Here is a 140,070-nt window from a genome sequence, read left to right as displayed (position 1 = left end):
TTTAAAAGTTTCCATTTCCCCATGTGTCATAAAGTGTCCCTCAGCAAACCCCTGGGTGTTAGTAAATGTCAAAGCCTTTGTTGTGAAACATTTGTGCCAAACTGATCACCTTTCTTGCTGGGACAAGAGTGTGAACAGAAAGCTCTTCAGGGTGACTCACGGCGGGTGTGTTTGACACTGCAGGGTAGAGACAGCTGTAAGAAGAGCTGGGACCCTCGGTGGGCCCTGGCCTTTCCTCCTCCCTCGTGCTGCTGGGTTCATGAGCTCACCAACAGTGCTTTGTGAGCCACAGAGGCAGGGAGGGGGCAGGAGATGGCAGGAGGTGGCAGGAGTGGCAGGAGGTGGCAGGGAGGGGACAGGAGGTGGCAGGAGGTGGCAGGAGGTGGCAGGGATATGGCAGGAGGTGGCAGGGAGGGGACAGGAGGTGGCAGGAGGTGGCAGGGATATGGCAGGAGGTGGCAGGGAGGGGACAGGAGGTAGCAGGAGGTGGCAGGAGTGGCAGGAGGTGGCAGGAGGTGGCAGGGAGGGGACAGGAGGTGGCAGGAGGTGGCAGGAGGTGGCAGGGATATGGCAGGAGGTGGCAGGGAGGGGACAGGAGGTGGCAGGAGGTGGCAGGGATATGGCAGGAGGTGGCAGGGAGGGGACAGGAGGGGACAGGAGGGGGCAGGAGGTGGCAGGGAGGGGACAGGAGGTGGCAGGAGGTGGCAGGGATATGGCAGGAGGTGGCAGGGAGGGGACAGGAGATGGCAGGGAGATGGCAGAAGGTGGCAGGAGTGGCAGGAGGTGGCAGGAGGGGACAGGAGGTGGCAGCCAGCACAGGTGAGTTGCAGTGGGGAAGCAGTCAGAGGGCTGGCAGTGCCAGGACACACATGCCGAATGTGGGTCGGTTTCCAGGAGGGAGCAGGCAGTGCAAACACACCAGTGGTGCTTACACACACACCCCAGAGGGAGGGGAATATCTCCATTATCAACAGCCATTTCTGCAGACAAAGGAGTCTGTTCACAGAGCCCTAATCCGCCTGTGCCGCCCCGTCCATAAATGACACTTCCCAAAGATCCACCTCCAGCAGCCCAAGGTTATTTCTCGCCAAGCAGGTTTTCGAGCCAGTGTGCCAGCTCTCCACATTTTCCATGGCTCCACCCTTAGGTGTTCCTGCTCCCTGGCAGGGAATTACCCACACGCTAATGGCACCGGGCCTGTCCAAGCGGCTCCCTCCCGGCCCAGCCCATCAGCCGGAATTCCTCTGCGCCAGCCCCCGTGTGCAGCACGGGCTTTTCCCTTTCCCCTGGCACCTCCTGCCCGGTGACCAGGGCTCCGTGTGCCCGGGCTCTGCGCTGCCCGAGCCCCAGATGTGGGGCAGAGGCCAGCAGCAGGCAGAGGTGCAGGGCAGCACCCAGCGAGGCCCAGCCTGGCTCTGCTGAGCTGCAGCTGCGCGCTGCCAGGGCGGCTTTGCAGCACCAGTGCTGGGCTGTGCTGGGTGCTGCTCTGCAGGGCACAGCAGGCTTGTTCAGCGCTGCACAGCTGCCAGCCAGCTGCACGGGCCTGGGGGGCCAGCGGTGTCCTGGAGCTGCTCCCAGGGCAGGGACTGTGCTGTCCCCTCTGCCATCACGGCACTGTTACCGTCACCGCGCTGCCCTGCGCAGCCCAGGGGTTATTTTTAGGCGCATTTCTACATCTCTCTGTTTAATCTCTCTGTATTTAATCTGGTTTTGCACTCCCTTCTGACACCAGCAATAGGCAAAAACCCCATCAGGTTTAAAACCCCATCCCCAAACCCCAGCTCCGCCTGTCAGTGACCACAGCGAGAGCAAATGCAGACACGGGAAAACTATTTATAGCTCAGATAAACAAGGCAGAGGCTTTGCTTAATGAGAGGGAATGGAAGAACAGTGCTCACACACAGACCTTGAATGTGCTGCCCTGGCCTGGCTCAGGAGGGCTGGAGGGCTCCTGCTGTCCCTGCCAGCCCTCGGCGAGGGGGACAGGAACCAGGTCCTAGCAGGGTGGCTGCAAATGGGGATGTGCTGCAGCCAGCCCTGGGCACTCGATGGGTCCTTGGCTGCCAAGGACAATCCTGGTTTTGCACAAATCTGAGTGGGAATTCTGTTTCTGCCCCAGAAACACAGCCAGGCGTGGAGAGCAGTGCCCTGTTCCAGCCCACAGAGGGGGTGTACTGTGCCCTGGGGCAGGGGGCTCGGGCTGGGCAGGGTCTGCAGGGGATGGTGCAGGGGGATGTGCAGGGGGATGTGCAGGGGATTGTGCAGGGGGATGTGCAGGGCGATGTGCAGGGGGATGTGCAGGGCGATGTGCAGGGCGATGTGCAGGGCGATGTGCAGGGGGATGTGCAGGGGGATGTGCAGGGGGATGTGCAGGGCGATGTGCAGGGGGATGTGCAGGGCGATGTGCAGGGCGATGTGCAGGGCGATGTGCAGGGGGATGTGCAGGGCGATGTGCAGGGCGATGTGCAGGGGGATGTGCAGGGCGATGTGCAGGGGGATGTGCAGGGGGATGTGCAGGGGGATGTGCAGGGCGATGTGCAGGGCGATGTGCAGGGGGATGTGCAGGGGGATGTGCAGGGCGATGTGCAGGGCGATGTGCAGGGGGATGTGCAGGGGGATGTGCAGGGGGATGTGCAGGGCGATGTGCAGGGCGATGTGCAGGGGGATGTGCAGGGCGATGTGCAGGGTGATGTGCAGGGCGATGTGCAGGGGATTGTGCAGGGGGATGTGCAGGGGGATGTGCAGGGGGATGTGCAGGGCGATGCTCACACTGCTCTCAGCAGGGTGTGCAGGGGATTGTGCAGGGGATTGTGCAGGGGGATGTGCAGGGGGATGTGCAGGGCGATGTGCAGGGCGATGTGCAGGGGATTGTGCAGGGGGATGTGCAGGGGGATGTGCAGGGGGATGTGCAGGGCGATGCTCACACTGCTCTCAGCAGGGTCTGCAGGGGGATTGTGCAGGGGGATGTGCAGGGCGATGTGCAGGGGGATGTGCAGGGGATTGTGCAGGGGGATGTGCAGGGGGATGTGCAGGGGGATGTGCAGGGGGATGTGCAGGGCGATGCTCACACTGCTCTCAGCAGGGTGTGCAGGGGATTGTGCAGGGCGATGTGCAGGGGGATGTGCAGGGGGATGTGCAGGGCGATGTGCAGGGCGATGTGCAGGGCGATGTGCAGGGCGATGTGCAGGGGGATGTGCAGGGCGATGTGCAGGGCGATGTGCAGGGGGATGTGCAGGGGGATGTGCAGGGGGATGTGCAGGGCGATGTGCAGGGCGATGTGCAGGGGGATGTGCAGGGCGATGTGCAGGGCGATGTGCAGGGGGATGTGCAGGGGGATGTGCAGGGGGATGTGCAGGGCGATGTGCAGGGCGATGTGCAGGGGATTGTGCAGGGGGATGTGCAGGGGGATGTGCAGGGGGATGTGCAGGGCGATGCTCACACTGCTCTCAGCAGGGTCTGCAGGGGGATTGTGCAGGGGGATGTGCAGGGCGATGTGCAGGGGGATGTGCAGGGGATTGTGCAGGGGGATGTGCAGGGGGATGTGCAGGGGGATGTGCAGGGGGATGTGCAGGGCGATGCTCACACTGCTCTCAGCAGGGTGTGCAGGGGATTGTGCAGGGCGATGTGCAGGGGGATGTGCAGGGGGATGTGCAGGGCGATGTGCAGGGCGATGTGCAGGGCGATGTGCAGGGGGATGTGCAGGGGGATGTGCAGGGGGATGTGCAGGGCGATGTGCAGGGCGATGTGCAGGGGGATGTGCAGGGGGATGTGCAGGGGGATGTGCAGGGCGATGTGCAGGGCGATGTGCAGGGGGATGTGCAGGGCGATGTGCAGGGCGATGTGCAGGGGGATGTGCAGGGGGATGTGCAGGGGGATGTGCAGGGCGATGTGCAGGGCGATGTGCAGGGGGATGTGCAGGGCGATGTGCAGGGCGATGTGCAGGGGGATGTGCAGGGGGATGTGCAGGGCGATGTGCAGGGCGATGTGCAGGGGATTGTGCAGGGGGATGTGCAGGGGGATGTGCAGGGGGATGTGCAGGGCGATGCTCACACTGCTCTCAGCAGGGTCTGCAGGGGGATTGTGCAGGGGGATGTGCAGGGCGATGTGCAGGGGGATGTGCAGGGGATTGTGCAGGGGGATGTGCAGGGGGATGTGCAGGGGGATGTGCAGGGGGATGTGCAGGGCGATGCTCACACTGCTCTCAGCAGGGTGTGCAGGGGATTGTGCAGGGCGATGTGCAGGGGGATGTGCAGGGGGATGTGCAGGGCGATGTGCAGGGCGATGTGCAGGGCGATGTGCAGGGGGATGTGCAGGGGGATGTGCAGGGGGATGTGCAGGGCGATGTGCAGGGCGATGTGCAGGGGGATGTGCAGGGCGATGTGCAGGGCGATGTGCAGGGGGATGTGCAGGGGGATGTGCAGGGGGATGTGCAGGGCGATGTGCAGGGCGATGTGCAGGGGGATGTGCAGGGGGATGTGCAGGGGGATGTGCAGGGCGATGTGCAGGGCGATGTGCAGGGGGATGTGCAGGGCGATGTGCAGGGCGATGTGCAGGGGGATGTGCAGGGGGATGTGCAGGGCGATGTGCAGGGCGATGTGCAGGGGATTGTGCAGGGGGATGTGCAGGGGGATGTGCAGGGGGATGTGCAGGGCGATGCTCACACTGCTCTCAGCAGGGTCTGCAGGGGGATTGTGCAGGGGGATGTGCAGGGCGATGTGCAGGGGGATGTGCAGGGGATTGTGCAGGGGGATGTGCAGGGGGATGTGCAGGGGGATGTGCAGGGGGATGTGCAGGGCGATGCTCACACTGCTCTCAGCAGGGTGTGCAGGGGATTGTGCAGGGCGATGTGCAGGGGGATGTGCAGGGGGATGTGCAGGGCGATGTGCAGGGCGATGTGCAGGGCGATGTGCAGGGGGATGTGCAGGGGGATGTGCAGGGGGATGTGCAGGGCGATGTGCAGGGCGATGTGCAGGGGGATGTGCAGGGCGATGTGCAGGGCGATGTGCAGGGGGATGTGCAGGGGGATGTGCAGGGGGATGTGCAGGGCGATGTGCAGGGCGATGTGCAGGGGGATGTGCAGGGGGATGTGCAGGGGGATGTGCAGGGCGATGTGCAGGGCGATGTGCAGGGGGATGTGCAGGGCGATGTGCAGGGCGATGTGCAGGGGGATGTGCAGGGCGATGTGCAGGGTGATGTGCAGGGCGATGTGCAGGGGATTGTGCAGGGGGATGTGCAGGGGGATGTGCAGGGGGATGTGCAGGGCGATGCTCACACTGCTCTCAGCAGGGTGTGCAGGGGATTGTGCAGGGGATTGTGCAGGGCGATGTGCAGGGCGATGTGCAGGGCGATGTGCAGGGGGATGTGCAGGGCGATGTGCAGGGCGATGTGCAGGGGGATGTGCAGGGGGATGTGCAGGGCGATGTGCAGGGCGATGTGCAGGGGGATGTGCAGGGGATGTGCAGGGCGATGTGCAGGGGATTGTGCAGGGGGATGTGCAGGGGGATGTGCAGGGCGATGCTCACACTGCTCTCAGCAGGGTCTGCAGGGGGATGCTCGAGGCATGGCTTGGAGCAGTGCTGCACTCCTGATCGCCCCGTGTTCTGGCCTTGGGGAGCTCTAAGCCAACTGCACTCCCGTTTCCTTGGCCTGCTTGAAGCCAGCAGGAATCAGGCAGAGGGTTAATCCCTCATTCCAGGCCCAGGCAATGGGGCCGTGCTAATTCTTTCCTGTAGATTTGCTAATTTGATTTTTCTTTTCCTGAGACATCAAAGCCAACCTCCAGAGGAGAGCTTCCTAATCAGCAAGGAGAAAAGGAAATCACTTATTTAGTGGGAAGGATGTAGATGTACCAAAGGGAAACAGTTCCATTTTCTTTTTATAGCTATGAAAAACAACTTTACACAGCAAGCCCCCTGAATTCTATTTTTATTGCGAGGAACTGGAGTTTTGGGACCCTTCCATGCAGCCATCTTGTCTCTATACTTGTAAACAACAACTTCACTGAGATGAGGTGAACTGGACCATCTTTTCCTTCTTCAAAACATTTTATGTTGTGGATCGGAAGAGGAGGCAGGAGGCCAGGAGGAAATAAAGTGCTCCTGAAGAGTGCAAAGCCAATCCCTCAGTCTAACCTGGGCTCTGAGTCCGTCCTGCCCTTTCCACATGGGCTGTGAGCAGTTTTTGACTCCCTGATTCCACAGAAACCCAGGTTTTGGCCTCCAGCTGGGTGCTTACTGCAAACCCAAGCGCAGGTGTATAAATGACACACGCTCAGTGCTCACAGGACAAGCTGGACGTGGCTGAGGCAGTGAGTGCAGCAGCCTGCAGCAGTGCTGGGTGCTCTGGGTGGGAGCCCAACACCAACCTCAGCTCTCCCCGGCTCCTGCAGGGGTGGGTGGCACTGGCTGTGGCTCTGTGGGGCAAAGGCAGCACCGGGGACACTGCTCTGTCCCCTGTGCCACCACCACCCAGGGCCGGGAGCACTGCCTGCTGCAGGCACAGGGAGCCCTTCACTGTTTGAAGCCCAAAGAGTGTTTAGTTTCAGAAATGTTAGGCCAGTCTCCCCAGTCTGCAACAGTGACAGCGCCAGGCTGTGTGTTGGGTGTCACTAGGGGTAGGGACAGCACTGTGCCCTGTCCTGGTGAGTTCAGCTGGCCACCTGGGCAGGGCTGAGCTGGTCACCAGCCACCCTGGGAAGCCTGTGGAATTCCCAAGCTTTTTATTTATTAAAATTTCTTGATCCTTGACATGAGCTGGAGCTTCCTGTGTGCCTCGTGGGTGTCTGTCCCCCCTCACAACAGGGCTAAAGAAGCCTGAGAGGCCGAGGAGCTGGCAGGGCTGTGGGGAGCCCTCGGAACGCCCGTCCTTTCCCAAAGGGGGTTTGAGGTGTCACACAGCTCTGAACATGTTAAGCCACATTTTCCTATATATCAGTAGGATATTTTTATGGTATGGACTGTGGACAAAAGCAGAACAGCAGATTTATTCTTTTTTTTTGTAACAAAACCAATGACTTCACTGAAAGCACAACCCTCCTTGGGGAAGGACCAGTCAGGCTCCCTCCTGCTCCACAGCACTGGGTGTGCCTGGTGGAGGAGCAGGAGGAAGGGTGATGAGGATGGTGATGATGATGATGGTGCTCCCTTGGGCGGGGGCAGAGGCTGCCCTTGCCTGTGTGGCCATTCTCAGGTTGTAGGTGCCACAGAGGTGAGCAACCAGAAATAAAGCAGCTGGGTTTTTCCATTTTCTCTTTCACCCTTACCAAAAAGCCGTGACACAACGATTTCCCTGGTCTTTAACCTACACCTTCCCTGAGGATGGGCTGTGTTTCCAAGTGAGCCTGAGCTGCTGAGTCAGATTTGGCTCCCTGCCCACCCTGCTCCCATCCCCTGCCCATCCTGCTCGTCCCACTGTGGACTCTTTGGTTATGCAGATAGAACTGGCCAGAGCCTGCACGGCCCCAGATGCTATAAATGGACACACAGGGATCCTGCCAAAGTTTTAATTTTCATTCTAGCCAAGCTATGTGCTTAAATCTTCTCTGTACGTGAATTCCAAAGGGATACAATGCTCTCTGAGAAGAACATTTCTTCTGTGAGTTCTAAACATACTGACCCTTCCATTTGTATGTGGTCCTTCAACAAAAACTGCTGGGTACTATTATTATTATTATTATTATTATTATTATTATTATTATTATTATTATTATTACATGGACACGCAGTGTGGGGAGCTGTGCTGGCACAGGCTGCTTCTGCCCCAGCGCTGGGTCTCCAGAACCCAGTCTCTGCCCAGGCAGGAGAGGCTGGCACACTGCAGCACAGCCAGTGCCACACGTGGGTGAGCAGCCTCAGGGCTCACAAACACCAGCTTGCCATGCCTTCTGGGTTATTCTATAACCTTATGCACGCTGGTGGCTTGGCATGAAGCAGATCCCAAGCTGAGTGTGCAGAGCACACGTGTGCTCAGCAGTGGGACAGTCACACTTGTGCAGCGCTTGGCCCAGGTGCCTGCTATGTCTGTTTGCACATCTTACCACTGTGGAAAGCAAACACTCCAGTCTCACACTCCTGGTACTGTGGAGAGGGATGGTTACAATGGTTTTTATTGCTAGAAAAGTCTTTCTTTTGATGTCCTTTGAAAGTCGTTTGAACCCCAGCAGCCCAGGCTGCTCAGGAATTGCTATGGCAGATCACTGAGCTTCCAGCAAGACATGTGGGAACTCACTAGTGAAAGGCAGGGCTGCAGCTTTCCCCAAACCACAGTATTTCCAATACTCTCATACATCTCCAGGCTCTGTGATATTTAGAAACAGTACTTGCCACTGCTGGAAGTAGAAGCCACAGTGTATTTGCCATCACATACGAGTGGCTAAATATAACACCTGATGGCAAATGGCAACAAACAGGGTGGTTATGGCCTGGGATAAACCCAGGAGACAAATAAACCTCCTGCATGAATAAACAAACAGCTACATAAAAGAAGTCCCTTTCCCTTCCCGAGTGCCCACAGCCTATTTTGAAATAGACATTTCTGTGTGTAACTGATGAATTTGCAGGGCTAATGACTCAGCCTTCAGGACCCCTGTTCTGCACTGGAGGGGTGAGCCACGGCCGAGACCCTGGCCATGCTTCTTGTCCTGCTGGGCTCACTGCAGGGACAGAGACGGGCAAAGAGCAGAGCGTGGGGCAGGGGCTTGGCACAAACCCCAAGACCTTGCCCAGGCACCAGGAGGATCCCGTGCATCCCTCCAGCCCATCCCTCCGTGGGAAACAAAGCACAGTCTGTGCAGCGGGCTGTGCATACCTGGGATGAGCACAAAACTTATCCCCAGCAGGCCCAACCAGAGATGTCAAAGCCTACTCTTGGCCTCTGGATGCTGGAATACGAGTAGTGGGAGTGCTGGCCTGTGCCCCACTTTTCACAGTGGAGAAGGAGCGAGCTCGAGTGTCAGTGTCAGTGGTTCCTCCCTGGACTGCACCTCTGCAGCTGCACAGAATGCAGCTCCTCCTGGATGGCCTTACAGCTCTGCAACACAGGCAGTGCTCACAGGCAGCCAAGGGTTTAACCAGCCCGGCCATAAATCTCCTCTGCTTTCACTTGCTCAGCTTTCAGACCCTGTCACAGCTATTTATAGTTTCCATACTGAGTTCCTGGACAGATGAAACCTCAAATCTCATGGAAAAAAACCAAGCAGGGGCAAAATAAAAGGACAGAGAATATTTTAAAAAAATCCTTGAATTCTCAAGCTGCCTCATCCATATGCAGAACAAGCACAGGCTCATTCCTATCACCCTGGCACTCACCCTGCCTGGTCAGCAAACTCTCCTTTCCTCTCCCCATTCACACATGGGTTACCACCTCCTGTTTGTCCTTTTAATTCCCTTTGTCTGTTGCAGTGCAGCCGTGAGTCACCCAAAGCACACAGGGTGCTGTGAGACCGCCCCAGATAAGAACACCACCGAATAAATAATGGGCTCCCTGTTCCAGCAGCCCACGGGAGCATGCTCCATGTGTGAGGGCCAGTCCTGGGGACCCCAGCTGGAAGCAGCAGTGTGGCCAGGGAGGGCAGGGCTGCTGTGATGGCCCCGAGAGCCCCAGCCAGCCCAGACACAGCGCCCTGCCCTCAGGTGGTAGTGGGAGCCGTGGGATCCACTGCTTGCTTGAGGAAGGAAAACTTCCCTTTCAAAGCAGATGACAGGCCACTGCTTGGATTCTTTCAAAGGAAAACTTTGCATTGTTGATGCATAGAAATGTCTTTTTTTTTCCTTCTCTAATTCCTTTTCTTAAGCCTAAAACCTGTGCTTCCCACAGATGGCAGGGAACATAACACAGCCAGCAATGCACTAGTGGCCAGGAACATATTGCCCATCAGATTCAGATCCAGCAGAGATCAGCTCTCAAATGTGGCCCTCAACTTCATGAAACTTCTCCTCTACCGACTCAAAGAACTACAGAGAGTAACACTTTCCCCCTTGGAAACTTGCTGGCCAAGATTCCCAGGGCCAAGTCCCAGGCAGGAGCACAGACCTTGGTAGATGCCGTGTTCTTGGCTAGAGCTTTAGGGAGCATTTAACTCAGGTGGCTCATCCCTGACCTTCCTGTCGCACACAGCTGATGCTTTTCTGCTCACCATGAATCCCCTGTTTGTAAACACAGCTTCCCTTTCCAGATGAGCAGTGTCTCTGCTGAGCTGCGTTTGCTCTGTGGTGCCATTGATTTTGGACACAAAACCCCAGGGCTCCTCTGTGCACCCCCACAGCCCCATGGCATCCCAGGCCAGCTGTCTCCAGCCCCACGGCCGGGGGTCTCTGCTGCAGAGCTCGAGTGCAGCTTCCCAGCCAGCCTGAGGCAAGTGCCCCATCCCTGCTCCCACGGCCCCGCTCAGCTGCCTCCCGCCACCCAACCCCTCCTCTGCCCTGCTTGTTGCCAGCCAGGGCAGCAGCACTTGTCTGTGCAACACCTGAAGAGGTTCAGGCTGGTGGGAGAAGAACTCTGCTCCCTCTGGGAGAGGTCTGATTGCCCTGGGAGGGGTGAGGGCCCCGTTCCAGAGCTGCACCTGGTGTGACTCAGCGGAGGCTCCTGGCTGTGCAGTGCAGGCACCAGCGCAGCCACTGCATCCTCCTGCCTAGCCCCACGTGTCACTAGCAGGGTTTAAAGCATGCAGGTGCCCTGGGGAGCTACCAAGCAGTGCTCCCGAGGGGCTCAGGCTGACACAAGCCAAGCAGAGTGCCCTGGGAGCCAGCTACCGAGGTGCCATGTGGGCACGTGCTGGATGGACAGCCACAGCTGCTCAAACCCCACTCCTGCCACTTCTCCAGGCTGAAAACCAAGGCCACCCATCCCTGCCAGCAAAGCCACATTGCACTGGAGCAAGTGGGCTTCCAGTCATGGCACATCACGAAGGATGTCCTGCTAGCAGCCTGTGTACCTCTCATCAGCCTCTCAGCACATCCCCCCTCATTGCTGCTGGAGCAGTGCTCAGGTGGGCAGGACTGAGAGAGGAGAGTCCCTTTTCCCTTTCAAAAGACTGCTGTGCCTGCAGCACCTGCCTCCACTGACTCCTTTACAGACTGTGCTCATGTGGGGACTGTGGGGCATTCCTGCTGGGGCTGCCTGTGTGGGTCCAGGACAGCTGCACTGCACCCCTGCACTGCTCAGTGCAGCACAACCCTCCTGGCCAGAAAACTACCTAGAAAACATGCCCTGGTCACAAAACAGACGCTGTGTGTGCTTCAGCTCAAGTAGTGCTTGATTCACAGCCCCCAGACCCGGCCAGCTGCAATCAGCCTGCCCAGAATGTGCCAAATGGGACAAAAGAAACAGAAGCACAAGAAAGGCAGGGAATAATTTGCTCAAGGTAAGAAGGTTTGCTGGCTAGGACCTCAGAAAGTTTTGGGACCCAGGTGGAGTTCCCAGCCGGCCTGGAGCACAGCCAGCGGGCAGCCTCGTTTGTTAATGCCCGAAACCACGCAGGATACACTGTCCGTGTTCCGGGTGGGGAGAATCACCCCAGCCCAGGCTGCTGCTGGCCGGCCAGGCTGGTGCTGCCTGTGGAGCCCGCGGGTCACCGACTGCGAGCCTGGCACTGGCACTGGCACGGCACCGGCAGGGCCCGGCTGCTCCCTGCGGGGCCAGCAGCTGCCCCAGCTCCTTCCTGCCCACCCTTTATTGCAGGGGACTGTTCTCCTCAGGCTCCGTGGCTGCCGTGCCCGTGATTTACGGCAGCTCCACCTGCGCTGCTGCTCGTGTCACCCACGGACGGCTCCAGCGGGGTTTCCTGCTGGCAGCTGCCCCGAGGAGCCCGGCACGTGGAGCAGCTCTCTCTGCTGTCATGCACCGCGCTCCCCAAGCAACAGCAGCTAAATTTAGTTCTCCACCTAATTCCCTCTCTGCAGGAAGCGTCAGGTTTCCACCGGCTGGGCACAGGTTGCCAGTGGCTGGCAGCTCGCTCAGAGCCTGACCGTGGTGCCCTGACACCCTGCAGCAGCACCCTGTGCTGGGCATGGCCCTGTGCTGGGCATGGCCCTGTGCTGGGCATGTCCTTGTGCTGGGCATGGCCCTGTGCTGGGCATCTCCCTGTGCTGGGCATGGCCCTGTGCTGGGCATGGCCCTGTGCTGGGCATGTCCCTGTGCTGGGGCATCTCCCTGTGCTGGGCATGGCCCTGTGCTGGGCATCTCCCTGTGCTGGGCATGGCCCTGTGCTGGGCATCTCAATGTGCTGGGGCATCTCCCTGTGCTGGGCATGTCCTTGTGCTGGGCATGTCCTTGTGCTGGGGCATCTCCCTGTGCTGGGCATGTCCCTGTGCTGGGCATCTCCCTGTGCTGGGCATGTCCCTGTGCTCAGCCATCTCCCTGTGCTGGGCATTTCCCTGTGCTGGGCATGGCCCTGTGCTGGGCATCTCCCTGTGCTGGGCATCTCCCTGTGCTCAGCCATCTCCCTGTGCTGGGGCATCTCCCTGTGCTCAGCCATCTCCCTGTGCTGGGCATGTCCCTGTGCTCAGCCATCTCCCTGTGCTGGGCATGGCCCTGTGCTGGGGCATCTCCCTGTGCTGGGCATCTCCCTGTGCTGGGCATCTCCCTGTGCTCAGCCATCTCCCTGTGCTGGGCATGTCCCTGTGTTCAGCCATCTCCCTGTGCTCAGCCATCTCCCTGTGCTGGGCATGGCCCTGTGCTGGGCATGTCCCTGTGTTCAGCCATCTCCCTGTGCTGGGCATGTCCCTGTGTTCAGCCATCTCCCGGTGCTGGGCATGGCCCTGTGCTAGGCATGGCCCTGTGCTGGGCATCTCCCTGTGTTCAGCCATCTCCCTGTGCTGGGGCATCCCCCACCAACACCCTCCCAGGAAGGGGCTCCTGGCCACATCCTTGAGATCTCACAGAAGGATCCGAGGATGGAGGGCAGCCCACTCAGCACCCCGAGGGACCCCTTGCCCTCCCTGCAGTCAGAGGAGCTCCAGCAATCAACGCAGGCAAGGATTTGTGCAGCACAGCTCCTTCCTGCGCTGCCTGAGTCCCGTCACAACGTGCCATGAGGAAAGCAGCACTGCTGGTGCTCACAATTCCAATAGCTCACTGAATTCTTGCCCTCAGTGCTGCCACCCACAACAAAACCACCCAGCTAAAATGTGAGTCTCAAACAGACATTCACTTGCCTTCTTCATGTCTGAGAAGGGGCAGAGACGAGTCCATCAAAGGGAAACTCAAAGGGCATGTAAAACCCATCATTTGGTCTCCTGCCTGGAGAAGCACAGAGTCTTTCCCCTGCTGACCTCCAGCCTCTCCAGATCCCTTTTTCTCTCCCTCCACCTGTCAGGATCTTCTCTGGGGTGAGATCCATCCCAGTGGTGCTGGGCTTCCCCAGGACAGGGGGCTGTGCTGCCTCTGCAGCTGGACCTGGCTGGAACACTCTGACAGAGACAACTGCAAATATTGCAACAAACTATTGCCAGTACATGGATTTGGTTAACAAGGCCTAATAACTGCAATTGAAAGGCCAAAACAAAATGTCTGAAATGCCCAATTTCTACAGAATAAACTAGATTTCTAGTTCATTTATTGCCTTTCAGTCAGGGATCCAAGCCGCCGGAACAACAGGCCCCCTGTGTTTGTCTGGCTTTTCAGCTCTGCTGCAAACAAATGTTTATTGACCTAAGTGGCACTTCCTCTCCAAGACACCAGGAATGTGATGGCTTGCTGTTGTATTCTAAAGCAATTCAGTGTGAGGGGGGCATGTTTCCACTGTCGACATTAATATCTGAATTACTGTAGAGTTCTTTTCAGTGTCTCAGGGACAAGGAAGTTTCTGAGAGATCCCATCCCATCCCATCCCTTCTCGCAGTGCGTTTTTTCTGAGGATGTGATGTGACACGGCCCCTGTGTGATGTGACACGGCCCCAAATCTGCTGTGGGCTCTCTGGAAAGGGCTGGGGCCCTGAGCAGAGCCCTCCACGCTTCCTGGATTCTGTGCCAGCACGGGCACAGAGGGCATGGCTGGGACCTGTGCTGGCAGCAGGGACAACGCTCCTGCCAGCCCCAGCAGCGGATGGGAGCAGTAAGAACATATTTTCTAGACAGGAAAACAGCACAATTGGTCAGGGATGTGCCTCGCATGACCTCATTTCTCTTTATGGTCGGTTTCTGCAGACCAGGCTGCACCTTCGGTTCCGTCAGTCCCAGCCCTTCCCCCTCTGGCACCGGGGCTGCTGCAGCTCCCGGCCCGTCCCTGTCCCTGTCCCTGTCCCTGTCCCTGTCCCTGTCCCTGTCCCTGTCCCTGTCCCTGTCCCTCTCCTGTCCCTGTCCCTGTCCCTGTACCTGTCCCTGTCCCTGTCCCTGTCCCTCCTGCCTGGGCTGGCTGCAGCTGGCTGCAGCTCCTGCGGCTCCCTGTGGCACCAAGAGCGACAGGGACAGGGACAGCCACAGGGACAGGGACACGGACACGGACAGGGACAGGGAGTTCTGGCTGAGCTGGGCACAGGGCTGGGGCGGTGTGTCCCCTGCCCCGAGCACTGCACATTCTGCATTCAGCTCCACCAAACCTAGCAGGAACAGCAGTCTGGGTAACCCATTTTGGCGTGAAATGTGTCTGGGTTTTTCTTCTGCAGCAGATGCAAAGTACTTCCAGAAGGAATGATTACTGCACCCGTAGATTGCCAAAGGATGGAGGCCCTGACATCTGGCCACAGCCCCTTGAACCCCCACGCAGAGGGCTGCAGGTCCTGTTTTGCAAGGGCAGCACTGGTAAACAGCAGTTTTGTTTGCTGACTTGTAGCAAATGGAAAAGCCCAAAGCCCTGCACAAAAAATGCTTTTCAAACAGAATGCTGCTCCACACTTCCCAGAGAGACGTTGGTGGTTCCTAATAAAGGAAACACTGGTGGCACCACCCAAGAAAGAGCATCCATCACCACTGTGCAGGAGCTGCTCTGAACTCTGGTCATAATTCAGCCCCAGTACCTGTAGTGGAGGGGGGTTGGGAACCCATTAATTGCAGCTGATAATTAACATCTGTCACAGGAAGAATAGTTTAACCTTGGAACAAGGATGCATTAAATGGGGGTGCAAAGCTGCCCTGGTGAGAGCAGCAGGCACAGGCACAGGCACTGCGGCTGGGCCAGGCACAGCAGGGAACAATGCTATGGAACAGGTTTAATTCAGCCAAGCCCCAGCTTCCTCCAGGCCCTTCTCAGCCTGCTCGAAAGAGGGGACACCCGTTTGTGTCCAGGAGCTGCTGGTTTTCTGCCCACACAGGGCTGCTGGGCAGGAGCAGCCCCTCACACGCAGGGGGCACGGGGGTCCCTGTGTCCCACTGCCCCTCCCCACTGCACCACACAGCCAAATTTGGCTCCTCTGGCTCCTCTCTGCTGCCTCTGCCTCGCACGGGAGCCTGGCCAGAGCCGAGCAGAGATGGACTTGGCCTTCCCTGGGGAATGTCATGGATTTCAGGTCTCTGAACACAACAAGCCTGGGGCAGCTGCAGCTCCATGAAACTCAGAAATTGGCGTTACCAGGCTGCGAGCAGAGGGTGGCAGACACAGGCTGGGGAGTTCCCTTAGAATCCCAGAATCCTGAGGCTGGAAAAGAGCTCCAACACCAAGAGTCCAACCTGTGACCGATCCCCTCGTTGGCACTCGGCCCAGAGCCCTCAGTGCCATGTCCAGTTATTCCTGGGGCACCTCCAGGGATGGGGACTCCAAACCTCCCTGGGCAGCGCCTGCCAAAGCCTGACTCTCTTCCCACCATTTGTACAGGAGAAGTTGCACTTGTGCAGCTCTCACAGCCATTTGCGAGTCACTCCAAGACTGGGTTATACTGAACAAGCTTTTTTTTTGTAATTGAAAAGATGCTTTCAGCAAGAGGTCATAGACAGAAAGGTGAAACAGATGTTCCCAAAGGCAATTCCTGCCCAGACCCCTACTCCTGTTTCTTGAAATTGCTGCAATTATCATACCAAGAGCTGTTTCATGTGTCAGGGACCATCCCCTGAGGCCGAGCTGGCAGCACAAATCAGCAGCTGACAGCGTCTGGCACCAGGGAGAGAAATTACCTGTAATAAACTTTGTTAGTTCAAGCCATGGCGGGAACAACCACTTGGGAAAATGTTGATGAAATTTTTGGTGCGCACACACATAAGCCATAATGAAAAGAAAGATAAAAATCATTATAGTAGCAGGAATAATTCCCTGCTGCTCCCGCAGGAAATGCCTCCCACCACCCCAAGGGCCCTGAAAAGTCCTGCAGTTTCACAGCTGCCCATGGGCATTGCCCTGTGGCTGCCAGAGCCCGGCAGGTGCTGCCCACAGGGACGTGTGCCTGGCCAGGGAGCACCCAGGGATATCCGGTTCATGATCCCATCATGTTTTTCAGGGGGAACATGGGCATTTCACAGGGAACACGTGTGGTCTTACTTTCTCAGACACTTTTTTTGGAGACTTTGAAAGAAAACATCAACTCCAGAGAAAAGCTAAAAACTACAGAATTCATAGACTCACAGAATCTCCTGCAGTGGATGGGAGCCACAAGGATCACCCAGGCCCTGCATGGGACACCCCCAAGAATCCCACCCCAAACTCACTTTTGTGCTCCCCCATTACCAACTTCAACATTTAATGTTCCAGAATAAACCCTGTCCTCCCCAAACCCCTCTCACTCGAGCTATTACCCCAGCTACCTGACCCATCTAATTCAGCACGGACTCACAGTGAGTTATTTCCAAATTTAAAACATCCTCACACACTGAAATTCACCCATGGATCTGACTGGAGGAAGCAGCACAGGCTCTGAGTTTTTTATGTGTTAGGATCCCCTTGGGAGACCAGCACACACCCACATAATGGCTTTGAACCCCCACACACTCACACCCTCTCCTGCCAGGGAAGAGACCCAAATTCCAAAATTATCCACTCCAAACGAGCATTTTCTCAGCCTACTCCGTATCAGCAGCCAGTGAGTAATTCACAGTGGCTCTAAGATTAGCTAACGAGGCGCCGTGACTCATCAGCCAAGCCTCCGCGCCGCTGGGAAAATTCAATTTTTCTTTAGCAACAGAGGTTCAACTGTGAAAATTATAAATAATTAAGGTTTGGAGAGGCTGCAGTAACGTGAGGATTCCTATTTAGACCTCGCCGATACAGATACTGGTGCCTGTGGTGCCTTTGTGCCAGCAGCACCACGGGTCACCTGCCACAGGCAGGGCTCCGTGGCACAGCCGGGCGCTGGCTGGCGGTGCCACGCTGGGACCAGCAGAGCCTGATCCCCAACAGCTCATTAGCTCACACCCAGCAGCGAGCCAAACCACGCAGAGCCATTACACTCCTGCGAAATGATGGGGTGGGGGAAGAGGCATCAGCAGAATCCAAGCAGGCAGGATCCCACCCCGGCCAGCCGGGAGCCGCAGAACCAGGCCGAGCTCCCCTCGGCAGGGAACCAGACCCTGTGCCCTGTGCCCGTGTGGGGCTCAGGGCTGGCACCCTCACTGTGCCCTGTGGGGCTCAGGGCTGGCACCCTCACTGTGCCCGTGTGGGGCTCAGGGCTGGCACCTTCACTGTGCCCTGTGCCCTGTGGGGCTCAGGGCTGGCACCCTCACTGTGCCCTGTGGGGCTCAGGGCTGGCACCCTCACTGTGCCCGTGTGGGGCTCAGGGCTGGCACCCTCACTGTGCCCTGTGGGGCTCAGGGCTGGCACCCTCACTGTGCCCGTGTGGGGCTCAGGGCTGGCACCCTCACTGTGCCCTGTGGGGCTCAGGGCTGGCACCCTCACTGTGCCCTGTGCCCTGTGGGGCTCAGGGCTGGCACCCTCACTGTGCCCTGTGGGGCTCAGGGCTGGCACCCTCACTGTGCCCGTGTGGGGCTCAGGGCTGGCACCCTCACTGTGCCCTGTGCCCTGTGGGGCTCAGGGCTGGCACCCTCACTGTGCCCTGTGCCCTGTGGGGCTCAGGGCTGGCACCCTCACTGTGCCCTGTGCCCTGTGGGGCTCAGGGCTGGCACCCTCACTGTGCCCTGTGCTCTGTGGGGCTCAGGGCTGGCACCCTCACTGTGCCCTGTGCCCGTGTGGGGCTCAGGGCTGGCACCCTCACTGTGCCCTGTGGGGCTCAGGGCTGGCACCTTCACTGTGCCCTGTGGGGCTCAGGGCTGGCACCTTCACTGTGCCCTGTGGGGCTCAGGGCTGGCACCCTCACTGTGCCCTGTGGGGCTCAGGGCTGGCACCTTCACTGTGCCCGTGTGGGGCTCAGGGCTGGCACCCTCACTGTGCCCTGTGCCCTGTGGGGCTCAGGGCTGGGACCCTCACTGTGCCCTGTGGGGCTCAGGGCTGGCACCCTCACTGTGCCCTGTGCCCTGTGGGGCTCAGGGCTGGGACCCTCACTGTGCCCTGTGGGGCTCAGGGCTGGCACCTTCACTGTGCCCTGTGGGGCTCAGGGCTGGCACCCTCACTGTGCCCTGTGCCCGTGTGGGGCTCAGGGCTGGCACCCTCACTGTGCCCGTGTGGGGCTCAGGGCTGGCACCCTCACTGTGCCCTGTGGGGCTCAGGGCTGGCACCTTCACTGTGCCCTGTGGGGCTCAGGGCTGGCACCCTCACTGTGCCCGTGTGGGGCTCAGGGCTGGCACCCTCACTGTGCCCTGTGGGGCTCAGGGCTGGCACCTTCACTGTGCCCTGTGGGGCTCAGGGCTGGCACCCTCACTGTGCCCTGTGGGGCTCAGGGCTGCACCCTCACTGTGCCCGTGTGGGGCTCAGGGCTGGCACCTTCACTGTGCCCTGTGGGGCTCAGGGCTGGCACCTTCACTGTGCCCGTGTGGGGCTCAGGGCTGGCACCCTCACTGTGCCCTGTGGGGCTCAGGGCTGGCACCTTCACTGTGCCCTGTGGGGCTCAGGGCTGGCACCTTCACTGTGCCCGTGTGGGGCTCAGGGCTGGCACCCTCACTGTGCCCTGTGGGGCTCAGGGCTGGCACCCTCACTGTGCCCTGTGGGGCTCAGGGCTGGCACCTTCACTGTGCCCTGTGCCCTGTGGGGCTCAGGGCTGGCACCTTCACTGTGCCCTGTGCCCTGTGGGGCTCAGGGCTGGCACCCTCACTGTGCCCTGTGGGGCTCAGGGCTGGCACCTTCACTGTGCCCTGTGGGGCTCAGGGCTGGCACCCTCACTGTGCCCTGTGGGGCTCAGGGCTGGCACCCTCACTGTGCCCTGTGGGGCTCAGGGCTGGCACCCTCACTGTGCCCGTGTGGGGCTCAGGGCTGGCACCCTCACTGTGCCCGTGTGGGGCTCAGGGCTGGCACCCCTCACTGTGCCCATGTGGGGCTCAGGGCTGGCACCTTCACTGTGCCCTGTGGGGCTCAGGGCTGCACCCTCACTGTGCCCGTGTGGGGCTCAGGGCTGGCACCCTCACTGTGCCCGTGTGGGGCTCAGGGCTGGCACCTTCACTGTGCCCTGTGCCCTGTGGGGCTCAGGGCTGGCACCTTCACTGTGCCCTGTGCCCTGTGGGGCTCAGGGCTGGCACCCTCACTGTGCCCTGTGGGGCTCAGGGCTGCACCCTCACTCCAGGTCCCACTGGCCAGGGCTGCCCTGCCCGTCCCCACCAGCCCTGCTGCCCAGCCCAAACCTCTCCAGCAGGAGAGCCACCTTGGCCTTCAGCAGCCACCACACGTGCCGAGTGACCTGGTGTCACCATCCCCATGCCAGCAGCAGCAGCACAGCCCCATTCCAGCCAAGGGTGTGCCAGTGTCTCCCCTGCCTTGCCTGGCAAGCCCCTGGGACACTCCTTCACCCAACGGGGGGCAAAAGCACACAGGGGATTCGGGCATTTCAGGGGATTCGGCCCCAGCAGGTTTCCCTGCTCCAGGCTGGACACACAGAGGGACTGGCTGAGCCCTGGGCAGCAGCCCCAGCCCTGGCACGCCGGGCCCCTCGGCACCAGTGCTTTGTGCCCTGTGCCCCTCCATGCACTGCAGGCGGCCTGCAGCGTTGCTGCAGCAGCACCAGGGACTTGCACGAGGAGAAGCAGCCCCTTCCCTGCTGCACAGGCAGCTCGGCTGCCCTCAGCATTCCCTGTTCCAGCTTCCAGCCGCGCTGGGCCTCGCTTATCAAAGCCAAATGCTCCAGGTTTTGCTGGCTAATGCAAACCAGCTTGCACGTTATGTGCTCTCCCTCAGAAATCTGCTTTAAAACAACTTGCCCAACTTTGTGTTTTATGAGATGCACTTAAGAAAAAAAGAGTTTAGGAGAAAGGAAATATTTTCCATACACAGACTTTCGACTGGATTAAAGCAAGCTGCCCTTTAATGGTGCTCGCCTGAGCCACCCTGGATGGGTGGGCACCCTGCCTCATTCCCTGCAGTGCCCAGGGACATCCCCTGTGCCCAGGCTGGCCCTGCTGTGCCGCCAGAGCTCAGGGTCAGGCACAGACACACGGATCAGCTGCAGGCAGAGCGGGGCTCCCAGCAGCCTGTGGCTGGAGCCCGGCGGGACGCAGGCAGGGATGGACAGGGCAGGATGAGGGCAGCCAGGGCAGTCACAGCCATGGCCCAGGCACCCTGGCTCGGGCTCCTGCCGAGGGATGAGAAAGGGGTTGGGCAGGGCACCCCAGGTCCCACCTGGCTGCTGGTGCTGGAGGTCGCTCCCTGGCCCAACAGCAGAGCCATAAACCCTGAGACACAGAGAAAAACACACTGAGGCTGCTTGGAACTCCTCTGCTACAGGCAGGAATAAAGAAATGGACAGTATATCATCTGAAGATCTAGTAAAATAAGAAAATTCCCACATTCCAGAAGAGCAGGTTTCCTCTTTTGCCAGCATAAAGCTATTTTCACATTTAAAGCTCCATTTCCTCATGAAGGAACACTTCGGCCTCAGGGAGGATTACTGCAGTGAGGCTACAGCCAGGTGAGCAGGACAGATCCATGCAAAATGCTTCCCAGTATCCCTGGGCAGTGCACAAAGAGGGAACAGAGAACAGAAATCTTGAAGCTGGAAGAGAGGCAAGAGGAGAAGCTTTATGGAAACATCACAGGTTAAAACAAGCAGATGCTATGACGGTTTGCCCAGCACGATTCCAAAATTTGATCTATAGATTTATAACATTAGCAAAAAGCCTTATTACAAAAAATCCTGATAGGTTTGAATAATGGCGAGGGGCTTTGGACAAGGGCCTGGAGGGGCAGGACAGGGGGGAATGGCTTCATACTGACAGAGCCAGGGTCAGGTGGGACACGGGAAATTCTGCCCTGTGAGGGAGGTGAGGCCCTGGCAAAGGTTCCAGGCCAAGCTGGGTGGGACTTGCAGCAGCCTGGTCTGGAGGAAGGTGTTCCTGCCCGTGGCAGGGTGTGGGACTGGATGGGAACACAGAGAATGCTGTAGGCCACTCACTATTCCTGAACATTACATTCAGGTTTTTAGCCCAATGCAGCTTTTACTCTGACAGAGTAAAAGACTGAATTAAGCCATTCCAACCTCACATTATTAAAAGTGATATTTAGAATCTTCCACATTAGGTTTTTTAAACCAGTTAAGAAATGAACCATCACTGTACTCTTGGCTTATGCATTTGCACTTGCTGAGAAATTATTTTCATTTATCTGCATAATGGCCAAGGCAAAGAAGCAATTTGCTATGAGATTCATCCTTTCAGCCTTGCCAGAACCTGAGTCATCTTTTCACCGAGGAGCAGTGGGGCAGCTCTGGCAGCCCCCACAGCTGGGCTGTGGTTTGGTGCTGTGTAAGGCTGGGGTTTGACCCACCTCTGGCACTGAGCTGCTGAGTCCTAGCAGGGTCTGTGTCCCCTGCACTCCCCTGCCTCCCAAGCACCATTTTCTGTTACCATGTTTGTACTGGATCTGTCTGTGTCAGAGCTTAGTAAAGAGTCAAAAATCCAGTGACTCACCTGCAGCACTGGAATGTCACTCCTCTTTTTTATTCATTAAGCTGTCAGACCAATGGGCATCACAAGGGACACAGCAAAAACAAGGAGACCTGTCACACCAATTTTCAGTGCTCTCTGGAGAAGGGTTCCTGGCACAAAGGGCAGCAAACCAGCTTTGGAACCTCCCGCCTGCTGGCACTGGCATTTCCCCTCCGCTCTCAGCAGCAGAGCCCGGGGCAGGAACAGCCCATTGTTTGCTCTCCACAGGGCACAGCAATGTCAGGAATGTCACACACCCAGGTGCAAGGACAGCAGGACCCCTGCCTGGCCACAGCAGCCTGCAGGGGAGGACAGGGAAGGTTTCTGGCACGGACACAGGCACTCAGTCCCCACCAGCCCGCAGGAGCAGAGTGCTGCCCGAGGGCACGAGCTGCCAGTGCCAATCTGTGCCCATCCACGGGCGGGGGGCAAGGCCAGCAGCTCCCACCGTGCTGTGACACAGCTGGCAGGGCTTTACTGCAGAGACAGTGGGAAAAGCTGGACATCCCCCGAAACAACTCCAGCCCGGGGACCACTCCAGCATTACAGCATGGCCACCAGTCCTGAGCAAACCCTCCCAAGCCATCTCATGACCCAAGCCCAGAGAAAATCAGTGGCCCCACGTGTGAGGTATCACACAGTTCCCTCACACCCAGCAGAGACTGAACAGCTGCTCTGAAGAATGCTCCTGCCTGCTCATGGGACCCAAGTGCCATGGGCTGCCTGCTCAGGAGCGTGGCCAGCACTCACCTACTGTCCTTGGCATCTCCTTCAACCTTGGAGCAGCCTTTCCACACGAGTGATGGAGCAGCCCTTCACTGCAGATGGGAGCAGACAAGTGCTTTTCCTGGGAGTAGTGAGGAGCAGGGTCCTGGTTATTCTTGTTTGCCTTTTAAAATTATTTTTTAAGTGAACAGAAGGCTGCTTGTACCTCCCTGCAGCTCCCTGCTGTAATGCTACGGCCAAACGCTTGGCAGCACTTTTGGGCAGGAATTTTGTACAATGCACAACTGTGTGAGCAGAAAACACAAAATCCACCTCACAGCCATCAGGTCAGCCCAGGCCCAGCTCGAGAAGATGCTAGAAAAACCTCACAAAGAGCCCCTGAGGCCAGACAGGCAGGAGCTAAGAAAGGCAGGGCTGTTCCTCCTGGAGCAGGAGCACTCCCAGCGCAGGAGCACCTCTGCCAGCCTGGGTAAACACCCACTGCACAAGGGCTTCACACAAGGTGCAGGAACACATCTCCCACTAGATACTGCTGTCCTTCTCACACTTAGTTTTGGAAAACAGGAAGCTCATTGATTTGTTTGCAGAGGTGACCAAAATGGGCTTTGGGAAACAGCTGTCCTGGTTCAACGTCTCCTGTTCCACACCACAGCCTTTCCGCTGCTCCGAGGGATGCAGATTTCCCCTGTGAGTGCTGGGCTGAGGCTCAGCAGAAGGGCTTTGGGCTGAGCTCTCTTTGTGACACTTTGCTGCTGAAACGGGAAGCTCTGACCTCTCCTGCTGACATTCAGAGACCGCAGTGTGAACCAGCACAACCAGGAAAACACGAGCCTGTGATTTCCGACCCGCTCGCTCTAACTCAGCCAGAGTTCATCCCCGTGTTTGCTGCAGCAGATCCAGCTGACAGGAGCAGGAGCAGTGCAGAGATCCTGCAGCTCCAAGGCAACCTCCCACAGCCAGACAACACTGTACTGAGCAGCGACACTCTGAACTGTTTTCTCCAGCACCAGAAGCAACAGATCACCTCAAATTAATGTCTCTGGACTGAGGGAATCCAAGGAAAGGGTAGACTAACACAAACCCAAAAAATGAACTGATACAGTTCCAAAATCCTGCCCATATGTCACTTCAGTTTGTGAACCATTTGAATTTGGCAAAAAAAGCTGTTTGGTTGCTGGTTTAGAATTGTGCATCACCTCTTGGTCGTGGGTAAGGAGGGGATCCTTCTGTCCAACATGTTCAAAGGGCCTTAAATCACACTCATGGAGTGTGAACATACTGTCTCTGCAGTAAACATATGCATGTTCATGTTCAGTTCAGAACATGGATTCCCCCCATGGCTGGAGCCAGCAGCTCAGCACCAACTCTGCATGCAGCAAGGGCAGGCCCAGGCTGGGCTGTGCTGCTCCTCCAGGTGACTTGGGAAAGCACAGGGGTAGGACCCAAGGACATCCAAGTCCCCAGCACTGCTTGTTCATGTACCTGGAACCACTGATTCTCCTGCTCTGCAGTAAACCACAGGACAAAGCTTTAACATGCAATGAGAGCCACACTGTTGTGCGTTGCACATCTTCCAAGGTTTAATAGACACAAAGTGAGTCCATTGTACTTAAGACACTACAATGATTTCATTCTATTGCATGTCCTGACCCAGTTACATTTCTCAGGGTACAGTATTGAATAAAAGTTCGGTAGGTTTAAAATTAACAAGTGTGTGAAATCTGTAAGTAAAATAAGCAGCAGCAATAATCTGGGGAATTTTATCAAGAATAGCTAACTTTTAAGTAATAAATACATTCCGAGTTGTGGTTTTTGCTGTTCTCCTAGTCCACTGCTGTCCAACAGGTCAAACTCTCGTTCTAGGGTAAGATATCCTTCAGCCCTCCCTGCCTCACACCAGAAGAGCCTCCCAGCTCCGCGTCCCGGTGCGCGTCGCCCGTCCCGGCGGCACGCGGAGCACTCTGCCCAGGAGCCTCGTCCTGTGCCGTGCCCGCTTCTCCTGGGAGCACGTCCCGGCGTTACAGACTCGGTGACCCGCTAGGAGAACAGCTGTGCTCGTCTTCTGTTACCTTGAAGAAAGCCAGAGAGGGAGAGGTTACTGTGGCAGAGCGGCAAGGCACACGCTGCGGCTTCCTCTAAATATAGCCAGGAATTCTCCTGCTCCCAGCTGCCCAGCAGGCACTACCAGCAGCGGCTGCAGCTTGGGAAGAAAGCTATCAGGCTAACAAACCCAAAGTAAGAGTGGGATTTTCCCCAAGACCAGCATGATATGAATTAATTTCAGTGATGATGATAATAAATCTCCAGTCTGGCTTAAAGACTCTGGAGTCCCTGTTCGGGTGGGTTACTGTAGGTTAATCCGCCACAAGTCCCCACGGAGCACGCCACGTGAAGAACATCTGCCTCCACTTTCCGAACACAATCTACAAAATAGGATTATTCTCCCCTTGAGAGCAGCCCTGCAGAAGCTTTTCTAAGTACCTGCAAGTGCTCAAGCTGCTGACTGTGGCTGCAGTGCCTGACTGCAGTAACCCAGCTGCAGTAATCTGGCTGCAGTAACCCAGCTGCAGTGCCCAGCTGCAGTGCCCCAGCTGCAGTGCCCTGGCTGCAGTGCCTGGCTGCAGTGCCTGGCTACAGTAACCCAGCTGCAGTGCCCAGCTGTAGTAACCCAGCTGCAGTGCCCAGCTGCAGTAACCCGGCTGCAGTGCCCAGATGCAGTAATCTGGCTGCAGTAACCCAGCTGCAGTGCCTGGCTGCAGTGCCCCAGCTGGAGTGCCCAGTTGCAGTAAACCAGCTGCAGTGTCCAGCTGCAGTGCCCAGCTGCAGTAACCCAGCTGCAGTGTCCAGCTGCAGTAACCCAGCTGCAGTGCCCAACTGCAGTAACCCAGCTGCAGTGCCCCAGCTGCAGTAACCCAGCTGCAGTAACCCAGCCAGACCAACCACATCACCTCCAGCTGAGTTGGAAGTGCAGGCAACACCAGCTTGGATCTGTGCTCCTGACACACAGCATTAGCACCACAGAAGAGCAGACCAGAAACCCTCAAACCACCCCCAGCTGAGGTTTGTGATTAGAGAGCACAATGAACCAAGAACACCAAACACAGGAAGAGGATCACAGCTCAAAGCTGCTGACATGGCAGCAGCACTGCTTCTGCAGGCAGGGGACCCAAAGTGACACTGATTCACTCAGACTCAGCACCCAGAATGATCCTCAGCACTGCCCACACAATGCAGAACGCAAAGAGCTGATTCAATACCCAGGAACATCTGTCCCAAAAGCTGTATTCCAGAGAAGGGCTGCAATCAGGTTTCACACACTCTTTCAGTATTTGGCAGAAACTGGGAGGTCTCACTCCAGAGCTCTATTACCTGCAGCCAACAGAGTATAAATTCATACCTAATCTTGCAGGAGAATCTATTTGTCCTCTGATGAACAGAGGGACTTTCAAGAACACTCAACAATCTCACTTGCAGGCTTATCATGTTACACCTAGGAAAGCCTTCCTGAGCCCCAGGGACCCGGAACAATATCCCTCAAGTGGCTTTGAAAGCACTGACCCTTTAGAGACATTACAGAGTGAGAAGATCTTGTCTAAACAGGAAAAAATGCATTTCCTGGCTGAGGAGGTAACAGCAAGCCCTGGGGTGCCTGGATTCTTTGGGATTCCTCACTGGGAGGAAGAAAGAATCACACCAGAAGTACGATGCCAAACAGGTCCCAGAGAAGGCTCCTGCCACTGCCAGGGCAGACGGGGCTCCTCCATGGGGACAGGGACTGGGGCCAAACCTCAGCTGCCCCAGGAACTACCTGGGGGCAAATATCAGGGATTCTGTGGGAGCAGAAAGCTGGGGCACCAGCAACACAGCAAGCAGCTTTAAAACAGCTGGATGCTCCTCAGCTTGGAACGCTGGAACCTCGGCATGCAGCTCAGCCCTGGGCCTGGGTGGGCACCGGTACCTGCAGAGCTCTGCAGCCAGGCTTGAGGGGCACGGCCACCACAGCCAGGGAGAGCCCTGGTGCCTGTGCACACACAGGAGCTCTCACGTGTCCAAGAGGGGCATGGACACCCCATGACAGAGCCCTGGTGCCTGTGCACACACAGGAGCTCTCACGTGTCCAAGAGGGGCATGGACACCCCATGACAGAGCCCTGGTGCCTGTGCACACACAGGAGCTCTCATGTGTCCAAGAGGGCACAGCCACCCCATGACAGAGCCCTGGTGCCTGTGCACACACAGGAGCTCTCACGTGTCCAAGAGGGGCATGGACACCCCATGACAGAGCCCTGGTGCCTGTGCACACAGGAGCTCTCATGTGTCCAAGAGGGCACAGCCACCCCATGACAGAGCCCTGGTGCCTGTGCACACACAGGAGCTCTCACGTGTCCAGGAGGGGCATGGAGACCCCATGGCAGAGCCCTGGTGCCTGTGCACACAGGAGCTCTCACGTGTCCAAGAGGGGCATGGACACCCCATGACAGAGCCCTGGTGCCTGTGCACACAGGAGCTCTCATGTGTCCAAGAGGGCACAGCCACCCCATGACAGAGCCCTGGTGCCTGTGCACACACAGGAGCTCTCACGTGTCCAGGAGGGGCATGGAGACCCCATGGCAGAGCCCTGGTGCCTGTGCACACAGGAGCTCTCACGTGTCCAAGAGGGGCATGGACACCCCATGGCAGAGCCCTGGTGCCTGTGCACACACAGGAGCTCTCACGTGTCCAAGAGGGGCATGGACACCCCATGGCAGAGCCCTGGTGCCTGTGCACACAGGAGCTCTCACGTGTCCAAGAGGGGCATGGACACCCCATGACAGAGCCCTGGTGCCTGTGCACACACAGGAGCTCTCATGTGTCCAAGAGAGGCATGGACACCCCATGACAGAGCCCTGGTGCCTGTGCACACACAGGAGCTCTCACGTGTCCAAGAGGGGCATGGACACCCCATGACAGAGCCCTGGTGCCTGTGCACACAGGAACTCTCACGTGTCCAAGAGGGGCATGGACACCCCATGACAGAGCCCTGGTGCCTGTGCACACAGGAGCTCTCACGTGTCCAAGAGGGGCATGGACACCCCATGGCAGAGCCCTGGTGCCTGTGCACACAGGAGCTCTCACGTGTCCAAGAGGGGCATGGACACCCCATGGCAGAGCCCTGGTGCCTGTGCACACAGGAGCTCTCACGTGTCCAAGAGGGGCATGGACACCCCATGACAGAGCCCTGGTGCCTGTGCACACACAGGAGCTCTCACGTGTCCAAGAGGGGCATGGACACCCCATGGCAGAGCCCTGGTGCCTGTGCACACACAGGAGCTCTCACGTGTCCAAGAGGGGCATGGACACCCCATGACAGAGCCCTGGTGCCTGTGCACACAGGAGCTCTCATGTGTCCAAGAGGGGCATGGACACCCCATGGCAGAGCCCTGGTGCCTGTGCACACACAGGAGCTCTCACGTGTCCAAGAGGGGCATGGACACCCCATGGCAGAGCCCTGGTGCCTGTGCACACACAGGAGCTCTCACGTGTCCAAGAGGAGCTGCACAGTGACAGCCCCTCGTACGTTCTCACTTCATCCCTGGAAAGCTTCAGAAATTTAAGTTTAAAAATCCACTTCCAGCATGGAGCAGCAGCTGATGCTGCTGCCTTGGCCCATGTGTAACTAACACAACACCTGTGGGCTGACTCAGGACAGCCTGGGTGTCCAAAAGAGAGCCAAGGCAGCTCCCCTGAACCCATTACTTGTTCATAATTTTAAAAAATGAAGTTTTGCATCAAATAAAGCCATTAATAAATCCAGATTGAGCAGCAGCAGCAGAGTGCAGAAGACAATTTATCTTTGGAGGTTGCAGCACCCCAAGTGTGCCCAAGCAGCTTATTCTGAGGATTATTTTCTAATCATAAGGCAATTAACAGCAGGCTGTAATTGAGCATCACCAAATCAATGTTTCTCCTGCCATTTCTCCCCGAGGCTGCTGCTGGCAGCCAGCTGGTAAAGTTCCTTCCTTCCTTCCCATGCCTTCCTCTCACAGGAGGAAGGAAAGGGTGGCAGCTGGGATCCCCACCTCTGGCCCACTGGATAGGTTTTGGAACTGCCTCCAGCCCTCAAGGCACCAGAATCCAGCTGACTTGAGCAGGCTGGCAGCTACGTTCTCCAACACTGGGGCTCTCAAACTCCATCATCCAAGCATTCCTATGACAAATCCTGCACTGAGGGTTTCTGCCTTTGGAAAGGACTCCTTTCCACATGAGTAAACGGCTCAGGTTATTGGCGTGCATCAAAACAGAGCAAGTCATCACGCACAAGGCAAGTCAAACTGGTAATTTGCTACAATTCCTTTCTTCAGCTGCAGAGAGCACACAGGAAATGTACTTCATAAAGAAACCCAGGCTGGCTGATCCTGCACTAGCACGGACTATTGCAGATGAAACAGCAACTGGTAGTCATTCAGTGAAGGCATTCACTCCTTTAGAACTTCATCAGCTTAATGGGAAGAGCTTCATTGCCATCTGCCCAGCTCCTCCCTGCCAGAGCCAGAGGGCAGTGACAGGCCAGGAGGACACAGCTAATGCGGGGCAGCAACAGGCTCATGTGGCACAGCTCTGGCACAGGGAGCCTCCCATCAGGGGAGGGCACCTTCACCTGCACGGGCATCGGCAGGGAGAGGAACCCTTCTGCTGCCCACAGCACCTCGGGCTGGGCAGGAGCCACAGCCCTCGGGCACCACAGGGACCCTGTCACCCGTGCACTCCTGCTCGGTCACAGGAAGCCCCGGAGAGGCAGGAGAGCACCCCAGCTGACTGAAGAGCTGCAGCCGTGGGGCACAGGGCTGTGGATAGCATGGGCACGAGCCCTCCAGGAGCTGAGGCATTAAGTCCCATCTGTGCCCTTGCTCCCGACACCAGAAGCCTATTTCAGCTGCACGTAATCTCAGGATGTGCAGAGTTCATTATCTGCCTAATGCACAGCCCATGTGCTCTGTACAGGTAGAGACAGCACACAGAACAGCTGCAGCAAGCAGATTTAAATAAAATAAACCAGGCCCCATGTGGTGGTATAACCCCATGCAGCAGCCAAGAACCTCTCAGCTGCAGGCTCCCTCCCCCAGCAGCAAAATCAGAGAGAGAACTGGAAGCACAAAAGCTGAGTTTTATCACAACTCATGAGCTGAGATAGACCACCTAATTGGGAAGACAAAAGCTGCACACACAAACAAAGCAAAACAAGAAATTAAATCCCTGCTTCCATGGGCAGTCAGGTGTTCAGCCACCCCCAAGAGAACAAGGCCCTGTGACATCCAACTGACTTGGGAAAACAAATATCACCCCAAATGTCCCCCCTTCCTCCTTCTTCCCCCCACTTTATATACTAAGTATGATATCATATGGACTGGAATAGCCCCATGGCCAGTTGGGGTCACCTGTCCTGGCTGTGTCCCCTCCCAGCCTCCCACACAGCCTCAGCCCCCTCCCCAGCATGGCTGTATGAGGGGCAGGAACAGCCTTGGCTCTGTGCAAGTCCTGTGCAGCAATAACAAAAACATCTCTATTTTATCAACCCTGTGTTCAGCACAAACCCAAAACACATCCCCAAATCAATCACTGTGAAGAAAGCTAATTGTAGCCCGGCCAAAACAGCACACCCCAGCCCGTGCTCATCTAGCCTTACAGCTGAGCAGCTCTGTAAGCCTTACAGGCAGGAGCAGAGCTCACTCAGCCACACACTCCTGCTCACCTTGATGCCAGACCACTGATGGCAACCTATGGATAAAACAGAACACATCAAGGCTGGAAAACAGCAGCTTGTATGTTTTTCAACATTAAGAGCCATCACATCAATTTCTAGGATCAAAGTCCCACCTTTCACACCTGAACATGAAAATGAGAAATTTTCAATTGTTCAGCACCAGGCTGGATGCAGCTTGCAGCAGCCTGGGATAGTGGAAGGTGTCCCTGGCCATGGCAGGGGTGGAACAAAATGATCTTTAAGGCATCTTCTAATGCAAACCAGTCTGTGGTTGTACAGTTTGTGTCACCCATTGTGTCAGGCAGCCCCACAAGCCAAGCAGCTGCATGTGCCATTAGCAGTGCAGGGCTGCTGTGTGAAGATCCTGTTTGTTCCTCACCTGCAGAGCAGACACCCTTCCCTACACAGAGCTACCACCACGTTTCCCAAAATCCCCCATTCCTCTTTGGCCCAAAGTAGCCTTTCTGTAAGTGCACCTTGGAGGTGCTCAGTGCTGTACAAATACCTGCTTAAGCACCACAGGGGCAGGACGAGCTCCGAGCCCTGCCTGGGAGACCAGAGACGTCCCTTGGGTGCCCCTTGGCTCCCATCCTGCTGCTCTCCATGCTTGCTGGGAAAAGGTGAATTGTAGCTGCAATTCGGACACCTCCACTTGAGTTCAAAAACCAAACAAGTAAATAAACACAATTCAGGAAAACATACAGAAATTCTGTTTTTACTTTATTTGTAAGTTCTCAGAGTAAACAATTTCCAGGTTCTTTGTCCACACATCTCTCCCATTCCCTGCCCTGAGACCCTGGCACAGCCCTCGATGCTGTGTGGATGGACCCTCAGGCAGTGGGGGCACTGTGGGCTGGTGACACTGCTGGGGACACCCACCTGCCCTGCCACTGTGGGCACGCTTGGCAGCACTGGAGCTTGCAGACCCTCAGCCCCGGAGCAGCTCGCTGCTCCCAAGGGAGCTGCTAAGCCCTTGGGGGGATCCAGTCTCCTCCAGCAGCTGAAGTTACAGCTCTGAAAGCCGATCGCATTCCCGGCACCGGCGCGGCGCAGGTGCAGTTAGAAATAGCACAATGTATGGCCCGGTGGCATTTCCACAGAATTTCCTGGGAGCAGGGTGGATGGAGAGGGGCCACGGCTGGCAGCACAGGGCAGCCCCTGGGCACAAAGGGCAAGCGCTTTTGGAACGGGCAGTTCAGCAGGATGGCACCCGAGGTGCAGCTCCAACCATCAGCGCTGGGCACACAAAAATGCAGCACAGTCTGTTCTGGACTTGCTCTCCCACCTTGTATTAGCATGCAGAGACACTGACTTCCAAGCAGGAAGACTGTGAAACAGTAATTAAGTTGGATGCCTGGTTTTAGTGGACTGAAGAATCTGGAAAGCAGGGTAAGAAAAATCTCAAGCATTCATCTTCTGCACTGAAATACTCCATGTGCTCAGGCAGGTGTTAGAAAATACAGCTATGGAGGGATTTATGCTGTTTCACAAACTGTTGGCAGCAGCACTGGCTGGATGGACACACAGAGCCCTGAACACCTTTGAAGGTGAAGTCACAACGTGATACTGCAGGTTTTACATTAGTGGTTTCTATAGACAGTGAGCATGCAGCCAGCCCAGAGTTTGCTGCACACAGCAGCAGTGTGATGGATGGCTTGATGTACTGACACTGAGGTCTATTAAGCTCATAGCAGTTAAAATGAAAGCCTTCAACATCTGCAAGTTTAATGGTTGCACAGTCACAGCCTGGGGACAGGGGAGAGAGGGGAAGAATAAAGGATTTGCCAAACTGAAAAAGCAAAGGACTATCTATCTTGTAAACTTGTTTCATGCAGAGATGTGGATGAAAACCTACCAGCAGTTTTTACGAGAGGTTTACTGCATGTCTCTGTGTAGGGAGAGGGCATCTGCCACGAGGAGCTGCTCAGGAGGATCACAGAGCAGCAGATCCAGCCCTGCCAAGGGCCTGTCCCTGCAGGCACACCCTCCCCACACAGCAGGGCTGGAGCAACACGTGCTCCTTGTAAGGCCCCTGATCCCACCACACGAAGCAGTCCTGGTGCAGGGAAGGGGGGCCTTTGGAAGCACAGGTCTCACTCCCTCCTGTGCCCCCGCCCAAGGCACAGCTGGAGCAGCAGCCACAGCTCATTCCCAATAAAACCTGAGTGACAGCAGCCCAAGGTCCTGGCTCCCCCTTCCTGGCCCTCAGGTGGGCTTTCCTTAAGGGAGAGGGAAACATCTTCACTCCAAGCCAGGGGCAACTGCTATCCTTGTGCCTTGAGCTGGCTCCTTGGTGTCACACACCAGGGAAGCTACAGAGCAGCCCCGGAAGATGCTGAGTGGACATGTCTCTCCTGGCACTACTCTAAACCAAGTCTTACAAGTTTGAGTTCTATAGGCTGCTATTCTGCCTCTTGTTTTTCCAGAAACTTGTTTTACTTAATTAAAACCCTGTCATTACCTGACTAGTACTTTCCTTGCAAAGAAACCCTAAGGACAAAGCAGTAACAACAAGGAGTGATCCTACCAGCTCTTCCAAATCAAACCAAGCTAAAAGAAAAAAAAAATCCAATTTTTCCAGTTTTGTGCATCCACAAATGATCTGCAGCGTTTGTACATTTTTCCAGTAACTACCCTCTGCAGAACACATCACATGCCAGAAGACAAAGTTTCACAATAGAAAGTATCACCAGTGATAAACATCTGCTGTGGCCAGGATTAGCATGAGCAGTGTCAGTGTTGAAGCCACTTCATGAACTCCTTCTGATGACAAAAACCTTTGTGCCACTGCTGGTGAAGCCCCAGCATGATGGATTTTATAGTGTTCCCATGCAGTATCACCAGGTTACCCAGAGCAGCTGGGGCTGCCCCTGGATCCCTGGCAGTGCCCAAGGCCAGGCTGGACAGGGCTTGGAGCAGCCTGGGACAGTGGAAGGTGTCCCTGCCGTGGCAGGGGATGGAATGAGATGCACTTCAGGGTCCCTTCCAGCCAAAACCCTTTCATGCCATCCTTCAGGAAAGGACATTGAATGAGCAGCTGAAGGAAACACTTCAGTTCTACCTTGTGGAAAATCAAGGAAAGCAACAAAATTCAATGCTCCTGCAAGGAGAATTAGGTACAAACAATTCTCTGAATAATGAGCAGTTTTATAAGTGATGTACCAAAACTCCAGACATGCTGGTCTAATTGGGAAATTAGGTAAATGTGACATGTGGAACACAGGCAGTTGTGTAGTTCTACTTTTCTAGTTTTGCAGTGCTTTATCCAACAGTCATGTTGTCTTCAGCCTGGCAGACTGTGCTGGCAGCTCAGCTCAGACATGTAAGGCAGGAAATCCCCTGGAAAGCCAGCTGAAGCAGGCCAACAAGACAGTGATATCTGCTAAATGTATATACCCACATACACATGCAGAGGTTTGGCTGAAGAGCACAGAGGGAAGGAAAGTTTTGGTCTAATCCAGGCTATCCCATCCCATCCATCATTTTCTTATGCACATGTTGTCCAGATGTTCTTCTTTCCCCCCGTTCACAGACCTGCTGTGTACCTGTAGCTCAGATCCCATCGTGTCTCAGGAGCAAGGGCTCTTCTCCTCCTCGAGGCCCTGCCCTGCAGCCTGTGCCCCATCGTGGCCAGCTCCTGCTGGGGCCAGCAGCCAGTGTTCTCTGGGGGCCAGCATGCAGGGGCAAGCCTCCTCCCCTTCTGACTTCCAGCTCTGGGCTCGGGACTCCTCCTGGCCACAGCTTTCCCTCTCCCCAGGGACTGACAGGCACAGCCAGTCTGTCTGATCTGAGCACTAGGTGCTTCCTCCAGTTGTCCCTTCTCCTGCAGCTGGGCCATGCCGGCCATCCAGGACCCACAAGGGCAAGGACAGATGTCAGCAACGACTGTGACATTCCTCACCTTTGTCCCAAACTGCTCACACTCACAGTGAAGACAGCTCAGAAGATGAAGTCTGCTGCTCCTTTAACCAGAGCACTGTCCAGACAGGAGCCATGGATTGGCCAGGACTCTTCCACTGGCAAGGACAGTACATTCTGGGCAGCAGGTTTATTTATACTCCTGATCTAGCTAATAGGAATTTGGGTCCAATCCAAACACTCTTGATATAATAAAGTCCTTAGCCAGAGTTAAGCAGCAGTCGTATGGGCAAGATGATGAGGGAAGCTGAAATGTTGCTGCTGTGGTTGTCCAGACACCCTGAGTACACAGCATGAATATGTCATGCCCTGGTTAGTTACTCCAGCCAGGCTTGCTGAGATGGAGTCATAACCCAAGCAAAGCAAGTCCTTCATCACACTCAAGCAAGGGGTTAAGTCCCATGACAAGGGTATGAAAAAAATCCCATTTTCCCATCAGGACTACATGAGCACTGACAGTCCCAGTCCCACTGCATTATGACAGCTCAGATAATGAAGAAAGTCCAGAGGAGCAGCACTGGCTTGCTCACACAGAGTCCTTCAAGAATGAAACAGAGCACAGCATTCAGGGGACAACATAACAATCCCCTCTGCATAAAGCATGGTCTTTGACACAAGGCCCATGATACCTCTGGTTTTTGACAAAAAAAAAGTTAATCCCACCCTTATCTAATACCATCACAGCTGAGGTCTTGTCTGGACAGTGATGACTGAAAGGTTGTGAAATGATTGCAGGTTTCATCCAAGTCACTGGATTTTCCCATGAACTTGTATTCCCAGTCATGCCACATCCTGTATTTTTTGGTACCAGATTTTCATCCCAGGCAGACTTTGATGAGAAAGGGAAATCCATACATTACGAAGAATCAGCTCTCACGTTTCCATTCTCACCTAATGTCCTCATACAGATGTAAAGCACAAAGGAATTTCATTTGATCCAGGTCATTCCCCAAAGAAACAGTGAACATTTAGGTACAAACCAAACCCCAAGTACTGTGAGAGATATTGAAATACTGTTCCACAAAGAGTTTTTGGTACAATCATTTTTGAGGAGCTGTAAAGGGCCATCGTAAGAAATCCAAACCAGAGGGATCAGAAGGAGGGGAGCAAAGGGATCCTAAACTGTTACAGATAACTGCTGGGCACCAACACATACATATGATAAATGTCATCTTAATTCCAGTGAAAGTTTTAGTTCTTTGACCCAAGGAAACTGAAAGCCTAGGAGCTGCTAGTCTTCCAGGCACACAGCTACAGGTTTATCAGTTCTTTGAAAGGCTGCTTCCTCACAGTGTCCTACTTGGCTTGCATTTCCCTCTGGAATAGGGGCTCCAATTCGAATGCTCCCCAAAAGTTTGGAATTAAGCTCCTCACCACCTCTGAAATTACCCCCACCAACTAACAGCCAAGCATGTAAATGTCACAATTGCCAATCTCAGATTCAATGGAAAAACAAATGCAAACAAACAGTGGAATACAGATTAAAAAAGCACCAGGCGGCTTTTCATGTTAAGCCTGTTGAGATAGTGTAGCAATCACTCACCTGATACTGGAGGCAAAGTTATGTCTCAAACTGTGTTAAGAGATCTCGTATTTCTGGAGTCAGGTGCTTGACTGCCTTCGCAGCTTCCGTGATCGCTTTCCGGTACATGCCCTTCTTCTTGCGATTAAACCTCAGTTTGAAAAACTCCGAGAAAGGAGAGAGTTTTGAAACAGATAAGAACGAGGTTGTTGGAGAACCGAACCACGACACTTTAGCTTCTCGCCACGATGGTTCCCCGTTTTCCTTCTGGCTGAGGTTGATGTCAAGAACACGTGCGGGCCACCACGGAAACCCGTGAATTTTACCCCAGACAATATCCCCCACTGAAACAGTCCTTCCATCTTCTGTAACGCATTTAGACACACTCTGGGTGTGCAGCCTGACTGTCAGTGGTGGCACGATTTTACGCTCATCTTTTGAAGATGAAGAGACGGAGGCATCATCACCAGGTAAAAAGTCACACAGTTCTGGTGATGTCACCTCTGAACTAGAAGACTTGGATTCATCTAGACTGTCATTGCTACACACCGATAAACTAGAAGAATCTGCTTTTCTTTTACGGTAATTCATGAGGAAAGCCAAGTTATCATGTCCATCTTTACCCTGGGGAAACCTTTTGAAGTCATCATCTTCACCTGAACTGCCTGAAGATATCTCAGCTAAACTTCTGTCGGTGGACTCATCATTGTAAAACTCTTCGGGATTGGACTCCCGGCTGTTCTGGAGGTCATTGATTTCATCAATCAGTTCTGCCTTATAAATTGAAACACTCTGACCATCGTTGATGCGATGGGGCTTCAGCCGTATCTTTGGGGGTGGGACATCCACACTGGAATGCACTGGCCGTGTGAGCTTCAGTTTTGGAATGGAAGCAAGCTGGCTGCCTGCTGACTTGTCCATTAAACATTTGGTTTGTCGACACCGTTCAGAGTCCCTGCTCTCCTCTTGGTCCCCGGCTCCGTTCTGCAATGCTTGCTCCGGACAGAACGGTTTGACCGAGCCATGAACCCGGGAAGGGATTTTTACCACTTCACCCTTCCCTTGTGGAGTACTGTAGGATATTTTTATAACTGGCGTTCGATGCACCAATTCCCCAGAAAACTTGTCATCCTCCCTCTTCTCTCTTTTGTTCCTTTTCTCCACGTAGTCAGAGTCGCTGTGCTTTTTCTGCTCCTTGTCCTGAATGCTCAGCTTCCTCCTGGTCTTGGCGTTCTGCCGCGGCACGTTGGCATCCTCGGGGTTCAGCGTGTTCTTGCACTTCTCGCAGAGCACCTGCCTGGGCCGCAGCCTGATGGTGCTCATGATGAGCCTGCCCGGGTCCCTGTTGCGCGACAAACGCCTCCTCGTCCTCTTTATAGTCCGTGGCGGCGGCTGCGGGACCCACTGGTTGTAGGTGTGCCGCAGCCACAGGGGCCGGGGGAACGGGGCTCCCTCGAAGTAGGGCGGGAAGGGCGGCAGGCTGCCCGGCGCCGGCAGCAGCGGCGGCACCGGCTCCTCCGCGCTGCCCTCGGCAGGCTGGGCGCCCGCGGGCCGCGGCTCCGGCTCGCCCCGCGCCGCAGCGGCCCCGTTAGCGCAGGCGCCGGCCGGGGGCTCCTCGTGCTTGGGGAAGGAGGATGGCAGGCAGAACAATCCAGACCTGCATTGGGGCGAGAAGGACAGGCAGGGAAAGAAACAAGAGTCAGGCGCTTTGAAAGGTGCTTCGCCGGGAACCCAAAAGATCCCGCCATCCCACAGCCTCAGTACTGGGCACTCAGCTCTTTCTCTGGACTCTTAAGATCAAGCAGCCAATTCTGCCACTGAAAAAAATAACAGCAGTGCAGAAATCTGGCAAGGTGTCCTACTCTTCTCCCAGAAAAGGCAGAGGGATAAAACCCCCTATTTCTATGAACTCTTTGCACCAAGTTTTGCTCTAAGAGGTTGTAAGTTTTATCCCACAAAGCAGTTTATTGCATCGCAGGCCAGCAAGGCTGGAGGGATGTGATCCACGTTAGCCCTGGGAAGTATTAAACTGCCCTTCCTCTCACTGCAGATGCATGGCTGATTTTCCAGTTTTTCATTCTAAACCTGAACACCTTGACTTGGGTGGGTAACTTGCATAGGTTCACCAAGACACAGCTCTGCTCCTCTTCCTCGGTCTCTCCATATTCAGCAGTTTTTGGTAACATAAGGCACCCACAGCTCCTCCAGAACAGCAGGGTTAACAGTGATGATACTCTGTCCTTCAATGCCAAGTCTCATTACAGGTCACCAAGGCTCGGACACAGTATCTTGCCTGGATATTGGCAAAAGCAAATCCTCTGAAATGCTGAAACTCACAACTGCAATTCATGTCTCCAAAATGTATGAATTTATGCCCTTAGCCTGGCATTACAAATATAATGCTAACACAGCACTAGGACAGATTCTGCCCTGAAACACTGACTCTGACTGGGCAATGCTCCCTGCCTTGGCTTTCCAGAGACACTTCTGTAGAGAACACACCAGCAGTGAAGCATGTGGGCCTTCTTAATAATAACGAAACACTGTACAGGGCAGCCACAAAGAAGAGACAAAGGAATGGAGAACAGGTACAGACCAAATACCAGTGGGTTTTGGATGCTGGTTCCCATTCCCCTCCTTGCCAGCTACTGCTTTCTTTCCAAGCACCAGAAGGAAGGACCCTTCCTGAGGCAAGGGAGGAGTGTCTCGGTGGTGTCACAGAGGGGACACTTTGCTAAGCATTAGCAGAGAGCACTGAAGAGGAGCTGAAGGCATCCACTCTGTGCCACACCTCTCACCAAGAGCAGCACAAAGCCACTGCCGTGGGTTTCCTGACAGAGAGAAGCCTCCCAAGTCCTTCCCTATTACTGAAAAAGTGCGACAACCTGCTGTTAAATGAGTTTAACTGGGAAAGGATTGATTAAGCTGTTGAATTCACGTAATTTGGAACAAAATATTTTTGTTTCAAGACGCTTTTTTTAAACAGAGACAACCAAGAATGTAGGTGTCTTTAAATGACAGCCCAGCAAGCCAGTACAGTCTGTACAGCCAGACAGAGATGTCAGCACCATTCGCACTCCAAAGTGAGACCATTTCTGAATGAAATGATGGCTATAAATTATGGTTATTTTATGCAGTGGGACAGCATGACTTGGTCGCAACAGAAAACTGCTCCTCATGTAGACACAAGCCCACTCCCCCTGTTCAGGTCACTGAACCCTCCAGAGTGGCACGGAGCTCCCTGCCTGGCAGAAGAGGAGCACCCAAAGGTTCACTCACAGGATGGTTTGTGCCTGCAGCATTAATGTACCAGCACCCTGTAACCCCACGGGGCTGGACACAGCCTCTGTGCCACAGAACGTGCCCACAGAGCCCAGGCCACTGCCCTCCCTGGCTGTCAGCCTGTGCCAGGCACCAGCTCAGCAGGGAGCCCTGTTAGAAAGATGGGGACAAACTTGGATAGGACAAGGGGTGATGGCTTCCCAGAGCCAGAGGGCAGGGTTAGATGGGATATTGGGAGTTAGGAATTGTTCCCTGGCAGGGTGGGCAGGCTGTGGCTGCCCCTGGATCCCTGGCAGTGCCCAAGGCCAGGCTGGACACTGGGGCTGGAGCACCTGGGACAGGGGAAGGTGTCCCTGTTGTGGCAGGGGGTGAAACAGGATGAGCTTTAAGGTCCCTTACAATCCAAGCCATTCTGGGATTCTGTGATTAAAGCAGCAGGAAATACTGCTGATGGGATTTCACCCTGCTAGTAATCCCCCTTTCTGGGGCAGCTGCAGCTAACTGGACTTGGTTACCTCAATCCAGTCTCTGCTTGGTACAGGAGATGCCATCCTCCTTTATTTATACCCCTGCATAATTAAAACCCAACTTTTAAAGTAAGTTCAATTGCAGCAAAACTACCAAATCTTGTTTTTAGAAACACTGTAGCAGGATTTAAATCTCTACTTGAGCATGTACACTACGGAGCTCACTTTGAGCAGAGCCAGATGATTGGAAGCAAATAACTGCCAGTCACTGGGCAGGCCCTGGTGCTGCTGCATCATCCAGGCTGGGGCAGGAAGGGACACGCATAGAAGGGACACGAGCACTTTTTCTGCAGACAATTCCGCAGCAGCTGGAAGGTCAGGCATGACTGAACCCCCCATTCCTAAAGGTGCAGGGGGCAGGCAGGGCACAGGCAGGGCATGGGCAGAGCACGGGCAGGGAATGGGCACGGGCACAGGCAGCGGATGGGCACAGGCAGTCCTGCTGCCCATGGGCTGAGCCCCTGCACACCCAGGCAGGCAGTTTGGGCTCAAAGCTGCACCTGCCTTTGTGGCCAAACACCAGAGGTGTCCAGCTGGGACCTGCATGGCCAGGGGTGCCCTGGGTGCCCAGGGTGGCAGGCCTTCCTCCTGCTCTGCTCCCCACAGCACTCACTACAGCTCAGGAGAAGTAATCATGGCATTACAGGTTGTCTGTGTTAGAAGGGACCTTAACAATCGAGTTCCAATTCTCCTGCCCTGTCCAAGTTACTCCAAGTCCTGTCCAAGCTGACCTTGAACACCTTCAGAGACGGAGCAGCCACAACTAAGCAAAACAGATTCACCTACTGTGTGATGCTGAAACCACTTGAAACCACAAAAGCAAGCTGAAGAATCACCATACAAACCCTCCTTCCTTTCTGGGGTAATCTCATTCTACGCAGGTCTAACAACTGCTCTGGTGGCTCCTCTCCTGCCACTCCCATCTCACTGCCCACGGGTACAGGCAGAGCAGGGGTGATCCCTGCACAGGGACAAGCTGCTGGGACACAGCTCCAGCAGCCAGGCAGCAGCAGGAGAAACAGCTCTGCCACACATCCACTGCAGGCACTCCAAGCTCAGCAGCAAGTGGATAAATTCCTGCTGCCTTTGGGACACATCCTGACCTTCACCTCCCAGCCACTGCCAGCCCGACTCCTGTGTTCTGCTGCAGGATGAACAAGATCTCTCCTCCCTCCACAGCCCAGCCCTGGGATGACTGCAGTGCTCTCTCCAAGTCCGCAGGGTCCTGCCTCACACAGAGTCCCCTCCTGAGAGCCAGGAGCAGAGGCCATGGCGCTCACCTTGTGCTGGCCAGCACCCCGCCATGGTCAGCACCGGCCAGCCAGCGCTCGGCACCACACGGGCAGGATGTGGCACCGGGGGATGCATGGCCACAGAAGGAGCACTGACCCTGGGGACAGCCCCAGTGCTCAGGGGGCACCCAGTGCCTCCCACCCAGCACACATCAGTGTCACTGCTGACACAGCTGCGGCAGCACCGGGCCGCAGAGCTGCCTCACAGCAGGGAGAAGCACCCCTCTGGTTGTTTCTGGGACCCACTAGGAGCAGAGGGAGGAAACAAGATGAAAAAAAAAAATGGAGAAAGGTTAGGCTGAAAAAAAAAAAACAGGTGAAAGAAGAGTCACTGCAGAGGAAGACAACTGAAATGCGAGAAGGCAGAAAGAGTTGGTCTGGGGGGCTCGAGGGACACCAACTGCTCGGGCTGGGACCAGGGTGGGTTTACGGACTCTGCACAGCATTGGTGCCTGAATGCGTTTGAAAATGTGCCTCACATTTTCCAGGATAGCCACGTAAAACTAAATAAATGACAAAAACGAAGCTCAGAACTCCTGCTCTGCACATCTCGTAGGATGGAACAGAGAGGCGAGGCTGCTGTGCTCCCACGCAGCCCTGATCTGTCCCTCACCCAGCAGCAAACCTGCTCCTCACAGGAACACGGCCCAGCAGGGCGCACGGCCCCGCACAGCCACCCCTGCCCGGGACCGCCACCCCTGCCCCGCACAGCCACCCCCGCCCGGGACGGCCGCTCGAGAGCCGGGCAAGGAGTGAGCACGAGGTGCCCGGGGGCAGAGCCGCAGCCCGCGCTCGGAGATGCCCCTCCGGGCTCCGCCGAACTCGGGCAGCGCCAGGGACCCCCGGAGCCGCCGCGGGGCCCCGGCGGGACGCGGAGCGGTTCGGCAGGGGGGGCTCGGGGACACAGGGCGGCGGGGCTGCGGCCGGGGGCCGGCCCGGGGCTGGACGCGCTCCGGGGCCACGTGCGGGCCGGGCCCCGCTCCGCCCGCCGCCAGCCCCGGGCCGCTCCCGACCCCGCCGCTCTGTCCCGCCCGGCCGCACAAAGGGCGGGGGGCGGCGCGGCCCCGCCGCTCCCGGCCCCGCCGCTCCCGGCCCCGCTCCCGCCGCGGCCCCGGTGCCCCCGTCCCCGGCCGCACCTCTTGGAGCAGTCCAGCAGCACGCCGGTGAAGCGGCGCTCCCCGCAGCTCAGCGTCACCACCAGCGTGTCGTTCACCATCTGCTCCACCAGCACGGGCACCCACGCGCCCACCCGCGGCGGCGGCGCCCCCGCCGCGTCCCCCGCCCCGGGCTCGGCCATGCTCCCGCCGCTCCCCGCCGGCGGGGCCGCTGGGCCGGGCCGCGCCGTGACCTCACGGAGCGCCCGCCGCCGCCGGCCTGACGTCACCGCCCCGCCCGCCGCCGGGCATGGCGTCACGGCCCCGCCCCGCCAACGGGCACGTGCGTGGGACGGGCGGGGGCGGGGCAGGGAGGGGCGGGGCCTGCCTGGGAAGGGCGGGGCCGAGCTGGGGGCGGGACCGGCACCTCGCGCCACCTGGCGGCCCAGCCGCGCTCCGGCAACCGCGGGGCGGGGCCGTGCCGGGGGCGGGGCCAGAGTGAGGGCGGGGCCTGAAGGTGAGCCTAGCCCCGCCCCCGGAAGCCGCGGCCTGCTCTGGGCCTTCAGCCATGGCTGCGGGACAGGAGCTGGGCTGTGCCATCCCCAGAGGGGCTCTGGCCCTTCAGCCATGGCTGCGGGACAGGAGCTGGGCTGTGCCATCCCCAAAGGGGCTCTGGCCCTTCAGCAGTGGCTCAGGGACAGGAGCTGGGCTGTGCCATCCCCAAAGGGGCTCTGGCCCTTCAGCAGTGGCTCAGGGACAGGAGCTGGGCTGTGCCATCCCCATCCCCAGAGGGGCTCTGGCCCTTCAGCAGTGGCTCAGGGACAGGAGCTGGGCTGTGCCATCCCCAGAGGGGCTCTGGCCCTTCAGCAGTGGCTCAGCGACAGGAGCTGGGCTGTGCCATCCCCAAAGGGCTCTGGCCCTTCAGCAGTGGCTCAGGGACAGGAGCTGGGCTGTGCCATCCCCATCCCCAGAGGGGCTCTGGCCCTTCAGCCATGGCTCAGGGACAGGGGCTGGGCTGTGCCATCCCCATCCCCAAAGGGGCTCTGGCCCTTCAGCAGTGGCTCAGGGACAGGAGCTGGGCTGTGCCATCCCCAGAGGGGCTCTGGCCCTTCAGCAGTGGCTCAGGGACAGGAGCTGGGCTCAGGGCTCCTCTGGGGTCCCCCAGCCCTGCCCAGGCAGGCTCCCCTGCAGCAGCAGCACACAGGAACTGCCCAGGAGGGTTTGCAGTGGCTCTGCAGAGGGAGACCCCAGCCCCTCCCTGGCAGCTGCTCCAGGGCTCTGCCCCTGCGGGGAAAGGAGTTCTTCCTGCTGTTGGTGGAACTTGCTGTGGTTCAGTTCCTGGCCAGTGCTCCTTGTCCTGGCTCTGGCACAGCCTCTGGCAGCCCTGGGGGAGCTCTGCACGGGTTGTGGGGTCCCCTCTCAGCCTTCCCTTCTCCAGCCTGAGCAGGCCCAGCTCCCACAGTGTCTCCTCATCTCAGAGATGCTCCAGTCCCAAAATGACCTCTGTGGCCTCTGCTGGACCCTCTCCAGTAGCTCCTGGACTTTCTTGTCATGAGGAGCCCAGACCTGGGCACGGCAGTGCGGGTGTGCCTCACTAGGGTTGAGTAGAAGGGACAGGATCACTCCCTGGCCTGCTGGCTGCACCCTTCCCCATGCAAATACTGATCCAAATGCATCCCAATGCAAATATTACAAATAACATGTTTATTTGTACCAATGCTTTCTGGAAAGAGCCTGTGGCTTCCCAAATTGCTGATGGACTGAAGCACGCCTGATCCAATGGAATCCATAGTTTCTCTGCTGTGACTGGAGCTGAATTCTCAGTGCACTCAAAGGGCTGAGACCCAACTGTGTCAAGCAGAGACTTGCCAGAAAGGCTGATAAATGATTGCTCCCATGAGCAGCACTGTGCTTCCTTGCTTCTGTTAATCCAAGAAGCAAAACAGCAACAAAAAAATCTCAACTTAGTTGGAGTTCGGTATAATTTTTATGGAACTCTGTTGGTTTTTCAATCGCCACATCAAGGGGGGTCCACAAGCCAAAATCCCGGGGCTGCCTTGGGAAGATGTTGAGGGTAGGACACAGGCACAGAGGGAAGTTCTGATGTCCCCAAGGACAGGGAAATCAGAGCTCATTTTCAGAAGGAAAAGATGCTTTGAAGCATCCTCCCAACGCTGGCTGGCGATGGTGTTCAGGAAGGTCAGCTGGTGTCCCTGCAGAGCTCCCTGTCACTCCCTAAACCCAGAGACTCGGGGTGCACTGGGGCAGCTGGGCCCCCTTGGAATACACAGGATAAATCAGTGCCCAGCCACCAGCACAGGCACAGTGGACAGACATAGCCACTCCTTACAGACAGGAGACCTTTCCAGAGTGAACCCAGCTGGCTTTGATGGGATGTCCCTTTTCATTTTCCCCTCCTGCTTTCTTCATTCCCACGTGCTGTTTGATGTGCTGTTCCAGTCTGTTTTCTCTGAGGGATCTAAGTAAACATGGTAAAATTATTATTTCAGTTGCTTTGCTTAATATACTAACTTTCAGTGCACATCAGACCTGTCTGGCCACAGCTGTGGGGTCCGGAACCACCTCTCATTATGAGATAGATAATGGTGTGCATTTTCCCTTAAAGCTGATGGAAGTTCCTTCCCCTCCATTTGCAGGCCCCTGGATCAGCTGGAACACCCCTGTGCAGTTAGGCAAGACAGAGCCTCAGTGCAGACACACTGATTTTTAGAAGTGCAGAATGGAGCAAACCGGCGCATCCCGTCTTCAGGGAAGCCGGCAGGCCATGCGCAGCTTTCCCCTTCACAGCTGGCTCCAGAAGGGCCGGTGCCGTGTCTCCAGCCGGGAGGCAGCAGGGCCCTGCGTGCCCCAGGGCTGCCTGGCGCTGCTCTGAGCCCTGCTGCCCGGTCAGAGGGCACTCAGGGGAGGCAGCAGGGCCCTGCGTGCCCCAGGGCTGCCTGGCGCTGCTCCGAGCCCTGCTGCCCGCTCAGAGGGCACTCAGGGGAGGCAGCAGGGCCCTGCGTGCCCCAGGGCTGCCTGGCGCTGCTCCGAGCCCTGCTGCCCGCTCAGAGGGCACTCAGGGGAGGCAGCAGGGCCCTGCGTGCCCCAGGGCTGCCTGGCGCTGCTCCGAGCCCTGCTGCCCGCTCAGAGGGCACTCAGGGGAGGCAGCAGGGCCCTGCGTGCCCCAGGGCCGCCTGGCGCTGCTCCGAGCCCTGCTGCCCGCTCAGAGGGCACTCAGGGGAGGCAGCAGGGCCCTGCGTGCCCCAGGGCCGCCTGGCGCTGCTCTGAGCCCTGCTGCCCACTCAGAGGGCACTCAGGGGAGGCAGCAGGGCCCTGCGTGCCCCAGGACCGCCTGGTGCTGCTCCGAGCCCTGCTGCCCGCTCAGAGGGCACTCAGGGGAGGCAGCAGGGCCCTGCGTGCCCCAGGGCCGCCTGGCGCTGCTCTGAGCCCTGCTGCCCGCTCGGAGGGCACTCAGGTATCCATGAGCTCAGCTCTGCTGGCTGCTGACTCAGGAGCCCCGTGGGTCACGGTGGCAGTGCCAGGGCAAGCCCCACCTCCACCCTCCTCACATTCTCAGACTGCACTCTGCTGCCAAGCTAGGCCCTTCCCTCAGCACTTTCCAAATTAAGCAACAAAAAAAATTGCCTTTGTTCCGCCTGGTTGAATGCCTTTAAACCTCAAAAATATTTTGTGAAGCAAATGATTTCCTAGACAAATCACCTTACCCGTGCTTCAGGTTAATAAATCCCAAGGTTTTCCACCAAGAGGAATTATTGTTGTAGATTAGAATCATTTTATAGGCACTTCATTTCTGGCTGTGCCAAGCTCCCCTCTGTGCTGCTTACGGGACACCTGCCAAGTCTATTTTAGCTGCAGTGCCTGTGCTGCTGCAGCCACTCGGCTCCAGAGCGAGAATCCCGTGGAACAAACCCATTTCCAGAACTCTCCTCAGCACTGTCCCCAGGGTGGTGGGGCTCACACCCCTCTGACACCGCGGGCAAAGCCAAGGTGTGCCATGGCACCGCGGGTACCCACCTGCCCTGCCTTCAGCACAGAAACAGGGCTCTAAGTCCAGGACAATCCCTCCATTTTTCTGAAATATGTTCTAAGATGTACCAAGTAAGAGCAGCTGCCTCATGGTGTTTCCAACTGTTCCAACAAGTATTTGAAAACTGAAATTTTTGGGGTTGAATAAAGGAATATTCTCTGTCATGCCTGAGGAATATGAAAACTGCTTCTAACACATGATAAGAGAGCAAAGAAATACAGTTAGCATGAGAGCAAAAATGAAACACAGAGCATGAGAATTCGCTGCAAAGTTCTCACTAATGTTGTTGTCAGGCATTAAAGAGCCTAACCCAGTGTGCGAGGGGACAGCTCTGTCCGGCTGCGTGCCCAGGACAGCAGCCGCTCCCGGTGCCCCCAGTGCTCCCGGTGCTTCCAGTGCTCCCAGTGCTCCCGGTGCCCCCAGTGCTCCCAGTGCTCCCAGCGCTCCCAGTGCCCCCAGCGCCCCCAGTGCTCCCGGTGCTCCCAGTGCCCCCGGTGCTCCCAGCGCCCCCAGTGCTCCCAGTGCCCCCAGTGCTCCCAGCGCCCCCAGTGCTCCCAATGCTCCCAGTGCCCCCAGTGCTCCCAGCGCTCCCAGTGCCCCCGGTGCTCCCAGTGCCCCCATTGCTCCCAGTGCCCCCAGCGCTCCCGGTGCTCCCAGTGCCCCCAGCGCTCCCAGTGCCCCCAGCGCTCCCTGTGCTCCCAGTGCCCCCGGTGCTCCCAGTGCCCCCAGCGCTCCCAGTGCCCCCAGCGCTCCCTGTGCTCCCAGTGCCCCCGGTGCTCCCAGTGCCCCCAGTGCTCCCAATGCCCCCAGTGCCCCCAGCGCTCCCAGTGCCCCCGGTGCCCCCAGTGCTCCCGGTGCTCCCAGCGCCCCCAGCGCTCCCAGTGCCCCCAGCGCCCCCAGTGCTCCCAGCGCTCCCAGTGCCCCCAGTGCTCCCGGCACTCCCAGTACTCCCGGCACTCCCGGTGCTCCCAGTGCCCCCAGTGCCCCCAGTGCTCCCAGTGCTCCCAGCGCTCCCTGTGCTCCCAGCGCTCCTGGTGCTCCCAGTGCCCCCAGCGCTCCCAGTGCCCCCAGCGCCCCCAGTGCTCCCAATGCTCCCAGTGCCCCCAGTACTCCCGGCACTCCCGGTGCCCCTAGTGCTCCCAGTGCCCCCAGTGCTTTCAGCGCTCCCAGTGCGGCCGGCGATCCTGCCGGGGAACGCCAGAGGACAGCATTGCCCTGCGCTGGGAACCGCCGAGAGCGGCACTGCTGCGGGACCACCGAGAGACACCGAGAGCCACCGAGAGACACCGAGAGACCACCGAGAGACACCGAGAGACCACCGAGAGACACCGAGAGACACCGAGAGCCACCCAGAGACCACCGAGAGACACAGAGAGCCACCGAGAGACACCGAGAGCCACCGAGAGACACCGAGAGACACCGAGAGACACCGAGAGCCACAGAGAGCCACCCAGAGACCACCGAGAGACACAGAGAGCCACCGAGAGACACCGAGAGCCACCGAGAGACACCGAGAGACACCGAGAGACCACCGAGAGACACCGAGAGACACCGAGAGCCACCCAGAGACCACCGAGAGCCACCGAGAGACCACCGAGAGCACCGAGAGACACAGAGAGCCACCGAGAGACACCGAGAGCCACCGAGAGACACCGAGAGACACCGAGAGACACCGAGAGACACCGAGAGCACCGAGAGACCACCGAGAGACCACCGAGAGACCACCGAGACCACCGAGAGACCACCGAGACCACCGAGAGACCACCGAGAGCACCGAGAGACCACCGAGACCACCGAGAGACACCGAGAGACACCGAGAGAGCACCGAGAGCCACCGAGAGACCACCGAGACCACCGAGAGACACCGAGAGCACCGAGAGAGCACCGAGAGACCACCGAGAGACCACCGAGAGACACCGAGAGCCACCCAGAGACCACCGAGAGACACCGAGAGACACCGAGAGCCACCGAGAGACACCGAGAGCCACCGAGAGCACCAAGACCCGTCAGTGCCGCAGCCCCACCGAGAGCCCCCGCTGCTCCCAGCGCACGCCCCCGGCCCCGCAGCTGCCGGGGTCGCTCCGGGAGCCCGGGGAAGGGTGCAGGTTCCTCCACCTCACAGAAAGGAGGACTAATGAGGCCGCTGAACCTGGGGGGGAAGAGCAGCACGATGATGTAGAGAGAAAACTTTCAGATGTGAAAATACAGAACAGGATTCACAAGATGCAGAATTACAGGCATGACTCAATTCCCTCCAAAATGTTAGTGAATATTATGGGGGGAAAAAAAACCCCATTGCCAGTGTGGCAATTAATGGCCAAATAATAGAATTAGGAACAGCTCCAGTGGGTTTATTCTCCCCTCCACACAAACAGCTACTTCCCTGTTTCAGAAAGGGTTCACCAACACATTCCCTCCAATAGGGCTTGTATCATGTGCATATTGCAAAATGTGACACATAAAACATTCATAAAGTGCCTTCTATGCCAACGTAAAGGAAGATAACATCTGGTCTTGTATTTATCTGTTGTAATTTATCATATTGCATGTACTAGAAATGAAAAAAATAAGTTACCTGTAGGATTTTACAGTCTACCATATTCAGTATTATAAAATCCTGTTGGTTTTTAGTAGAAGGAATCTGGATATTCAAGGGTACAATTACCAATATAGGAATACAAAAAGTAACAACTGAGAAAATAAAAAATAGTGATAGTACTTTTAATTGTGGAGGAAAAAAATAGTTTCAATAATAGAAAATAGAAAAGTTGGTTTGTATCCTGCAGGCACAGAGTTTGTGGTCACTGGGATGGGGGTGTGGCACAGCTCATCCCCAGTGGGTGCAGCTGTGCAGGACAGGTGAGCAGCAGTGCCAGCAGGGAGCCAGGCAGTGCCCAGGTGTGCTGAGCAACCCCCAGGGCACCCAGGGCACAGAGGGCACAGAGGGCACCCAGGGCACAGAGGACACCCAGGGCACCCAGGGCAGTGTGTGAACACCAGGGATAAAAGGCTGGGTGAAGAACAGGAAAGGCAGATGCCTGGAGCCTCCTGCCATGTCTGTGTTACTGTGCACGGGGTGCAGCTCTGAAATGGTGTGGTGACACTCTGTGTGTTGTGGCCATCTCAGCTGTGACATGGCTGTGACAGTATTCTATGCACTTATGTCAAAATACCATTCATTCATCAAATACAGATTTGATAACGATGTAGATAAAACTGCTTTTATATTTTTCAGTGGAAAAGCAGAGTTTTCCAGCATGTCCTGGTTACACAGAGGCTTGGTCACCTGCCCACAGGAGCTGCCTTGGTGCAGAGCAGTTCTTCCCAGTTCCAGTAAAATCCTGGGCTGCACCTACACGTTTGTCAGCATGAAATTCTTCTGTTACATCTTTTGTTGTTTCTTCCTTCAGCTCCCAAGCTCTTGGCTTGTCCCCTTCCTTGGGCCACTGTCCTGCAGACCCACACAGGACTGTGACAGCTCACCCAAGGCCAGCTTCCAGCACGAGCCGTTTCTGTGGGGTGACAGGGGACTGCTGCAGTGCTGCGCACCAGCCAGACCCCTGGGGCTTCAGGCAAAACAGTGTGTGTGGTGTCAGCCCCCCATGAAATGGGCTCACTGGTCTGTTTTCTTTCAATGCATGTTTTATTGCCAAGGATTTTTCACAAAGCAACCTGTGTTCTGGAGGAAACCAGCAAACTATTGATGTACATGAGCACAGCATCCTTCTGACGGATAATTAATGGATCTCATCATTAATGGATTCACAGAGTTAATGGATCTCATCATTTGGCAAACCCTTCACCTGGAGTTTTTCCATCCCACCATGTAGAAGCTAATCCAACTTACAACCCCTTTTGTTAAGTGCTCAGTGTTTCATGCCAAGTCTGAGAGGCCCCTGTCCCCAACACCCTGCAGAAACGAAGTTCCCAGGACTGTGTCCACAGTCCTGCTGAGGGTCCCTGGTGGCCCTGGGCACAGAGGGCTGAGACCACCCCACATCGCTGCCTGAGCCTGTGCTCTGTCAGGGTCACCCAACCCCGGGCAAAGTCCACCACAGCCCCCAGCAAGGTTTAAGTGTGCCAAATCCACTAATCCTGTTAAACAGCAGGGAATTCTGAAACAGAGCAGGGCATGCCAGCGGAAAATCCCAGCTCTGTGCTGGGATCTCTACTTTGAAGAAAAAACAGAGTGGAAGCCAAGAGTGACGTAATTAATGTGCATATAAGGACTGAGTTAGAGCCATATATAACCCCAACTTCTCTCATTTGCCTGCAGCATTTACAGCCTGCCAGTGCTGACTGGGGTATAAATAAGTATTGCATGAGCTGTGTATGACTGAGCTGAAGACAGAGCTCTCTGCATGATGAATCGGAGTTAAAAATATGTTCCATGTATCAGAGGAAGCAAAAAGGCAAAGCAAACAGCTACAATAATCATTAACATACTACGAGGGCCCAGATGCAATCTGTGAGTCAAAACAAGAGATGTCTTCTAACATAATCAGTTTAAATGTCAAGGCCAGATGAGATGGGGCTTGGAGCAACCTGGGCTAGTGGAAGGTGTCCCTGCCCATGGCTTTAGGGTCCCTTCCAACCCAAACCCTGCTGTCATCCTGTGATTCTAAATGTGTGACACAATGCCATACAATGATGATAACCATGAAGTGAAAGCTTTTGCACACCTTGCATTTCATCCCAGCCGGCATCTCAGGTTAAACAAACGTAGCCTTATCTCAAATTACACCTTTATAGGTGCAGAACTGAACTCATCCAGTGATCTTGCACATTTACCTGCTGCTGATTCATTCGAGGGTACCTTTGCACTGTGCTCCAAAGCCTGGCTCACTCGCTGGGGCTGTGTCAGGGATTCTTCGGGTGCCCCTGGAGGTGCCCAGCTCATCAGCTGACCACCCCAGCACCCAGCCACCCTCCCTGTGCCCAGAGCTGCTGCTGCCACCGTCACTGTGCTGCCCAGAGACGGGGGGGTTGGCTCTGTCCAGCAAAGCTGTGGCTCTCTCTGAGCTGCAGACTCGGTGGTACCCTGGATCCTGGAGCAGACCCACTCTGGGCTTCCCCATTGCTCCTGTGCTCACACCTGGGGCAGCAGCAGTGCTCCCAGCAGCCCCATCATCCCTGCAGGCCCAGCATCCCTGCAGGCCCAGCATCCCTGCAGGCCCAGCATCCCTGCAGGCCCAGCATCCCTGCAGCTCCTGCAGCTCCAGCATCTCTGCAGCTCCAGCATCCCTGCAGCTCCAGCATCCCTGCAGCTCCTGCAGCTCCATCATCCCTGCAGCCCCAGCATCCCTGCAGCTCCTGCAGCTCCATCATCCCTGCAGCCCCAGCATCCCTGCAGGCCCAGCATCCCTGCAGCAGCGTGGAGCTGCTCTGCTCCCGCCCAGCACTCACAGATGGGCCACGTGGGAGGGAGCAGAAACTCGCCTGTTACACAAGGTTCCCAAACCTCATGTCCATGCCCACAGATTCTAAATATTAAGACCATGGGAATATTTTTCTCTAAATACACACTGTGTAAACTGCCATTAAACGTGATCACAGAACTAAGCCACAACGCTGTTCTAGACCATCATTTACACTTGGTTTGTCGTTCCAGCCTGGGTGAGTTAAACAGAGCGCAACACAACTCCATGTACAAAAATCAGCAGGAACAACACTTGATTTGCTGTTTTAAAGAACAGTAATCAAATCCTGAAAACTTTCAGGATTGAGCCTCACTGAAGGGGAGTTAAAACCCAAAATCACTAGCAGGAGTGATTCAGGTATGCTGTTTGTTGGAAAGGAAGGCTGTTACAAACGGTGAGGGAGTTTGGGAAAACAACAGGAATAGTCCACTTTACCACACAAGCAACACACACTTGTCACCTTTGCTCATTTCCAAACCAAACTCATTAAAATGCCAGTATCTACCAAAACCCCTGAAACACTCAATGAAACTCACCCTCTACAGCTGCCTCCTCTGGAGAGGAACCTCTGATTTATTCCCATGATTAGCAATGGCCTGTTCTGATTCACAGAACCATGAAATGGTTTGGGTGGGAAGGACCTCAAAGCCCACCCATTCCAGCCCTGCCATGGCAGGGACACCTTCCCCTGTCCCAGGTGCTCCAGCCCCAGTGTCCAGCCTGGCCTTGGGCACTGCCAGGGATCCAGGGGCAGCCCCAGCTGCTCTGGGCACCCTGTGCCAGCCCTGCCCACCCTGCCAGGGGACAATTCCCAATTCCCAATCTCCCATCCAGCCCTGCCCCTGGCAGTGGGAGCCATTTCCTGTGTCCTGTCCCTCCATCCTTGTCCCCAGTCCCTCTCCAGCTCTCCTGGAGCCCCTTCAGGCCCTGACACAAGGACAGTTCTGTGAAACAGGGAACTTTGGAGTTCTAGCTATATCATTAACACTAGATTTAAAATCATACTAGGGCTGGACTTTTGAAACCACAAAATATCTTTAAAAGCACACAAGTATGCTTTTAGAGATCTATTTAATACATCACTGGTCTTGTTCCTGGAAAACTGTAAAGGTTTCCAGCTGATGGATTGACACTAATTGTCACTAATTGACAGCAGCTCTGCTGTGGCTGGAGGCAGGTGAGGAGCCCTTCCTGCGGGCAGCTCTGCTCTCCCAGCCCTGGTGCAGTGCCCATCTGTGCCGAGCCCTGCCGAGGGCGGCGTGCATGGCTGGGGAGCTCACAGGGCTCAAACAGCCCCAGCTCAGCCTCCTGAGAAAGCAGCTCAGCTTCAGAGCTGCGCTCTCTGCCCCTCTGCCTCCCTCTCCCCAGATCCCTGCAGGGCAGCTCTCCTGCCGGGGAAAAAGCCAGGCCAGGAGGGTCACACAGATCCTGAGAAATTCAAATCTAGGTAAGCAGGGTTCTACACGCTGTGCATGCTAAAATAAACGTGCACTGACATGGAAAATGATACAAACATTAAGCACAGGTAGGGCAGATGAAACATGTCTCCTTAGAAAAACACACTGCTTGCTGTCAGGTCATGCTAAAATGTGGTGAAATTTGAAGGTAAATAGTGCTAATTATTCAACAGTACCGCCTAATTGAGAAATAGCAAGAATTAAAACCAAGGTCTTAAAACACAAAGACAATAATCATGTGACATTCTGGGCATGCATGTGGTTGCCTTTAATGATACCACACATGGGACTGAAATTTGTTAAAAAGAGTCATCTCTACATCAGTATTTTGACTTAGTTTCCAGGCTCATGGTATTTTGAGTTGATATTTTTTGTATTTTAATGTTTACCCACATGATTTTTCACCTCAAGTAGCTTATTTATACCCTAAGTTTACTGCATTTCCTTGAATGATACCACATTTAACACCCCTCATTCCAGTCTGATACTAATGGTACCCACAGTAATTAGCCTTCATTACAGGAAAGCTTAACTGTGAGAAGAGGCATTCTGTGGGAATATGCCCAGTATTTCCATTATTAATGGCTTCTGGAATCCATCAGACCATAAATAATGCATCTTTCCCTCTCTGCTGACAACTTCTTAATTCTACCCTCCTAATGTAAATTTATAACTGCAACACTGGGGAAAAAAAAAGAAAGTGTGAGAAGAGACAAACAGAATTTGCTCTAAGAACACGAGCCCAAACACCTCATGCAAACACAGACAACACTCAGGCTTCTGGTGTGCGGATGAACGATACTGAGCTGCTTCCAAAAATTACTTATGGGGTATTATAATGTACTAAATGATTTCGTTAAAGTAGGTCTGAGCGTCAGTTGTACACAAATGTGATGACTGTCCCTTGACACACGAGCACACAGAAGGCATTTCCTCTGTGTGCAGTACTGCATTTCCATTTCCCCCAGAGCCTTCTGCTAACTGACTGTCCTCTTTTCTTCCCCAATATCCCCATTTCCCCTACACGCCCTGTGAAATGTCAGCTGCCATTGCTCTCTGCTGCTGGGTGAGTAGCCCTTTCCAGCACAGCAGCCCAGCCCAGCCTCCTGCTCCTGGCTCCTCTCCGTGCTCCAGAGAGCTTCCAGAGTGTCGTGATTGTCTGCATGCTTTTCTTCTTTTTCTCTTTTTTTTTTTCCCTTATATTCTCATGTTGCTTAATAGCTTTGCAAATTTTCATGGATTTTTAAATTTGGTTTTTAAAATTTTTGACTGTTTCTCTACGCAAATTGTTTGCCCTATTCCAGCTTAGTCAGACAAAATGAACTTTGTCAGCTACCCCAGTGCTACCACCCACTCATAAATAAATGCATTATTTTGATAAATAATTTTTATACTGTATCATTTTTCCTCATATGAAAGAAAAGGAAGTGAAGTTTTTAACTGAAGTTTTCCATTGTGACTTTCTGCTGCTGCTGGAATCTTTGGGTCTCTGTTGCTTCTCAGTCCCAGCATCACCAGAACTGTCCTTGCCCAAGGAAACCACGAGCACCCATTGTCCCACAAGCAGAAATGTGTGCAGCACAGGTGCAGAGAAGGTGACAGGTAGGGTGGCAGTCACTGTCAGGCCTCTCTCACTGCCTGCTGGAACACAGTGCCAAAGATGCACAGCCCATTTCAGAAATCAGGTTTCTGCTGATTACTTATAAACATTTATAAATTATGTTTCATAGCAGTAAAACAAAAGAAGCAATCTTCCCTGTCTAACTAGATTTTGAAGAATTAAATAATACTTTCCATTATTTTTGATTCAAACAAAAGAACAACAGCTGAAATCTGGTAAATCTTTGAGGAAATAAATGTACCAAGCCTCTAAGAGAAGGGTAGCATCATACTTTGTCCTGACATTTATCTTAGATGGACATATGGTTGATAAAGATGTATTTTGGAAGCGCAGCACCAAAAGCCCCACAGCCAATCCCAATCAGGATATATTTTCCACATTGTACTGCAGGAGTCACTGCAAATCTCCATTCCCAGCTCAACTGCACAGTCCAACCTGCCTCACCTTTGACAGGCTGGCTGCTTAAAATTCTGCCTGTGTCTGTCTGCCTCCCTCATTCCAGTATGAAATAATGTATTTGCCCTTTTTGAATGTTTCTCTAAAACCTCAGAAATGACAAATACATTGCTCACGGCACAGCTCTTTGGTTCTAAATTACCAGTAATTAAAGCTGAAAGGAATGTTACAAAACAAATCTTGCAGTGTGATTAGCAGCTCCATTTGACAGCACTTCCCTGGAAATGTCAACTCCTGCAATATTGACAAGGTACACTTGAAAAGAAAAAACAAAGCCCAGCATGCAGGAGCAGCAGTCCAGGAGCAGCCGAGGGAGGAGCGGGGGGCTCTGGGACCCTGGGGGAGCAGGAGCTCTTCCAGGCACCACCACGGGACAGAGCTGCATCCTCCATGGCTCATTCCCTGGGGACAGAGAGCTGAGCTCCGAGGGCAGGTGGATTTCACTGCAAGGAGAGGGCACCCACACCCTGCTGCCTGCAGGGCTCCACCCCATGGGCTTGTCCCTCTTACCCTGAAGGTTGGAGGAAGCTTTAACTGCACTGCACATGTGCCCCATACTGCCTGCAGAGCAGGCATTTCATTTACTGCACCTAAAGCTCGTGAGGGAACAAGGTGGAATCAGCCTCCAGTGTCTCACAGAATCAGAGAACAGCCCAGGCTGGAAGGGACCTTAAAGCTCATCCCATTATCCCATTATCCCATCCCATCCCATTGTCCCATCCCATTGTCCCACCCCATCCCCAGTGTCCAGCCTGGCCTTGGGCACTGCCAGGGATCCAGGGGCAGCCCCAGCTGCTCTGGGCACCCTGTGCCAGGGCTGCCCACCCTCATTCTTTCCTCATATCTAATCTTAACTCACTCTTTCAGTTTGAAGCCATCCCCCCCTGTCCTGTCCCTACAAGATCTTGTAAAAAGTCCAGGAGCTCTGAGGAGAGGTCGGGAAAGAGGAATTACTTGGGACCACAGAGCAGTGGAATATTCCAGGCAGGCAAAATGGCCAAGAAAAAACACATAAAGGAAGAATTTGCCTACAAAGCAAAAACCCAGCCCAGGAGCCCATACATGTAATTATGGTACAGAGTAACAAGAGTGGATAAAACTGAAAATACGTGTTCATTGCACAGACTGAATGTGCTGCTGTGCAATTGCTGCTGCTGGTTTGTGAGTGACAGTGTGTGCAGAATTCCTGCAGGACCTGTCCCTGTCACAGCAGCCAGCATCCCCTGTGCCCTGAGCCATCCCTTGGACTGCTGGCTTTGGGGCTTCAGCACACAGAACGCATTCCAGCCAAACCCAAACGTTTGCTAACAAGATACAATTACCAGAACACCTTTCCATAGTGCCATGAGTCACAAATAAGAAAATTACTTCAAATAATAATAAATTACAAATGCAGAAATGGAAGAGTTTAGTTATCAACAAGCAGAAATGGCTTTGAAAATGCACCTTGTAAAGGACTATTTGGGAATACAATTAGATTTAAAATAGTTTATTACGAAGAAACTGAATCTATTTTTAAACAGAAATTATCAAAATGAGTCACAGATGACTTCACTATTGAAAAAATGTGATCTCTTTTTCTCTTGCTGGAAGGCACTGAGGTTTGAACACTCTGATCTGAGTGCAGGGGGAAGCTGCCCAGGCCACTGGCACACCGGGCGGCAAGCTGGCACTGCACCTTTCAGTACCCCTTACAAATTCAGTCACTGCCGTTCCAAACCACAGCCCCTCCTGAGAAGCTTCACTCTGGAATTGCTCCTAAATCACTGACAGTTGTGAAGAGCTCTTGGGCAGGGGCAGCCACACCATTCTGCAGTGCCTGGGCTTTCTTTGCTGCGCTGAAGGGTTGATAACTGTGCTCTCAGCCCTCTGACAGCAGAGGAGGCTGAGCCTGGGCAGTGAACTTCTCATCTTTGCTATTTCATGACAATTCTACGTGAATCAGGTGAACCAGATTTAGGAACAGCCACAGGTAAATAACAAAAGTGATTTGTCACTTTTCAGCCTTCTGCCTCCCTTCCAAAGGTGTCACATTCATCAAGCAGGTGACTTTTGACAACAACAAAAGGTTCAATCAACAAAGGTGAACACTGAGAATTCCTTTCAGGTCTACAGGAAAACATGCCCAAGTCTAACAGCTGAGGCAGAATTATCATGGGTCAGCCTCCAAACTGACCTCAGATGACCTTACAGATTTTTGGTGGTATTGATTGGTATTTTGATATATTTTGATTGGGACCAGTGTCATGAGACTGGTGTCCTACTCCCTGGCAGAGAAGGCAGCAGGGCAGGGTGGCTCCCCTGAGTCAGGGCTGCCCCTGCACCTCTGTGTCCTGCTCTGCCCCTGTCCAGGTGCTTCTGATGGCAGGTGAGAGCCTGGGGACAGTGCAGGACGGAGGAGGAGGAGTGCGCTGGAATTCAGCTCAGAAACATATTTTTCACAAAACTGTTTTGTGAAAACGTGTGTTCTGTAAAAACACACTGGGTTTTGCCAACAGCTGCCTGTGTCGCAGGCACAGTGCGGGTGCTCTCCCAGGCTCCAGGTGGAGTGCCTGGCAGTGTCCAGGTGCTGTGAGGTGCCGCGGGAGCCTGGAGGCACAGCTCCCCTGCAGGGAAATGCTTTGGTGCTGTGCACCAGGGCGAGTCCTGGCACTGGGCCCCCTTCAGCCAGGGGAGAGCATCGTGCTGGCCAGGGCTCGCCTGTCCCGTGCAGGAGCAGAGCCTGCAGCAGCCCTGGGCACAGGGACAGGCCTCTGTAAACACAGCCCCTGTGTGTGAGGGGCTGGTGGCTGTGCCACTGTGCCACTGTCCCCCGGTGCCACAACCCTGGGCTCTGCCAGGGCTGCAGAGCAGCCAAAGCAGGGATTTTGGTAGGACAGCAGCAGGCTGGCCCCATCGTGCCAGCCTCACGCAGGCCCTGGCACTGCTAAAGCCACCAGGAGGTTGAGGGAGGCATGCAGGGCAGCACTGGCAGGACGGGCACCTCTGCTGTGCCCGGAGCCAGCGCAGCTCGGGGAGCCTGCTGCCTCAGCCATCTGTGCCTGTGCTGCTCCCAAACCTGCCCGTGCCTGCGTGCTCCGAGCCCTGCTGCGGGCTGAGCAGAGCTGCAGCATGGCAGGAGCACCTGCACAGCCCCAGCACTGCAGCACGGCAGGAGCACCTGCACAGCGACCAGCACTGCAGCACGGCAGGAGCACCTGCACAGCCCCAGCACTGCAGCACGGCAGGAGATCCTGCACAGCCAGCAGCACTGCAGCACGGCAGGAGCACCTGCACAGCGACCAGCACTGCAGCACGGCAGGAGCTCCTGCACAGCCCCAGCACTGCAGCACGGCAGGAGATCCTGCACAGCCCCAGCACTGCAGCACGGCAGGAGCACCTGCACAGCCAGCAGCACTGCAGCACGGCAGGTGCACCTGCACAGCCCCAGCACTGCAGCACGGCAGGAGCACCAGCTGCTCCTGCACAGCCCCAGCACTGCAGCACGGCAGGAGCACCTGCACAGCCCCAGCACTGCAGCACGGCAGGAGATCCTGCACAGCCAGCAGCACTGCAGCACGGCAGGAGCACTGGCTGCTCCTGCACAGCCAGCAGCACTGCAGCACGGCAGGAGCACCTGCACAGCCCCAGCACTGCAGCACGGCAGGAGATCCTGCACAGCCCCAGCACTGCAGCACGGCAGGAGCACCTGCACAGCCCCAGCACTGCAGCACGGCAGGAGATCCTGCACAGCCAGCAGCACTGCAGCATGGCAGGAGCTCCTGCACAGCCCCAGCACTGCAGCACGGCAGGAGCACCTGCACAGCCCCAGCACTGCAGCACGGCAGGAGCACCTGCACAGCCCCAGCACTGCAGCGTATGGCAGGGAACCCTGAGCTCAGGAACGGCCGGGGAAACCTGCGACATCACAGGGAGACAGGGCACAAATCCAGAGCCGGGCTGGCCAGAAAAGGGCCCTGCATGGGACCAGTTCCACTGCAGGCAGGCAGCAGACCGCGGCTCGTTCTGCTCTGAGGGACACACAGACACTCAGCAGTCAAATACTATCTTTGCATTTGTCAGAACAGGGTTATTCCAGGAACAGGCGGCTCATGGAGGCAGGAATGGAGTGTCTGGTGGCCTGGGCTGCTGGGCACTGCGCTGGGCACTGTGCTGGGCACTGTGCTGGGCACTGTGCTGGGCACTGTGCTGGGCAGCAGGGTGGGCAGCAGGGTGGGCAGCAGGGGCTGTGCTGGCCCAGCCAGGCTCCAGCCCCGGCACCTCCCTGCTCCCTGACGGGCTTTGGGTCCCTGTCCAAAGCTCTGCTGCAAATGCTCCTGCTGGCACAGCGCCCTGCTCCAGGATGTGCAGCAGCAGCTGGCACAGGGATGGAGCCTGGGAGCTGTGTCTGAGGGGGCACTGACCCGCAGGTGCCACACAGTGACCACAGGTGGCACAGTGACCACAGGTACCATACATAGACCATACATGGCACACACTGACCCGCAGGTGCCACACAGTGAACAAAGGTGCCACACAGTGACCCTGAGGTACCCACAGGTGCCACACAGCCCAGGTCACCTCTCAGCACCCTCTGCACACAGCCTGGGGGGACCAGAATGGGAATGGCTCCTATTGCCAGGGGCAGGGCTGGATGGGAGATTGGGAATTGGGAATTGTTCCCTGGCAGGGTGGGCAGGGCTGGCACAGGGTGCCCAGAGCAGCTGGGGCTGCCCCTGGATCCCTGGCAGTGCCCAAGGCCAGGCTGGACACTGGGGCTGGAGCACCTGGGACAGGGGAAGGTGTCCCTGCCATGGCAGGGGTGGCACTGGGGGGGATTTGGGGTCCTTTCCAACCCAAACCAGTCTGGCATTCTGTCATTATAAATAACACAAATAATTTCCCCCCTCTCTCATAACACATTTGCAATAAATTAATCCCATCATTTACATAGATATCTAAGTATTTTAAGTGTAATCACAGAATTCAACACTGAGAAGCAAAAAAATCTTTGACATTATACCAGAAGTGAGCACTCACCAAGCTCTGTGGGAGCTTGTTTATAGGATTCCTTTCCAAAAGCAGTTTTCAATTGCCTTATCAATAAATTGGAAAAGAGTAGCAACTGCAAAAGCAAAGTTCACTGAATTGAATGGAAACACAAAGATATTTTTCCTCTTTAATTTTTTTCCTGCCTTTGTTTCCTTCAGCAGGAAGGAGTGGGAAAGGCACACAAGCCAATTTCAGATTTCTCCAGCATTAACATCAGTGCTGGAAAACAACGCAGCCCAAAGCTTTCCAGCATGACAATCTGAAGTTTGCATTTATGCCCATTCATTATACACTGCTCCAATATTTAGTATTTGATCTTTGCAAATCCTGCTTATCACTTTAAAGTCTGATGCTGACTGTCCCCGTTATAAACACATCATTGCTGTTGTTTATATTTTTGCTGAGCTTTAGCTCTTTGGGCTGCTGAGTGCCTTCCTCTGGCTAAATCTGAGCTAAAGCTGCTCAGCCATTCCTGATAATAAGATTAGAAAGAAATATGCCCTGTTTTTATTTAATTTCATCAACTTCCTTTTTTGAAAACCTCTGCTGTTCGTGTTCTGGGAAGCAGCTTTGCGTTGGGCACAGCAGACATCCGTGTCACATATAAGAGAATAGCTTTTGATCTGCCTGAAAACCTGTTAGCATTTAGTCAAAGCCCAAGCTCTGAAGCATGCCAGCACGTCTAGGCTCAGGAGAGAGTTGTTGCTGCCGAGCTGTGAAGTGCTCAGGGCTGCCGAGTGTGCTCCAAGTGCAGCACACTGCATGCCAGCACAGGCAGGGGGACTGTCCCCACAGCCACCGAGCAGAGCCTAAACACAAACCAGCCTCAGCCACTCCCGATTTTCCACTGCTTCCCTTTCACCATTTCAATAGCATTCCTTTAAACAGCTTTTCTCTCCAGCAGCAGATCAGCTCGAATGAAACTCTCAAGATGAAGGGCTGGGTTTATTTCCTAGCATTGCAAATTGACTTGTTTACTGTTAAAACTCAACAAAACAAACGCTAAGGAAGCTTGGTAGTTTCAGTCATAATATTTCATTACCTCTAGGAAGGAGAAACAAACATTTTGGCAGCTGTTCAACATCACATTAACATTTGTGGCAATATTTAAAGACATTTCAATTCAGTCAAAGCCTGAAAGCACTGTGTTCACATTCACATTTTGAAGTGGGGAATTCAATGGCTTTTAAAGCAGCAAAAGGAGAGAAAGGATACCCACAGAATTCCCAAATAGCCTGGAATACAGCTTGTGGACCGACATGTAATGAGGACAAAATGCAACTGAGGAATATTCAGTGGATATTTCTGGTGGGCATTTCCTAAAAGCTGAGCTGCTGGCTGAAGTCAGTGGGAAAACACAAACAAGACAAAGTACAACACACAAAAAAGACAAAGTACAACACACAAAGGAGTGGATAACTGCCACTGGATTTGAGGAACCCCTCATAGAATGAGGAACATACAACTTAAAACCATATCAAAATACTCTTAGTCCTGTCCAATTTAAAAATTGGACATGAGAGCTGCTTTTCAAAACCTTGGTATTCTCCAGCTATTTTTGGAACATAACCTTCATTTGCTGCATTTGTCTAATCACGAGTAGAATATGTAATGATTCACAAACAGATCTTAAAATGCTTTAAGCACCTTGTTTCAGTCACAAGATTGAATCATGGAATAGAAAGGTTTGGGTTGGAAGGGACCTTAGAGACCACCCAGTGCCACCCCTGCCATGGCAGGGACACCTTCCCCTGTCCCAGGTGCTCCAGCCCCAGTGTCCAGCCTGGCCTTGGGCACTGCCAGGGATCCAGGGGCAGCCCCAGCTGCTCTGGGCACCCTGTCCCAGCCCTGCCCACCCTCACAGGGAGGAATGCCTATGAAGAATTTCCCCGGAGGCACCATCATGCTGTGTTTGTGGTTTGGTTTTTTCCCTGCCTCCTTTTCCTCATCAACATTCTCACAGAAATGTTTATTTTGGTGCCACTACTGCAAACAAGCTGGTCTGTGCTGGTCTTTTCTTTCCTTCCAGTAAAAAAATGTCTTTGTTCCAGTTAATTACCACATAGTGGGACTTCTTGTCTTCCAGTTCTGGAGTGGGAAGCAAGGAGCTGTGCAAGGACACCACAAAGCTGGTGAGAAGTTAGTTTGGTGGTCACGGCAAGGGGAGAGCACATGTCACTTCCCAGAGTGATGCTGTCATTGTGGTGAACCTTCCTCCCTGCACAGTTCACCTGGACAGGGACAGACAATCAATCCTCCCAAGAGGTGACAAACACCTTGTCAGACAGCCATCAGCAGCAGATGGATGGGAGCTCTGTCTGACAGAGCTGTCCTTCAGTGCCACCAGGACAGACACGCGGTTTGTGGCTGTGGGTCTGCATTTCCACTTCCCCTACACCACCATCAAAATAGCCACCCAGTGAACATGGTACAAATCTCACATCAAAAAAGAAACAGCTCTTACATTTCTGAGGTTAAAAGAGTTTGGAGATTCACCCTGTAACATCAGCTGGACCTTTCTGTTCATCTGAGCTTCAGCAAACAGCATCAAGCTTCTCTACCATTCCCCTGCACCAAAGTCAGTACCAAAAAAAGCATCTCAAAGTCTGACTGTTGCAATGAAATTACAGTCAGGCAAGAGGAAGATAAATACAATTGTTATTAGATTGCCTGTATGACCAGTGATCTTACTTGTGGTAACCAATTGCATGGGGGAGCTTTAATCCTTTTAGACTGGAGAACCAGCCAAAGCAGATCTGGCAGCTTCCAAAACAATTTGTCAGGAATTGTTGATAGGACATTTTCTTCCGGATGCCAGTTCTGAGAGAGAAAAACACAAACATATTTTAGACCCAAAAGAGGATTTGTAAAATGTCACACGTGAGCACTGTGAGGGGCTCCACGTTTCTGTGGCAAGAACAACTAAAGGGCTTTAAAGAATGCACAACTACATCAACTGCACATGGAAGTGATTTAGTCTAGGATTTTTTGTTAAAAGCAATAAAATCCAGGAATTAAAGACCATAGCTAAGAATCTGTAGGTTGCCCAGAGAAGCTGTGGCTGCCCCATCCCTGGAAGTGTCCAAGGACAGGGCTTGGAGCAACCTGGGATAGGGGAAGCGAACCCTGCCTAGGGCAGGGGTGGGATGGGATGAGCTTTGATGTCCTCCCAACGCCCCCTGTGACTCCATGAAACACTCAATACAAAGTGGAGGTCAGACTGGCGCTGTAAAGCAGGGTCAGACCTGCTTGTCCCTGAGGCGTGTCCCTGTGCAGGGAGAACAGCTGGCACCCTCACATGGGGTGCACCTGGAGGTGTGAGAAACCAGACAGCCTGGGAAATGCATTTTTGGGCAAACAGGAAACATCTGCTTGCATCCCATGCATGGAAACTGAACACCTCCCCCAGCCAGGGCCCCTCTGCCCCCACCTTGGCTGCCTGGATCAGCCCCTGCACTGGGAACTCCTGACCTGCAGGGCTGCCCAGGCAGGAGCCTGCTGTGCATTGCAGCCCCTGGGACCCTGAAGGCTTCCATTTCCCCAGAAACCTCGGAATTCCCACCCCTGTGCTGTCCTGCAGGGCCACATCGTGCTGCTGTTTCACAGGAGCAGCTGCCTCCAACGCACAGCTCAGCTGGCCTGAATGTCCATGGGGTTTTATGTGGGTTTTGTTTGTTTGTTTGTTTTTGCTTTGTTTTGTTGGGGGCACAAGTTCTTTAAAAATGCCCTTACTAGGACTGAAGGAGGCAAGGCACCTGTTCCTCAGCATGGATGCACGTCTGCTTTGAACAGACAGGTGCTACCAAAGAGGCTACTACTGATTTTAAGGAAAAGCAGGTATGACTAGTCATTACATCATGCTTTTCCTGGAACAGATTTTCTTTGAGGCTACTCAGGTAATTAAATCCTAATTACAAGCAGCATTTGTAAACCAGAGGGCAACACTCATGGTGAATACAAATGGATCAATGGCAAGGAAGTGCTGGAAGAAGTATTGCTTTGTATTTGTTTACCCAAAACAAAAAAAAAAAATATTTGAGTGTAATTTTATTTAAGGTTACATAAGAAAATACATTAGGATTGAAAGGAATGACATCATCCCATTAATTAAAGCAGGGATTATTTCAGCTAGTTTTGATCTCAGCATTGTGTTTAGAATTTTGTAGCACAATAGTAATGGTGAAACAAATTCACTGACATTTCAGGGAGAGAAAGTGGACTGAGAAAGATCCATAACTTAGGTAAATCATCTTAAAGCAGGACTTTCAGTGTTCCTCTTTCAAATCTGGTTGTCCAGTTCAAGCTCCTCACTGAAGCCTGAGCTCTCTGCAGCATCAGCACAGTAACAAAATACTCTCCTTTTTTAACATGGCACTGTCTAAGAAGATTTTATCCAAATGAGGCAGAAAGAAATTGTAGAGCAAAAGTCAATACATACGTCTCTCCATAGCTTCATTTGACTTTCAGCAAGCCAGAGTCACAAGATCCAGTCCCAAAGCAGCAGCCAGAACTAAAAGACTGAATTCTCAGAATGCATCTTATTAAACTGTAGCAGCATATGTCCTTAATTTCTTAGTAAAACATTTGGTTAATCTAAATAAATGAATGACACAAGGAGAAAAGCAAACAGACGTGTAAATGGAAAGAAAAACAACAACAACTTAAAGGAGGCAGAAGTCACCAAAAAATTAAAGGGCTGAATTGCTCAAGTAGTGCCAGAAATAAAATGGCTCTTTCACACGATTAGGCAAGCAGTACAGCATCAAGAAAATTAAGCAGGATGCATATTTGATACTGCAAAAGGCTAAACCAAAACAAGCAACTGAAGTAGCTGCACTTACCTCAGCAGCGTGGGAGGCGGCAGTTTGGCAGGAGGGAGGCAGCACTTTATCACACTTGGTGCCAGCACCTGCTGGGGAAGGCCCTGGAGCTGCGCTGGCACCTGTGGGCTCAGAGGGGCCAGCCTGCCCTGCCAGCACCTCCAGACCTTGGCTCCACGGCTGCTCTGCCCCCTGTGGCAGGAGAGCACAGAGCCACGCAAGGTTTGGGCTGGGAGAGATCCCAAATCCCACCCATCCCACCCCTGCCATGGCAGGGACACCTTCCCCTGTCCCAGGGGCTCCAGCCCCAGTGTCCAGCCTGGCCCTGGGCACTGCCAGGGATCCAGGGGCAGCCCCAGCTGCTCTGGGCACCCTGTGCCAGGGCTGCCCACCCTGCCAGGGAACAATTCCCAATTCCCAATCTCCCATCCAGCCCTGCCCTCTGGCAGTGGGAGCCATTCCCTGTGTCCTGTCCCTCCATCCTTGTCCCCAGTCCCTCTCCAGCTCTCCTGGAGCCCCTTTAGATCCTGCATGGGGCTCTGAGCTCTCCCTGGAGCCTTCTCCTCTCCAGGTGAGCCCCCCAGGTGTGCCAGCCTGGCTCCAGAGGGGCTCCAGCCCTGCAGCAGCTCCGGGGCCCCCTCTGGATCTCCCCAGCAGCTCCAGGTCCATGTGCTGCTGGGCTCTCACCTGAGGGGCAGAGGGGCACAGTCCCCCACGCCACGCAGGGGGACCAGCCCAGCACACGGTGGAGCTCTGGGATGCCAGGGCCCTGTCTGGGCCGTGCCAGCACCCCCAGTCCTTCCCAGGGCTGCTGCCATTCCTTCCCAGCCTGGGCTGGGATTGCCCTGGCCCACGTGCAGGGCTCTGTGCTGGGCCCTGCTGGACTTGAGGAGCTGCCCCAAGCCCCAGCTCCCCAGCCTGTCCGGGTCCCTCTGGATGCCCCATCCCGTCCCTCTGGAGTGTGGCCCCACACACAGCTCAGGGGCACTGTCAGTGCCACTGTCCCTGTCTCGGGGACACTAAACTGTGCCCAGCCCAGCCCCTGAGGGTGCCGCTCCTCACTGGGTTCCACTGGGACCCAGGGGCCTTGATCAGCCTCTGTGTGTGACCATCCAGCCAAGTCCACATCCACTGAGTGCTCCATCCATCAAATCCCTGTCTTCCAACTCAGTTTATTACTTAACTCTGGTGGTGTTAAAAGACTTTGAACAGCTGGCTCCGAGTCATTACTATTAGCATCTTTAAAAATAGAATTGGCAGTATTTACAGAAACACTAATGATAGGAAAATATGTGAAATTTCCCTCTTATGTAATGTTTATTGAAAGAATTATGTGTTCTGTAGAGGGACTTTTAAAAATAAACATAGGCTTTTCTCTGTAGGCTTTCTTCTCGATGAAGAAGGCATGTGAATTTTGGGAATCACAGTAATATTCCTTTCATCATCTTAAACATGTTGCAATTACAGCCATTATGTTCAGGACAGGGCTTTTTAAGGAATTTAATGTCATGGTATCTTGCCCCCCTTGTTTCTATGCCCAAATGAGGAGTTTCTCATAGTATTTGCCTCCTTTGCAGTTCTGTGGTAATTGCTGGTATTTTTGTTTAGAAACCGCTTCATCAGCTCCCAGAGACCAGATAACCATGAAGAACATAATGCTGCTTCAGGCAGTTCTGTTTCTATTTACACTGCTTGCATTCAGGATAGCTTCCCTGATACCAGGGAACCTGATCCTGATGTACAGCAATGAAAGGAGAAAATTGTAATCATTTTGTGCCACCAGAAACACGACAGAATGGGAACTGCAAGAGCTCCCAGTAGGGTACAGCATAACAAGGAAAACTCCAGGATCTGTGCTGCTTAATTGAAATGTGAGATTAACAGCAGAAGTTTAAATATTATCTGCAGTTTCCCTCATACTACTTTTGACACGATGTGAAATACGCAGCTCACGATGCTTGGCAATGAGAACAATCAGTCATTCCTCAAAGACTCATTCATCTGCAGAACTGAGGCATTTGAGAAAAGTGGGATGAAGTAATAATGGATACAAATACTTTGATTAAAATAATAATCCAAGAATTTAATAAAGATTTATTTGGCTTTATTGTGTCTCCCAGTTAAATGAATGCACATTGCCTTTGCACATTGAATGTCAGTGGATTTTGATGATGGTTCTGACTGGACAGGGAGTGAGTTTGGCTCAGCATATGCAATTCTGTAAGGCTGGAGGTGATTTCATGGCTGAAGTGAAAGAAAACTCTTACCTCTTCGAATCTGTGGGGAAAGAGTGACTACACAAAAGTAAAGGTGGAGAGGAAAGACAAACACTCCCAAAGGTGCGACTGGTGGCTGTGCCCTCTGGCAGGCTCTGCTCTCAGCCGGGTGCAACCCTGTGGTGCCAGCTCCCGTGCCCAGGCTGCCCTGCCCTGCCTGCCCTGCCCTGGGGCTGCTCAGCAGCCAGCTCTGCTGCCCAGCTCTGCTGCCCAGCTCTGCTGCCCTGCCTGCTCTGGCACCGGCAGCCTCGGAGCCCAGCCGGCTGCTCCTGCCCTCCCTGCACACCTGGCACAGCTCAGGCAGGGCCGGGCACTGCCCCCTGCCCACCACAGCACCTCTGCTTCCCACTAGGTTCCCTCCTGCTTTCCCGAGGAGGAACAGAACCTTCTCGCAGCTCATTTGGCTTTTGTGATCTAAGCAAACCACCCAATCTGCTGAATGCTCGCAGCTGCCAGGACTGCCAGACACGCTCAGAGTATCCCCAGGACTTCCACTGGTAAAATGCCTGATTGGCTTTTCAGAAAATGTACACCACTAAGGACTGGAAAACAAAGAGGAAAAACTGAAAAAAGGAGTAATGAACCCTCAGTGTTTCAAGGACAGCCTGTTCCCAGTGACCCTTTGGCCACCCAAATTGCACGTTTGCCCCTTAGAGGTGCAGTCACAGCTACAGCCAAAGATGTTTGAGGAATAAATTACTGTGAAAGTCAGCTTTTATTTAAACTCCCTCATTTCAAACACAAAGTGGTTCTCTGTTTCCCTGGAGACCGGGATATGTAAGAAGGCAGAATTTTCTCTCCATTTCCCCTTCCTACACTGGACCACTGTAGAGCAGGTTTTGGATTTTCCCTTTTCCCTCCTGCAGGACTGGCATCTACCATGACTGGTCATTTTCCTCAGGTGGCTGGGGTTGTGTCACTGAGGAGGGTGACCTGTGCTGAGACTCCCAACATGCAGGGGCTGCTGAGGGATTGGCATCGTTCACTGCACGCTCCTCTCTGGGCTTAAAACTGGTGTCAGACACGAGGGCCCATCGAACAGAAAGGGAGACACTTTTCGAGTTCTTGAAGTAGCACATTAATACAGTTAGAATGAACATAATTCTGCTGTAATAAAGGAGCACTAAAAAAAACAAAACAAAACAAAAAAACTTACAAGATCTTTTATTCGTCTCTGACACCTGTTTAGGAAGGTAAAACCACTTACTACGCTGCTCAATGAAGAATAAATTGAACAAACCCTGTGTTGCACTGTCTGTCTCTGCACAGGGAAAGGAATTAGGAGATGGAGTGGAATGAAACCCCCCTCTGGCATGAGGACAAACACATTCTTATGTCCCAATCCTATATTGAAAATTTTTTGGGAAAAGACTCTGACTCTGTGCTCTGGATTTCATTGTCCAAATATTAGTGGAGAATGAGAAAATGACAACTGACTGCAGCTGTTACACAGCATCTTTCATACTTTTCCTACAGAACGTAAAGGCAGGAGAAAGGAAGGAGGAAAGCTGATAGCTCAGAGATTCATAGTGTATTTAGACACAAACCTATACCGAAACAAAGCTAAAATTACTGCCTTGTATAAAAGTGTTCTATCTTTTTATTTGAGAGCAAATTCTTTCTGATTTTTCGAAGAACTACTCTTTGAGAACTATTCTTTGCCTTTGGAAAACTGTTCTTAAATGATACCTTTCCATTGTAATCCCTTTACAACTTCCAGGCTCTTTGAAATAATGATTGCCTCCTCGCACACATTCTGTGAGGAGCACAATAACTGACGTATCCATTTCAAAACATGCTGGGAAAGAAAACAGCATCAATTTTAAATGAAAACTTGTGAAACAGCATCTCAGGAACCACGAAAGTACTGCTGGTGTAACAGCTGTGGGCTACCGGCTCAAGAGCTCTCCCTTGCCATGACGTTTCTGATGTGGTCTGCTGGCACTGAGAGTTATTTCTGAGAAGCTTTTCATCAGCCATTCCATGAGACATTCCATTTCAGCAAGCCAGGAATGCCCAAGCCACGAGCATGTTCCAGCTCAACAGTCTCACGAGCTTTAGCAAGACCCAGTGCTGGTGCTGGATTGGAGCAACCACTGCTCTCAGGGCAGGCTGGGGATGGAGCAGCCCTGGGAGAAGGAGCTGGGGTGCTGGGGGTGAGAGCTGGCCATGCCCCAGAACCTGTGCTGGGCTGATCCCCCAGCGTGGGCAGCAGGGCAGGGGGGATTCTGCCCCGCTCCGGTGAGACCCCACCTGCAGAGCTGCCTCCAGCCTGGGCACGCCAGCACATCGGCTTTTGGGAGCAAGTCCAGAAGAGGCCATGGGGATGGTTTGAGGGACGGAGCACCTGGCCCATGAGGAAAGGCTGAGAGAGCTGAGATTGGCCAGCATGGAAAATAAAAAGCTTTGTGGCGATCTAATCGTGGCGTTCCAGTGCCTGGAGGGGGCCTACAGAAGGGATGGAGAGAGATGTTTACAAGTGCCAGGACACGGGGGAATGGCTCCTAGTGAGTTCCGATAGGCAGCGAGCCCCAGGGACCGAGGCAGGATGAGCGGTGTGCGCTGGCAGACACCGCCGAGCGCCGGGGAGAGGCTGGGCAGCACCGCGGCGCGCCGGCTGCCGCTGCCCGTGCGGGGTGTGCCAGCGAGAGCCAAACACGGGCCGGGGACAGCGACCGGGCCGGGGACAGAGAACGGCCCCGGGGACAGAGAACGGGCTCGGGGACAGAGAACGGGGCCGGGGACAGCGAATGGGCTCGGGGACAGCGAACGGGGCCGGGGACAGCGAACGGGCCGGGGACAGCGAACAGCCCCGGGGACAGCGAACGGGCGGGGCTCCGCGCGGGCAGCCGCGGGGCCGGCACCGCGCCCCGGCCCGGCCCGGAGCGCCGCCCCCGGCACGGCCGCGGCCAGCCCCGCGCCCGGGGAGGCGGGCGGGGCCGGGAGGTGCAGCCCGGCCCGCCCCGAGCCCGCCCCGGCCCCGGCCCCGGGCCCGGCCCCGGCCCCACTCTGCTCCACCCCGCTGCCCGCATCCCCCGGCCCGCCCCGCCCGGCCCCGCTCCGGCTCCTGGCCCCGCTCCGCCCGCATCCCCCGGCTCGATCCCGGCTCCCGCTCCCGCTCCAGCCCACCGCCCGCATCCCCCGGCCCGTTCCCGGGTCCCGCTCCAGCCCACTGCCCGCACGCCCCGGCCCCGCTCCGCTCACCCCGCCCCGCCGCTCCCCGGCCCCGCGCTCGGCCCCGCCCGCCTCCCCGCTCCGCTCCGCTCCGCTCCGCTCCGCTCCGCTCCGTGCTCCTGTCCCCGCCCCGCCGCGCCGTGGCCGCCGCGGGCAGCGGGCGGGAGGCGGCGGCGCCGGGCGCTGCCATGCGGGCGGGCGGCGCCGGGGCGCGGGGCGGCTGAGGGCGGCGGCGGGGCCGGCCGCGGGAGCCGCGGGCCGGCGGGAGAGGCCGCAGGGCATGCCAGCCGCCCGCCCCGATGTTTCACTGGAGCAAGTGGAAGAAGAGGATGGGAGCGAGCGCCTCCTCCTCCAAGAGACCCGTCTTCGACGAGCGGGAGGACGGTGAGTGCGGACCGAGATGCTCGGGGATGCCCGCCCTGCCCGGGATGCTCTGCCCTGCCCAGCCCGGGTGTCCAGCTCCGGGGCGGTGTGCCCTGCCCCGCCCGGGTGTCCAGCTCCGGGATGCTCTGCCCTGCCCAGCCCGGGTGTGCAGCTCGGGGCACTGTGCCCTGCCCAGCCCCGGCGGCGCCGTTGCCGCGGTGCCCCGCTTCCCAGCCCGGGATGTCCATCCCGCGGTGCCCCGCTTCCCAGCCCGGGATGTCCATCCCGCGGTGCCCCGGTTCCCAGCCGGGGATGTCCATCCCGCGGTGCCCCGGTTCCCATCCCGCGGTGCCCGTCCCGCGGTGCCCGTCCCGGGGTGCCCCGGTTCCCATCCCGGGGTGCCGAGCTGCCCGCCCGGCACTGGGGTCCCCCGGCGGTGCCCCTGGCTGGGGCCGTGCCCGGTGCGGGGTCCGGCCGGCGTTGCCTCCCCGCAGGACGCAGGGACCCTGCCCACGGACACCCCGCGGACACGCGGGGGCTGGGAAGGGGCGGCGAGGGGACGCCGAGCAGCGGAGTTCAGTCTGTGCACCGACAGCCCGCTTGGACCCAGTGCCGCCGGCATCAGCACCGAGCGCTGCTGCCGGTGCAGAAAGCTGCTCTGGGGTTTTCCCCACAATACAGGCTTGGGGTGGGGGGGAGTTTTAGGAATACGCCGTGAAATACCACCGTTGTATTAGAAATCGTGGGTGCAGGGTGACATTTCAGAGGAGCAAAGGAAGGAAACTTTGACTTGGGTGGGGGAATTGTCGGGAGAGCCATGGGGTCAGCAGATGGGTGCTGGGTGGCCGGGGCACTCCTGAATGCTGCGTTGGCCCTGTGGCACCAACCGGGCACACACAAAAAACCCTGTGTGGGGGGGTACTGGAGCTGTGCACTGGACAAAGCTGGAGTTCGATGTGTCAGCCTGGGTCTGAGTGCAGTGATGTGAGGCTCAGGGTGTGCTGGAATTCCCTCGGTGAGGGAACCACACCTGTCTGTGCTGCTCTGGCAGCTGACGGGTTAAATCAGGCAAACTTCCTGGCACAAGAGCTGGTTATTTCTCCAACAAGTTTTTATTAGCAATTCACACTGAGCAAGCTGAGTAAAGACACTTAAATCGGAGGCTTCGCTGCAATTACATTCTGAAAACAAAATTTCTTTCTGAGAGGCTTTTAATTCTGCCCTGAGCCTGAGTGCGGGCAGCCAGGGTGAGCGAGCTGTGCAGCTGAGTGGCTGCTGACAGGAGCCTGGGAACACCTCTCCAGGTACTTTCAATCAGCGCTTTCACTGTGTCCCAATTACTGGCACATTGCTTCCTTGATAGCTCCTGCCTTTCCATAATTCCTTGTTAGAGTGTGCTCAGAGCAATTACAGTGTTGTTCCAGTGAACTCATATTTACTGTCATGGCACAGTTGCTATGGTGATCTCCTAAGACATCCCAATAACTTCCTTAGATAAAGAAGCCGGTTGATACTTGGGTTTGTGTGTGACATAATGTGGAAGAGTTACTAGTGACAACAATATAATGAGAAATCAATTAAAAATATAAAAAGGAAAAGGCCATTTGGCATGTCAAAATTTGCCCATACGTGGTTCCTTGTGATGGATCTCTGCACAAGGATGAGCCTGACTGCTGAAATCCAGCAGATAATCCCTGTTAATTTGTCAGGGTGTAAATAGAAGGTTAACATTTATTGTGGTCACTAGTAACACAACCAGTACTCAGATCGTACTCCAGATCATTGCAGACCTTTTGGTGTGTGTCCCTGACTTTGTGGGGACTGGTTTTGGGCCATCACTGTGTCACTGGTTCCTGTCACAGCGCTGTGGTGGAGGCAGTGCCTGGGGGATGTCCTGGGGCAGAGCAGTGCTGTGTTTGCTCTCCCTTGGTGTGAAACTCCTGCCTCAGAGGGTTCTGCACTGTTTCCCCTCTGCTAGGAATTGCCATTTCTCCTCAGCCTGCGCCGGTGCAGCCCCAGCTGCTGCTGGATCTCTGTGGACCCGGGCAGGAGCTCCCGTGTCACCCCTCTCTGGGAGCCACGGCTGCTGCTGTCCTTGGTGGGGTGTGTGGGTTGAGCTCTCCGAGTCTGACTCTGAGGGTAAACGTGGTGTTCCAGAGTATGTCCTAAGGACCTTCCCTCAACCCTCTCCTCTTCCTCAGCATCTTTTCTGTCAGTGTGGCTTGTTCTTTGGCAGAGAGGGAAGCTGGTGCTGGTTCAGGCTGCTCCTGCTCCACCCAGGGCCAGGGCGGTGCAGAGCTGGGCTCTGGGGAGCCGTGCCCAGGACACAGCTGTGCTGCTCCCTCCTTGCTTCCCTCCCTGGCTGCTGTGGTGCTCCCATCCCCATTCCCCCTTCAGGAGCCTTCCCGTGGCCGTGGTGCCAGCTGGGGCCAGGTGAGGAGCCAGGTGAGGAGCCACACACAGCACCCCTCTCCGAGCCCTTGGGGTGCCCTCCTGCTGCAGCGTGCCCACCGTGCTGCGCCCTGCTTGCACACACAGCCCGCCAGGATTGCTGGGCTGCTCACAACTGGGGTTCAGCCAACAGCAAAGCTGACTGTGACAGGACAGTGCCTGTGTATTTGTGTGTGCTTCCAGGGAGCCCTGGCGTGCAGGAGATGGGTTCTCTGGCTGTGGGAGCCGCTGCTGCAGCTGGTTGCAGTCCCACAGGAAAGCTGGCACATCCATCAGCTGGGCGGGAGCTGCAGCCCGTCCAGCTGAGATACTGCCCAGGGATGCCTCTGTGAGAGCTCGGGCTTGGCGAGGTGCACTGCACCCTGTTCATGAGCAGAGAAAGTCAATGAATGGAGGGGAAGGAGGGGAAACAGCAAGGAGAAAACTATGGGAAGAAGAAAAGAAGGCAAAAGAGCAGAAGGACTGCAGGGTGGAGCACTCGGAGCTGTGGTGTGCTGGAGTAAGGTGGGCTCAGCGAGCTGGAGTGAATTGTAGCAGGTTTGTGGGTTCTGCATTACCACTGTGGGCTGTTTTCCATCAGGAAAACACACCCTTGTCTGTAGGGGCTTTTCAGGGTTTGTTATTTATACCTGTAAGGATTTTTTAAAAACTCCTCACTCAAGAGTGGATTTGTTCTCCAGCCCAGAGGAAGGGTGGGCACTGCCTGTCTGCTGAGACACGTCTCTGTGCAGGGCACGGGGCACTGGGGTGTCTCACAGAATCACAGAATCATTTGGGTTGCAAAAAACCTCCAGGATCATTGAGTCCCAGCCGTGCCCACCAAGGGATCCCCACCCTGTCCCCAGCCCAGAGCTCTGAGTGCCACCTCCAGGTGACACCTGCAGGGATGGCACTCCAACCCTCCCTGGGCAGTGCCAAGGCCTGAGCCCCCTTTCCAAGGGGAAATTCCTGCTGTGCCCACCCTGAGCTGCCCTGGCCCAGCCTGAGGCCGTTCCCTCTGCTCCTGTCCCTGTTCCTGGAGCACAGCCCGACCCCCCGGCTGTCCCCTCCTGGCAGGAGCTGCAGAGAGAGAGGAGGCATGGAAGTCATGAGGCTTGTTTGTCATTTGGGCAGGAATTATGTTGTTGTTCTGGGAAGCAGCTAAGCAAGTTTTATTGACATCTCCCACATTTTTAGAAGAAAAAAACCCCTATTTTTTAAAATTTATTTTTTATGCCAGGTGAGGAAAACCTGTATTTGTGAAGCCAATGGGAATGTTTCAACCCAGATATCTGAAAAATGCTTAGCAGAGTTGTTGGAGTCGTGCACTGGGGCAGAGCAGGAGGAAATACAGGGCACACTTAGTGCTATTAGCATTGCCCACAGTTGTGTTACACGAGAGAGGGGGGAAACCACAGCGAGATTTATCTCTCTGTGCAATTATGTCTGAAGAGGAATTTCAAGAGTGCATTTTGGATGTGGTTTCTCCTGAATCAAAGTGGTTTACTAAAAAAACTGTGTGTAAATATACATGAGAATCTGTGAAGCCATCTGCTGCTTTGTGCTTTGCTGTGCCTCCCCTCGCTGACACGAGGAGAGCAGTCCAGGGCTCCTGTCCGTGTCCTGATGCTGAATTAGTTTTTTCTGCTGATGTACAAGGTTTTAATGGTGCAGCCCAGTGACTTTCATCGTGATTAGTCTATTGTCTCAATCACTTTTCCCCCCATCCCTTGTTTGACTCTGCCAGAATGCAGATGGTGTTTTGTAAGGGGGTCAGGTGCAGGCGCCTGTGTTTATCCTACTTGCATCCAAATCAACTTTTGAACACGTTTCCAGTTCTATAGCTCGTGGGTGGCGCTGTCCCAGTAAAGCAGCCTGGTCCCCCAGGGTCCCCTGAGCATTGTCCCTGCTGCTGCTGCTGCCAGCCGTGCTCCTGCCAGCTTGGCTGCTCCTCACAGAACTGACTGTCACCTCAGCTGGGCAGGGCTTGCCAGCCCTGGGCAGGGAATGTTGCCCTTTTGTTGGAAATCTATGGTCTAGTGCCCAGTAAGGCAGTTGCAAAATCCCAAATACTACTTATCTGGGGTCAGATACAGATGTGTTAAGCTTCCATGCTCTGCAAACCACTGACTAAAGTCTTCCCTGCTCAGACTGCAAGGAGAGCTCTTCCCATAGCCTGACTTTCATGGCTGTGGGTTGGGAGCACAGATGCCTTCCCTGATATTTAAACACAAGGGAAAAAAGCCTTTCTGTATTATCAAAGTGGTAGCTAAGAAAGCGGGCGGGGGCAGGAGGGAGTGGGAATTGCAAGGAGGTGTCAGCAAAGCTGTGTTTGGCATTGCCAGCAGGGCTTTGTTCCAGCTGCCCCCGGAGCTGGGATGCTGTGCCCAGGGACTCGCTCCTCCATGGATCTGTCCCTGGCCCCTGCCCCTCATTCCCACCATGCATGGGAAACTGTCCTGGGCGTGAGGCTTTGCAGTGTGTCATGAGGTGCAGAAATAGGTTAAATCCTGGGAATTCAGCAATTTCAAGTCTCAGAGGTGTGCGGTACCGTGGGCAGCCTGGGGGTTACTGGCTCTGAGCTGTTCCATGACTGTTCTGTCCCTCTCCACCCTGCTGGCTCTGGTCCCTTTGCAGTAGTGCTGGCTCAAGTCTCAAGAAAAGCTGTTCTCAAGGGGCTCATGTGTCTGTGGGAGATCTGAGGAGAGGAGATTGGGGTGAAATGAGTCCTCAGGGCAGCCGACACTGTTCACATGGAGCTGGAGTAACAAAAAATAAACAAACACAACAGCAATTTGAAGGACGTTTGATGGATAGGGAGGGACAAGGGCAATCAAGGAAAAGTCACTGGAAGTACCGTTCAAGTGAAATATTAAATCAGATTAATACTTGGTGTATTCTGTGGAGGCCACAGTCCTCATGACTAGCTTGGAATGGGCTCGCTGTGATTTGGGAATAGCATGCAGGGGCACGTGGCTGGGGATTGCCCCCTTCCCCCGTGTCCCCAGTGCTGGCGTGGGGACATTCCCCGTGGCTGCAGCCGTGCTTTCTGGGCTGCAGGTCCCAGAGTGAGCTGGTGGAGAGAGGGGCAGCAGTGGCTGGAGAGCCGTGCTGCCAGTGCTGGCTGCGGGCAGCACAGGAACACCTCCTGCCCAGCCTGCTGCAATGGCCGTGAGCAGCTCTTGGCAAGGGAAGCCTCCCCGGGAATGGGAAAAGCTGCCCTTTGTGCACTGGGGTGCTCCCACCATCTCAAGCTGGGCTGCTGGAGGGGGAGGCAGCTGGCTGGGCTCTCGGTGTGTCACATCAGGGGAGGGGGGTGTGGAGCTGGTGTGTGCCCACCCGGGCTGGGGAGAGCCCGTTCCCTTCTGAATATTGCCTTATTTCTTGTGGGGTGCCTGGAATGGAGCCTTGCTCACCCACAGTGCTGGCGTGCCCTGTGCCAGGGCCTGGCTGTGCACCCCTGAGATGCAGGGGACTCTCTGAGCGTGGCTGGGACAGGGGACATTGCTGAGCCCGTTGTTCATGGCAGCAGGCCTGGCCTCTCCCACTCTCTTCAGTGGAGCTGCTCTGCAGCTGGGAAGGCAGGGTCCCTCAGCAGGCAGTGCCCACACCTGCCTGCACCTCCTGTCCTGAGCCACCGTGGATCATCCTGGGCTGGGGAACCAGCGTGGCACCGGGTGTGACAGCTCCCAGGGCTGGCAGGGGGTGAGGGTGTCCCTCCAGCTGTGGGGTGTGCCAGCACAGCTGTGTGCCAGGGAGGGGACCCCTGATGGCTGCACCTGGCTTGGTGCTTGTCTTCTGGACTGGTGTCGGACAGCCTGAGGGCAGCTCAGCTCCTCTGCACAAGAGAAGAGAATGTCAGTGCCCTCTTTCCCTCTGCCGCTGCTCTTCGGGAATTAAATTGCTTTCGGTGACAGTTATGGAAAATTAAAAGTGCTCAGGGTGTGTGGGAGCAGCCGTGTCTGAGCACTGCCAGGCAATGAGGTGTGACAGTGCGAGTGTCGATGTGTTCATTTACATCTCAGGTGCTGCCCAGGGCTCTCCCAGCACCCGGCAGTGCTGAGGACATGTGGGCACTGGATGATGTACAGACTTACGTGGCTTGCTGGTTTGCCTGTGCCCACGAATCCTTACAGGCCAATGGTTAGCCCTGCTGTGTAATTAAATTAAACTGCAATGTAATGTCTTTATAGCTTTGCTGATGTTTCTGGAAGCTGATCAATTTCATCTGTTAGTCCAGAAAATACCTTTACTTGGTTCCAGTGGCTCCAGCAGAGAGCTGCTGGGCTCCTAAGGCTGATGAGTGACTTTCAAGGTAACCTGCAAAGGGCTGTCCCAGCACAGAGTTACCTTATTGTCCAAATCTGCATTTGGTTACAGCTGAGCTGTCCGAAGACAAGTGATATTTTGTATTTACATGGATAATGTGTGCACTGGAGCACTGGAGGAAGTGCCCAGAGTGGGGAGGGCAGAGTGAGGCTGTGGGAGCACTGCAGGTACTGCTGCTGTCTTACTTTGGTCTCCATCCCTGCCTGAGCTGTCTTTGCTCTGGAAAAAAGGGCTCTTTCTCCCTTTATTGTTTCTCCTGACCATAACCCCCTCCTACCCTCTGACAAAGAAAAATGCATAACTCAACAACAGTTGCCATCACTGCTTAAAATCCTGGGGTGTGATTTGTATCCTGGCATTTTAGAGGGATCACGTGGTGGCAACAAAAGGCCATCCTATGAGTGTTTCAGATATCCAGGGTGGGGGAAAAAAGCAAGGGAACAGGGTAACTTGGTAGAAACTGGGAAGAAACTCAGATTGAGATTAACCTGTTGGAGTGTTTGGGAACCCAAGAGCTGAGACACTTCCAGCCCCAGCAGAGAATAGCACTGGTGTGTAGGTGGGGCAGTCAGCAGAAGGCACACGCTGGTTCCATAGAGAATCCCTGGATTAATTCTGGTGTGTGACAGAGGTCAGAAAGGTGGGCTGGGCAGGCCTGGGCTAAAGCTCTGAGCAGGCAGATCTCTGTGAGCATTAGGAGAAACATTTCTGGGTGAATGAGGGTGAATCTGCTCTGGGCCCTGCTGCTGGCTGGACACCACTTCACCCACAGGCTCAGTGCCTCAGTGTCAGAAGGGTGCGGGATACGGGATATGGGATACGGGATATGGGATATAGGGTATGGGATACGGGATATGGGATACGGGATATGGGATACGGGAGATGGGATATGGGATACGGGACATGGGATATAGGGTATGGGATATGGGATACGGGATATGGGATACGGGATATAGGTCACCCCCCATGAGAGAGATGTGGCACGTTCGACTGCCCTGTGAAACAAGTGACAGAGTCCACGGGGGAGCCACATACTGCACCTTGGCTTTTTGTGCACTGGTTCCAGTCTTAATGGGAACTGGCAGGCAAGACCAGCCAGCAGGGAACACAGAAAATGATACACATTGTGTTTGGATTGTTTGCACTGTTGGAAAACGTGCTTTATGCTTCACAGAAAATAGGGCCAAAGCCTGGTCCCAAATAATTTGCACTCTAAAGGCTCCATGCTGCATATGGTAAGCACATGAATAATTCATACACATGCAAACAGGCCCCATGATTTCACATTCAAGCCTGATTCTAGATTTGCTCAGAACTTTGAACTGGCATGGATTAGTGGCTCTTCCAGCACAGAGGAGGCTTGGCAGGCCCTTCAGCACAGGAGGAAAGAATCCCCTGTCCTGGCTGGGTGTGTGTGTGTCCTTGAGGGCTGGGAGCTGCCCTGTCAGCCCTGCAGGGTGGGCTGCCCGTGGCTGGGGCAGTGGCCAGAGCTGGGTGCCTCTGCTGAGCTGGCCGTGACACGCTGGCTCTCCAGAGTGCACCGTGTGTCCTGCCACCAGCACCAGAGGCTCTGGGGAGAGCTGGCGTGGCTGCAGGCTGCGGCTGTGAGCTCGGCACAGGGCTCTGGGCTCCCAGAGTGCAGACCCATGGAGAGCTCTGGGCTCCCAAAATGCAGACCCACGGGACATGGGGCAGCTGCCTTGAGCTGTCAGCTCCTGCTCCAGTCCAGCAGGGGCTCTGCCATGGTCCCTCAGAGTGCCCTTAAAGCAGGGACAGCCCAGGGGCTCTGTGGCCACTCTGGTGTAGTGTGGGATGGGTGTAGAGGCACTGGCAGGGGCTGCTGCTCTGCTCCACTGGGATTTATTCCATGTTAAATGCCACAGCAGGAGCATCGCAAGCAGGTGTCAAAACAAGCACAGCTGCAGCCAGACAAACTTAGGGATTGATTAATGAATAGTTCCAGCCTGTTGTGTGTTTCGCTACATGGCGTTCTGATGTAAAGATCAATCTGTGAATTTATTTAAAAAATAGCAGGTTTCTTTTAACTAGAACAAATTGCCTCTGTTTATCAAAAGGCTGAGTAACATCAACAAACACTTCAGTCTGTGTTGCCCCTCAGCACTACTTGGGAAATCATTTTAGCTAGTGCTTCTCCTGGCCTTGGTTTGGATTTTTCCATGCTCTTAGCTTGGCATCTCCAAAGGCACCCCTGCCTGCCCCGCTGCTCTCTCCAGAGGCCACTCTGCTCCTGCTCTCTGCTGCACTGGGGTTTTTCCACTGCCAGCCCTGCTGCTGCTCTCTCTGGCCAGGTCGTTCCCTGGGGTGTCCAGGGCGGGTAGCACTGGGCCGGGAGGCGCTGGTGCCAGGGGCAGTGCTGGGGATGCTGAGGCAGCTCAGCCCTGTCTGTGCCGGGCAGCACGGCCCGAGGCGCTGTGCAGGGGGAGCAGGGGCTCTCCCGGGGCAGCCTGCCCCTGCAGCCCCCAGGGTGCCCAGCCCATGGAGGGGGCACTCCCCTGCTCCCCTGCCTTCCCCCTGCCTGTGCTGAGCCCTCCAGGAGATGTTCCTTCTCTCCAGAGCGAGCTGCACATCGCTGTGCTCCAGAGAATTCCTTATCACACAAGGAGGATGCCTGCTCTCCCCGGAGAATTTGGGCTTGGTGAATAATTCTGTTTGACATCTGCTGCGAATTTGGGTCTGCTCTCTTCTTGTGGAGTTGAAGTGAGTCCTGAGTGGTTTGGCCACCCGTCCTGCAGGTGCAGGCGGGCCAGCCCAGCTCCTGTGAGCTCGGCTGAGGTCTGCCCGTGGGCTGAATCTGTTCTGACACCTCCAGAAGAAAGAACAGGCTTGTTCTTGACTACAGGGAGCACCAGAGGGGATCACTGCTCCCACCTGGGGTCAAGCAAAACATTCAGATATTCACACTTTCTTTTTTCCTTCCCAGCTTTACTGTCATTGCCAGCATGTCAGTGATACCCTCTCATTCACACTGTCTTGCTCCTAATTTTTCCTTCTTTTCTGGAAAGAGCCTCTTCCATTGCCAGAGCTGTGGGAAATGCCTGCCCAGCTCAGCGAGTGGCAGAGGACAGAGCTGCATGTGGGACACTGGTGTGCTGGGTTCACCAAAGCCCCGCTGGTGCTGCCTCGGTGGTGGTGCTCACCAGCCTTGCACCCTGCAGCTGCTGGAGCTGCTGGTGGTGCCCGGGGCACTCGGGTCCCTTCTGAGCCCCTGGTGAGCTGCTGCCCCGTGCCTGCCCTCCTCAGCTGAGCTTGTGGCAGGAGGGAGGGCTGGGGAGAAGCAGCATGGCCACAGCCCTTCAGCTGCTGCTGCAGCAGCTCTGCCAGGCAGCACATCCACTGCTCCCAGCCACAGGGATTTTGGGAGCACGTCTGCTGCTCACGAGCCTCTGGGACAAAGATAGGACCGTGTGCCTGAAATAGCACCCTGGAGCCTGCACACCCCACCAGTGGCTGCTCTCGAGAGGGAAATCCAGAGTTTGTTTTCAAGTCATCATCGCTGTGTTGACAAGGCTGTCGTGAGGAGCGCGGTCTGAGCTGGGGATGTCTGAATTAACTCCCAGTGCAGTGCACACACAGGGTGCACACTGCTCACCGCCCAGAGGGGCACAGAAGGGGCTCCTGCCTTTTGCAACAGCTTTTTCACACAGAGTCCCAGAGTCACTGGGGCTGGCAAAGCCCTCCCAGCCCATGCAGTGCCTGCTGTGCCCCATCCTTGTCCCCAGCTCTGAGTGCCACCTCCAGGCATTCCCGGGACACCTGCAGGGATGGGCACTCCAGCCTCCCTGGGCAGTGCCAGGCCTGAGCCCCCTTTCCAAGCCATGGAGGAGGTGGTGGTGGAGGCTGTGCAGTCACCAATGTGCCCGTGTTGAAAACCACAACCCCAAACCACACATCACTATATTGTCATGGTGCTGATCCATGCCAAGAAATTAGCATAGCTGCCATTCAGCTCTTTTCAGGAGATTATTTTCTGTTCTTTTTGATTTGCTCTTTGGTGCTCCAGTGGTGTGAAATGCTACAGCAGAGACCATCCTTCAGTGCAGTGTGTGCAGAGTGCTGGAGTGCTAGAGAACAAGGAAATGGCATTTCCAAATGAAATGTCTCTGCTCTTGCATCTCTTGCAGCTCACATGCAATGTGGCTGGTGCAGTTTCACTCTTTGGTGTATTTTCCCAGTGTTCTGGTAGCTGTCACCAGCCCCAGTGACACAGCAGGAGGAACAAGACTGTCTTTCATGACCCACAGTGAATTTGCTGGTGTGGCAAGTAGTAAAAGCCTCTTTTGATGGAAAACCAGAAGCAGCTGACTGTAGAAAATATTCTTGGGGTCTCTATATTACAAAGAGTTGTTGTCCTAGGACTGTTACATATTGTAGAAAACTGCAGTGGTTCTGGATAGATTTGGGAAAAGCAGTGATGATCAGGAGACATAAAACAAATGCTATCAAAGAGAATGGGTAGGTTGTTCCCCAAAAGACCTTTGTTTATCTCAGACTTCTTAAACCCTCTTAGTGTGATCTAAAAAAAAAAAAAAAAAAAGGAATGCTGAATTCTGTTTTATTATCAACAGTTTTTAAGTTCTCACTTAAAAATGCTCGTGTCTGATCCATCACACACTGGTTGTTGCTGTGAGCCAGCAGTTTTGTCACAATACCTCACTGTGTGTTGCTGCCTAGAACACAAAGTTAGACAAGATGTGGGTGGCTCTTTCTCCTCCCTGCCCTGAGCAGCTTTGGTGGCTCTCCTTGGGTGCAGAGAAAAAACCCACCAGGTCTGAGGGCTTCAGTTACCCGTGGTGACTGGATTTAATGTGGCTCTTTCTTGGAAAAGTGTTCTTAATTATTAATATTGCTGGTTTTTCTATTAATTAATGTTTTAATCTGCCAAATACAGTGTCAGGGCCTTCCCAAGTGCTGTGGTACTGCAGTCAGCCATGGTCGGTGTGCTTTGAGTGTCCTTGTGAGCAGTTTCCTGATCTTTCAGCACAAAAGCCCTGTTGTTTCCCTTCTCCCGGCCGGCTCCTTCTCTGCAGGACGCAGTTGTGCAGTTGCAGGAGGGTGGGATAAGGTTACAGCGTGAAGAAGTGCAGTGGATGTCGCGTTAGCAACTGGCACATCTCGAGGATGGGTGGTGCTGCTCGGTATTCTCTGCGTTCCCATGGCAGCAGGCAGGGCAGGGTCCCCTGTGCCCCCGGCCCGGCAGCGGGGACAGGCTGGCTGTCCCTCGGGGAGCCCCAGCACAGCTCTGCCCGTCTGTGCACAGCTCGAGCTGCCCTCCGTAACGCTGTGTGCCACACCTGAGCCCCGAGCAGCCCGTTCCAGGTGTGCTGCTGCTGTGTGCTGTGTGCTGTGTGCTGTGACCCAGGCTGGCTGTGCCCCTGCCCCTGAGCCTGGCAGTGCTGACACAGCCTGGCAGCTCCTGCCCCAGCTGGCAATCTGCTCTCCCTAGTCCCGGGGCGCTGCCTTCCACAGCTTGGCTGCTGCTATATACAGAAGTAGTCTGTTGTTTCCAAATTCACCCTTTGGGGCAGTGTGTGCTGCAGGGGCAGCAGGGTGGCTGTGCCCGGCTGGCTGGGCTCTGCTGCTCCTCTCTGCTCAGTCCCCCGGGCTGCCAGGTCACCTGTGTGTGTGTGCCTGCACCCCAGACACCCTGCCCTGCGTGCCCAGCCCGGGCCTGGAGCAAAGCACAGCACTGTCAGCATTTGTGAGGAACAAGGAGGTGAGCGAGGCTGCTGGGATTGCAGCGGGACATGGGACGTGGCCCTGCCACAGGCAGGCAGGAGAGGGCTGTGTGCCAGGGCAGCTGACAGCCCAGCCAGCTTTTGGGGAAGCCACCCTCAGGTTTCATTAGCACACAGCTAGTGCCAATCTCCTTGGCCTTGGCCAAAGCTGGATACAACATCGTTCTGCCCGGAGCTGTGGGTGTGTGTGACCAGAGAGCCTCCTCTGTGCCACCAGCCACAGCGTGGGGAAAGGTCACATCTGCTACTGCAGCCAGGAATGAGCATTAAACACAGCACGTTGCCTGTGGTGCCACTATTACAGACATATTTGCAGAGGAAGTGATTCTTTTCGTTAGGATGGGGATGTCCCGGGGATGTCCCATGGATGTCCCATGGATGTACCTGTCTGGACAGGCTCCCTCTCTGGCCCCTGGTGCCCCCAGTGTGTCTCACGCTGCTGCTCTCACGAGGATCTGCTGTGAGGAGTGTGCCAGGGCTGTTCTGACAGACAGAGCAGGTTCCCCACGCGTGACCCAAGTGGAGCTCCATTCCCCAGGATTGTTTATAAACCTTTCAGAGAAGCCCCACTGCTTGCAAGTCCTTTGTGTCTCAGCGCGATGCAAATGCAGCACAAGGTTTGCTGCAAAGTAGGTCTGTACACGCAGGGTGTGTTGGTGCTGGGCTCGAGTGGAGCTGTACAGCGTTGTCAGATCCATGCCCTACATACCTCAGTCCCTTCCTGCAGGTGCTTCCCGGGGATGTTTGGTCCATCAGGGTGTGGCACACCTCTGCCTGCAGGTGAACCCTCGATTGTTTCATTGCCTCTGAGGCAGAGGTGTTTGTCCAGGTGGTCCCAGCACAGCCCAGCTCTTGCTTAGGCCATGTTGGTTTGTCCTTGGTCCTGAGTGTCCCTTTGGGTGCCAGGGTCCTCTCTTTAGGCACGTGGGTGTCGAGGTGTTACAGGTGCCACTTTGACTGATGGGTGGAAGTGACCCGTTCCTCTGTGTCGGGACCACCTGCAGCTCTGGGCTGGGAGCCCCAGGCTGTGCTGGGCCCCCACACTGGGCTCGTGCTGCCCACACCTGGCACCAGGAGCATGGGGGTGTCCTGGTGGGCACCCCTGCAGCCGGTGTGCTGGGACATGCACTGGAGGAAGGGGCAGAGGGAACGGGAAAATGGTCCCTGGTTCTGCTGTTGGGGCTTCTGCCTCCTTTGGACTGATCACTTCAGTGGTTTGAAGCTCGTCCCCTCTGCTGGTCCCTCTGACCCGGGGCTGTCCTGTGCAGTGCCATCTGCATCTCAAAGCTCTGTGTCCAGCCTGGGTGCTCGGGGTCACCTGGGGTGGTGTTAGGGATGGGTGTGCTCCAGGGGGAGGCTCACACACATCCTCTGCTGGTTCCCCCTCCGGGAGCCCCGTGGCTGCCCTGGTGCAGCGTCAGCAGCGGGTCAGCACCAGGGGGTGGGTTTGGTGCCACACAGACCCAACAACCTGCCTGAGATCACTCCTAGTTACAGCACACTCTTTGAGAGGCACTCTGCTGAGGCTGCTCAGTGACACTAATCACTGGCAGCTAATTAAAAAGCAGTTGAGAGGAGAGCTCTTTGAGGGGCGGTAGTGGGGGCACAGGGTGCTTGTTGGGCTGATCTCGTTACCATTTCTGTGTGACACCACTGGCTGTGCCCCATGGCTCTCCCATGCCCATGGAACTCGGGATGTGCCAGAGGCACTGGCAGCTGCTCCCAGTGCCCGGCCATCATCCCTGCTCACCCCTCCCCACCACCCTCTGCCTCTTCTGACCCCACATCCACCCCCCAACAGCTGCATTCCCCCATTCCCACTGCAAATCTGTATCGGCAAATGAGCAAAATAAACGTTGCTTGTTTGTTTTGACAATTACACTAGAGATTTAATTACACTCCTTCCTCATATACTGCCGAGTGTCATGTGGTGTGCTAGGCGTAAACAAAGATGTTCTGCTAATGTGAGATATGGTTATTAAAGACACACTGTCAGCCTCAGCCCTGACACTGGAGTCAGCTGGAGCCCAGCTTCCAGCATCTGCATCCTGGGCCCGTGTGCTGTGTGCGGGGAAGGGGCAGGGGCTGAGCAGAGATGGCACCCAGGGTGGCAGAGGAAGAAACAGAAACACAGGAAAAGAGAGAAAACCACGTTGTGTCTTCAGTGACTTTGAGGCAGCAGCTTCAGGTATCATAGCAGGAATACAATATTTCAGTCTCTGAGTAAGTTCTCTGTTCAAAACAGTGGGGATCCTCAATTGCCATCCTGAAAGGGCCCGATTTTCCTGCTCATCACTTACTGCCTTTGAAGAATCTGTCTTAAAGCCTGAGCCTATTGTGTCGTGTGAAAGCAGCTGTAGCATTGTCTGGCAATGGTAAATTGGCAATGACTTTGCATTTCATAATTAGTTAACAAGGAATCATTTTCAATGAGCATGTCTCTCAAATCCCATTGAAATGTGCAGCACACGTTTGACGTTATTAATTAAAAATAGGAAATTCAAACTCTCTCTGGCAACAGTTCCTATTTCCCCTCACTCCATGGGGCCATTGACAGGGACGAGGCCAGATTAAGGCAAGGGTTTGAAATTCTTTCTGAAAAAAATACTGTGGGACTCCAGGGTTATCCAGGAGGGTGTAAGAGACCACTGGCTGTGTTTCAGATCCCCCCAACCCTTATCCTTAAGCTCCCAAACAGGGCTCTGTGAGCTCCCCCCACTCCCAGTGCAGGTCAGTCTCTCAATTCCATCTTGTCAGAAAACGTCTCAAAGAAGTAATCAGAGGGAGAAATTATTCTTAGAGGTTCTTGTCAAATTACAAAAAGCCTTTAATTAAATGAGTGTCCATTACTTAATGACAATTATGGAGAGAAAATCCTTATTTCTGAAAGAGGTGAAGCTCCACTTTCCTATGGAAAATTTGCTTTTTGAAATAACAAGATAAAGGTGGCTTATTCTGCTCCAGAACTGAAGCCTGACAGAAATGAATGTGCATCCTTGATCTGGAATGGGAAGAGCCCTGGCAGTGTCTCCATGTGCTGTGGGACAGTCCTGCTGCAGGCTGGCCCTCGCAGCTCCTCCCTGCCCTGGGGGGAGCTGGGGACCCATCAGTGCTGCTGGGGGGCTACCAGTCCTTCTGGGGGGCCATCAGTGCTTTTGGGGAGCCATCAGTGCTTTTGGGGGGGCATCAGTGCTTCTGGGGAGCCATCAGTGCTGCTGGGGTGCTATCAGTCCTTCTGGGGGGGCCATCAGTGCTTCTGGGGAGCCATCAGTGCTTTTGGGGGCAATCAGTGCTTTTGGGGGGGCATCAGTGCTTTTGGGGGCAATCAGTGCCGCTGGGGGGCCATCAGTGCTGCTGGGGGCCCATCAGTGCTTTTGGGGAGCCATCAGTGCTGCTGGGGGGCTATCAGTCCTTCTGGGGCCCATGGGTGCTTTTGGGGTGCTATCAGTGCTGCTGGGGGGCCATCAGTGCTGCTGGGGAGCCATCAGTGCTTTTGGGGCCCATCAGTGCTTTTGGGGGGGCATCAGTGCTTTTGGGGGCCCATTGGTGCTTTTGGGGTGCTATCAGTGCTTCTGGGGTGCTGTCAGTGCTTTTGGGGCCCATGGGTGCTTCTGGGGCCCATGGGTGCTTCTGGGGTGGCAGCACCCCACACGTAGCTCTGTGTTTGCAGTCCTTCCCCAGGCATTCCGAGCAGTCCCAGCCTTTCCCAGGCAGCCCTGGCAGGAGCTGTGTCACCAGAGGGTGCCAGCGGTGACACGCAGAGCCCGCCTGGGGCTTGGAGGGTTTGAGCCCTGCTGGCCACCCCAGGCCCATGCCAGCCTGTCCCTGTCTCACTGCAGAGCTTGGCACCGAGTAAGAAAACATGGCCCAGCCGTGCTGCTTGAGAACCAAAGGAGTGTTTGTGAGCTTTGCCTTACGTCTTTCGGGTATTTTTATCGCCTGCCTCATTCGAGCGGTCTCCACTGAGTCATCTCATCCCTAGTTTAGATTTATGCTCCCTCTACGCCTACTCCAGCAGGACCCAGATCCTCCTGGCACAGCCTGCTGCTGGCCTCGCTGGAGTCATGGAAGTCTGGCATTGAGTTATGTGGGCACTAGGTCAGGGAGTTCTGAATGTTGATACATTTTATTTAGCAGCCTTCTGGGCTCAGTAAGTGTCCATAATACAGTAATTCATAATTTATCATAAATAAAGACAATAGACTAGGTTGCAGTTTAATTATTGCTTATTTTTGTAGCTGTCGTGGGCTTTGTGTAACAAAATACAGACAGCAGAAGCCACCTTCCCTAAATTCCAGCCCTTCCTTTGTGCAGGGTTAGGGGAATAGCTGTACCCCTTGCAGTGGCACTGCTCTTGGGATGGAATGACAGGACTGTGGCTGAGCAGGAGCCTTGTCTGGTTTTAAATCTCCAATAATCATTGTTCTGATTCCTTGGCAACACAGAATCAGGGGCTCACTGACACATGTTCTGTGCTTGCATGGACTGGCAGTCTGTGGCAGGAGCAGAGGGAACGGCCTCAGGCTGGGCCAGGGCAGCTCAGGGTGGGCACAGCAGGAATTTCCCCGTGGAAAGGGAGCTCAGGCCTTGGCACTGCCCAGGGAGGGTTGGAGTGCCCATCCCTGCAGGTGTCCCAGGAATTCCTGGAGGTGGCACTCAGGGCTCTGGGCTGGGGACAAGGTGGGCACCGGGCACAGCTGGCACTCCATGGGCTGGCAGGGCTTTTCCAGCCCCAGTGACTCTGGGGTTCTGTGATTTTCCTTCCACAGAGACCTGGCTTCTGCTTATTTGATGAACAAACCCCCTCCAAGTGGGACAATGGACAGCTGCTCCTCTCGTGTAATTCCAAATGGTGAATCTTGTATTTATGAGAGAGACATCCAAATATGGTCCATCTGGTGCAAGTTCCTCAGCTGTTCACTTCACAGAGAAGGGAACGTTTCCGTGTCTCTGCCATGACGTTCACATGAGGAGCTGAGCCTTGTGAAGCTGTTCAGTGGCTTTCTCTGCTGAGGGCTTGTGTACACGTGAGAAATTCCTCTAAATCTTGCACCTTGTGTTCCCAAAGAGCAGGTGTGCAGCCCAGGCTCCCACAGGAGGCTCAGGTGACCCCCTGTCCCACGTCCCGTGGCCAGCCAGCTCTGCTGGGAGCACTATTCCAAAGCCTCTTTTCCAGCCCCCGGGCTGTGGTGTGAAGGTGCCACATGTGTTCAGACTGAGCACAGCCAGGCAGAGCCATCAGCTGGGAGTGCACAGGGCTCAGGGCAGCTGTGGGAGTGGCTGCTGGCTCTGCTCCTGCCCGGGCAGCCGAGGGCTGATCAGGGGGTGCTGGGGAACCACCCCGTCCCCCAGCGTCTCCTGGGCTGGCTCTGAGTGCCTGGCAGCTCCTCTGGGGTCTGCTGAAGTTCAGTGCTGGATGCCACGGTCAGAGATGGATGCACAAAAAGCTTTAGGAAGTGCAGGAGGAGTTTTTTTTTGCCAGAGATTTTAATTTTGCATTGAGCGTAAGGGGAGCGGAAGGAGTCAGACATAATCAGGAGAGAGCGGGGAACTGTCCAGAAATAATCTCCTGCCTTTGCCTCTGAAAGCTTTGAGAGTTTCTGATTGATTTCAGGGGAAGCGGCACTGGAGGCTGAAGTGAAGGAAAGTTGCAGAAGATGTGGTAGGTCAGAGATGAGATGGTTTCAAGGATTGGTGATCCGAGAGTTGCTAAGAATAGAGCACGGCAGAGGCAGAGCAGTGTCAGGCGTGAGGGGATGGAAGCTCCTGCAGCTGCGGCATCCCTGGCCATGGCAGCAGCAGGCATGAGGGACTGGGAGGAAACTGGTTAGAGAGCAGCTCTGCAGGAGCAGAAGCTGTGCCTGGAGCTGGGGTGCGTGATCCGTAATAAGTGGCAGCACCCAGAGGTGCACTGTGCCCAGGGACCTCGAGCTGGGGGGTTGGCCTTTGCTCTGGGACAGGCGACAGTGCCAGCGGGAGGGAGGCACCTGCTGCTGCATCTCCAGCAGCAGCGAAACCAGCACTAGCTGCTTAAACAGACAGGCAGGATGCCGTGGCTGGGGCTGTGGAAGGCTTCCTCACAGCATGGACGGCCAGCTCCGTGGGGCAGGCTCCCACATGAGGAGCTGTGGGACCTCAGGGTCTCTCGTGGTGGAAATGGCCAGCTAGGTAAACAAAACCCGCTGCAGGTGCATCTGCAACTTAATGCTTTTCCATAAAATATTCATTATTCCATTTTAGAAACTAATTTTTGCTGAAAATTATTTCTTAAGAATTGTTTTTCACCTCAATTAGAAAGAAGAACAATTCCAGCACACTCAGAAATGCACTGGCATAAATGGGAATAAAAGCTTTTGGTTTCCTGTGCAGCCTGGCAGTCGGGGTGTGCTGCGAGCAACTGCTGCAATTGCCATTTCCATAACACACACACGCACACACATTAAATTTTGATTCACATCTCTGACATCTAGAAAATTGCTCCTTAACAAAAGGAACATTATAGGCATGCTACAAAATACAGGCTTGGTCTGGCCACACTTTGGATAACTCTACCCTATTCTTTAGAAAATTGGTTTTATTGCTGATAATTGGGCTAAAAGGAAGACTATTTAATCCTGGCCAACCCAACTTTCTGGGACATTAAGTTCTAATAGGCAGATATAAACTGGTCTTAATAGATGAATCTGACATCATCTGGCTGCTTATTAACTATTAAACCTTGTTTCAGTAATTCTCTTGGCAGCTCTGTGTGTGTTGCCATAGTTTCTTTGTTAACAGAGCAAGACATTAATGCATTTTGAGTACTTCTTGCCCAAAAGATGTGGAAAAACACCTTATGTTTAACGATGCAAACTGGCTCCCGTTCCGTGGCTCTGCAGCTGGTGGCACTCGGGGCGTGGCTGTGAGCCGTGGAAGGGCACCAGGAGCCTCCCTGGTGTCACCTGGGCTTTGTCACCTCGGCTGCCATGAGGAAACGCCAGAGGGGAGTGAGGTGTGTCAGGCTGGGGACCCGCAGGGACTGTCCCCAGGGCTGGCTCTGGACTCAGGGGCCGTTCCCCAGCTGTCCCCTGGGAGATGAGCTGTGTCCTTCCCATTCCCTGTCCGTGTGGCACCTGTTCCCTGTCTGTGTGGCACCTGGCATCCCTGTGGGAGCCATCACCGGGGCACCTGGGCAGTGTGACCTGCATGGCCACGCCAGCCCGGGCTGGAGCTGGTGCAGGACTTCAGTAAACATGAATAACATCCAGCTGGTTGCTCTCCTTGTCTGTGGGATAGATCAATCTGGAGGACAAATAGGCTGAAATCAACTCCTGTCTTTCGGCTGACAGTCATCAGCTTCAGCCTGAGCGTACTGAGGGAAAATCTGTGGGAGATCTGTACAGCAGTGAAAGGCTTTTCTGAGTAATTACAGGCTTAAGGGAAGTTGTAGCACTGGATAGTGACAAGTGGTATTTATTCCATATTTTGTTCAATATTGTAAATTACATATTTATTAAAAAAAAATAACAGGCATCAGCTGGACCAGCATCTCCCCCCGCACTGGGGATGCAGCAGCAGCTGCCTCTGGACTCCCCAGCTCCTGCCAGAGCCAGTGGAGTCAGCCAGCAGCTAACACGGCAGTTTTTAAAGGAAAAACAAATGCCTACGTGTATGCAAAGTCAACCTTGGTTTGCCTGAAGCAGCTGGGAAGGGCCTTGTGTGGAGAGGTTCCTGTCTGGGGATGATTCAGTGTCAGCACTTGGTTCCGTTTCCCTTGGAGATGCTTTGTGGGAATTGCAAACAGGTAGCTGAGGCGCTGGTGGTGTTTACAGGAGAGGGCTGGAGTGCTGCTTTGATGCTGGGATTCGGGTCTCTGTGGTGGCCATGAGCGGGCTCTGCGTGGCCACGTCCCCCAGGGGAGGGCAGCTCCCGGGGCAGGGGCTGTGGCCAAGCTCTGGTGTCACAGGCTGCTCTGTTCCTGCTGGCATTCTGTCCCTGAGGTGCAGCTGGGTGGGGAATGGCTCGGCAGGGATGCTCCAGCACTCAGAGCCTTGCTGTGATCCCCAGCGCCCGGCACTGGCGGCTCCATTCTGCGCAGGGAGAGCACTGCTCAAGGGCCAGCAGCTTAAAGGCCTCCTGGAAAACTGCCACACAAAGAGGAGGAAAATGCAAGGAAAAGAGGAGGTTTTGGATACACAGAACTTTTTTTTCCCATTTTTTCCCTTTGGCCCCACAAGTATCATTTGTGCTGGGATGAGGCTGTGGTGGGAGGCTGGTTTCCCAGCTGGAAGGGACAAGCAGGTTGTGCTCTCACAGCTTTCCCAGGAAGGGTGTATCTGTGTGCCTGCCACACGCTGGAGCTCCATCCTGACCACGAGCACAGCTCTTGGCCCCTCCTCTGGCAGCAAATGTACATATTCTCCACTGTATGAAGACATATATGTATCCATTATAATGGCTTTTTGGTATTTCTGGATACTAGCAGGCTAATTTAAGAAACATTTAGTCTTTTTCTCTCCATTTCTTGATCAAAAGTAAGTAGATTTTGAACAATTTTTTCCCCAGGAGGTAGAAAATAGTATTTGCCTTCAGGGAATAAAAAAGAGAACACTTTCTGTTCATTAAATCTAACTGGAAAATGCTCGAGATGTCAAGTGTGAAAACAGAGGCTGAGAGAAGGGAAAGGTTTTGATTTCATTCAATTGATTCTATGGTTTATCAGGAATTTGTTGAATACAATATTTCTCACTGCTGTTCACAGTGAGATGCGTGACAAAAGATGTGACCCAGCTGTAGGGAAAGCAGACGGAGTGAGGAGAGGCGGGAGGGATCTGGGCAGTGTCACAGGCAGGTGAGAGGGTGGCATGGCCCCACCTGCCTGTTGGGAATGTCTCCTTCCCTTCTTTTTCCTTTGGGGGTAATTGCACTAGTTTGAGCAAAGACAGGGCTTCATTGGCTTATTTTGGGATTTCAGAGTTGTGTTTATGGCGTTTCATAGGAGTTCATTCCTGTGTCTGTTTACTTGGGTGCTTTTGGCGTCAGTTGGATGCCGGGTTTGAGGTTTTTGCTGTTTTGGGGGTGAGTTGTGGTGTGGCTTCACCGTGCACTCCTGCCCCTGTGGCCAGGCTGGAGAGGCTGCTGGGTGATAAGAGAGCCCACGAGCAGGGTTGTGTTTAACTGCTGTGGTTTGCTGAGAGCGAGGATGGACAGCGTGTGCCAGGAGCAGGGTGCCAGCCCTGGCACAGCCCCCTGTGTGAGGGCTGCCCTGGTTCTGTGAAAATCTGTGATGCCAGTGGGCAGGTTTGGGTGGGCAGCGGCTGCACAGGGAGACTGTCACGGCAGAGAGGGGCTGCTGTGAATCCAGTGCATCAGCAGCCACATCGTGGGGAGGATAAATCCCAATGACACGTACCGGGAGCCCTGAGCTCCAGATAAATCCCAATGACATGTACGGGAGCCCTGAGCTCCAGATAAATCCCAATGACACGTACCGGGAGCCCTGAGCTCCAGATAAATCCCAATGACACGTACCGGGAGCCCTGAGCTCCAGATAAATCCCAATGACATGTACGGGAGCCCTGAGCTCCAGATAAATCCCAATGACACGTACCGGGAGCCCTGAGCTCCAGATAAATCCCAATGACACGTACCGGGAGCCCTCAGCTCCAGATAAATCCCAATGACACGTACCGGGAGCCCTCAGCTCCAGATAAATCCCAATGACACATACCGGGAGCCCTGAGCTCCAGATAAATCCCAATGACACGTACCGGGAGCCCTGAGCTCCAGATAAATCCCAATGACACGTACCGGGAGCCCTCAGCTCCAGATAAATCCCAATGACATGTACGGGAGCCCTCAGCTCCAGATAAATCCCAATGACACGTACCGGGAGCCCTGAGCTCCAGATAAATCCCAATGACATGTACGGGAGCCCTCAGCTCCAGATAAATCCCAATGACACGTACCGGGAGCCCTGAGCTCCAGATAAATCCCAATGACATGTACGGGAGCCCTGAGCTCCAGATAAATCCCGGTGACACGTACCGGGAGCCCTGAGCTCCAGATAAATCCCAATGACACGTACCGGGAGCCCTCAGCTCCAGATAAATCCCAATGACATGTACGGGAGCCCTGAGCTCCAGATAAATCCCGGTGACACGTACCGGGAGCCCTGAGCTCCAGATAAATCCCAATGACACGTACCGGGAGCCCTGAGCTCCAGATAAATCCCAATGACACGTACCGGGAGCCCTCAGCTCCAGATAAATCCCAATGACACGTACCGGGAGCCCTGAGCTCCATATAAATCCCAATGACACGTACCGGGAGCCCTGAGCTCCAGATAAATCCCAATGACACGTACCGGGAGCCCTGAGCTCCAGATAAATCCCAATGACACGTACCGGGAGCCCTGAGCTCCAGATAAATCCCAATGACACGTACCGGGAGCCCTCAGCTCCAGATAAATCCCGGTGACACGTACCGGGAGCCCTGAGCTCCAGATAAATCCCCTGACACGTACTGGGAGCCCTGAGCTCCAGATAAATCCCAATGACATGTACGGGAGCCCTGAGCTCCAGATAAATCCCAATGACACGTACCGGGAGCCCTGAGCTCCAGATAAATCCCGGTGACACGTACCGGGAGCCCTGAGCTCCAGATAAATCCCAATGACACGTACCGGGAGCCCTGAGCTCCAGATAAATCCCAATGACATGTACGGGAGCCCTGAGCTCCAGATAAATCCCGGTGACACGTACCGGGAGCCCTCAGCTCCAGATAAATCCCAATGACACGTACCGGGAGCCCTCAGCTCCAGATAAATCCCAATGACATGTACGGGAGCCCTGAGCTTCAGATAAATCCCAATGACACGTACCGGGAGCCCTGAGCTCCAGATAAATCCCAATGACATGTACGGGAGCCCTCAGCTCCAGATAAATCCCAATGACATGTACGGGAGCCCTGAGCTCCAGATAAATCCCGGTGACACGTACCGGGAGCCCTGAGCTCCAGATAAATCCCGGTGACACGTACCGGGAGCCCTGAGCTCCAGATAAATCCCAATGACACGTACCGGGAGCCCTGAGCTCCAGATAAATCCCAATGACACGTACCGGGAGCCCTGAGCTCCAGATAAATCCCAATGACACGTACCGGGAGCCCTGAGCTCCAGATAAATCCCAATGACATGTACGGGAGCCCTGAGCTCCAGATAAATCCCGGTGACACGTACCGGGAGCCCTGAGCTCCAGATAAATCCCAATGACACGTACCGGGAGCCCTGAGCTCCAGATAAATCCCAATGACACATACCGGGAGCCCTGAGCTCCAGATAAATCCCGGTGACACGTACCGGGAGCCCTCAGCTCCAGATAAATCCCAATGACATGTACGGGAGCCCTCAGCTTCAGATAAATCCCAATGACACGTACCGGGAGCCCTGAGCTCCAGATAAATCCCAATGACATGTACGGGAGCCCTGAGCTCCAGATAAATCCCGGTGACACGTACCGGGAGCCCTGAGCTCCAGATAAATCCCAATGACACGTACCGGGAGCCCTCAGCTCCAGATAAATCCCAATGACACGTACCGGGAGCCCTCAGCTCCAGATAAATCCCAATGACACGTACCGGGAGCCCTGAGCTCCAGATAAATCCCAATGACACGTACCGGGAGCCCTCAGCTCCAGATAAATCCCAATGACACGTACCGGGAGCCCTGAGCTCCAGATAAATCCCAATGACACGTACCGGGAGCCCTCAGCTCCAGATAAATCCCAATGACATGTACGGGAGCCCTGAGCTTCAGATAAATCCCGGTGACACGTACCGGGAGCCCTGAGCTCCAGATAAATCCCGGTGACACGTACCGGGAGCCCTGAGCTCCAGATAAATCCCAATGACACGTACCGGGAGCCCTGAGCTCCAGATAAATCCCGGTGACACGTACCGGGAGCCCTCAGCTCCAGATAAATCCCAATGACATGTACGGGAGCCCTGAGCTTCAGATAAATCCCGGTGACACGTACCGGGAGCCCTCAGCTTCAGATGACACCGTCTGCTCGTCTGTCACTGTCACACTGATCCTGGGCTTTTCCCGTGCTGCTCCACTTCGGCTTCCCGTGGCCTCCCTGTCACCAGGAGCTGGGAGGAGGGTCCTGGTGGCTTTCTGACAGGTTCCTGCTGTGCCCCCACCGGGCACTGGGCTCCTCTCCCCAGGCAGTGCTCCTGCCCAGACCTGGGCACAGTGACCCCGGGCATCTCTTCCCTCACATGGCCATGGTTCCAGCTGGACCTGAGCACGGAGACCCCGGGCATCTCCTCCCTCACACGGTCATGGTCCCAGCTGGACATGGTGGTCCAGGGCATCTCCTCCCTCACACAGCCGTGTTCCACCTGGACATGGACAGGCTGAGGAGCAGCACAGGAGTCTGCTGCCACTTTTCTGCCCGTGCAGGAGCTGGGGCTGTGGCTGGGTTCCAGAAGGGTGCACAGCACAGCTGCTGGGGCGGTCCCCTGAGTTTGAAGTCATCCTTTAATCAGCAGTATCTTGATAGCAGTTTAATGGTTTGAAGTATTTCTTTTTGCAGACTGGTGAGGCAGCTGAGCAGTTTCTGAGAGCAGGGTTCCCCGAGGCTGTTCCAAACAGGCACTGCTGGCGCTGTGGTCACAGAGCCCAGTGTTTAGCAGAGAGCTCCAGCAGCCCTTGGGCACATGCAGATCATGCCTTGCCTTTCTCAGTGGCCTCAGCCTTGCAGATGTTTGCTCCTGTGGGCTGTTTGTCCATGACCAGAGGAGCCTGCTGAGCTTCCAGGAGCACAGTGTGCTGTGCAGTCCTGCTGCCAGCCCGTGCCCACTGTGTGCCCACTGTGCGCTCCTCGTGTGCGGTGTGCCTGGCTGGGACACACCTCGGGGCACGGCCACGGGTGCTCAGAGCCATCCCAGCCCTGCCTGCTCCTGAGTGCTGCTGTGCCTGCTCTCCTGCCTCTGCTGCCCGGGGCAGAAAGGTCTCACAAGGTCTGGGAGTACCCACAGAAATACTGCGTGGGCTGTTAACACCTGTAGGGAGACTTTATATTGAGCATCAGGGAAATTCCTCCATGGAAGGGCTGCCCAGCCCTGCCACAGCTGCTCAGGGCAGCGCTGGAGTCCCCAGCCCTGAGGGATTTGAAAACCGTGTGGATGTGGCACTTGGGGTCGTGGGTTGGTGGCCGTGGCAGTGCTGGAGGTTCAATTGGACTCGATGGTCTCAGGGGACTTTTCCAATCTAAACAATTCTGTGATTCTGTGGGCAGCACTTTTCTGAGCTTTTTTCCTTTCTCCCAGCAAACACTGTCGGGTTTTGCAGACTCACAGGAGCGAGTTGTGTCGCAGAGCCTGGGTGCACAGCATGGCTTCTGGAACATTTTGTTTTCAGTTTAGACAACACTGGAAAAGTTGCACTTGGCCCCCCAGGAGTCCTAATTAGCTCCATCAGTGAATGTACACAGGAATCATTAAATGTGCGTCGTTTGGTTTAGCTAAGGAGGGAGGAACATCAAGAGCCACCTGACTGCACGTAATTAAGCTTAAAGCATGAAGAGTTAATCCTGCTGTGAATTAGAATGTGTGCTGTTTGAGTGTGAACTTCTCAACACACGAGTGTTAAAAGTTGGTGGGAATTAGTGTAAGCTGTTGTTGAGCCGAACCATCGGAGCAAGCTGAATGCTGGAATATGGTTGGGAGCAATACTATTATTAGCACTCTGTTCCTGGGTTGGTAATGATCTCTTTGACCTGCCATGGGAACAAACGATACCGTAATTAATCCACTGCGTATGGCAGGGCAGCTGTGCTCTGTGATCAGCACCCCTCTGTGGTGGCGTGAATCTCAAACAAGCAGCATCCCAGGGCACAGTCAGGCTGCAGGGACTGGCCCTTGCCAGGGGCTGGGCACTGCAGGGCTGGCACCCCCCTGGAAGGTGCTGGGCTGTCTCTGGGGCTGCCTTAGGGCACGTCCCCGTGCTAAACCAGAGCACCCAGCTGCTGCCATGGGGTGGCACTTCCCAGAGCCTTGCTGGGAGAATCTGTGTCTCATTAAAGCTGGTCAAAAAAGTCTCCTGAGGATTCCACGGGGGCAAAACATCCCCAAGCTCTGCCTCTGCCTCTGCCTTTGTGCATAGAGGACCTCTCCTCATTGTTTTTGCCTTCTCCTTTCCTGGGAGCTGCAGGTGCTGCCCCATGAGCTGCAGCCTCTCCATCCCGGAGATGATTCTGCTGCCTTTGCACAGTTCTGTGGGCAACAAGAGCCCCTGTGTTGGTCCCGTGGGTGGCACAGCTCGGGGACACTTGGCACTGCAGAATGAGCTGTTCAACGAGCAGCACAGGGAGACAGGCAGTGCAATTCACTGCGGATCAGAGATGGCACCAGCTATAGAGCACAGGGCTGGTGGCTGTCCATGACCTCGGTGACATTGTTGAGGTGCTGTGGTCCTCTCCATCCTCCCTTGCACCTGCCACACTCAGTTTCCTTCCCTCCCCTGCTTCAGGATGGGCTTAGTCTTGATTTTCCTCTGACTTGTCAGTTCTAGTGATGGTATTGAACATTCCCAACCCTGCAAATATCCAAGGCCAGGTTGGATGAGGCTTGGAGCAACCTCTTCTAGTGGAAGGTGTCCGTGCCTATGGCAGGGGTTTGGAACTGGACAAGCTTTAAGGTGCCTTCCAAGAGAAACCAAACTGTGAGTCTTTGATTAGTCTATTTAAAGTCTCCTGCTTTGTACTTTGGTTTCATGTGCCACTTGTGTCCCCTGGGCTGAATCCCTGGAGGCTGCAGGCACCCGTGTGGTCTCCAGGTAATCCAGCACTGGCACTGCCTGGCAAAGCACAACAGGAGCACAAAGCCTGAACTGGGCCCTTGTTCTGTGCTCCCAGTGAGGAGAAATTCCCGTGGACCCAACAGACAGCAGCAGGCTGGGCATATCCTGGCTGACAGCTTGCTGAGAACAGGCCCCAGCCAATTGTGTTTTGTTTGGGGATGTGTAAAACCAGAAAGTTAAATGTGCCAGCAAGAAGTTATTTTATTTATTTTTTTAAATGTCACATTAAAATCTGTTTATTTTGGAGATATTTAGGTAGCAAAAATGAAAAGAAGAAAAACTACAACCTGCTCCCCCTGTCTAGGCAGGTGCAAACCCTACTTGGCCAAGGGCACTGGTTGGCAGCATCCTGGCTTCAGGCAGGATGGAGTTTTCCCAAGCCAGGGTCGTGGCATTGGAAAACTGGGGTTATTTCCTTTGCAGTTATCATTAAAACTTTGCTCGGGTCTACAGGAACACCCGACAGAAGTTGGTCTGTTAATATTTTTGCTGGGTACAGTTTATTAAAAATGGAAAGTCAGGGCACATGGTGGAGACAGTGGGAGCAGCATGAAAAATGCAGACAGTTTAAATTTGGCCCATCCTCACGTGGAGCAGAGCTTAAAAATGGAAACTGGGGAGGGGAGCACATGAAGTGTATGGTAATTCTTCTATGGGATGAGCATGACCTATTTCTGTAAGTCATTCTTGGCTGCCAGCTCTAAGAAATGAAAATGTATTTTCTGAGCAGTGAATAATTTAGCAACTTTGAAGTGATTAACATAGAGGAGAGGCTGGAGCATGGAAGGTGGAGTGAGACACGCTCCTGGGCAGGATGGCAGCACAAACCCTTTGCATGCTTTCGGTTCTGTGAATTCACTCCAAGTTCCTGCTGGGAGAGGGGCCAGATTTAGGCTTCTCTCATCCTCAGGGCACAGGTGGACTGAAGACCTGAGGGTGGGGAGCAGTTTGTGTGTCAGACCCTCAGAGGGGGCTTTGTCATGGAACAACTTCTCTTTAAATTGTGATTTGAAATTATTTAAAGAATTAACTTCTTGTTTAATGGTTTCCCTTGTACAGTCAGGACCACAGGGTGAGCCAAGCTCGTGGAAATAAGCAGATTTATTTCTGACATAATCCCTGTATTTATTACGCTCCAAGTTGGGGACACTCAGTGGAACTATTACCATGCCATAAATGTTAAAAAAAATCTGTTCTTGTTGCATTAGACAGAACTGAACTGCGGTTAATGCTTAAAATTGTACCAGAACAGTGCAGCTCAATCTGCCCCTCACACAGGCAGTGTGTGCTTTATTGGCACAGACAGAATTAAACCTGACAGCAAACACTAAAGCAGAGGATGGAGGGATGGTGGGATGGAGGGATGGTGGGATGATTGATGGATGGATGGATGGATGGATGATGGATGGATGGATGGATGGATGGATGGATGGATGGATGGATGATGGATGGATGGATGATGGATGGATGGATGATGGATGGATGATGGATGGATGGATGGATGGATGGATGGATGGATGGATGGATGATGGATGGATGATGGATGATGGATGGATGGATGATGGATGGATGGATGATGGATGGATGGATGGATGGATGGATGGATGGATGGATGGATGGATGGATGGATGATGGGTGGATGATGGGGATGGATGGATGGATGGATGGATGGATGATGGATGGATGATGCATGGATGGATGGATGATGGATGGATGGATGGATGATGGATGGATGGATGGATGGATGGATGGATGGATGGATGATGGATGGATGGATGATGGGTGGATGGATGGATGGATGGATGGATGGATGATGGATGGATGATGGGGATGGATGGATGGATGGATGGATGGATGGATGGATGATGGATGGATGGATGGATGGATGGATGGATGGATGGATGGATGATGGATGGATGATGGATGGATGGATGATGGATGATGGATGGATGATGGATGGATGGATGGATGGATGGATGGATGGATGGATGGATGGATGGATGATGGATGGATGATGGATGGATGATGGATGGATGATGGATGGATGGATGGATGGATGATGGATGGATGGATGGATGGATGGATGGATGGATGGATGGATGGATGGATGATGGATGGATGATGGATGGATGGATGGATTATGGATGGATGATGGATGGATGGATGGATGGATGGATGGATGGATGGATGGATGGATGATGGATGGATGGATGATGGATGGATGATGGATGGATGGATGGATGGATGGATGGATGGATGATGGATGGATGGATGCAGGGATGGATGCAGGGATGGAACTTGGTGGCTCAGTAGCCAGAGGCTCCTGCACTGCTGCCTTCCAGTGCTGTACCTTCTGGAATTTCAGCCAAGGCAGTGGAGTTTGGCTGGTGGAATTGCTTCCCCACAGAGCAGTAAAACCTGCCATCAGTTGTTTTCCTGCTTGTGTTTAGAAGAGAGCCCGGCAGAGCTCCTGCCATGTGTGCCCAGGGTGAGGTGAACCACACGGGTTGGCAGGTCCCTGTCGTCGCTTTTGGCCCTGCAGCACAGGCTGTGGGATGTGATCCTTCCCTTCCTCTTGGGGATTCCATCCCACATGCTGGAGGGCTGCCAAAGGCACAGCCAAACAGGACAATGGCTGTTGCCAGGCTGCCATAAGAGCAGCTGGTTCTGCTCCTCCTGGCTGTAGGGCCTCTCGCGTGTCGGCAGGAGAACAGCCCTGGTGGTGTCCTCAGGATGGGAATCCAGAGGCACCAGCTCTCCTGCAGGTCTTCAGACACATCCTCCTTCCACCTAAATTTGGGTTTGCATCAGCTCAGCTGCCAGCCCTGCTGGTGTCCCGCCTCCAGAATTCATCCAGCATCTCTGGATGATCTTAAATATTTTACAGTTCAGCTGCAGCTCGAGGGTGCAGGGCAGGTTTCCTGCTCCAGTGTGGAGGCTGAGGAGTGCTGCAGTATCCATATTTTATGAGTGACGGGTCTGATGAGGACAGCTGGGATGAAGGAATGAGTCGAGGGTCCAGTGCAGCCTCTGCAGAGCCTGGGCCAGGAGGGGAGTGCTGAGGACTTGGGCATCTTCAGTTTCCACCCTTTGTGTGTTCTGGGCTGGTGGTAAAATACAAGGGTGCACTTGTCCTTAAGGGAGGACTGCTCTGAGAGGGCTGCGGTAACATAAACCCTCTCTTGCTAAAACACATTTATTGGAGTTAAATTTAAGGACATGAGCTGTTGAACTGGGATCCCATGAGGCTACACACACATCCCATAAAGGGGGAAAAATCCTGCCTCAAGGAGATTTCTAATTAAATTACTTTCTTTGATTTTAAAAGATTAAACTGACAGAGGTTAAATTTGGTTTGGATGTACTGGAGGATTTCTTCCCTGTGAGGGTGGGCAGCCCTGGCTGCCCCTGGATCCCTGGCAGTGCCCAAGGCCAGGCTGGACACTGGGGTGGAGCACCTGGGACAGGGGAAGGTGTCCCTGCCATGGCAGGGTGGAATGGGTGGGATTTGGGGTCCCTTCTTACCCAGTCCAGTCTGGGATACTGTGACTCCATGATCCATCTCTGCCACATCTTTTAATTTAATATTGGAGATGCTTCTTGAACTTCCACATCCTGAATCTTATTACAGATTTCAACAATATTTTCTTCATTTCTTCTTCCTCAAGCTTTCTGCTTCATCACAAGGGTCCCCTGTGGACTTCTGCTTCATCAGATGTTAATAGCCATCATCTCATGGAACTGGGTGGACTGAGCTGGCTTGGAATAGTAGTCATGAGTTTCTTCCTGGAAGCAGTGTATGTCTGCTGGCTGGATTTTATTTCTGATTACTAAAGGCTTCTACATCCCTATGAGAGTTCCTTAATTGTATTTAAGCTGGGCTTGCTCAGCAAACCTGGACACAGAAGAGCCAGAGCGTGCAGAACCTGCATAAAACCATGGATGTTTTCCCAGGGACAGGGGTGAGCCCAGGCTGATGAGCCCCAAACCTCCTGTTGTGCTGAGCAAAGCTGGTTGTCAGCTTTTAGTTTTGAATGGAAATGGCAAAGACACCCCGAACTTTGTTCTCAGCCTTGTATTTGACATTGAGGGCCTGGAGTGTGCAGAGCAGGGAACAGAGCTGGGGAGGGACTGGAGAACACCTGAGGGAGCTGGGAAGGGAATGGAGAATTCCTGAGGAGCTGGGAAGGGGCTGGAGAATCCCTGAGGAGCTGGGAAGGGGCTGGAGAATTCCTGAGGGAGCTGGGAAGGGGCTGGAGAATTCCTGAGGGAGCTGGGAAGGGGCTGGAGAATCCCTGAGGAGCTGGGAAGGGGCTGGAGAATTCCTGAGGAGCTGGGAAGGGGCTGGAGAATCCCTGGGGGAGCTGGGAAGGGCTGGAGAATTCCTGAGGAGCTGGGAAGGGGCTGGAGAATTCCTGAGGGAGCTGGGAAGGGGCTGAGCCTGGAGCCAAGGAGGCTCAGGGGCCCTTGTGGCTCTGCACAGCTCCTGCCAGGAGGGGACAGCCGGGGGGTCGGGCTGTGCTCCAGGAACAGGGACAGGAGCAGAGGGAACGGCCTCAGGCTGGGCCAGGGCAGCTCAGGGTGAATTTTGGGAACAATTATCCATGGAAAGGGTTGTTACCACGGCTGCCCAGGGCAGTGGTGAAGTCCCCATCCCTGGAAGTGTTCAAAATCCGAGTGGGTGTGGCAGCTGAGTTTTGTTGGTGACCGTGGTGGTGCTGGGGATGGTTGGACTGGTGAACTCAAAGGTCTTTTCCAGACTTAATGATTCTGTGATTCTATGATAAAGCTTTTTTTTTTTTTTAATGAGTTTTCCCCCAAAGCAAAGTGTGTTCCCTGTGGTCTGTGGGGAGTGCTGGCCAGGGCTGGGGAGTCCCTTCCTGCATGGTCAGGATGCGGAGCTGGGTGAGGAGCTGAGAGTATCCCTCCACAGAAGTCATGAATAATACCCAGTTTGGATATTTCACCTGAAATTCAGATTTTTTCAGAGGAGAAATGAAAACTTCATTTGAGTTCAATCACTTAATTTTGTGTAACTATTCATTCCTTTTATAACTTTTAAAATAAAACTGCAAAAGAGTCTTTTTTGTGCTAAGAAGTGCTGGCATGGCCAGTATTGAAAATGCTCCAGAAGAGACAATTGTGCACGTTGTAAACAAATGAATGGAGGCAATTAATTCAGTGTCCTGTTCCAGCCAACTTTACAAACCTGGTTGGAATTAATTTGTCTAAAATTAATTGTAACGTAGCTTTACAAAGGTGCTTCTGTTCACTTTGGGGATTTTAGCAGTCCCAGCCAAGCCCTGAACATGGTACAGCCTCAATCTTTCATGAGGCACCGAAACTCAGCCATTTATCATTCCTAACATATGCTGCAGAAACATTAAGTAACATCCAGCAGCTGTTTATTGCTAACATTATGCTACTAAAAACATGTGCTATAAAGGCCTTCTAATTTTTTTTTCGTAAATCAATTATAGTTCCTTGAAATAAAATTTTCTTATTAGTAGAAATAAGGAAAAAAGCAACAACCCAAGAAGTGCAGTGCTGGGACTGCTGGTGCTGCCCGCCCGTGGGTGCTGCCGTGGCACTGCCTGCAGGGGTGTCTGGGGGCAGGGACAGCCTGGGCTCTGGCAGGGCAGCACAGCCCAGGAGCTGGCCTGGAGCTGGGCTCCTGTCACTCCTGCTGGGGCTCCAGGGGCAGCTCCTCCAGCCCCGACCCACGGCTCTGCTCAAACGGCTGCAGCTCTGCTGTGCTCCAGACTCAGCGTGCCAAAGGCTTTGGCTCTTTGCCTGGGAGGGTTTATTCCAGCTGCATGGGAAGCTTTCCATCCCAGATCTCTGCTGGCTGTGGCCCAGGATGCCAGCAGTGGCTGCTCCTGGAGCAGCAGGAAGGTGTGTGCAGGTGTGCAGTGGCTGCTCCTGGAGCAGCAGGAAGGTGTGTGCAGGTGTGCAGTGGCTGCTCCTGGAGCAGCAGGAAGGTGTGTGCAGGTGTGCAGTGGCTGCTCCTGGGAGCACAAGGAAGGTGTGTGCAGGTGTGCAGTGGCTGCTCCTGGAGCAGCAGGAAGGTGTGTGCAGGTGTGCAGTGGCTGCTCCTGGGAGCACAAGGAAGGTGTGTGCAGGTGTGCAGTGGCTGCTCCTGGCAGCAGCAGGAAGGTGTGTGCAGGTGTGCAGTGGTTGCTCGGGCAGCAGCAGGAAGGTGTGTGCAGGGGTGCAGTGGCTGCTCCTGGCAGCAGCAGGAAGGTGTGTGCAGGTGTGCAGTGGCTGCTCCTGGAGCAGCAGGAAGGTGTGTGCAGGTGTGCAGTGGCTGCTCCTGGCAGCAGCAGGAAGGTGTGTGCAGGTGTGCAGTGGCTGCTCCTGGAGCAGCAGGAAGGTGTGTGCAGGTGTGCAGTGGCTGCTCCTGGGAGCAGCAGCAGGAAGGTGTGTGCAGGTGTGCAGTGGCTGCTCCTGGCAGCAGGAGAAGGAAGGTGTGTGCAGGTGTGCAGTGGCTGCTCCTGGCAGCACAAGGAAGGTGTGTGCAGGTGTGCAGTGGCTGCTCCCGGGAGCAGCAGCAGGAAGGTGTGTGCAGGTGTGCAGTGGCTGCTCCCGGGAGCAGCAGGAAGGTGTGTGCAGGTGTGCAGTGGCTGCTCCTGGCAGCAGCAGGAAGGTGTGTGCAGGTGTGCAGTGGCTCCTGGGAGCAGCAGCAGGAAGGTGTGTGCAGGTGTGCAGTGGCTGCTCCCGGGAGCAGCAGGAAGGTGTGTGCAGGTGTGCAGTGGCTGCTCCTGGCAGCAGCAGCAGGAAGGTGTGTGCAGGTGTGCAGTGGCTGCTCCTGGAGCAGCAGGAAGGTGTGTGCAGGTGTGCAGTGGCTGCTCCTGGGAGCAGCAGGAAGGTGTGTGCAGGTGTGCAGTGGCTGCTCCTGGCAGCAGCAGGAAGGTGTGTGCAGGTGTGCAGTGGCTGCTCCTGGCAGCACAAGGAAGGTGTGTGCAGGTGTGCAGTGGCTGCTGGAGCAGCACAAGGAAGGTGTGTGCAGGTGTGCAGTGGCTGCTCCTGGGAGCACAAGGAAGGTGTGTGCAGGTGTGCAGTGGCTGCTCCTGGCAGCACAAGGAAGGTGTGTGCAGGTGTGCAGTGGCTGCTCCTGGCAGCAGGAGAAGGAAGGTGTGTGCAGGTGTGCAGTGGCTGCTCCTGGCAGCAGCAGGAAGGTGTGTGCAGGTGTGCAGTGGCTGCTCCTGGCAGCACAAGGAAGGTGTGTGCAGGTGTGCAGTGGCTGCTGGAGCAGCACAAGGAAGGTGTGTGCAGGTGTGCAGTGGCTGCTCCTGGCAGCAGCAGGAAGGTGTGTGCAGGTGTGCAGTGGCTCCTGGGAGCAGCAGGAAGGTGTGTGCAGGTGTGCAGTGGCTGCTCCTGGGAGCACAAGGAAGGTGTGTGCAGGTGTGCAGTGGCTGCTGGTGCTCTGCTTGCTCCTGGGCAGCAGCCATGGGTGGTGGCTGTCCCTGTCCCCTGCCAGCCCAGCACTGGCCCTCGCTGTGGCAGGGAAGGGGAGCCTGGCCCTCAGGTGTGTTTATGGGCGGCTGGATGCCGGGGTGACCTTAGCTTTTCCAGCAGCTCTGCTCTGATTTCCCAGGACGCTGTTTAAGCACAGGTGCCCTGTGCCATGGATCATTTGCCTGCCACTTTTGCTGAGGGGCAGTGCCCTTGTGGAAACAGCAGCCAGACACGTGGCAGCACGGGGAAACAGACCCGTCCTTGGTCTGGCCTTGGGGCTCTGGGCACTCTCTTTGGGTGGCTGAGGGCTCTGGAGCTGCCCTGCAGGCAGCCCCACGACGTGCTGCCCTGAGCCCTGATGGCTGTGAGGGCAGCCCTGCTCACCCTGCCGTGCGTGTGACTGCATCTCCGTGCTTTTGGGACCACTGGGAGCTCATTCAGTGCTCGTTAATCTGCACCAGCCAGGGCTCAGCTGGGTAATGAGTGCCCTGCTGGCCTCCCTGCATTGCTGTTGTGCAGTAACACGTGTTTTTCTAACAGAAATAGCACTGGTCAAGCACACGGAGCACAAGGGATGAGGTGCTGGGTTTGCTTCTCCATCTCCAGTGCCTCCTGAGCTCACTGGTGGTGATCAGATGAATGCAGCGTGCTCACACTCTTAAAAGAGCTCCTGGCCAATGCAAAGGGTATTTTTTTGCTGTTTAGGAATGGTTTCTGGCCAATGCAAATATTTTTGTATTGCATATCCATTACCCAGTCTTCTTAAACTGACTTAGCAGCTGCTTTGCATGGTGCATGTGATTCCTTATGGAGTTGCAGGGACTCATTTTTAATTACACAAAAAGTCTCTGTTTTTACACGACTTTAGAGTTGCTTCCTAATAGTAGGTTAGAGTCTGTGGTTCCTAAAGGGGCTCATTTACAGCACTGGGCTGGCATTGTATCTTTAATTTCTTCCATTATCTACTAGCATTCCCTGGATTCCTGGGTAGTGAATGCTCACTTGAGGTTCCTGACAACCATATTACACTGTATTTCCATTTTCCTCACCTGTGCAATCTTCTCTGTGGCTATGAACAGGCAAAGCAGATTGGCCTGAGATTCTGGAGACCAAACATGCTGCTTGTGCTTTGTCCAGGGACAGCAGGGAAGGCAGTGGTTTCCTGCGCTGCATGGACCCTCTGGCTGGAGCAAATGGGCTGCCTTGTGTTCCAAGGGTTTCAGCCTGGGGAGGGACTGCTGACGCCTCTCCCCAAGGCCCTTTGCTCCTTTCTCCATCAATACCTCTGCGTTTGAACACAAATCTCACCTTTGATCTTCCCCACCTTCCCAGTTCTCCCTGGCTGATCCTCTGGTGTGAAAGCTTTTCAAGCGAGTTACCTCCCATCCCTCCCTTGTCCTGCCCCTCTTCCTGCTGTTCCTGGAAGCTCATCCCATCCTTGGAGATGCTCTCTGTCTGCCGTGGTGCTGTCCCTTCCCGTGTGGGCTCTGCCCCCTTCCCTTCTGTGCCTGGCCCCTGCCCAGGTGCCCCGTGGCTCCAGAGCTGTCCCAAATGCCCCATCCCTTCATCCCCCCGTGGCTCCAGAGCTGCCCCAAATGCCCCATCCCTTCATCCCCCTGTGGCTCCAGAGCTGCCCCAAATGCCCCATCCCTTCATCCCCCTGTGGCTCCAGAGCTGCCCCAAATGCCCCGTTCCTTCAGCCCCTGTGGCTCCAGAGCTGCCCCAAATGCCCCATCCCTTCATCCCCCTGTGGCTCCAGAGCTGTCCCAAATGCCCCATCCCTTCATCCCCCTGTGGCTCCAGAGCTGTCCCAAATGCCCCGTTCCTTCAGCCCCCTGTGACTCCAGAGCTGCCCCAAATGCCCCATCCCTTCATCCCCCCGTGGCTCCAGAGCTGTCCCAAATGCCCCATCCCTTCATCCCCCTGTGGCTCCAGAGCTGTCCCAAATGCCCCATTCCTTCATCCCCCTGTGGCTCCAGAGCTGCCCCAAATGCCCCATCCCTTCAGCCCCCTGTGGCTCCAGAGCTGCCCCAAATGCCCCATTCCTTCAGCCCCCCGTGGCTCCAGAGCTGTCCCAAATGCCCCGTTCCTTCATCCCCCTGTGGCTCCAGAGCTGTCCCAAATGCCCCGTTCCTTCAGCCCCTGTGACTCCAGAGCTGCCCCAAATGCCCTGTTCCTTCAGCCCCCCGTGGCTCCAGAGCTGCCCCAAATGCCCCGTTCCTTCAGCCCCTGTGGCTCCAGAGCTGTCCCAAATGCCCCCATCTCTTCATCCTGCTGCCCTGCCTGCCGTGCCCCGTGCCCGTGTCCTGATGCCCGCCCTGTCCCTGCCCAGGGGTGGCCTCACCTCCCGTGTCACCCTGTGTGTGATGGCTTGGCAGCAAAGCTGGAACTCTCCTTCCTGCCACATGGAACTCACAGCATTTTGTGGCAGCAAACTTGTGGTTTCTGTGGCCACAATTGAATGTTTCTACGTCGGTTACTGGGGTGCTCCTTCTAAGCTACATTGCAGAAAGATAGTGGGTAGAGAAATACTATTAATTATGCCAAAGTCTACAAATACATTGATAGGAAGTGGATCATGTCATACTTCCCTGACACATTTGCTGTTACAAGATTTAAAAAATAATTGCATTGAAGAGTTAAATGTCCCTGTTGATATTAATCACACTGGAAAGTGTGCATCTGAACAGTAAAAGGCTGACTTGAACCTTAACGTGATTTATTTTGCTGGCTTCCCCAGATTTGAGGGTGTTGTAGACCAGGTTTACTAACTGCATCCTACAATATTGTTCTCCTGCTGCTGGAGATTAATGCCAGGTCCTGGTGTTGGACTCTAACTGGGAGTCTGCTGTGTCTCTGTAGTGTTACTTTCAGGTATCTTGCAAATAAATGCAGAATAAACAGCAAAAAATAATGAAAACATTAATAATTTTAAAATAGTGAAGACAAAGCCCTCTTTCTTTTTTTTTTTTCATCCCTCTTCCTTCTGTATAATGAATTTTTGCAGGGAAGTGTACTCCTCATTCTCTCTATTTCACTGGCAAGTGGAAGCTGTTATCCAGCCTGCTTTATCCCACAGTACATCTTGTGATTATAATGAGATCTTAATTACAGGGATGTCAGAGCAGCACCTGGCACTCTGTTGTGCAGTGGGCAGGGCTGGGCTGCGTGAGGTTTGGGGAGGTCCTGTGGGCACGTGGAGCCCTGCCATCCCTGCCATCCTGCCATCCCTGCCGTCCTGCTTGTCACGCATTCCTGGAACTGGAGAACAGAGCCACAGCAAAGCCAGGCTATGGTATTTATCTTTATTTGTGATTCATGGTTTGTCACTCGGTGCCAGGGAGTGCCGGGAAGCAGCACATGGCAAATGCCAACGACTCCTGTGCCGTGGTTCCCCTCCCCTGGGGAGGTGCCACGTTGATGAGGAGCTGCTGAAGGAGTTGGTGGAACAGTGAGTGTCCTGTTCTTGTGAGGAGCTGAGGGAGCACCCTGGGGCATTGCACACTCAGAGGGCATGGACTGGGGGTGGTGGGCAAGGCAGCTCCTCCCGTCTGCACGCTGCAGGTCTGGGATGGGATGGGATGGGACAGAAGGACAGAATATTTCCAGTTGTAAGGCACCTACTAGTCCCACTCGCCTAGGCTGATCTAGTCCCTCAGTTTGGTGCTTCAGGACTGCCCAAAGCCAAAGGGTGCCATTAAGGGCATTGTGCAAGTGTCTCCTGGGCCCGGACAGGCTTGGGTGATGCCCATGTCTGCAGGAGGCCTGTTCCAGGCTTGAGCAGCCTCTCGGTGCAGAAATGCTTCCTAAAGCTCCCAGGTTCCCAGGTCCCTGTCCCCCTCTCGGGAGTGGCTCTGTTCCTCCTCAAGCAGGGCCGTTTCTGCCCCTGCAGACCGCGGCTGCCAGAGCCGCGCAGGAGCCAGGGCAGCGGGTGAGCAGGGCTGGCAGAGGCAGCAGCTGTCACCTCCCGCTCCTGCCACCACAGCTCCGCTGGCGTCTGTGACTCAGGCTCGTGGCAGTCACCCCCAGAGAGCCGGCTCTGCTGGCTGTGGGTGAATGACAGCTTGCTCCTGCCAGCGCGGAGAGCGGAGCCTCTGGAGCATACGCAGTTGTTCCAGGCAGGTTCAGGATTGCTATTTTAGGGACAATCACGTATTCCGTAGTGATAAGTTAACATTCTTAGTAATCCACTGTGTTGTGCACAAAAAGCAACACACTGCTACTATGATTTTCTTCTTCACATGCTGAGATTGCTTTTGCTTTATTGGGATTGTGTAATCATAGAACCGTTTACTTACACAGAATTATCAGATGCCTGCTGAATCCTGCAGAAAATACTGGAACTGGGAAACCAGTTAGTGCATCATCCAAACTTCCCATCAGCAGAACTCTGTATTAATTTATTAAAAGTGACATCTCTCCTGATAGGTTCAAGGGCCTGGTGAATATTCATATCTAGGTTTGTTTCCTGCCTGCTGACTTGAGCAGGCTTCCCAGATCAGTTGTAGTCATGGATACATGGAAATGACACTTTGGGGTTTGTTTTCTCAGTGGCAATGCCTTTTTACACAATATTCCAAACATTATAACAAAGAATTATCAAAAGCTCTCCTCCTGGAGTGATGGCAGATCCGAGCACTTGCATGTGGTTTAATTGTCAAGAAAATGCTGCCCTTCCAAGGGCTCCCTGTAGCTGGGCATCCTCTTGGTGACAGGAGGCCAGCCAGTGGATTTGATTGCACTTGGAAAACATTTGATCTGTTGCTCCAAATGCTTCGGACAGAAGATTTCAGGCAGAGTATTTATGAAGCTGAAGCTGTAGTTTTGCATTGCTCACTGCAGCCCCTCTAGTAGGGGTGGTAGGAAAATCCTCAATAAAATCACTGCTGAAACAAAAAGCCCACAGGGGAGAGAGGTGATGAGGAGGTGACACAGCACCCGTGGAGCTGAGCCCTTCCCCTGGAGACGTGGGAGGCTGTCAGAAGGTTGTGGGGACACTGGTGTCCCCATGGAGTCTGTTGTGGGATCTCCTGCAGAGATCTCGGGCAGATCACAGAGGGTGGAATAATGTCCTTATCCAAGATCAAGGAGTGCAGCCTTTGACCGATCACCACACAGTCAGCTAAACCAACTAAACCAACTGAACGTGGAGCAGTCCTGGTGCTTCTGCCCTTCAGCATCCCCGAGGGAGGGAACCGGGAGTGCAGGGACACGCGGAGTATGAGCTGGCCCAGATTCTGTTCCCAGTTTCATTTGGCAAAGTTTGCTGAGCTCTCCTGCAGAAAACGTCCCACAAAAGTGACAATAACAATATTTTGGATATAAGCCTAGCACAAAAGGGTAATAGGAACTCCACGGGCATGCGTGGGCTCTTGATTCATCCTCAGAGATGACAGATGTGCATTTATTTAAGATCTAGGAGTGGGACTCGTAATATTTATAGTGAATTCTTTGTTCCCACTCCTCCTGAGTGATTTTGGTCTCTGTGGCCAGCCAACAGGCTCAGTGCTCATTGTTGACCATCTTATGCTGCAAACCCCCAAGCCCATGCCAGGCATTTCTTTTCATCCAGACATGTGGCAAGGAATGCTGAGGGTCCCCTGCATGGTGAGGGTCCCATGGTACAGCTGTCAAGGGCTGACAGCTGTATCTGAGCAGGTGGGCTCAGTCCATCAGCTCCTCCTCACCTTGTCTTCTTTATTTAAAACTGATATTAAATTAAATCACAGCAGTACTTTGGTATAAAAATAATTTTGTTTGCAGCAGCAGCTGATGGAGTCAGTGGCTGAGTGTTACAGCTGCACGATCATCTCTTGTCATAGCTCCTCACGGTGGCTCTGGAAAAAACTATGGATCTCTTCCAGATGGGTTTGCATGTGAAGGGCTGTCCCTGTCCTCTAATGCTGTCCTTTGGCAGCACCACCAGCAGCACAGCTGAGCACAGGGGCAGGGGCAGTGTTTGTGGGGCAGTGTTTGTTTGTGGGGCAGTGGGCAGGGCAGGGCAGGGCAGAGTGTGGGGGAGATCTCAGCACTCTCTCCACTCTGCCACACTTGCAATTTGCCCCTGAGCTCCGTGAAGCTCCCTCTGGATCCACACAGGTCGAAGCTGTATTTTACTTTATGCTAAACCACTAATTTAGTAACCTCATCCAACCCTCTGCCAGCTCATGAAGAGACTTGAAAGGAAAGCATCTGCTGTCCTGCAGCTTCCCCAGAGGAAAACTTTTCATAAAAGCTTGGCCATCGCTCTGTAGTTGTCTCCCTGCCTTCTTTTAAATGCAAGCTTATTTGTAATAAAGCATTTACAAATGTAAATTCTTTTTTCTTTACCTTGTAGTGAACTTTGACCACTTCCAGATTCTCCGGGCCATTGGGAAGGGCAGCTTTGGCAAGGTAGGCTTGAGCTCTCAGTCTTGCATGGCTTATCAGGTGTCTGCTGTTATTTACTTGTGGTTTATTGGAACAGTAACGAGGCTGAAATTTTTGTATTTTTTTGTGATGGCTTCTCAGTCAACGCAGGAAAAATGTTCAGGAAAATACCTTGTTGCCATTTGGCTTTGCTGTAATTCTTGGCATCTTGGTGCAACAGATGTGTTGTAAGTTACCAGCACAATTGTGACCATTTTTCAGCAAACATTCTGTATGTTTTTAGTTTCCTGTGGGGAAGTCTGGGTTGGCGGGGGGGAGGGCAGTGAGGCAGGAAGGTGCTGAGGTGCTGGAAGGTGTCCTTGGAGCTTGACTGCGCTGGCACACAGGTCAGGAGGGTTCTGTGAAGTCCTGGGCTGTTTTCCCAATCAGAAATCAGTTATGCTGAGGAGGTTTTGTTGTTTATTTTTAACTGGCTTTTCTTGCCAAGCATGTGGGAGGATGTGGGAGATGATGATCAAAAAGCTGTGTATCTCTGGGAGTCAGTTACTGTTGGTTTCCTCGTGTCAGTCCTTCTCCATTCCCTGTTCCTCTGGCTGGCCCCCTGCCCCTGTGCGGGTGACTCCGGTGTTTGCCCCCTGGTCTGGCAGTGCCAGCAGTGTCCATGGGATGTCACACGAGCACAGGGCTGCACTGGGAGCTCTGCAGCCCTTCTGTCACTGCCAGCAGCAGTGGTGCCCCCCGTGCAGCCTCGCCCACCCGGGTGTGGTGGCTGAGAGCTGGCAGCGACAGTGCCAGCGATGATCCCGGACACTGCTGGCTCAGGTGTGTCACCTGCCCGGTGGCTCTTGTGTGGGGTGGGACGCGTGCCAGCACTGGGGCTCTGGATGGAGACACAGCCATGGAAATAGTGTGAAACGTGCAGTGTCAAAGCTGAGGAAGGGCCCAGCCTGGCTCAGCGCGTGGCACAAGTGTCCCCATGCACTGGGGACATAAACAGGACAGCTGAGTGGTTGGGCAAACTGCACCTGCTTGCGTTTCCCTCTGGTCAGGTCATCTTGGCTGGTTCTCCCATCACACTTTGATATCAGCTGATGCCACGAGGGTGAGAACATCCAGATCTGGCTCTGGAGATGGCCCACACTGTCCTTTGCCTTCTCCCTCTGTGGTATAGCCTGGTGAGGTCTTGTTCCACTGGGCCACAGCCAGGGCAGCAGCCTGACCTGCTAGACTTGGATGGCTGGAAGATGGAGACTTTGCCAAAGCAGGAATTTCCCAGGAGATCTAAGACTTGTTTGGTCAGAAGAAGCCAAATTTTTACCAATTACCAAAATCTCTTTTTGAATACTTTATGTGTGTTAAGAGGTTTTGGTGCTGCATATCAGTGGCAGCACAAAATCAGCCATGGTCTCTATGGGGGCGTCCAGCTGTTCTGAGAGGCAGGACAGGGGACACTCAGTCCCAGTGCTGCCATCAGTGCTTCTTTCTAGAGATGTTTCCATACAGCCTCAGCTCCCTGATGAACACCAGGAGATGATTACCCTTCTGTGGCACAACCCACCCACGTGAATTCCTGCTGGGCTTCCATGAAGGTCTGCCTGGGACTTCCAGGGTAATGAAAATGGATTGCCAGCAGTGTGCAAGTCACTGTGACAGTTTGAGGGGGTGGTTTGAAACACTCACCCCTCTTTGCAGCCACATCCCTTGAGCAAGGAGAGGCGAAAGCGTGCAGCAGAGCTCTGTCAGATTTCTGGGCTTCTGTTGAATGATGGCGAATGATTAAATACCAGCTCAGTCCTTGTGCTGTGAGGATAAGGCAAACAGCTGAAGAAAGTCTCCCCAGACACTCCTGGTAAGAACAGGAACACTCAAGATCTTGTGTCTTCAGCTCACAATCAAAGGCCAAACACTAACTCCAAACCTCAGTGAAAAAGAGCAGCTTGTTTTGAGCTGATAGAAGATTCATACTTCACATATAAACTTTCCAGACAAGGAGGTTTTATTCTTTTGAGGAGCAGCAGCTGGAATTAATTCTGCTCAGAGCATGAAAGAGAGAAAACCCAATTCTTGTCCCAGGGCAGGAGTGTGTTGGCTTGCAGAGAGCTGCTGCCTGTGGCTGCTCCCTGCAGCTGCTCGCTCTGTGCTCTGCATTGCAGAAAGGTTAAGTCTGGCACATAGCAGTCTATCAGGCATCAGAACTGTACACACACGTTCAACAAAATGCTGAAATGATTCATCTGTCATCTTTCTGGATGACTTTGTCAATATGCTGGATTTCCTCTGACACTGAGAAAAGCTTTTTGCGTTTACCAAGTCGTTTACAACTCACATTTAATTACAGAAAATGTAAAACTGCCTACCTGGCAAGTGTTACTAAAAATTTAGGAGTGCCTTAGTTGGTTTGCTTGATTAAATGGCTCTCTGGCATATTCTGGAAGATATTTAGGAGCCAGTGTATGAGTAGACCCTCGGTGTGTGAGTGACCTGTGGGAGCTGTGGCACCGTGTGATCTCGTTGTGACAGGACAGGGACCAGCGCCTGGAGCGTTCTTGGACACACCATTTCCTTCCACAGTCACTTTGTGCACCTCTCAGGACAGGCCGTGACATGCTCAGTGTGGGAACTGTAGGAAAGGAAGGAAAAAGGAACTCAGAAATCCCTTTTGAAGAGCCTGAGAGCCCCAGAGCTGTGGCTCTGGCATATCTTCAATAAATGGCCAATTTCTGTTTTCTAGAGATGGGTTTAATGAGCTTTAAGATACAATGAATCAAATGAAGGTCAGGTTCAATTCCATGTTTATGCCAATTAGCAAGTGTGGAATATTTTCCATCCATAGTAGAGGTGATGTTATTTGATTTTCAGTGATTTAATATCAGCACGGTGTTCCTCCTGCAGCACAGGCTCCTTTCCAGGCAGCAGCAGCAGTTGTCCAGGTTTTGGCTGCTCTGATGCCATTTCCCGAGGAGCGGCAGCCAGGAGTGGGTTTCTGGAATGGGGTGCAGTTTGTGGCCCTGTTTTTGTGGGAAGTATGCTCTGAGGCTCATTGTGCTTCACGAGAGCCAGCATGAGAGCCAGAGATCTCTGAAGGCAGTGGTGGCATTGCAGGACCGGGACCTCTGCCTGTTTTAGCTGGCCTCTTGTGGCTTCAGTCCCCGTGAGGCAGCTGGGGCTGTTTGCTGCTGACCTCCTGCTCCCTGGGCTTCCCTCGTGGTGCTGCAGCCCCAGCCCCAGCTGCCTTTTCCAAGAGATAAGGAGCTGGATGGGGCTGTGGGAATTCATTATTTACACTTGCTGCTGAGAAGAAATAAGAGCACGTCTGAAGTTTTTCAGCGTGGATTTGTGCCTTTGTGTGCCATTGGAAATAAGGGATTAAACCAGGGCTGGGGCTGGAATGAGCAGCAGCAGGAAATGGAATCTTCAGAGGGAACCAGTATACCTGGGGTGGAAGCCTGTGGGGGCCTGGCTTTCAGTTTGCTCCAGAGGGGCTGGGGGTCCTGCTCCCCGTGCCCAGCTGCAGTGAGCCTCCCAGGGAGGGCTGGCTGTGTCTGGGTTGCTTTGCACAAGTACTTCAACTTCATGGTTTTGTTGCTTTAATAATTCATGCAGCCTGGAGCTGGGTATAGAAAGGCTTTAATCCATTTTCTAAAGGTCACAGATGCCCACCCAGTAGCTGCACCATAAATAAAATTCCCTTCAAGTCTATTCTCAACTGAATCCCTCTTTGACATCAACACTAGCTTGATCCATTTTCTTTTTTCCCAGCTTTATAAATGTTGGATTTGTCCCTCTAAAGAAAGGCTGGAAAGTTAATCCCTTGGTATTTAGCTGCCACACATATTTTTTGCCCTTGATTTTTCCTTTATTGTTCTTGATCTCACCTGAGGCCGAGGGTTTGCTGGAGCCACCGGCAGGGCTGCACAGAGGCTGTCCCTGCTGGACACTGCTCCTGTCACTCGAGCACACACCATGTCACTGGCAGGCTCTGGAGCCAGGGCTGCCTTGGCTTTGCCAAAGGGCAGCCTGGGTATGGACAGGACAGCCTGAGGTGTGTCTGTGGGTGCTGGAGAGCTGCTGCTGTGGGGCCATCCCGTGCTGCTCAGGCCCCAAGGCTGCCCAGGCAGTCCTGCAGCATGCAGGAGATGGAGACCTGCAGCAGGGGTGATGCGAAGGACATTGACACTGGGGACAGGTTCATCCCCACAGGGTGCTGGCACTGCCCAGGCTCCCCAGGGAATGGGCACGGCCCTGAGGCTGCCGGAGCTCCAGGAGTCTTTGGGCCCTGCTCCCAGGGATCCCAGGGTGGGATTGTTGGGGGGTCTGGCGGGGACAGGAGCTGGACTCCTTGTGGGTCTTTTCCAGCTCAGGATATTCCATGATTGTGGGGTTCTCTGATTCCACAGCATGCTCCACCATTGCATCCAGCACAGGAGCAGCTGCCTGGCTGGGGACAGTGACCAGGAGCAGGGGGTGAGAAAGCACAGGGCACACACAGGGGGATCCTCCCTCTGATACCATCTCCCCAGTAGCACCAAGTGATTTATCTTCTTTCCTGGATGTTGCTGAGCTGTGAGCATGTCATTGGTAAAAGCCACGGGAGAGAATGGCAGAGCATGAATTTGCAGTGGTGGTGGGGTCCAGCACCTCCTCACTGTCTGCATCTCAGGCTGTGGGGGCAGCAGCAGGAAAATTACAGAGTGGGAAGTGCCCCTGAAGGGTCTGGAGTGACTGGGTGAGCAGTGAGCTCAGCTGGAAGGGGCTGGGGATTATCCTGCACTTCCCCACTGGGGAGCTGTTTGGGGTTTCTGAAAGATCAGACTTCTAAAGACCATGATTTATCAAGCAAGCTGCCCACCTTTGTTTTTATTATACACCCGGTGCCTTATTATAATTTGCATTAGAAGCTGCCTGGGGTTTTCCTGAGCCCCCATCATTCCCTGTGGGTGAATCACACTGGTGTGGGAGTGTAGGTGGGCTGGGAGGTGGAACGGACCCTCACTCAGCAGCCAGGGACCTGTGGAGAGGAAAGAGCTGTAAGAGGGCAGAGGGCAGAAGCCTGTCCTCCACCCGAACTCGCACTGGTGGCCCTGGGCCACCCCCAGCTCTCCCAGGGGCTGGCACTGCTGGCAGAGGGTGCTGGAGCGTGGCAGTGCTGCCTGTTGAGTGGCAGATGTGCCTGAATCCAGCCCTGACCCTTGGCCAGAAGGGCCAGCCTTGCAGAGGGGTAAGGGACAGAGAGCTGCAAGCATTACAGGAGGAGGAGGAGGAGCTGCAGAGGAAGCAGGGGAGGATGGAGCTGGGTCAGGGTGACCTGGCTTTGGAGAAACATTGGGATAGGCTACCCAGGGAGGTGGGGGAGTGCCCACCCCACCTGGTGGTGTTCAAGGAATGACAGGACGTGCCATTCAGTGCTCTGCTCTGCTTGGCAGGGTGCTGTTTGGTCAAAGATTGGACCTCGATCTTGGAGGTCCAATCTTGTAATTCCATGAGACTTCTACCGCCTAAGTGCATCACAGAATTCTGTAAACATTCACCCACCTGTAAGGGCAGAGAGCAGAGTGTTTTGGCATTGATCAGATTAATGACTGGAAACGTAATTTTAGCTTACATTCTGAGTTCTGTTAGCACTGCCCTTGGGAGAATCTCCCATTCCCCTGTGTGCCACTGGCAGAGGCTCCTCCTGCCCTCAGTAGGACCCACACGGCCACACCAAACTGCAGCTCTCACATGGCCAACATGAAAACCTCTTACTTTTAAAGTAAAAAATCCATCCTTTGTCACTAAAGATAATTACAATTTTCTCAGAGGCTGAAATGTGGCCAGCATTTGGATCTTGTTTTTGTTCTGACAAGCCATCGTAGCCCACACCCCCACCAGCTTGTAAATGGAACTGAGAGATGGAAGGTTCCAGCATCAGATGCAGCTTTTGGCAACAATAAAATTGAAGCTGTGTTGGACATCGAGGTCATCTACAGGTCCTTGGAAGCTGCAGCTTGTGAGTTTGGGATGTTGTGTTAATGCTCATGGTTGGACAATTCAATTACAAACCACTTAATGTCAAAAATGATAGGGAGCAGTGTCCTCGGTTCCTATGAAATTATGGGTTCATCAGCATGATACAGCAAATAGAGTTTATTAAGGAAAATACTGCCTGGGTTTGTCCAGAGCATTACGGGTGTACCCTGTTGTTACTCTGGGCAGTGGTGTCTGGAAGGTGACTTTGTCCTCTTCTTCACAGCATATATTTTTTCTTGTGGGTCTGAAGTTCATGAATTCTTATTGAAGTGTCTGTGCACGGTCTAGGAGCTGCTCTGAATCTTGTGGGAGTTGTATGGACACAGCTCCAAAAGGCTGGATGCAGTTCTGCTCTGGTTTTTCTGTGGCGAAGGCAGAGCTGCCCACAAGCCACTACAAGGCCGTTGGGATTTCCTGTGTCTCAGCAATGAATTAAAGATGGAGCATGAAAAATAGAAGCAGAAACTGATGCAACTGGTGCACAACTGACAATAGAAACAGTGTTGTGGCAAGGGGTTTGCAATGATTTTGCTGAGGTTGAGGGACCCACAGCCTGAGCTGGGCACCCGGAGCCAGCGGCGGTGCCACACTGCCACGGGACAGGGCCCTCGTGTGGGCCCGGCTAGCCAGGCAGTGTCCTTCCCAGGGATCAGCACACCAGGTGCTGTTACCCTCCCTGTCAGTTTTCCTGCAGCCCTTCTCCTCTGAAACCCCCTCTGTTCCCCTCTTCTGAGGAGGCCATTTGCCTTGCTTCCCAGAGGGACGCTGCTGGTGGCCTGTGGGCGAGAAGGGATGGGGGAAAGCTGTCGTGGGACAGACCTTTAGAGGAGGATCAGGAAGGTGCTGTGGAGGGCTGGCTGTCTCCTCCAGCTGAGGAGGTCCCTTGCACGGAGCCCCAGGCGTGGGCTCAGTGCTTTTGGGGCCGTGTTCGGAGCGGGGCGGGCGGGCGCTGCCCCATGGCCGGCCTGCAGAGCCCTGCTCGCAGAACCTGAGCCCTTCTGGGGAGCTGTGCTGGGGCTGCCCCACGCCACTGCCTCTGCCACACTCATGGAGCGACTGCCAGGAGGGACAGGCACGGGAAATCCCCATGGCACCTGCTCTGTCTGCCTGGGGTGCGGGTCTGTGTGCCCAGCACCGCTGTCAGCACGGGAGCAGGGCCACGAGAGGTCAGGCTGCTCAGGCTGTCACTGCAAAGGGCTCCTGAGAAAACAGCCAGGAAATACAGACCAGCTTTGGGAGCAGCGTGGGTATCGGGCTGTGATTTTTGGTGGGGCTGGGTTGCTCCCCCCTGCTCTCTCCACCCCTGATGCTGTTGCCAAGCCCGGGGTGAGGAGCGAGGAGCCCTCAGGTGCAACCCAGCGAGGGTCATGGCTGAAAAGGCCTGGGCGTTGTAATTTATGTAATGTGCATAACCAAATCACGTCTGTTCCAATAGTTCCATAGAATGAAAATATCAGGAGTGAAAATGTTGACAAATTCTAAATTTAGTGCTTTCCATTTTTGTACCAACTGGCCATTTTGTTCTCTGAAATGAAACTGTGAGTACAGGATCACTTTGACAATTGCAAATTGACTTTTCTTATTTTTTCTTAATACTTTTTTCTTCTTACTGACCCATCACATTTGGGATAGACTATATTTTATCTGTATGATCAGGGATTCTACCTCCCTTTGGAAAACATTCTGGAATGTAAGTCCATGAGAATTTTTAAAGAAAGAAGAGCATAGAAAGAAACCATGATTATTGAACAGAAGCCTTTTGTGTCTCTGCTTTCCACCCTCACCTCCCGTTTACTTACTATTTATGTCCAAAATTCATCAAGATTCCTTCTGTTGCTGTCGTTTTCTCAAGCAGTTGCAGTAAGATTGTTGTGCCGTATTATTACTTTTGATCTAAAAATTGTTTTTAAATGTAAGTGCTAAAAATTCCTCTCAACAAAGGGCAGTGCAGTATGAAACACTTATCTGTTCATGTACAGCAAGTGGTGCAGTTAACCAAACCACACTGAAGGGTACCCAGCACCAACCCAGCTGGAGCAGTGCTGTTTGCCGGGACGCAGGAGCTGCAGCCAGCCCTCTCCCCATGGTGGGATTGTGCCCCTGTGTGCCCCTCACAGAGCTCTGGGTGGCTGCTGCATGCTCAGGCTCTCACATCAGCTCTGCCCTGCTCTGGAACTTGATTTTAGCCCCTGCTGCTGTCTTTGGGCTTGTCAAGTTAAAATTATTATCCAGAGCAGCTGTGGCTGCCCCTGGATCCCTGGCAGTGCCCAAGGCCAGGCTGGACACTGGGACAGGGGAAGGTGTCCCTGCCATGGCAGGGGTGGCACTGGGTGGGATTTGGGGTCCCTCCCAACCCAAGGCATCCTGTGATTCTGTGATTCTGAGATTTGCAGGGTGTTCTGGGCAGAGGAGCCCCATCCCTGGAAGCATGGAGGAATATAAAGCGCATTTCCTTATCTTGGTAACTCCAGGCAATGGAGTGCTGTTTGTGGGTTGACAGAAGGGCTGGTGAGGCTTGTGGGGCTCCTTGGGGCCGGGCAGTGACTGCTGGGCTTGGCTGGAGGGTGGCTGCAGTGCCGGGGAAGGAGAGCAGCCAGGAGGGCAGGGGTTTGTGCCCAGGCCCACCCCAGCCCCTGTGCCCTCACTGGCAGGGGTCTCCATCTGCCCAGCCTCCACAGCTGCCCTTCCAGGGCTGATCCTTTGTGCAGCCTGGCGCTGAGCACCAGCTCAATGGAGCGAGCTTCTGCCAAGGGAAAATCAAGCATTTGGCTGCAAGTGGCACTGATTCCTCCTGAGGGTTTTGCGCTGTGAAACACGACTATCCCCTTCTTCCTTGGCTGAAAAGAAAGACCCGTGTTTATTTCCTTCAGCACAGAAGGGCAGCTTTGGTGCCTGGGGGCGTGTGGTGGCAGCAGCACAAACAAGGACATTGGGGCCACTTGGGTCTCGATGCCAGTGCCCGCCAGGGCTGGGTCATGATGAGTGATGAGGCTTTTCAAAATAGCACAGCGAGTGTTCTTGCCTCGGGGTCAGGGAACTTCAACATCCATTTACGTTCAGAGATTAAATAAGGCCCTCCAATCTTCCTTGGAAGTAATTAGATTTCTTTCTGTTCCCAATATCTGTCAAATATGCAGCTAAAAAAAATAATTCTGCCTCTTTAACCAGTCTATCACAGAATGTAGTCATGGCCATAAGGAGAGATGTCTCCAACACTAGACATAGCTCAAAATGCGTGTCGCCCACAGGGAGACATTGCACAATTTATTCAGACAACTGTGCTTGTGCACAGGGTCCAGGTGCTCATGTAAATCTATGGAGTGCTGCTGAGCTGGAGGAAATGGTGGATCCAGGTCTGGATCCACCCAAAAGGCAAAAAGATGGGTCACAGTGTCTTCAGGGATCTCTGCAGGTTGGTCTGAGCTTTCATCATTCTACTTTAATTATTGAGAAAGAAAAGCCCAGCAGAGATCTCTGAGCATGTGATTAAAGCCAGACAGAAATGTAGATTAACAGCCTTTCTGTAGGCAGTGTGACAGCTCCAGAACACATCTCCTGGGCTGTGCTTGTCCCTGCTCTCTGCACGGTGCCAGCACAGCCCCTGTCCCCTTCAGGGCCTCCCCAGGGCTGCTCCATGGCCTGCAGGTCAGCAAATCACACCACGCCCCACCAGAGATGTGCTCAGGGCAGTGGCCAAAGGGGGATCCCAAATGTCTACACTTGTGTTTGAACCATGAGTGAAGACACCAGCTTTGGGGTGTCTGGCTGGAGATGGGCTGCTCAGCTGGTGTGCGGGGGGAGAGGTGGAGAACCAGGACAAGTAAAAGCAAGGAAAAACACTTCTCTTTTCTGTTTGTTCTTTGGGGCTCTCCCTTGTCACTTCTTCAGTTTCTCCTTGTTTATTTGGATTAGTGTCTCTCCTGAGGAAAAGAAATTTACACGTGTTTTGGAGCTTCAAGTCAAATAATCCCCCATATCCAAACTCAATTACAGAAACATCTGCTTAATGTCTGATGGGATCTTATTTTCTCAGCGTGACATTAAAGGGAAATGCTTACTCTGAACCACCTTAAATTGCATTAAGTCACAGGACTCAGACCCTGTAGATATCATTCTGCAGCCCCCCTCCATGATTTCTTGCAGGGAAATGAGGAAATGTTCCCTGATGGATACCAACTGGAAGGCCCCGTTGCAGAGTACCAATGAGGAGAGCTTTTCCTGACACAGTTTCAGTGTGCTGGCTGTCCCATTTGTGTGAGTGAGACAGAAGAAGGCTCATTCTAGAAAAAAAAATTCAAAAAATGTGGACAAGCTTAGCTTTGCCCGTGTTTTGAGGCACTCCAGCTGCACCTGCACACGTGGTTTCCTTTGCCTGCACACAGAGTGCTGGGCACAGCCAGGGGGATCAGATCCACAGGGGTCTGCTGAGCCTCAGGGAGGGCTGTGGACCTGCACAGAAGCACGGGAACACATTCTTAGCACTCCAGAGTGAAGCCACTGAGATTGCCCAGAGCAGCTGGGGCTGCCCCTGGATCCCTGGCAGTGCCCAAGGCCAGGCTGGACAGGGCTTGGAGCAGGGGAAGGTGTCCCTGCCATGGCAGGGGTGGCACTGGATGATCTTTAAGGTCCCTTCCTACCCAAACCAGTCTAGGATTCTGTGATCCTCCAATACACAGCGCTGAAGTGCTGTTGGGAACGGCAGGTGTTATTTTGGGTCAGAAGACTTTTTTGGCTCTAGCATAAGCAACTGAGAAAGAGATTTTTTATGGAAGTGTTGACACGACCTGGAAACACCAACAGGCTTGCTGTGAATAAAAGTTTCATCAGCTGCTGTTACAACTTGGCTGCAGCAAACAGCAGTGCTGCATAAAAGAGATTTTAATGATTTATGGTGTTCTGACAAACGAGTCCATCAATCTTGTGGAAAAGCACAGCTTTTCAGCAGGGAAAAGCTAAAGTTGTAAGACTCCATGAAAAATATCTTAAGGAGTGAAACCTGGCAAGGTGTCTGAAAATGGAAACAAAATCAGCACTTAAAGATGTGAAGGCAGATTTGTCGAGCTGATAACCGTGTAATTAGAGCACGGCTCCTGAGGGTCCCACTTGTTTGGCTACCACTGCAACTTTAGAGGTGTGGATGGGATATTGGAAATTACAAATTGTTCCCTGGCAGGGTGGGCAGGCCCTGGCACAGGGTGCCCAGAGCAGCTGTCCCTGGATCCCTGGCAGTGCCCAAGGCCAGGCTGGACACTGGGGCTGGAGCACCTGGGACAGGGGAAGGTGTCCCTGCCATGGCAGGGGTGGCACTGGGTGGGATTTGGGGTCCCTTCCCTCCCAAACCCTTCTGTGAGTCCGTGCTTCTGTGAGCTGGGTGGAAAGGCTGAGGGGTGCTGTTGTCACAGGCAGCAGCCCTCACATGTTGGTGTCCCTGGGCTGGGTCACATGGAGAGGTGGCCGTGGGGATGGCAGCAGATGTCCTGGCCCTGCAAACGGGCCTTTGTGTGCTGGAGACAATGGCTGAGAGAACAGTGCCAGGGACTCTGCTGTCAGAGCTGTTCCAGGACAAAGTGCTGCTGAAATAAGCTCTGCAGTCAGGCAGTGAAGGGTTTGATTGATTCAGAGTAAGTTTTTATTCAGGGTCAGCCAGTTATGTTTCTGTATCCTCGCTGTGCGTGGGGCGAGTGTCACTGTCACAACGGGCAGGTTGTGTGCAGCTGCAGCCCGGGCCAGGACTTGGTGCCACAGGTCCCTCTGGGTGTTACTGGACCCCTTGCCCACCAAAGGTAGGTGTGGCAGGATCTGCTGTGCCCAGAGCTCCCTCCCAGGTCCAGCCCTGAGGGGATGGAGAGGGGCTGCAGGTGCTGGCAGCCTTCAGTGTTTCCATCTCTCGTGCTCAGGGCTCCAAGCTCTGGGTCAGCACTGTGGAGGGGGAGCCCCTTTGAGGCACCAGCAGCATCCTTGGGGGGCTGCCTGTCCCTTCTGGGCCTGCTGGTGTAGGGGAGCTGCTCCCGGGGTGCCTGTGGGAGATGCTTCCAGCAGAGCTTCATCCAGCTGTTCTGTGCTCGTGTGCTGAGTGAATCCCTGACACTGAATTATGTCACTGCAGATACTCCTGCAAGGCAGCTTTAGGCTTTGTTCTCTTGGCTGTGCCTAAAATAAATTGATTAGCTGATTTTATCCTTGATATTTGTGAGGATTGTAGAACAAATTATTATGAACTTTTTGATTACTAGTGTTACACAGATGCTAATTACCAGGGAAGGGTTGTATTTTAATTGCCAAGAGCACCATCATAATACAATATAGATACAAAGATGCATTTGAATGCCAGGGGAAGTAGTGCTGTGTCCTGTGCAGCTGTGGCCATGTCCAGAACACTGATCCCTGTTTACAGCTTTCCTGATAGCAGCTGAGAGTTTAAATTTGTTTGTTTTTCGGTTTTTTTTTTTTAATAGATAATTGGCAAGATTCTGCCTGCAGTTCTTGGTACGAGAGCAAAGCAGAGGGAACCTGGGGATGTTGGGTGACAGGGATCTCCCTCCAGCCACTTTCTAAAGGATGAAAACCCTGGGAAAAGTGAATGATGTCTTGGTGTAAAAGCTGAGCTATTCAAGGAGAGCTTGGCTAAAGGAGATGAACTTGTTAGAAGTCAATATTGAGGTTATCCTTTCAGCAGTGCACAGGTGCAATAAAGCCCTTCTCACCTGCTTTACTCTTGGCTCAACAAGCTCAGGAAACCAGTGAACACAATTGTCCAGCCTGTCCTTGTCCTTGTAGTCTGTCTCCAAAGTAAAACTTAGTGTTCAAGATGAAATCAGTTGTCAAAAAAACTTGAGCTGTTTCTACATCATGCTAAGTGCCTTCTCACTGCTTCTGGTCCTTCAGGATGAAAGACTTAGTTCCTCCTGCTCCAGAGGCTGCAAATCTCCCGTGTCCCCAACACCCCGAGGCTGCTGCCGTGCTTCCCCCACAGCAGAGGCTTCTTTCCCCACGCAGTCCCAGAGCCTGCTGCTGCTTCTGGGTGCCATGGGCAATTTAATGTTAATGCTCCTCATTTCAAATTTCAGCCTTTCTGGTAAATGGCAGTTCTGTAGATATTGGGGAAAAACAAGGAGAGATAAATACCCAGCAGAAGCTGGAGGAGAAATCAATATATGTGGGCAAGGTGCAACCACTGCAAAGCATTTTTATAAACTAGAGCAGTGGCCACGGTTCAGAACTGGGTGGGATTAAGGTGTTTGATGTAGGTGTGTAGTGTTGGCTGACTCTAAGCCTTGCCTCTGCTCTGAAAACAAAAAGAGTGAAACCCGGGTTGTACGCTGAAATGCCCCCAGCTCTGAGCTGCAGTCAGGAGTGTCTGTGTGTGGGAGGATTATAGGGCATCGGTCTCGTCTTACAGAGGCAGAAGCCAAAGGAGCAGAAATTCAAGAAGGAAGCCCAGTGCTCCCAGCTCAGCCCCAAAGACAGATCCCTGAGTCAGCTGTGGGTTTGTCACCAGCCGTGACGGTGACGTCCCTCAGGGACCGCGAGTACCTTCGCTTTGGGTGAGCTCTGCACGTGCAGGAGGAAACAAGGTCTTTGTGCAGCCGAGGCAGAGCGATCCCCACTGTTTGCCAGCTGCATGGATCCTGCCCAGAATGGCTTTGTTCGAGCCCAGGAAAACTGCTCTCTGTGGATGGCAAAGCTAAGTCACGACATGCTGTCAAATGATTAGGTGACCTCTCGTCTGAGTGGGCATTTCAGCCTGATGAACTCCTTCAGAGTCAGCAGGGCAGAAAGTTCCTGCATTTCTAAAGGAGAGCAGGCAGAGCCCACTGCAGGCAGCGTGCCAGGCTGGGAAGGGTAGGGATTCAGCTGAGCTGCCAGCTGGGGTGACACACGGGTCTTGTCACTGTGACAGTTCAGGTGACAACACTGTGACAGCACAGGTGTTGTCACTGTGACAGCACAGGTGTTGTCACTATCTCGGCCCGGGGGTGAGGTGGCCCGGGAGGTGTCACCTGCCCCTGTCCCGGCTGGGGTCGTGGGAGGGGCTGCAGCCGTCCCTGCGGGATGGGCAGCTGCACAGCCCCCTGGCAGTGTGGAGTGCCGGGTACCCGGGGCTCAGTGAAAGCTTCTCTGTGCCGTCTTGAGCAATCCGCTCCCAGCTGCTGCCCGCCTTCTGCCTCGCAGGGCTGGCTCCGTTCCACTCGTTTTCCTAATGCTGTATTTAACCACCAAACACTCCCTTTGTGTGGCTGCAGTGTGCAGAATGAGGACACGGTCGTTTCTGCTTCTTGCCTTGCTCCGCATTGTAGACTTGCCTGAAAATGGATTAATTTCAAAAACACACTCTTGACTTGTGACCATACAGATATTTATTCCTTCCCCAGGAACAGATGCATGAACAGAAAAGCACAAAAAGAAAAAGATGCATTTTGTGTCACTGCCATTTTGGAGGACACAAACACATCAATGCATTTCTGTAAGCAGGGGCACCTTAGGAATGGTCACCGCCTGTGGCAGGGCCACCGAATGGCTGAGCCCAGCCAGGCAGCACCAGCACCAGTCCTGGTGTTGGTTTGACCCGAGTCAGACCCTGACCAAGAGCGGTGTGATGTGATCAGTACCTGGTGGTGGCTGTGCTGCAGGCACAGCACCCCTGCCCAGGTGTCCATGGGTTGTGGGGCTCGCTGTGCCCTGCCCAGCTGTCCCTGGGGCTCGCTGTGCAATTCCCAGCTGTTCCTGGGCCGTGGGGCTCACCGTCACAGGGCAGCCCACGCTCACACCACGGGCTCAGCTGCAGGGAGGGCCTCTCCACTGGCATCCACTTTTCCTGCAGAAATCAGAGAACGAACATTCCCAGAGTGCCCGGAACTGGTGCTGCTCTGTGTGGAAGTGATGCTGTTCCATTGCAGAGAACTGTTTATCATAATTACAGAGTACATGAAGTTTTCATCATTTTCTCATTTATTATGCTGGGCTCCCATTTTCACTGTGGAGAAACAAGAGACAAATGACATCAGAATAACATGTAATACTCATTAAGGTACAGCAAGTCACAACCTAAAAATTAAAACGCCTAGAAATTAATGAGCTTCCAGCAATAATGTGGAATAAGCTGACATCAGGAGAGAATGTTGCTCAGTGCCTTGATGGCTGTTACCCAGAGGATTGAATTGTTTTTGGAGCAATTCTACAGCAATGACCATGTTTTAAAGGAAAATTGTTAGGGCTTTGCTGCTCAAAGAATTTATAAAATATGAAGTTATTCTTGCCTGGTTTATTGAACGTGCAACCAATTCAGCCTGCTCCAGGCAGGGGCTGGATCCTGCTGGTGGTGTGCATTGTGGTAGGCCGCTTATTATTATTATTAAGTTTGCATGAAGAAGGTTTTCCCTTATGTTTTGTACCTGGAACAGTCCCTGGCAGCTGGAGTTGAAGGGCTCTGCTCGCCCATGGGCACCGGAGGGGTCCAGACGCAGGGAAACAGCTCAGGTCACTCTGCCCACCAGGCGCCCTTATCGTGAGCTCCGAGGTGTGCAGAGAGTTATGGCAACAGCTGATTATCAGCTCTCACCGCAGCTGTAACCACGGCGGAAAATAATCGCGGTAATTCCTGTGCATCACTAATTAGGGGGTATATCAGGCTAACGATAACCACCCATTATTTTGTCACCTCCTTGCGGCAGCGTGTCCTTGATGCTATTATACCGAGCACCATTAGCACTTGCAAATGGTTATTAGTGGCAGCGTTCAGAGGCGCGGAGTGTGGCGGCTCCCACCTGTCTCGGTTCCCTGCCACCCACAGAAACTCCCGTTCCTCGTTCCACGCGGTGAGAGCGGGACCCGCTCCGTGCCTGCCGAGCTGCCCAGGGAGCGCACCAGCTCATCCTAATTACCGCCACGGCTGGTAATTAACAGAGGGCAGGCACAATTACAGCAGATGTAGGCAAGCCGTTAGTAATTTAAAAAGAGTTACCGTGATCGCTAATTAGCTCTTCGGAAAGCAGTCACCTTGGTAATGAGGGTGTCATAGCGGAGCTGAGGGCGGCGGCAGAGCGGGGCTCCGGGACAGCCCCGGGTATCCCCGCGGGCCAGCTCTTTGCTGTTCTGACCAGTTTGCCCTTTGGTGGCTTTCTGCTGCCGCAGAGGGATTATTTTCCCCTTTGGGGGCCCAGCGATGCGCGGCGGGTCGGAGCCGCCCTGGGCAGCAGCGGTGTGAGCAGCGGGCGGCGAGGCTGGCAGGAGCCCGTGCCTGCCAGTGCCCTCTCCATCCGCGCACTGCGAGCCCACAGGTCTCCCCGGACACAGCTGCTGGAAAAGCCGTCCCTTTGGAAAGCTCCCTTTGGGAGCCGGCCGTCATGCCCTGCAGGCAGCTGCAGTGTCCGATGGGCAGGGGCTGGAGCAGAGCCCGTGCATCCCGGAGCAGGGATGCTGCTGTCCGTAGCTCCGAGTCTCAGGGATCAGGGATGTTTGAGGGGTCGGGTGCTGAGCACAGTGGGTCTCAGCTCCCAGAGCAGCAGCTGAGGACGTGGAACGTGCTCCTGACTGTTTTCTCGTGCCGGCCCAGGTGTGCATCGTGCAGAAGAGGGACACGGAGAAGATGTACGCCATGAAGTACATGAACAAGCAGCAGTGCATCGAGAGGGACGAGGTGCGCAACGTGTTCCGGGAGCTGGAGATCCTGCAGGAGATCGAGCACGTGTTCCTGGTGAATCTCTGGTGAGCAGCTCCCTCCCCAGCCTCCGCTGCTCGCAGAGCCACACACCCAGTAATCCCAGGGGTTCTCATAACTTTTTCAGCAGCAGATCTCTACAAATAGTGGCATTTCAGGTTGCTCAATAATGACTTCATTCTGTGTGCGCTGGCAGAAATATCCTCATTACTGAGCAACATCTACTTTTAAAAAACACTCTTAAAACCAGGTTGAAATCTAACAAATAGCTTGAGTTGGCAATGCCTGGGAAACATATCCTGTCTAGCAGTGGTGGTACCAAAGGCTGCAGTCCATCTCATCTGCCCTGCAACCACATTGACCCCTCAGCCCACCAGCATCCATGCTTTGCACCATGCTCACTGGCCAAATAAAACACGTTCCTTTGGAGCTACGACACATCATTGTCAAATTTGGCAGGAAAAACCAATTGACAGTTTTAGAAAGTAGAGCATTATGTCCTAGTGTCGTTGGTTGGTTTGGGGTGAGCCCTAGGCAGAGGCCTTGGGACCCCCTGCTCCAGTGATCTGTCCTTTCTCAGCCTTCCTGCCCAGTGAAGGGTCCCCTCCTCCCACTCCAGCAGTGCTGGACGTGTGCCAGGCTGATGGGGAGGAGGAGATTTCTAAAAATTGAGGAAGTTTTATACCCAAGTGATGGAAGTGGGTGATGTGTCACATTTGTTTTTGTTGATCCATTGCTCCAGAATAGCCAATTTAGTTAATATTGCTATTTTTCAATTTCTTAGCAATTGCAAACATTTTCCCCAACAAGCAATGAAATTCTGGAGAGAACTTATTCTCGTAGCAAACCCTTTCGGCTCATAGTTTTAGAATAAACCTACATTTAAGATGGGAGCAGAAGTGAGTGATTCATAAGTATTATACAATCCCACATACTCTTTCCTTGGATCTGCAGTCACCAAATATAACAATGAGCGTTGTTTTGGTGTATCCCCACTGCTGTCAGTCTCCTGTGGGACCCACAGCAGATTTAGAGAGGCGGTTTACTCCACAGTAAATATAAATCTCTTTTTCTGGTTTATCTGGTTAAATTAGCAGTTGTGTTTTCCAATTCATCTTCAAGATAGGCTGGGATATTTTAAGTAGGTTTTATGAGATTGTTTGCAGTTGAAAATGTGAAGTTTCTCTGAAGTGTCTGTCTGGTAGAGCATGAGCTCTGTGCTGGTGGGCTGACATGGCACAGCTGCTCAGGGACAGGGGGACATTACCTGGGATACTCATCTCTTTCAGGGAAGCATTGGTTAGTGTAGGAATTGAGTTAAAAAACAAGCAAGCATCTTGAGCTGGACGTGCTTGATTGTGAAAATGCAAGCAGCAAAGCTGCATCTTCAGTTTTGGGCCCAACACTGCAAGGACCTTGAGGGGCTGGAGCATGTCCAGAGCAGGGAATGGAGCTGGGAAGGGGCTGGAGCCCCAGGAGCATCTGAGGGAGCTGGGAAGGGGCTCAGCCTGGAGAAGAGCAGGCTCAGAGGGCCCTTGTGGCTCTGCACAGCTCCTGCCAGGAGGGGACAGCCGGGGGGTCAGGCTGTGCTCCAGGGAACAGGGACAGGAGCAGAGGGAACGGCCCCAGGCTGGGCCAGGGCAGCTCAGGGTGGATATTAGGGAAAATTTTCTATCCAAAAGGGCTGCCCAGCTCTGGCACAGCTGCCCGGGGCAGTGGTGGAGTCCCTGTCCCTGGAGTGATTTAAGAGCCCTGTGGGTGTGGCAGCTGGGGACATGGGCAGTGGTGGCCTGGGCAGTGCTAGGAATGGTTGGACTTGAAGGTCTGAGAGAGCTTTTCCAGCACAAACGATTGCGGGATTCTGTGCCCACGGTGGGGGCCATGTGCAGTTCTCTCTGAAGCTGTGTGACTGGGAGAGGGGAAAAGCCTGGCTGGGTTTGTGAGCCCCGGGAGGCTCAGCTGCTCCCCTGTCCTGCAGGTATTCCTTCCAGGACGAGGAGGACATGTTCATGGTGGTGGACCTGCTCCTGGGAGGTGACCTGCGCTACCACCTGCAGCAGAACGTTCAGTTCACTGAGGAGACAGTCAAGCTCTACATCTGTGAGATGGCGCTGGCCCTCGACTACCTGCGGAGCCAGCACATCATCCACAGGTAACTCCAGGCCCTGCTGGCACCTGCCCTGCTGCCCTTGGGGTGGCTCATGGTGTCCGTGCTGCTCCTGCCCCCACCACTCACAGGGGGTCTGATGCCTCACTGGGGCTGAACATTTCAGGGCAGGAGTTAAAACCATCGAGGACCTCACACAAATATCCCCAGTATTGTTGTTCCTTTTTCCTTGGGAATTTCCTTTCCTTCCTGAACAAGTCTAATCCTTCCAGTTTTTCACCAAGTTGCCCAGGAAAAGCTTATTTCTAGTCCATCATAAAGGGGCTTGCCTCATGTTAGAATATTTTTGTTTTATTTGTTCCTAATTTTTGATAGATAAACAGTTGCAGGATTTTTGTCATTGAGTCTCATCTCTGGTCTGACTTAGACTCCATCTGCTGTAATCTTCCCTCTTTTCCCAGAGATGTAAAACCAGACAACATCCTCCTCGATGAACAAGGTAGGATCACTCTGCTCCTCTTTGTCTGCTCCCTCATTCATTCCAGGGACAGATTCTTTATAGTCCCGGGTACTGGGCATCTTTTTACCCGGGGAAAGTGTGGGAAAAGCTGCTCTGCTTTTACTGGATCATGTCTGGCTGAACATCCTTGTGCTTTTTAATGTGGGGAGGGTCACCCAGCTGTCCTGTCCAGTGTGCTGTGGTCAGCCTGACTTCAGCCCTGGGAATTTGGAGTCATTTGCAGTTCAATGGCTTCAGTGGCTTGGAGCACCCATGCCTAGTGGAAGCTCCATGGCAGGAGCTTGGAATGAATGATCTTTAAGTCCCTTCCAACCCAGGCGTTCTGTGGTTCTATGATAGTGTTTCCCTGGTGTCTTTTTCACTCCTGTAGCTTCTGGCCAGAGCAATCTGGCTAGTGCTGAAGCTGCTGGGGGTTACTGGCTAGCTCCAAGTGTGATTTAAAATAAAATCTCAAAGTATCTACCCTTTAATCACCTGGCCAACCCAAATCCTGGGAAACCTCTGGGATCTCCCATGGCCATGCCATGGGATCTGACCCTGACCTGCCCATGTCTGCTACCCTGTCTGAGGGCAGAAGCTTATGAAACAAATGTGTTCTGATGCTGCATTGCCACTGCACTGCCATTAATTCCTTCTTAAAATGTGTCTTTATTTAAGGTCATGCCCATTTAACAGATTTTAATATTGCAACAATCATTAGGGACGGTGAAAGAGCGACAGCATTGGCTGGGACAAAGCCATACATGGGTAAGGGACAATCACTGCTCTCGTGCCGTGTCACGTTCTGCGTGCTCAGCACCTGCTGCCCCAGCCAGGGCCTCCAGTTCTTTTAGGACACTCCTGCTCGTGTCCAAGTGGTTCAGCAGAGCCTGACTGTTTGAGAAGGGCAGCTCCCAGTGTGAAGGCATCGGGGCTGGCATGTCACCCCAGCCCGTCCTGTCCTGCTCTCTGCACTGCAGCCTGTCCAGTCCCCTCCATCCCTCCCTGCCCTCCTCATCCCACCCAGCCCCCTCCTCCTGCGCTCCCCATCCCTCTCTGGCTCCAGCCTTGCACTTGGTGTCTCCTGGGGCCCCCTGGTTGTGCTGTCCTGTGCTGGGAGGGCTGTCCCTGCAGGTGGCTGACATCCCAGGTCCCAGTGAGGGCAGGCACACATTCCAGGCTGCTGCTCCCCTGCCTCACGCAGCCTCCCCTGGGGCAGCCGTGCAGAAGGACCACCCTAAGCGTTGTGCACTGACTGACATGAGCTGCTGGAGCAGAGACAACAAATAACCTGTTGTGTGTTTTGCCTTTCTGCTCAGCCCCGGAGATTTTCCATTCCTTCCTGAGCGGCGGCACGGGCTATTCCTTCGAGGTGGACTGGTGGTCTCTGGGAATCATGGCCTACGAGCTGCTGCGGGGCTGGGTAGGGCTCCGGCCGTCCCGGCCCTCGGACCGCGTGCTCTGGCCGGCCCGGAGGGACAGGGCATCCTCACCTGTGTGCTCTTGTCCCCAGAGGCCGTACGACATCCACTCCAACAACCCCGTGGAGTCTCTGGTGCAGCTCTTCAGCACCGTCAGCGTCCAGTACTCCTCAGCCTGGTCCAAGGAAATGGTGGCGCTGCTGCGGAAGGTGAATGGCCCTTCTGGGGGGAGCTGGAGCAATTGTTGGATGAATTGGCCTTCTGGGGTGGCTTTGGGTTGGATGGCAGCTTCTGGGCAGGCAGGACTAGCTGGAAAATTATCAGTGTATTAATAAACAAAGAATAATAAGAGTAATAATAATAATACACAACAGACAGGCTGAGAGAGTTTGGGATGTTAGTCCTTGAGAAGAGAAGCTCCAGAGAGACCTTAAAGCCCCTGCCAGGGCCTAAAGGGGCTCCAGGAGAAGCTGGAAAGGGACTGGGAACAATGGATGGAGGGACAGGACACAGGGAATGGCTCCCACTGCCAGAGGGCAGGGATGGATGGGAGATTGGGAATTGTTCCCTGGCAGGGTGGGCAGGCCCTGGCACAGGGTGGCCAGAGCAGCTGTGGCTGCTCCTGGATCCCTGGCAGTGCCCAAGGCCAGGCTGGACACTGGGGCTGGGAGCACCTGGGACAGGGGAAGGTGTCCCTGCCATGGCAGGGGTGGCACTGGTCCCAGTCCAGTCTGGGACTCTATGATTCATTATGTGTGTTGTGTGTTTATTATCCCTGTAATAAGATGCACGATGTTTGATGGGAAGGGAAGTAAAAAGGCTGGTTTTGGTGTGACAGTCAGATTCCCAGCTGGGCTGGAATTGTGCCTTCTAGCATCCCATGGCCAGTGTCACCTGTAAAGGCAGCACCTCTGGCTGGGGTGGCAGCTGAGGTGGAGCTGCACTGCAGCACTGGCTGCTCCCTCTCGCTGGTTCTTTGGGGCTGAAGGGTCTGACGGGGTTGTGAGAGCTGCTGGGGGTTGCAGCTCTGTGGAATGCTCTGTGCTTTCCTCGTGCTGCTGCTGGAGAAAGCTGGGATGGGTTGGGGCAGCTGGTTTAGCTCTGGCTTGCTTGAGAACTCTGAAAAGTAGCTGGTGAGTTTGCTGGTGCCGGCAGCAAATAAGTGCCTCTGATATGAGTTAATGTTGGGTGGGCAATTTGCATAATTAGATTCAGTTTAATGAGGAGCTGCTGGCAGAGGCTGCGAGGCGCATTCGGCGGGTTTGCATTGCCATCTGCTGGGCAGCCGGGCTTCCAGGGAATCCAGCCTCTCAGCAGGCAAGTGCCAGCAGCCCCCTCAGCCGGGAGGGGACCCCCATGTCCCCCCAGAGCGCTGGGGTGCCTGCAGAACATTTTCTCGGGTGTTTTTCGTGCAGTCAGTTATCTGTTCCCCCCAGCAGAAAGGCTGAGCCCTGCAGCTGGCCCGGGCAGGCTGCTGCTGGCTGCCTTGCCTCCTCCTCTGGCAGGAATGCTCTTCTCTGCAGCGCTGTGTCAGCAGTGCTTTTCCCTCCCCAGCTGCTGACAGTGAATCCCGAGCATCGCTTCTCCTGCCTGGCGCACATCCAGGCCTCGGCTCAGCTCTCGGGCGTGGTGTGGAGTGATGTGAGCGAGAAGCGCGTGGAGCCAGCCTTCGTCCCCAACGTGAGTGGGGACCCTGTCCCTCCCGAGCGGGGCTGCTCTCGCGCTGCACTGTGAGAGCAGGGTTTCCTGAGGGGAAGAGGTTTCTGAGTCTGCTGTGCCTGACGTGAGTGTGTCCTGTGTCCCGGCAGAAGGGCCGCCTGCACTGCGACCCCACCTTCGAGCTGGAGGAGATGATTCTGGAGTCGAGGCCCCTGCACAAGAAGAAGAAGAGGCTCGCAAAGAACAAGTCAAGGGATAACAGCAAAGACAGCTCCCAGTCTGTATGTGCTCCCTGGGGTGACATGCAGCTGGGAAAAGGCTGGATCTGGGCGGGTGTTGCAGCTGTTACAGCCATGCTGTGGGAGCCATGGGTTTATTTTGATGAAAACTTTTGCCCGTGGAGACGTTTCAACAACCACATATTCCTCTAATGCAAGTTTGACCAAACTTTCGCAGTAGTGGGTGCTGTGGAAAGCGAGATGAGCAGCAGAGGTCTGGGCAGCCTGGTGTGTTCAGCCTGTGTCCCTGCACAGCCCCGGGCTGGGCACAGGGCAGCAGCTCCCTGTGTGCCTTGGCAGGGACTCCCACACCTGGGCTGTGTGCTGGGCTCCCCCCACGCTGCCTGAGCTTCCTTTGGGCTGACAGCACTCCCAAAATACAGGATACATGGAGAAACGAGTTATGTTTATGTCAGGAGCGGTATGATCTGTGTGTTGTGGAAAACTGCTGCCACGGATGACACCAGCCCCTGGTGAAGGCCACATGGCCACCAGCCCTGCTGCCCCCAGCTGTTGGGCTGAGGTTCAGGGGGCTGGGGGCTCCTGCCCACAGCTGGGAGTGCTGGGGGCTGCAGGCAGCAATGAGATGCAAATGGGGCTGCTTATGCATGTTTTGTTTTTCTTCAATAGGAAAATGACTATCTCCAGGAATGCCTTGAAGCTATCCAGCAGGACTTTGTCATCTTCAACAGAGAGAAGTGAGTGTGTGGGGTGCTTTTTTTAGGGAAAAATACTCCTTTTTCTGACTTCCCTTAGGAATCAGTGCCAGTGCCTGACAGCCAGGAGCACCTTGCTGCCAGCTTAGCCCCAGGTGACTGGTGTCAGCAGAGGAGCTTGGGTCTGCCTATGTATGAAAAATGGCTCTAGCCACAAAGGAGGCAGATCAAGGATTATTAACTGCCATTAAAAAAAATATGCTGTAGAGAGACTTCTGGGATTTAACATGTGTGTGTGACACTGCCTGCATCCCCCTGTGGCACCTCCCCACCCATCCTGCTTTTAGCAGATGCTGGTTTGGGAAATGAAGGCGAGGAAGGTTGGACTCCATGATTGTGGAGATCTTTTACACATAGAATAGATTGATAGGATCATTCAGGTTGGAAGAGTCCCTGGTGGGAATAAGCAGTCAGTGAAAGTGCTGGATTAAAGCCACTGCTTCCCCAGGGTTGGGGCTGTCTGGTCCATCAGCAGAGCGTGAGGCAGGCTCTGTGGAGGAGGGGTTGGCAGGAGCCTGGCTGTGCTGTGGGTGCTCATGGCCAAGGTCTGGGCGGGCTGAAGCCTTGCAGGCTGTTTTGGGGCATTTCAGAGCAGTTCAGTGTGGTTTGCTGATGCGCTGGGCTCTGTTGTGGCCCGTTTGTGAGCTCTGGGAGGACTCCTCGTTCTCCGTGGCTCTGCTGTAGGCACCTCTCAGGCAGGGAGTGGGCACGGAGCCCAGACCCCCCTGCCCACTGCTGGGGTGTGTGCGTGGGGGACAGCTCTGTGACTGCTGTTCTCTGCTCCCACAGGCTAAAGAAGAGCCAAGAGCCGCCGAGCGACTCCGTGTCTGCCTCCGAGACCACGGACGAGGCCGAGGCCGAGCCCCTGCACATGTGCAGCTCCGTGTGCTCCTCGGGCAGCAGCTAGGCCAGGCCAGGCCGCCCCACCTGCCCTCAGGTGTGCTGAGCACCCGAGCCCGCCCGCTGCCGCCGGACAGCACCGCAGCTCCCCTGAGAGCTGGAGCCAGCCAGAGTTCCCACAGGACTGCCCGGGCCGTGGATCACCAGCCCAGCTTCCCTGAGAGCTGGAGCCAGCCAGAGTTCCCACAGGACTGCCCGGGCCGTGCATCACCAGCCCGGCACCATGGCTGCCTGTCGGGGAAGATGCGGCCTATGCAACTTGTCAGGGGAGGAGATCAACTTATTCAGTCTTTCTGTTTTAATGTCAGGTTGCTGACCTACACGTTTTTAATGCAGTGAGAGGACAGGGAATGAAGCCATGTCCTTGGGCCCCATGGGGAGAGACAAGGAGAAGGGAGCAAGGCCAAAGAGGTGATGTGAGCTTGACTCTGGCACTCCCTGTTCACAAATGCTGCTCTGGGGATGGGCAATCCCTGTGCAAACCAGAGCAGCCCTGGGGCTCTCTGGCACCAGCTCCTGGGAGTCTCCAGCTGCTTGGGTCCTGCAGCACAAGGATGTCCCAGGCACCTCCTTGTCCCTGTGTCACCTGTCAGTTCCTTTCCCGAGTCAAGGCAAATAAATGTTTTTTGTGTACTACGTGGATTCATCAGGGGCTGGGTAATGGTTCAATGCATATTTGAGATGCAGAACATTGAAAATATTTCTTCCTTGACGTGGCTGCTGCAGGCAGTGAGGAGCTGTGGGATGGGTTGGAGGGTCTGCCTCCATATGCCCAAGTTCAGAGGACACAGTTTATCACAGGTGAGGTTTTGTTGGAGGCAGAGCAGGTGGCCTTGCAAGGCTGCTTGGTGATGAAAGACAGGAATATCGTATTTCACTCTCAATTTACTTTATTTCCGGTGTAAAGTACAAGTACTGTATATAATTTGCCAATACCTGTCTTAACTTCTTAATAAGACGGGAAATCTTCCCTTGCTCCAGCCGTGGGTGTTGCCTTTCTTGTTTCAGGGGCCTTCACTGTATTAGTTGTTGAAGCTGCTGCAGAGGGTGTTTGGTTGCTCACAGTGGCTGAGCCCTGTGAGCCCTGCAGTGCCACACGACTGCTCCAGGTGCGTGGTGGGACCACAGGCACCATCAAACCACCAGCAGCTGTTTGCTGCCAGACGCTGGCAGGCTGCAGTGCTTGCATCCCTGCTGGGTATTCCTAGTGCAGAAATGGAAGGGAGATGTTTCTAACAGATCAGATTCTGTCAGGACCAGTTTTGCTGCAGTTTCTGCTTCCATGAACAAACCAGAAAGGCAGAATGGTACAAAATGATCTTCCACAGGCAAGGACATGGCACGTGTGTCTCCACAGTTTTATGTGGGAATCAGTGTGTGGCTGCACTTGTGCACAGATGTGTTCTCATGGAAGTCTTTAAAGGTGTGCAGGAGGGGAGCTGAAGCTCTGGGTCCAGTTGCATGGTTATTTTCAGGGCAGAACCAGGAGATGCTGTCAGGCCCAAGGGTTCCTGGTGTCAGCCATGGGTCCTGCACACCCCGTGCCTCGTTAGGAGCTGTGTTAATGGTGGCTCAGGGCTGTGGTCAGTCATTGAGTGAGGGCTGAAATCACTGTGTCCTCCTGCTCCTTCTCCCAGCTACAGGAGCGTGCCTACCCTGGCTCTGATCCCAGGCAGTGCTGGGGGAACCTGCCCTCCCTGCCCCAGTAACTTCCAGTCTCTTTGCTGGGTACCAGGGAGGCCTAGTTACCTTTTCTCACCTGTCAGAGCTCACCTTTGTGTGCTGTGCTGAGCAGCCCCTGCTCTCCACACGGGCAGCCTGGTCCTCTCCCCAGAGCTCTGTGCTCACCCTGTGTCTCCATCCCACATCTCTCAGCTGGAACACCAGCTCTGTCCTGCCACAGCAGATGAGGCTCAACCATGTATTTATTCTGGAGTTATGTATTACAGGTGATTTACTCCAGTGGTGTGGGTAGGGCTTTACAGTGAATTCCACTGCACTATTTAGAAAGTTCCTATAAATAACAGCAAAAATTTGGACTATTGGAATGACGAGGAGCAGTGCTGATTTTTTGACCAAAACATCCCACAGATGAGTGATGAAGATACATCCTATTCAGCCAGAAGCTCTCAGGCCAGGAGAGGTGTTGGCAGTTCCAGGACGTGTGTAATTGATGTTTTCATCGCTTTCCTTAGGACAAGAGACAAGTGGGCCCTGCAGTGGGGGTTGGTGTGTGTGGGGAGGAGCTGGCTTGCTTCTGAAACGGAGATTTCTCAGCCCAAGCCCTCTCTCTGTCAGTCACCTGCGCCCCTTGCAGCACTCCTCTTCTCCAGTGCGTTGTGCAGAACAGCTCAGCAGCACCTGGCAGAAACCAGGAGGGCTGCTGGGGGGTGCCAGGGAATGGCTCCTTGCCAGGGAAAGCACTCTGGGTGGGTCCTGCCACCCCTGGAATCCAGCAGTGCATCTCCAGGGATGTGCTGGGGCACTCTTGAATCTGAATCCCTGAGAACAGCAGCAGACACAGAGCTGTGGGGTCACTGTGCTGAGTGGGAGAGACACCGTGGACACATCATTCAAGTGCTTGGTTTTGGTCTTCAATAACCTCACCAGAGCCCACAGGGGACATTGACATTGACACCTGTTTGCACTCAGTCCCTGGAGAAGAAATGGCATGAAAAGAGCAATTGGAAAAGGGACAAGTGATAGGAAACAGCTCAGTGTTATTGTCAGAACCCCTGTGGAGGGTTTCAGTGCTCTGGGGCCTCCTGCCCCCCTGCCCCACTCTGGGCCCCTCTTGTGTCCCCATTGCTGTGTCCCTGTACCGAGCCAGTGCCAGCTGAGCCCAGCTGGTCCTGTTGGCCCTACACATCTTTGTGGCTCCTGCCAGGGCGTTCCCAAGTCCAGCTCACCCTATCCACAATGCAGTCCTGGGTGCTGGGTCCTCTCTCCTCCCTGTGCCACTCCCGTGGGTGTTCGCTGGCTGCTGGCCCAGGCTGGGCTGGGGATGGGGACAAAGGACGGGTGTGGTGCCCGTGTTGGTGCCCTGCTCTGGCTGAGCCCTGGCTGCTGCTGCTGAGCAAACCTCACAGTGAAGTCGTGACAGAGCCCTGCGCCCATGTCCCAGCTTGGCAGGTGTCACCAACAGCTCTGGGCTGCACCTCCACTACAGCCAGAACACAGGAATTTTCTGTACATAAATATTTAAATACCTGTATTTTTTTGTATGACAGATTTATACAATGTGTGCCATTATCTGCTGTGAAAAGTCTACAGCACCTATAAATTATTCTCCTTTAATCACTTGCCATGAGATTGTTTTCTTATCTCTGTTGTGTTATGAAGTTTTGCAAAGTTGCATATTTTTAAGTGTTTGCATTGAATTCCACAGCCTTCACTGGGAATTTTGTGCATAAGACAAATGGCAGGTCAGGTCCTGATGTTTCTTCTGTTGCCAATTCTCTATTACTCCAGAGCTTGCCAAAAAGAATCTAAGAGTAATAAAATAATAGCAAAAATATTAGTAATATGGACTTGACCCTGGACTGAAGTCCTGCTGCCTTGGGAGGATATTTTTAAAAATTATTTCAGTGCAGATATATGTAAATATATCTTTGTATTTTATGTTAATACATTCCCGTAATTTTCTTGCATGACAATTTTACCACATCACAGAATATTTAAGTTATGACAAAGCTGTGTTTTTGCAGATACCGTCGGAAGCCATTGCACATGTGGAGTAATAAAAGTGTATTTTTAACATTGCCAAGGATTTGGTGTCATTTCCAGGACACTGATGCATGAAAGCACGGAAGTGTCTGAACGCTGGAGTTCTGGGACGCAGCTGGAATGGCTGGTGGGACACTGCCAGCTAGCACGGAGCTGGGTGGGACAGGAGCTGTGGGACTGCACCTCAGACACCGGTGCTGGCAGGGGAGCAGCCAGGCGTTCCCCCGTGCCCCTCTCGGTGCCAGCAGGGCTTGTGCTCCGGGGCAGG

The 140,070-nt window shown here is 54.2% G+C and overlaps 2 protein-coding genes and 2 long non-coding RNA genes across 11 annotated transcripts; 1 reads left to right on the top strand and 3 right to left on the bottom strand.

The window, feature by feature from the left end:
• Positions 1-24,160: 24,160 nt before the first annotated feature.
• Positions 24,161-42,272, bottom strand: PWWP2B (PWWP domain containing 2B). 4 transcript variants are annotated; one of them, XM_064431647.1, is made up of 3 exons: positions 42,023-42,271; positions 35,807-37,442; positions 24,161-24,674 (listed from the first exon to the last, which is right to left on the bottom strand). In XM_064431647.1, the coding sequence occupies exons 1-2, from the start codon at positions 42,181-42,183 to the stop codon at positions 35,825-35,827; spliced, it is 1,779 nt and encodes a 592-aa protein (XP_064287717.1). In that variant the 5' UTR covers positions 42,184-42,271; the 3' UTR covers positions 24,161-24,674; positions 35,807-35,824. The 4 variants fall into 4 exon arrangements, with proteins under 4 accessions (XP_064287717.1, XP_064287719.1, XP_064287718.1 ...); XM_064431649.1 differs by lacking the exon at positions 24,161-24,674 and adding an exon at positions 29,984-31,722 and having other exon boundaries at positions 42,023-42,272; XM_064431648.1 differs by lacking the exon at positions 24,161-24,674 and adding an exon at positions 31,729-32,091 and having other exon boundaries at positions 42,023-42,272.
• Positions 42,273-61,897: 19,625 nt separating this feature from the next.
• Positions 61,898-64,988, bottom strand: LOC135305921 (uncharacterized). Of its 3 annotated transcripts, XR_010366922.1 has the most exons (4): positions 64,855-64,988; positions 62,705-62,833; positions 62,478-62,581; positions 61,898-62,244 (listed from the first exon to the last, which is right to left on the bottom strand). It is a non-coding gene; the product is annotated as an uncharacterized LOC135305921 (long non-coding RNA). The 3 variants fall into 3 exon arrangements; XR_010366920.1 differs by having other exon boundaries at positions 61,898-62,581; XR_010366921.1 differs by lacking the exon at positions 64,855-64,988 and adding an exon at positions 64,212-64,797 and having other exon boundaries at positions 61,898-62,581.
• A 5,429-nt stretch (positions 64,989-70,417) lies between these two features.
• On the top strand, positions 70,418-139,842 carry STK32C (serine/threonine kinase 32C). Of its 3 annotated transcripts, XM_064431644.1 has the most exons (12): positions 70,444-70,667; positions 111,799-111,854; positions 128,392-128,543; positions 130,475-130,648; positions 131,065-131,102; positions 131,781-131,870; positions 132,422-132,525; positions 132,616-132,732; positions 134,078-134,203; positions 134,332-134,463; positions 135,091-135,158; positions 135,966-139,842. In XM_064431644.1, exons 1-12 carry the CDS (start codon positions 70,583-70,585, stop codon positions 136,081-136,083), a joined length of 1,260 nt encoding a protein of 419 aa, XP_064287714.1. In that variant the 5' UTR covers positions 70,444-70,582; the 3' UTR covers positions 136,084-139,842. The 3 variants fall into 3 exon arrangements, with proteins under 3 accessions (XP_064287713.1, XP_064287714.1, XP_064287715.1); XM_064431643.1 differs by lacking the exon at positions 111,799-111,854 and having other exon boundaries at positions 70,418-70,667; XM_064431645.1 differs by lacking the exons at positions 70,444-70,667; positions 111,799-111,854 and adding an exon at positions 127,702-127,839.
• On the bottom strand, positions 123,807-127,707 carry LOC135306979 (uncharacterized). The gene is made up of 4 exons (XR_010367746.1): positions 127,232-127,707; positions 126,449-126,813; positions 124,544-126,142; positions 123,807-123,989 (listed from the first exon to the last, which is right to left on the bottom strand). It is a non-coding gene; the product is annotated as an uncharacterized LOC135306979 (long non-coding RNA).
• Positions 139,843-140,070: the final 228 nt, after the last annotated feature.

Source organism: Passer domesticus, chromosome 8 (genome assembly GCF_036417665.1).
Source record: "Passer domesticus isolate bPasDom1 chromosome 8, bPasDom1.hap1, whole genome shotgun sequence".
Taxonomy (NCBI): Eukaryota; Metazoa; Chordata; class Aves; order Passeriformes; family Passeridae; genus Passer; species Passer domesticus.
The sequence above is the reverse complement of the archived record's forward strand: the minus strand, read 5'-3'. Positions and strand labels throughout refer to the sequence as shown.

Coding starts and splice junctions, on each gene's coding strand:
- PWWP2B (XM_064431649.1), bottom strand. CDS start 42,183: ATGGCCGAGCCCGGGGCGGGGGACGCGGCGGGGGCGCCGCCGCCGCGG. Junction 37,443..42,022: donor CTGCTGGACTGCTCCAAGAG/GTGCGGCCGGGG, acceptor GCCCCAATGCAG/GTCTGGATTGTTCTGCCTGC.
- STK32C (XM_064431644.1), top strand. CDS start 70,583: ATGTTTCACTGGAGCAAGTGGAAGAAGAGGATGGGAGCGAGCGCCTCC. Junction 134,204..134,331: donor AGCCAGCCTTCGTCCCCAAC/GTGAGTGGGGAC, acceptor GTGTCCCGGCAG/AAGGGCCGCCTGCACTGCGA. Junction 135,159..135,965: donor GTCATCTTCAACAGAGAGAA/GTGAGTGTGTGG, acceptor CTGCTCCCACAG/GCTAAAGAAGAGCCAAGAGC.